At 42.1% G+C, this 144,179-nt stretch overlaps 3 protein-coding genes across 4 annotated transcripts; all 3 read right to left on the reverse strand.

Annotated features, from left to right (window-relative positions):
- Window positions 1-9,252: 9,252 nt before the first annotated feature.
- Window positions 9,253-38,351, reverse strand: LOC127630624 (solute carrier family 35 member E2A-like). Of its 2 annotated transcripts, none has more exons than XM_052108246.1 (10): window positions 38,309-38,351; window positions 35,039-35,110; window positions 33,949-34,328; window positions 26,272-26,407; window positions 23,893-24,020; window positions 22,746-22,866; window positions 22,608-22,661; window positions 22,121-22,193; window positions 13,162-13,307; window positions 9,253-10,744 (listed from the first exon to the last, which is right to left on the reverse strand). In XM_052108246.1, exons 3-10 carry the CDS (start codon window positions 34,226-34,228, stop codon window positions 10,528-10,530), a joined length of 1,155 nt encoding a protein of 384 aa, XP_051964206.1. In that variant the 5' UTR covers window positions 34,229-34,328; window positions 35,039-35,110; window positions 38,309-38,351; the 3' UTR covers window positions 9,253-10,527. The 2 variants fall into 2 exon arrangements, with proteins under 2 accessions (XP_051964206.1, XP_051964207.1); XM_052108247.1 differs by lacking the exon at window positions 38,309-38,351 and adding an exon at window positions 36,020-36,279.
- A 25,618-nt stretch (window positions 38,352-63,969) lies between these two features.
- On the reverse strand, window positions 63,970-92,669 carry LOC127630975 (cytosolic sulfotransferase 3). Its single transcript, XM_052108902.1, has 8 exons — window positions 92,581-92,669; window positions 91,073-91,208; window positions 90,816-90,944; window positions 80,766-80,866; window positions 78,978-79,104; window positions 77,805-77,902; window positions 77,547-77,721; window positions 63,970-64,082 (listed from the first exon to the last, which is right to left on the reverse strand). Exons 1-8 carry the CDS (start codon window positions 92,602-92,604, stop codon window positions 63,970-63,972), a joined length of 903 nt encoding a protein of 300 aa, XP_051964862.1. The 5' UTR covers window positions 92,605-92,669.
- A 6,844-nt stretch (window positions 92,670-99,513) lies between these two features.
- LOC127630442 (trichohyalin-like) lies at window positions 99,514-103,182 on the reverse strand. Its single transcript, XM_052107962.1, has 11 exons — window positions 103,083-103,182; window positions 102,800-102,950; window positions 102,650-102,699; window positions 102,334-102,497; window positions 102,110-102,190; window positions 101,915-102,011; window positions 101,657-101,793; window positions 100,402-100,534; window positions 100,114-100,310; window positions 99,800-99,893; window positions 99,514-99,636 (listed from the first exon to the last, which is right to left on the reverse strand). The coding sequence occupies exons 1-11, from the start codon at window positions 103,158-103,160 to the stop codon at window positions 99,532-99,534; spliced, it is 1,287 nt and encodes a 428-aa protein (XP_051963922.1). The 5' UTR covers window positions 103,161-103,182; the 3' UTR covers window positions 99,514-99,531.
- Between the last annotated feature and the right edge of the window lie 40,997 nt (window positions 103,183-144,179).

The raw sequence follows: 144,179 nt of genomic DNA on the forward strand, positions 1-144,179 counted from the left end.
GTAGTAGCGTCCATTCAAGGCAATCTAATGGAATGGCTTCCTATATCAGAAAAGGGGCTAGATTTAAGCTCCCGTCTACCTCTCTCAATCCACAGGCCTCAGCATTTGTTCCTCTACCCTCACAGCGATATGCATCTCTACCACTACAAAGCAATGCTTCACCATTAGCCAAGCCATCTGTCTTGCCAAAGCCTACTGTCATTCAAAGCTTTCAATCCCTGCAAGGCCAACATCAGACAGCAGGTCTCTACAATTTGCTGCAACAACAGAATGACATAACAGCTCTTCTTGTTAAAATGCAAACTTTACAACTGCTACCGCGCCGAGAAATTCCAATTTATGATGGAGATCCTCTAAAGTTCAACACATTTATGAAGGCGTTTGAACACTGCGTGGAGGCAAAGACCAGCTGTAAAGGAGACTGTTTGTACTATCTTGAGCAATTTACTAGGGGGCAGCCAAGAGATATTGTGCGCAGCTGTTTTCATATGACTGCAGATAAAGGATTCGCTGTTGCCAAAAAATTGCTCAAGGAGCACTTTGGAAATGAGTTTAAGATAACAGAAGCCTATATGGAGAAGGTCACAGGGTGGCCAAGTATCAAAGCTGAGGACCCCAAAGCACTTAAAGCTTATGGACTCTTCCTCCGTGAGTGTTCCAACGCTATGGATGATCTTCAGTACTTGGAGGAACTTAACATGCCAGCAAACATAAAGATTCTGAGTCAGAAGCTTCCGTATAAACTCAGAGACCAGTGGAGAACAAGGGCATGTGAGATATTGGAGAACACTGGTCGAAGAGCCGATTCTCAGACATTGTGGAATACATCGAGCCAGGTCAGGATCACTTCAGATCCAATCTTTGGTGACATACAGGACACATTACCTGTTATCAAGGGAGCTACAAAAGCAAGCAAGTCGCAAGTAAAACCTCAGTTGGGAAGAAACAGCTTTGCAACACAGGTGGTCATTGAGGATGGATACAGCAAACTAGATAGTAACAAGAAAGAAAAGGTTCAAAACAAAGTGACATCCTTCACCAAGACTGATCCTATTTCCTGCCTGTATTGTGCTGCTGGTAATCATGTTTTGGAACAATGTTTTAAGCTGGGAAAAAGGACACACAGGGAGAAACTGGACTATCTAAAAGAGAAAGGTCTGTGTTTCAGTTGCTTGTGCACAGGACACTTGAGTAAGAATTGCGACAAGCGCATTATTTGCAACAAGTGCAACCGAGCGCATCCCAGTGTTTTGCACATAGGAGAGAAGGAAAGGGTTATTCAAAAGGATCAGAAGCATGGCGAGCAGAAAATGACTGAGCAGTCAAATACTTCCGACAGCTGTACTACATCCTCCGCTTGTTGTCTTACAGGGGCTGGGCACTGCAATGGAACTCTTCCCATTTTGCCTGTTAAGGTGAAGTGCTTAAAGGGAAACAAGGTTATTGAAACCTATGCTTTTCTGGACCCAGGGAGTACAGGGACTTTCTGCACCAGGAAGCTCATTGAAAAGTTGAACATAGAAGGACGCAAATGCAAGATTCATATCCGCACCTTGGGCCATAATACCGTAGTGGAAAGCTCCATTGTTGACGGACTGGAAATTTCAGGAGTTTCTGGTAAATGCTTCTATCCTCTTTCCAAAGTGTGTACCCAGAATGGGATGCCTGTTTCTACAGCCAACATAATCAGCGAAAGGGAGCTGAAAAAATGGCCTTATTTAGAGGATATAAAGATTCCCCATATAAATGCTGATGTTGACCTATTAATTGGCACAAACGCCTCCAAGTTGATGGAGCCTTGGGAGGTGATCAACAGTCGTGAAGGTGAAGGACCCTACGCGGTTAGAACCCTACTGGGATGGGTAATAAATGGTCCGTTACGGGGAAGTAGCGACTGTGGAAGTGATCACCCTTTAGTTTATGCCAACAGAATTGCCATTGACAGAATTGAAGAACTGTTAACCAGCCAGTTCAACTACGACTTTAATGAGCAAGCTTCTGCAGAACAGGAAGAAATGTCAAGGGAAGAAAAGAAGTTTGTGGAGATAATGGAAAGCTCTGCTCAGCTTAAAAACGGACATTACATGTTTCAAATGCCTTTCAAAGGGAAAGATGTTTTGATGCCGAACAACCTCAGTGTTGCCATGCAACGTGTTTGTGGTCTAAAAAGGAGACTTCAGAGAGACGCAAGTTTTCATGAAGAGTACAACAACTTCCTTGCTGATGTTATTAGCAATGGCTATGCCGAAGAAGTGCCACAGCATCAGTTGGAAACGCCAATAGGGAAGGTGTGGTATATCCCGCACCACGGCGTGTACCATCCACGGAAAAGAAAGCTACGAGTGGTGTTTGACTGTGGAGCAGAGTACAAAGGGATCTCAGCTCAACAGTCAGCTCTTGCAAGGACCGAACCTCACCAGCTCGTTAGTTGGAGTTCTTATGAGGTTCAGACAGGAACAGGTGGCGTAATGGCGGACATAAAGGCTATGTTCCACCAGGTTAAGGTGACAGAAAAACACCGGGACTACTTAAGATTCTTATGGTGGTCTCAAGGTAACCTGGAGCAAGGTCTTGTAGAGCATCGCATGACTGTCCATTTATTTGGGCGGTTTCATCACCCAGTGTCGCCTGCCTTGCTCTTAGAAAAACTGCAGGAAGACAATCAGGCTAACTTTCCAACAGAAGTGATTGAAGCGGTCAACCGAAACTTCTATATGGATGGCCTATTGAAGAGTCTGCCCTCTGAAGAGGATGCAGTCACCATGGTTAAGAACCTTATAACCATTTGCTGGCAGAGGAGGGTTTACCCTCACTCAATGGATTAGTAATAGTCGAGAAGTGCTTCAAAGCCTCCCAGAGGATCTCAAGTCCAAGAACCTGCATGAGCTTGATCTGGACAGGGATAAGCTGCCGTTGGACAGAGCTTTGGGTTTGCAGTGGTGTATCGAAACGGATACTTTCAAATTCAAGCTGAAAGTCAAGGAGAAGCCGGCAACCAAGCGAGGCATGCTATCCATCATCAGTTCCGTCTACGATCCATTGGGGTTCCTGGCACCTCTAGTACTTCCGGCCAAACTGCTGTTGCAGGGGTTATGCAGGACGAAATGTGATTGGGACGATCCAATACCTCCAGCTTTCCAGCAGAAGTGGAACAAATGGCTGTCAGATCTTGAGAAGGTGGCATATTTCAAGATCCACAGATGTGTGAAGCCTGCAGGATTTGGTAGGACTGTTAGCGCCCAATTGCATCACTTCGCCGATGCAAGCGAGAACGGCTATGGTACGGTTACTTACCTGAGGATGCAGAACATGGATGAGAAGGTTCATGTTACTTTCTTATTTGGCAAAGCCCGAGTTGCCCCCCTGAAGACTGTCACCATTCCCCGTTTAGAGCTCACCGCTGCCGTTGTTGCAGTACGCAGTGGACAAGATGCTTCAATCGGAGCTCCAGTTCCCATTAGAGAAGACTTGCTTTTGGACTGATAGCACATCAGTTCTTAAGTACATAAAGAATGAGGACCGAAGATTTCAGACCTTTGTAGCAAACAGGGTAACCACCATCAGGGTCAACTCGGAAATTGATCAGTGGAGATATGTTCCCACATCCCTGAACCCTGCTGACGATGCTTCACGTGGATTGAAGGCAGAAGATCTTGTGAAACAAAGATGGATAGAAGGCCCAAAATTCCTACGGGAACCTGAAGAAATGTGGCCAAGATTTCCTGTGGATACAAGTGTCACTGCCGACGACCCAGAAGTAAAGAGATGTCTGACTGTCAATGCGATACTAGTTGACACCAACGCCACATCGCAACTGATGACTTATTTCTCTGATTGGCAAAGATTGAAAGTTGCAGTTGCGTGGCTCATTAAGCTAAAAGGAACTCTGCTCAAACTGAAAGAAAAAAGAAAAGAGTTGGAGTATGCAAACACCAGTGTTATTGGAACAGTAAGGTTGGATGTGCAAAAGGAGATGCAAGCTTTCTCAAAATCGCTTGGGAATCAGAAGGTGATGCTGGAAGATCTCTTGGAGGCTGAGACCTCCATAATCGCTTTTTGCCAGCAAGAAAGATTCCCCACTGAATTTGCTGCACTAACCTCTGGCAAGCCACAAGTGCCGAGAAGTAGCAGCCTCCTCAAATTGGATCCGGTTCTAAAAGGAGGACTTCTACGAGTTGGGGGACGACTGAGAAAGGCAGCAATCCCTGAGGACATTAAACACCCCCTCATCTTGTCAAAGGACCAACATATCTCCGATCTTATCCTCCGTCATGTCCATTTACAGCTTGGACATGGAGGTAGAAGTCATGTTCTTTCCGCTACAAGGAGAAAATACTGGATCACAAATGGACCTACTGCAGTGAGGAAGATAATATCAAGATGCCTCATTTGCAAGCTCCATGGTGGAAAACCTGGTGAGCAAAAAATGGCAGACCTGCCAGAAGAGAGAGTGGTTCCTGATCTACCGCCGTTCACAAACGTTGGCGTAGATTATTTTGGGCCAGTTGATGTAAAAAGAGGGCGTAGCATCGTGAAAAGATATGGAGTAGTATTCACTTGTATGACAAGTAGAGCCGTGCACCTGGAGGTGGCCTATTCTCTTGACACAGACTCATGCATCAACGCGTTGCGAAGGTTCATCTGTCGAAGAGGACAAGTCTCGCACTTGAGATCTGACAATGGCACCAACTTTGTGGGTGCAGAAAGGGAGTTGCGAGAAACCTTAGCCTCTTTGAATCATGACTGCATTGAAAGATCCTTGTCCAAAAAGGGAATCAAGTGGAGCTTTAACCCTCCAACTGGGTCGCATCACGGTGGCGCATGGGAGCGCATGATACGGATGATCAGAAATATCTTGTGCTCTGTGCTCCGTCAGCAAACCTTGGATGATGAAGGGTTCCATACTGTGCTCTGTGAGGCTGAAGCTATGCTTAACGATCGCCCCATCACAAGACTGTCAGAGGATCCCAACGATCTTGAGGCGTTGGCGCCAAACCATCTGCTACTCCTCAAAGGAAAACCAGTTCTCCCACCAGGACTGTTCAACAAAAAGGATGTTTACGCAAGGAGAAGGTGGAAACAAACACAGTACATTTCAGATCTCTTTTGGAAGAGGTGGATCCGCGAGTACTTACCGCTTTTACAGGAGCGTCAAAAGTGGAACCAGGAGAAGAGGAGTTTTGTTCCTGGAGACCTGGTCATGATTGCGGACTCCACAGCACCACGTGGGTCATGGATGTTAGGAAGAGTCCTGGAAACCTTCCCTGATAAGAGAGGTCTGGTACGTGTGGTTCGTTTGAAGACCAAGACAAACATCATTGAACGACCCATCACTAAAATATGCTTGCTTAATGAAGCTAAAGAGTAATTGGTTCCCATTTCATATCTATATTTTCGGTATTTGTGGCTCTTTTGAATTTGGTGTAATTGCTCTGGAAGACACAATTAGGGGCTGGAGTGTATGAGCCATATTCATTTTGTATTATTTTATGTAATTTTGTCCTGTGTCACTAGGGGGCTGTATGTGCTTTGTGGTTCAGCTGATCTCGGGTCAGCCCGGGTAGACAATTTAACTAAGAGGAAACACAGACACAGGTGTTGCTAATTGGGAAGCAAACAGTTTTCGACTGTGCCTAGTAGTGTCTTGCCTTTGTGGTGATAACGGTTTGTTGTTTTTGTTACATGTATTATGAGTTAAGATATTGCCGCTGTATAATATATGGAGGAAAATAAACTTGCTAGATAATAGTAACAAAACTGAATTCTCCGTTTGATATGTGTGAGGCTGCACGGGCGCACGTCTAAACTTAATCCGCTGTATTAGTAACCAGTACTAGACTTCGTTTAGGACTTAGTCAGTACACCCTCTTCTGAGATAATCTGGTCCGCAAGTAATACATTTTTCCTGCCAAATAAGGTCAAGGAAACTCATTTCAAAATACTACACAGGTATTATCCCTGTAATGCATTTCTTAATAAGTTTAAAAAAGACTTCTCATCACAATGTTGTTTTTGTAATCTTGAATCTGAAACTCTCATTCATTTATTTTGTAATTGTAAATACTCTGAAGACTTTTGGAAGCAGGTATCTATGATGGTTTTTGATGCATTCTACAAAATAATCAGAATAGATCAAATAAAATTATCTTCTTCTTGGATTGTAATACTGGCTCAGATATAATTGATAACACATTAAAGTTAATAATTCTTCTCGGGAAGTTTCATATACATAAAGCTAAAGTAATGTATATAACACCCTCGTTTAATTTCTTTTGTAAAGATCTTAAAATATTTTATGACTCTTTGAAGTCAATCACTAGAAATAAGAAGTGCATAAAAACATCTCATATTTTGAAAAAAATTGTCTGTAGAATTTAATGTTTTACTCTGTATAATGTAAGATCTGTTTTATGTTTCCCCCAATATCTGTTTGTCTTATGTTTGATGTTAAATGTCATTGTAAGCTTTTATGAAAGTTGAATAAAACAAATAAAAAAAGGCAAAAAAAAAAAAAAAAAGTAATTTGGTAATAAAAACAATAAAAAAAAAATTAAAAAAAGACATCCCTCAACACCGGAACAACTATACCCTTCTTCCTGCACCCGGGGCACGAAGAGCAGAAATCACAGTGCCGCCTGTCAGTGATGACATTCAGAGATCTAACCACACAATTCTCCGTCATTTAACATTTAAACATTGACAGATCATTTCACATGCTTTCCGTAATTTTGATAGATAATAAAAGAAACCTGCATCAGTATTGATTTCAACTATCGATCTGATCAAAAGTGGACAGGTGCCATTTACACCTGACCATAAATGCACCTCTTTTCATTGCGGTCAGTCCAGCCTCTACTCGAACATCATGGTCAAGTTAGCCCACACGCTGTTTTGTGGTGCAGGGTTACACAGAGCCATATAAAAAAAAAAAAAAAAAGAGAGAGTTGCGACAACTCCATTGACTCCAATGGAACGTTTTTTTTACAGCAATGGCGGCTCGTGGAGCCTCTCAATAGTTCCCGGAAGTAGCAGCAAACACCGTAGAGATGAAGCAGAACAAACCGTTTGCGACGCACTTTTAAAAGGTGAGACGTTTAAAGAATAATATTATCTTATTCTGTATGTTATCAGTACATCTACATAAAAATAACTTCTAAATTAAAACCTTATAGTTGAGTATTACTCATTAAATTAGGAGATAAGGGATGTTATCGGATAACTAACAGATTAGGCAAGGATTGGAGCTGGATAAAGTTAGTAACGAACACCCTATTAATTGTAAAATCTTTGCAAATACCTCACACATTTTTTTGTTGTTGTAATTTTTATTTATATTTAGATTGCTCCTGCTGACTTGAGCCAACCATTTTTTCTCCTCTCCATGTCAGTGGGGAAGCCATACATTCAGCACACCTTTCTCTGAGCTGATTGGAGCATCCCCATGCAGCACAGCAAACCATGGTGAAGACTATGCAACGACAACATGAAAGAAAGGACACATACAAAATGCTTGGCATGCTATTTAATTTATTAGAAATGTATTCATGAATTGCTGTAAATAGTTATTGCATTTATTTGAATAAAAATACAAAAAAAGTAATATCGTAATATATTATTACAATTTAAAATAGCTGTTTTCTATTTTAATGTATTTTAAAATGTAATTTACTCCTGTGATGCCAAGCTGAATTTTCAGCCTCATTACTTTTGAACGGCAGTTTATATACGAGTATGCTTAAGTTGTTTTAAAGCTGAATATATTGTGTATATGAATAAGTATTGTAATAATTATACATTAGATATATAATATTTATAATACATAAATAATTATATTACTATATGTAGAATTGTAAGAATTGTAAACAATAAGCTTCATTTCACTAAATTTTACATTTGCGTAACTGCTGCTAATAGTTAATAGTTCATTGACCCATTGTGCGGTGCGAGCTGGACATCACCTGTCACCAGCCTGTCTCTGTACTATCTGAAAAGTCATAAATATGACATTATTTACCATGAGATTAGTGAAAACAATGAACATGAGGTAACATAAAAAGGCAACAGAAACCCTAGCCTGAAATAAGTTGAGGCAAATAACGGTAAGCGAACACTAATCCTCAAATATTAGCTGATTTGATTTTTAAAAAACAACATCGCTGTAACAACATACTCATGCTACATACATATGTCGGTGTGTTACATAAATATATAAAATAAATGCATTTATTGACTACTAATTACCAGAAATCGCAGTTCTGTCACTCTACTCTAACAGTTTGGAATGACCGCAAAAGCACTTCCTGGAACTATCTGAGGTCTACGTGAATCACGTGACGATCAAGCATTTAGAACTTCCGTTGTCGCAACTCTCTCTTTATATGGCTCTGGGTTACACTCACTGATCTATATATATATATATAGATCAGTGGTTACACTATGCATTACTGTAAGAGAGTTTAGAACTGATTTCAAAATAAAAGCAACCTTAAGTCAGTCAGTCTCTCAATAATGAATGAAAAATAGTAAATTAAATAACTACATAAAACAAAACGAATAAATATTAAATAAAACATTCCTTATTTTACTAAAAATTAACGCCTGCAAACTTCATAATAAATTAATAAAATCTCCCTGTTTCTAAAGAAGGTCACTTTTATTTTGAAATCAGTTCTACACTCTCTTAGAGTAACGCATGGTGTAGACGCGCTCCACGATACAGCGTGTTATAAACTGTTTATAAATGAGCACACACACACAGACAGACAGCTGTGTGACCCATATTAGTGTAAGGCAACAAAATGCATAAGTTGCTATATTTCACCACATTACATCATAATGCAGAAAAACATGGTTCAGTTTAAGGTATTACATCTTCTGCACACAGGGCATTTTTAATGAGTTGGTCAGAATGATCGGAAACTATTGGGATATTTGGTTAAATCAGCCCTCTTTATAACAAAGGACAGTGACGGTTTGTGAATGTGACATGAAGTTTGTAAGATGTGGATAATTCCTAAGCGTTCAAATAATTAGCTTGCCTTCTCAAAACATAAAATGCAACGGGTTCGCTCATCCTTTCATAATGAAGAGACCAAATGCTTTTTTTTAATGCTAAACACATGGAAATGCACAGGATTATGCTGCACTAATACATTTAATAGAGAAATGCAGAATTCATTTCAAATGAAAATATGTTCGTTTGATGCACGCATTCAGGCCAAATTATATAGATAATTACATTTAGTGGTTAATTAACAAGATTAAAATGACTTGCCACACACAACCCGCCACAGCTGAGCAGAAGATCTTTATGGACCAATATTTAAACTTTGCTTCAGACAAACAAGATTAGTTTATTCGATCACTTTCAGGTAACCCTTCAAAGACTAAATGAAAAAACTATCAAAAATCTGAAAGTTTACATGCATATCTGGATTCAATTGGGCAGTCTGGACATAATCTTCATTTCAGAAAAGTGCATGACAATATAAGTGGCATGACAGTTGAGCAATATGGAAAACAATATATAAACAGATATATTCATGACAAATCAATCAGTTTCTGCAACAGTCCTTGTGGCTACAGTAAATCACGATTGTTCTGATGTGCATGGTGGACGAAGATTGTGGTTTGCTACAATTGTTGCATTAGGAATTCTGTCACACAGGATTGTACAAGACAACAAAAAGTACTTTGTCAAGAAGATGATGGAATGTGAGATCATAAAATAGAACAAGAAAAAAAGAGCTCAATAAAGACGGTGACATGCTGCCAAACCCTTTTTCCAACAAGCTTTGCAAGATGCAGCAATGACACCAATGAAGCCTACTTTTAGAACCATTCATGTTTGTTTGTTTGTTTGCATTGTGACATGATTTTCAAAACAATTAAGCACATTTCTCATAATATTCTTGAAAAAATTGTAAAATGCACTTGTAAAGTATAAGTGAAAGTGCACATCATGCGCTGAATTGAATTTATGCTGACAAAATGATTTCATAACTGTATGAATAATAATGAGATGCATTATAAGGATAATCAAAATCCATTTGTCAATGCAAAAACAATCTTAATAGTCCTAAATACAGGCTTCATCTCTTTTAAGCAAAATATATTCATTATTTAATCATTTGGGGTGAAAAATAATGCAAATCTCTTTTCTTTGTTCATATTTAGCCTCAAATACTGAATAAAAGTGCCATATTATATATACAACACACGTGTTGAATTTAACAAACCTCTCGACAGACTGTTGGTTTTCACCAGACAATATTTTTATTTTAAAAAACAGAATTAATGGATCCCCAAAAAAATGACAAAACGATCAAACAGACAGTAAGGCATCGCTTGAAACCCAAACGAATAATTCGATACCACAGTTTTGCATTTTCTTTCTCACCACCTTTGAGATCATTTTCAAAGTAATGCAGTTACATCTCAAACCAGGGTCAAGACGTCCTTTTGCTTCTCCAGCATCTCCGTGTCTATCCCTCATTCAGTATTAAGGAACATGTTTGTCTTTTCAGTTTATGTGGTAGACGTGACACCATCCTGGATCAGAGGTTTCTGCTCATATTCGGCTGACTGGATGAGAGCATCTCTCTGTATCTGTTTCGCCTTGTTATAAAGCAGAACACCCACAAACACCATTACGGTCCCCACTGCAGACACGGCCGTGATGGGGTTACTGAACACAATGATGCTCAGCCAGATGCATAGAGCATGTTTCACTGTGCTCGCAACACTGCGCACAGAAAACAGAGGAGAACATCAGTAAATCATCATTCACTCAGAATACAATAGAGCAACAAAGTGTTCATTTCTGGTCCTTTTAAGAGGATTTTATTTTTTATTATTTTTAGGGCTGTCGATTTAACGTGTTAATTCAGTGCGATTAATTTTACAAAAATAACACGTTAAAAAAATTGCAATGCCCCCCGGACCGTAATCAGGAAGATTCCTGAGAAACGCAAGATTGTAGTACCACCTGTTTACTCCAGAGGGCAGTAAGTGAAACTTCAGCTGTATGAGCAACACACAGTTTATACAGTGAACAAACACTTCAGCAGACACACACACACACACAAACATGCGTTACGTTCTTGCATTCAAAACACTTGATGAAGCGCAAATCCGAACTAAGAGATCTCAAGATGTGTTCTAAGTATTAAACTTTATTTAACTTGACACAGTGACCTAAACATTTAATGTTTATGACACAACGCACCCGAGATGCGACACAAGCATGTCTGACGCAGGTGTACTTTGAACAAGAAATCTCTGATTGATAAATGAACTTGTGTAATGGATTTCTGTGAACTGTGTGTGTCAATGATTGACTTATGATCAATAATATGATAATAAACAATACATTGAATTATAAAGCTGCTTTTTGTATAGTCTTCTCAATGATTAACTCTTCTGCCACAAGTATGTAATGCATTTGAATTATCTGTATATTTTTTATTATATATACTGTATATGTATATACAGGTGAAACTTGAAAAATTAGAATATCGTGCAAAAGTTCATTAATTTCAGTAATTCAACTTAAAAGGTGAAACTAATATATTATATAGACTCATTACAAGCAAAGTAAGATATTTCAAGCCTTTATTTGATATAATTTGGATGATTATGGCTTACAGCTTATGAAAACCCCAAATTCAGAATCTCAGAAAATTAGAATATTGTGAAAAGGTTCAGTATTGTAGGCTCAAAGTGTCACACTCTAATCAGCTAAACACCTGCAAAGGGTTCCTGAGCCTTTAAATGGTCTCTCAGTCTGGTTCAGTTGAATTCACAATCATGGGGAAGACTGCTGACCTGACAGTTGTGCAGAAAACCATCATTAACACCCTCCACAAGGAGGGAAAGCCTCAAAAGGTAATTGCAAAAGAAGTTGGATGTTCTCAAAGTGCTGTATCAAAACCTGGTTCAAAACCTGGTTCAATGACCATGGTATTACTGTGCTTGATTGGGCAGCAAACTCGCCTGACCTGAACCCCATAGAGAATCTATGGGGCATTGCCAAGAGAAAGATGAGAGACATGAGACCAAACAATGCAGAAGAGCTGAAGGCCGCTATTGAAGCATCTTGGTCTTCCATAACACCTCAGCAGTGCCACAGGCTGATAGCATCCATGCCACGCCACATTGAGGCAGTAATTAATGCAAAAGGGGCCCAAACCAAGTACTGAGTACATATGCATGATTATACTTTTCAGAGGGCCGACATTTCTGTGTTTAAAATCCTTTTTTTTTTTATTGATTTCATGTAATATTCTAATTTTCTGAGATTCTGAATTTGGGGTTTTCATAAGCTGTAAGCCATAATCATCCAAATTATATCAAATAAAGGCTTGAAATATCTTACTTTGCTTGTAATGAGTCTATATAATATATTAGTTTCACCTTTTAAGTTGAATTACTGAAATTAATGAACTTTTGCATGATATTCTAATTTTTCGAGTTTCACCTGTATATAATTTGTAAATATTTAAATATAACTGTATAATTATTTATCATTATATATTGAATTATTGTTATATCGCGATTAATTAATCAGGACACCATGTAATTAATTCTATTAAAAACTGTAATCAATTGAAAGCTCTAGTTATTTTTAATTATCGCTCTATAAAAATATGACTCAGACACTGGCTTGTAGAGTCATAAATGTCATGTTTTTAGTATACTGTGACAAATAAAGAGTAGTTGAAACTCTGAAAATCACATCTGGAGATCCCTGCATTCTGTTCATCCAGCTGTCAAGAATGCATCCTGTGTGAACGGCTCTCATTCTGTGGGTGTGCTGCTTGTGAGGTTTGTTGAGGCGTGCTGACACTCCTCAGAAAAACACGAAATTACATGAACTTCAAGTGTGAATTACATCGAAAGGAAGAACCTTTATTATGGAATTTATATACGGTTCAGGGGGCATGATTAATCGCGTTTATTTTTGTAACATGTTATATTTTTTTATATAATTATTGACACACGTTAAAACAACTCCCCTAATTTGAATGTAAAATTGTGTCCTGACAGGATGATCTCAGTAATGAGAATTTCCATTGAAAATAATGAGAATAACAAAAAAGAATTTATCCTGAATTATGGACCCCCGTTTGAAAACCCTGGTGATGAGGATGATGTTCTCACCTGAATGTGACGGGACAGATGCGGCCCATGAGTGCATATGCAGTGATGCTCTGTAAGTGGAACAGGGCACCATCAAACAACAGCAGCAACACTACATCATGAGACAGCTTGAAGTTTCGCTCACTCTTTCCAAGCCCAGGTATGTCCTATAAAACAATGACATCATCAGTATGGCTGCACATTCAATTAATCGCAGAAATAATTGAGATTACAATTACAGCAACCACAGTTAAATTAACATAAAAAGTGTAAATTACACACACACACACACACACACACACACAAACAAAAATATTCAGTGAACTTAATAAAATTGAGGAAAATTTTCCACTCAATTAAACAACATTATATTAATAAAAACATTTGTTATTGCAATTGTAAAAGTCTGTGTGCTTGCAGTCTCAGTAATAGGTTACTTCTTGCAGACTCATTTTAAGCCAGGCATGTGGTATCCTTAAAGGGGACCTATTATGCAAAATTCTCTTTGACATGGTGTTTGTACATAAATGTGAGTCGGCAGTGTGTACACACAACCACCCTACAATGTTAAAAGTCTTTCTTATATTTCTATTCATCAAAAACAGCGTGTCAAAATGAATGGTTTTTGTTTCTGCTCACAAGTGACATCACATTAGAGCAGGTCTCACCCAGGACTGGTGACAGACTCCACCCTATTATCATAGCTCCTCCCCTGAGTGATCTACACACAAGCGCTGGAGCAGATACAGTGAGAAGAAGAATGTCTCATAAGTGTTCTGTTGTTGCTGTAAAAGTGAACATAAAGAGTCTTCATGTACTCCCGGCATCAGAGCAACTGAAGACACAGTGGACAAGTTTTGTTTTTGAAGGAAATGAGCCCCAAAACATACAAAAATGTGTGTGTGTGTTTGTGCAAATCATTATACACCGGACTGCTTTGTGAATGTGTGTCAATATGAAGCAGGATTAAAAAAATAATAATAATTACATCTTTAAATACAATTACATTTATTTTTTTAACCTAATCACTACATGATATGCCTATTAAACAATCAAAGAACATATATCGGTATTTGCTGATAAAGGCCCACAAATAAAATAATTCACTCAAATAATTAAATAATATAATATAAAGATAATAATTGTGATAATTAAAAAACATGACATTATTGTGGCAGAAGAGTAAAGCATTGATTAGAGTTAGATGAAACAAAATGTGGCTTTAGATGTCAATACAGTCAGGTCCATAAATATTGGGACATCGACACAATTCTAATCTTTTTGGCTCTATACACCACCACAATGGATTTGAAATGAAACAAACAAGATGTGCTTTAACTGCAGACTTTCAGCTTTAATTTGAGGGTATTTACATCCAAATCAGGTGAACGGTGTAGGAATTACAACAGTTTGTATATGTGCCTCCCACTTCTTAAGGGACCAAAAGTAATGGGACAATTGGCTGCTCAGCTGTTCCATGGCCAGGTGTGTGTTATTCCCTCATTATCCCATTTACAAGGAGCAGATAAAAGGTCCAGAGTTCATTTCAAGTGTGCTATTTGCATTTGGAACCTGTTGCTGTCAACTCTCAATATGAGATCCAAAGAGCTGTCACTATCAGTGAAGCAAGCCATCATTAGGCTGAAAAATCAAAACAAACCCATCAGAGAGATAGCAAAAACATTAGGTGTGGCCAAATCAACTGTTTGGAACATTCTTAAAAAGAAAGAACGCACCGGTGAGCTCAGCAACACTAAAAGATCCGGAAGACCACGGAAAACAACTGTGATGGATGACCGAAGAATTCTTTCCCTGGTGAAGAAAACACCCTTCACAACAGTTGGCCAGATCAAGAACACTCTCCAGGAGGTAGGTGTATGTGTGTCAAAGTCAACAATCAAGAGAATACTTCACCAGAGTGAATACAGAGGGTTCACCACAAGATGTAAACCATTGGTGAGCCTCAAAAACAGGAAGGCCAGATTAGAGTTTGCCAAACAACATCTAAAAAAGCCTTCACAGTTCTGGAACAACATCCTATGGACAGATGAGACAAAGATCAACTTGTACCAGAGTGATGGGAAGAGAAGAGTATGGAGAAGGAAAGGAACTTCTCATGATCCAAAGCATACCACCTCATCAGTGAAGCATGGTGGTGGTAGTGTCATGGCGTGGGCATGTATGGCTGTCAATGGAACTGGTTCTCTTGTATTTATTGATGATGTGACTGCTGACAAAAGCAGCAGGATGAATTCTGAAGTGTTTCGGGCAATATTATCTGCTCATATTCAGCCAAATGCTTCAGAACTCATTGGATGGCGCTTCACAGTACAGATGGACAATGACCCGAAGCATACTGCGAAAGCAACCAAAGACTTTTTTAAGGGAAAGAAGTGGAATGTTATGCAATGGCCAAGTCAATCACCTGACCTGAATCTGATTGAGCATGCATTTCACTTGCTGAAGACAAAACTGAAGGGAAAATGCCCCAAGAACAAGCAGGAACTGAAAACAGTTGCAGTAGAGGCCTGGCAGAGCATCACCAGGGATGAAACCCAGACTTCAGGGTGTAATTGACTGCAAAGGATTTGCAACCACGTATTAAAAAGTGAAAGTTTTGAGGGAACGCGGCCCTATTTTCCACATATGTGGACTTGTTTATCAGCGAGTTGACGCTCTGAAAATGAATGGATTTGTTTGATGTGGCATATCAAACGAAACTAGAGACACTACTCTTTACAACCAAACAGGTTTCAATGAAAAAACAGAGGTTTCATACACTCGTACAGAGACACTTTTTTAGGTGCTGCACCAGTAACAACAGTTCCTAGAAATCAACATCATGAAGTTTAACCCTTAAATGACAGTCTAGAGTCTTGTGAACAGTATTCAGGCAGGTTAAATTCATTTAAATTATACATTGCTTGTAGCAAAGCCAAAATACAACGTCCACATATGTGAACACAGGTTCGCACAAAGGTAAAGATGAAGAGTGTAATGAAAGTTTATAAAGCAGTAGGCACTCGAGGCCATGCGGTGTCGTTAATAAAGTGAATATAAAGCGTTATGTGTCGTGCCTTTATATTTACGATGTAGCCCAACCTCTTTTATCTTATTGCTTTTAATTATAGGTCCATAATCAATCTGAACTCACTTCCAGTGGCACTGCAAAGCTGGTGTCTCAGACTCGTGCACTGCGGCTTTGTTGTCTGCCCATATTTGTTTGTTTTCTGGCTGTCCATGTAGAAAGTTATCATAATTTTCTAGACCAAGACGATGTTTGCGGTTTTTGTTACTGGTGCTGATTGTTAGAAAACCTTTCACCATAGATTGAGTTACACCAACATGTTCTGCTGGCGTGCAGCCGTTATAGCAGGGAACGACTACTTTCACTAATACCGGCTAGGACAATTCCTCTGTTGACCTAGCTGATGCTGTTAAAAAACATCCAGCTCAATACTCAAGGAAGCATCTACAAAGAAGGGGAAAGAGAGGAGGGATAAGACAGTGTCTCAGAAACAGGAAATAAACCACCACTACTGTCCAAGTTTTTAAGTAACGTTCAGTCTCTCAGGAACAAAATGGAGAAACTTTGCACAAACTTCAGGATCTGCTTTAAGTACCGGGATACCTGTCTGACGGTGTTTACCGAAACCTGGCTGCATCGTGATGTCTCCAGATCACTGATCGAACTTGATGAATGAAACCTCGGGAAAGAGCAGAGGTGGAGGTGTCTGATTATGTAATAGATGACTGTGCAGTCAGCACTCAGTGAGAGAGACAGTGTGTACTCTTGATAGGGCTGTCACGATTATGCAATTTGACTTACGATTAAATGTCAAAAAGATTAATTGCGATTATGACCATTAATTGTCTGCTTTAGGGCTATGATGATTCAATTAAAGGTTTTCATGAATAATTGTCTTTTTGGTCAATTTTACATTTACACTGTTTTTTGAACTCATATTTTACATTATATATTTTTATAAAAAAAATATGTTTATATATAAATGATTATATTTATATAATATTTTCTTGTATTATGCAATAGTAAAATATTTCTTTCCTAATTTCTTCACTTTCACACGTTATTTTAACGCTCAGATTAAACCCACAAGCCCTTGTTTCTCATGAAGCATAACCTTTGAGATTTTGTTTCATCATTTCATCACATTGGAACCCATTTGAATATTGTTTTATTATATTTTTTATAATATTATCATTGTGGGTTCCTTTCAAGTGTATTCTAACATAAAAATTTAATTATTCTAATTTTGAGGACTAGATTTGTTTTTATATAATTGTAATATATTTCTGTAGTATTTACTTGGAGCCTTTATTTTGGCTGAAAGGTCAGTGTTTATTTAACAGTGTCATTGTTCCTCATCCCCAAATCTGTTTAAACACTGTCATCTCCTTTCCTGTGATACTGTCACATTATTGGATGTGTATAATAACTAGGCTTTGACTGCTGATGGAACAGCACCCTCTTTAATTCACTCCTCCAGCAGGTCTATGTCCCCTCTCACTCCCTGCAGTCTGAACTTATAAGAATGAGCGACACAAGGTGGTTCCATTGCAATGTGTCACACACACACACACACACAAAAAATTATTAAACTGTATGTTTTATGGATTTTCTTCATTTTATATTGTGCTATTTTTTGTATTTGAAATTCTATATTATTTCATTAATACATTTATCACTATTTTAAGTGCATTCAGAAAGTATTCAGACCCTTCATTTTTATTCACATTTTGTAATGTTGCAACCTTATGCTAAAATGCTTTAAATGTAAAAATGTTCACAACAATCTACACAAAGAAGGCGTCCAGTTTCCTCGGACAGTCAAGTGAATGTTCAGTGAGTCCACTCGGCTGCATCAAGAGCATCACACAATTACTTAGTCATTGACTTTATGAAGGACATCGCTTGCTGTGGGCATGTAAATATTTTGCGGCCATCCTTAGCATCTATTCTCAATTTGTCCGGGAACATCAGTGCAAAAACGACCTTCAATTGATGTAAGAGTTTCTTGCATTCCTTGAATCGATCACATTTCTCTCTTGTTGAATTCGCAAAGTCTGGGAACAAGAAAATGCTGTGGTTCTTCCAAGAAAGCCTTCCTTTACTCCTCGCCTCGTGTAACACACGATCACACGATCTCAGAAATTTGGCCAGAAAAGTTTTGGGGCCTGTCTCCCTCAGCGGATCTCCAAGCCGGAACTCTGTGAGCTCTTTCGATTTAACACTTATGGCCTGTTATGCCAAGGAGGCTCGGGAAGAGCTCATCTATGAATTTCACCATATCTTGACCTTCTTCGTTCACAGAAATTCCAACAATTCAGACGTTGTTTCACCGGTTACGATTCTCTAAGTCTTACAACTTTTCCCAAATGTGCTCCAAGTCCACAAGCAGGTTAGTAGCTAATTCCCTCTCCGAAGACTCCAGATAATCAATCTGTTTCTCAATGTCCCCCACTCTTGTGACCAACTCAGAGAACTTCATCTCCATGCCAATGATCAATCAACGTATCACAGCAAGATCCTCAAAGTCAGCAACAACCTTTGCCAGCATTGCCGACATACCCCATAATGACACAGCAAAAACCAGATTTTTGGTAACTTTGCAAATTTAATAAAAACAAAAACCTGAAATATCACATTGACATAAGTATTCAGACCCTTAACTTACTTTGTTACTTAGTTGAAGCACCTTTGGCAGCAATTACAGCCTCAAGTCTTTGGGTATGATGAGACAAGCACACCTGAATTTGTGGATTTTCTGGCATTCTTTCCTGCAGATCCTCTGAAACTGTCAGGTTGGATGAGGACTATCGGTAGACATCCATTTTCAGGTCTCTCCAGAGATTTTTGATTGGGTTCAAGTTCGGGATCTGGCTGGGCCACTCAAGGACATTCACAGAGTTGACCCAGAGACTTGCGTTGTCTTGGCTGTGTGCTTGGGGTTATTGTCCTGTTGGAAGGTGAAGCCCCAGTCTTCGGTGCAGAGCACTCTTGACCAGGTTTTCATTAAGAATATCTCTGTATTTTGCTGCGTTTAGCTTTCCTTCAATTGTATATACATTCTGTTAACTACATACAAAGCTTTGAATGGTCTAGCTCTGCAGTACTTAAGTGACCTTCTACCACGCTATATTCCATCACATTCATTACGATCACAAAATTCTGGCCTGTTAATAGTTCCTAGAATATCAAAATCCACAAAGGGAGGAAGATCGTTTTCATATTTGGCTCCTAAACTATGGAATAGTCTCCCTAATACTTTTCGGGACTCAGACACACTCTCTCAGTTTAGGTCTAGACTAAAGACTCATCTATTTAGCCAGGCATACACCTAATTTATACTTCAACTCACAATTAGGCTGCTTTAGTTTAGTCTGCTGGAACCAGAAACCAGAAACATTGATCATGATTTATAACTCTGCAATAAATGTAATTGCATCTATGCTAATATTATTCTATTTAATTCCCTGTCTCAATCATTGGATTCATATCCTGAAGTCACTGGATCCAGCTCCGTTCCTGCTAGGTGTCGGACTCCACTGCTGGGACATGGGATACTTCATGTGCCACTGCCTGAACCTTTGATTTAGGATAGACCCCAACGAACCTCACTGAAATTACTGGTCGGTTGAACTGTGATGCACCTCACTGATATCTGCCTGCATCACCTCGGTCTATTGATGGACTACACTCTTATAATGGAATATATAGACTATCAATTGCCAACAAAAGCCTTCATCAGCCAATTAACATGGACAATTGCATCTATGTGTCATGTTCATTGGTGTCTTTTGTCTTTGTGCTTTTATGTTGAAGTTCAGTTTAGTCCCTGTTTCCTGGTTCCTGTTTCCTGTTTGGTTTCTGTCATGTTCGTTGGTGTCTTTTGTTGTTGTGCTCTTATGTTGAAGTTTAGTTTAGCCCCTGTTTCCTGGTTCCTGTTTCCTGTTTGGTTTTTGTAGTCCTTTGTAGTTTGTTATTATGATTGGTGTTCCATTGATTGTTTCTTCCAGGTGTCCCTCATTCTCTTGTTTGTTCCTTGCTGTATTTAAACCCTGTTTGTTTTCCTTTCCCTTGTCGATCGTTGAATGTTCATGTTTGCTGATGTTCGTTGTCCCTGCTGTTCGTTCGAGGCTTACCCTGTCGTTCTTGTTCCCTCCTGTTTGTTCCAGTCTTTTAGTTTCCTTTTCCCCTTGTGGATCTTTTTATTTGTTCCCGAGTTTGTTTATTTAGTGTTGTGTCAATAAACCGCTATTGGATCCCAGCTACCCGTCTGCCTTCTCCTGCATTTCCACACATTCATTACAGAATGATCGACCAAACTATGGATCCAGTGGTTCAACGTGCGAACTACCAGCTGCTCAGCCTGAAGCAAGAGGACCGTCCAGTGGAAGACCACATCCGCGACTTCCTCAACCTGGCGAATATCTCGGACTTCCCGGACTCATCCCTGGTGGTCTTCTTCAGGGGCAACTTGCATAGTTCTCTGCAGGAGCGGTTGCCACCGGTGACGCGTGGCTGGACTCTCTGCGACTTCCTGGAGGCGACCTTACGGGTGAGCAGCTCGCCGTTCACTGTGGGCTTTGCTGAGGAGGGCCCTACCTCTCCTCCCACCGTGGAGACTCTCCAGTCGTCCATGGCTCTTCCTGTCGTGCCCGCCTCACCTGTCAGTGAGCCAACCCCCACGCCTTTCGCCATCAACGAGCCAGCACGGCCAACTTCGTCCGCCCGGAGGAGGAGGAGAAGAAGGGCTTCCGCCTCCCAGCCTACGTCTGCCCCTGTCAGCGAGCCTGAGCCCACGCCAACCACGGTCAGCGAGCCTGAGCCCACGGCAGCCACGGTCAGCGAGCCTGAGCCCACGCCAACCACGGTCAGCGAGCCTGAGCCCGGCCGGCCACCGAGTTTGTTTATTTAGTGTTGTGTCAATAAACCGCTATTGGATCCCAGCTACCCGTCTGCCTTCTCCTGCATTTCCACACATTCATTACACTATGTGAACTTCTGCAGTTAATCCAGGATGGACTTCAAAGACTGTGGTCATTAATCTTACAGTTCAAACACAATCGATGTTTAAACACTGACCCTTAACCCTTACTTAGTTTAATCATTTTAAAGCATGATTTTAACTATACACAAGTAATATTTACATTATATTCATGATGTTAGTCAGAGGGGAACTGGCCCCCACAGTAAGTCTGGTTTCTCCCAAGATAATTTTCTCCTTTAACCAACATCTTATGGAGTTTTGTGTTCCTTGCCACAGTCGCCTACAGCTTGCTCACTGGGGTTATTAATACAATTATTATTTTATTATTTTACACACAATTTACAATATTTTTTTTTATCAAACTACACAATGATGACTTTGAGACTTTATATATATATATATATATATATAACAATTTCATTTTCTGTTAAAGCATGATCTTCTGTAAAGCTGCTAAGAAGCTATGTGTGTTGTGAAAAGCACTATTCAAATTAACATGACTTGACTATTGTGCAAGGATTAACCCCATTTACATCTGAAAAATATCCATATACACTCACCAAGCACTTTATTAGGAACACTATGGTCAGAATAAAGTGCCCAAAGCCACTCCGCCTTCAGGTTATAGAAATAATCAAACCAGTCCTCCTTGCACCAACAATCATGCCACGGTTGAAATCACTGAGATAAAATATTTCCCCTTTCTGTTGGTTGATGTGAACATTAACTGAAGATCCTGACCCATACCTGCATGATTTTATGCACTGCACTGCTGCCACATGATTGGCTGATTAAATAATTGCATGAATAAGTAGATAGTACAGGTGTACCTAAAAAGTGCTCACGGAGTGTAGATTGATCATTATCAGGGAGATGTTCTGATTATTGCTGCGTGAAAAAGGCATCGACATCAATCCTAATGTATATGTAATATTCGTGAGTGGGGTATGTGTGATGCACTGACTGACCATGAGGAAGACCCAGGTAGGAATGAGCATGACCACAGCAGCAGCACTGGTGTAGAACTGAAGCTCTGGAGGACTAGATATGATGAAACACATAGTCATTCATACATTAAAGATGATTGTAAGTTTAAATATACCAACTTGTAATAATTCTAAAGGAATGGTTCATGTTCAATACAAGTTCAGGACAATATTGTAACGCTTGATATGTTCAGTGTGACACATATAATTAGAACATCTGTGATGATTGGCGAAAGCTCTTTGATTCTCACCAAACACTGCTTCTTTGTAGTTTGCGCTCACTATGTGAAAATGTCAACTGCGATTTAAAGAACATTCATTTTGAAACCTTCTCCTCTTTTCTTCACTTCTAATCCCTGTTTACATCATCCTTTACTTTGGGAATGTTTCCCCATTTAAAAGTGACGGAAATATCCCTTTAATGTTTCAAAAATTAGATAATTATGCAGTGTGTATCTACATCACTCACCTGAATTTATATTTGTCCCCACTCAAGAGTTTCTTAGAAAACACGTTCTGTAAACTAGAACACAGGGTTATTGTTCGTTTGAAGTTATCACTGTAACTAAGCTCTATGATGTTTATTACTGAGGTGTAACAGCAGTACCAGTCCATGATGTTGGTGGAGAGGGCTGCGGAGAAGCCCAGCATGTTGAAGCTGATTTCAGTGGCTGTACAGAGAGCCAGACCAGCCATTACAGGAATCAGAGAAACATTCACCCAGAAACCTGCAACACAACACACACCATCAATAGAAGAGCACTACACTGCTCCGCAAAGGCCAAAAACACATTTGGTGTCCTGTGGCAGTAGAGTTTGGCGCAGCTCCGTTCAGATTCAGAGAAAACTGACAGACACTTCTTTATAATCCAAGGTTGGCTGGACAACCCAAAAACTCTGGAGCCATTGTTCTCAGTTTCACTGTGCTTTGGCTTTTTAGGGTAGTATCAGTGATGACATGCAGACAGTATATGACAACATAAACTGCAGTATCAATGGCGTCCCTCTCCTTCTTGTAGTGCTGGAAAACTGAATCATTTAAGTGAATGTAAATGAACTGATTCTGATTCTTTAGGGAGTCAGTTCATGTAAATGAACTAGTTCACATAAAAGTTTTACTAATTCACTTCAGCCCTGCTCAGTCTTGAATGGCTCGATTCAGGATTAATAAAATAACTGTTTCTCAGTGTATATAAAATATTAAGTTATGATTAATATAATCTTCTTATATAATCCTATTTGTTTAACCCTTACAAGAATGAATCATGGTGTCACTATAGTAATATTGAATAGACTGTAGTAACCATGGTTCATTTCGTGTTTACTATGGTTTTACTACAAATACTTTTAATAATTTCATAAGGGAATGTCACCCTAATTCAATATACTGTATAACAATCAGCTGATAAGAAATGATTGGAAAAAATATTTTCTTTAAATAGCTTCAATGTAGTTAGCTACTTATTGTTAGTAGCTTGTAATGCAGTAAACAACCTTTATAAAAGAGCAACTTGATGGTAGTTCAAGTACTTTAATAAATGAGTAGTTTGTACATTAGCTTGAGAAAACACAGTTTAAATGTAGCTCCACCAACACCTGCGTGGCACAAGTGGTGCAGGATGAATTGAATAATTAGGGTCAGGGTTCAAATCCCAAACACTTTGAGTGATGGTGATGCCTGACTTAGCAAACCCCACTACAAAACAAATTTTAAATTCTGAAAAGACACGAATGTGCGTCTGTTAGCTCAGCACCTGTATATTCTCCCAGTATGAGTCGTGACATGATTACAGTGAAGATGGGCGCAGAGCTCTTCACCGTCTCAGCGAATGATACTGCTATATTCTTCAGACTGACCAAACCCAACACCACAGTCGTAAACCTGACAAGACAGAAAACAGAGAGCCACATAAGCTGCCGTGGCCTTTACCAGTCAAGTTCAACTGCTTTTTTTGGCTCTAGTTTATCAAGAGTAAGCAAATACAAAGTTGTTTTAGTTGCTGTTGTTGTTGTACTAACTTTGTCTTCATGTAATGGGTGAATCTGGGTCACATCTGGGTCATATTTCACCCCAAAGTCTACTACCTTTATTCTGATAGAGGGTGTGCTCAATAATAAAGTAAAAAAAAAAAAAAATGTATCACAAAAAAAAATCACACGAGATGAGGACGCCAGTCAAATCACTTCAGGGATGAGTACTACAGTATTACTGCACAAAACCATGGTGACAGCAGTCCTTGTTACTACGGTCATGGTTACTACAATATTACTATAGTAAAACCCTGGCAGGGTTTCATCTGTAAACATTCAAATACTCACTGTTTCAAAAGTATAGACACAAGACATAAACAATATGTGTGTAAACATGATTTTACTGTGATACAATCACATACTAACTGCATCTATGTAAAGATAAAGAACTTTGTTGCCATGACTACAAAACTGTAAACTATGGATGCACGATATATCAGCAGCCAATACAGAGTATAATTGGATTAAATCTGTACTGTTTTAACTGGGAAAATCTAAATATTATATTTGCGATAATGAAATTATGGCCGATATTTTCCCCGATAATTTGATACTGTTAATTTGCCAGGCAGCCGCAAGCACAAACACAGTGTGTATTAAACCAAAATGAGGCGTTAAACAACAAATCACACAATACAAACCTAATCTATGTATACATGGTGCAGTACTTATTCTTAAAGCCAGACTGTGAGTGCAGCGGTGATTTGAGTGTGTTGTGTGTGTGTGCATTCATAGTGCTCATGCGTGTCATTCACAGACGCTTATTACAGCGCTCATCTGTGACAGTTTCACTGTATAATTTATGAAATGTCATGAAGTAATAAGGAAAACTAGTTGTCCTTAAGTAACATACATGAATGTTTTTGTCAATTGTTTGTTTACTGCCTCATGAAATGGCATGTTGTTACTTACAACAGATAATCCCAAATTAAAACCAGACCCAAAACTACATAAGGTGCAAAGATGTTAAAATAATCCTAACAGAGCGACATGAGCTTGGCTCTCTCAAGCCCCGTTCACACTGCCGGCGGCATCGTGCGAGAAAGGGAGACGATCCCATTCATTTTCAATGATAGCAGAGTGACCTACGGCGACACGAGGTGTCGCGACAGTTGGCGACAGAGATCGCTGTGGCGAGCGACAAGACAAAGTTGAGAAAACGTCAACTTTATGCAAATGATGAGCGACATTTGCGAGCAACTACCAATGAGAGTGAAGACAGAGGAGCTTACGTCATCTGTCATCAGGCACGGTGAGTGTGAGATACTGTGTGAGATACTGAGTTGACTCCAAGTTTACCACAAGACGGTGAAGTTAAAGGTTTCTGTGATTTCACTGTCTGTAATCAGAAATTCAAAAGTTACTATCAGCAGCAGGAACACTCAATAGCGACACAGATCGCAGAGTCTAGCGACACCAAGCGACAATATTGTTTGCGGAGTGAGCAAGGCATCAGTGTCTCACTGGAACCTTAATTTTTGCCTTTGTTTTTTAAAGAATCAACACTATGCCTCAAATGCTGTCGACTGAGCTTAAAGGGGTCATGACATGCCTTTTTTATTTTAATTCTTTCCTTGAGGATCACTAATAATATTTGTAAAAAATAACATTTGCACAAAAACAGACTTTTATTTGTAAAACATGATTATTTTTGACCCTCATTCTGACCCTCTGTCAGAAGCACCCGGTTTTGTTGCTGCTTCTCCTTTAAGACTTGACAGTAAACGCCCACTTTTCTGATTGGCTCTCTGTTCTTGACTGACCTGTCATTTCAATAATCGCCGCTACTGGGCGGGACTACAGAGGTGATAAGGTAAAGTAGGAGGCGGTCAGTGTGACATCACAATGTGGAGTAAGTAGAGAACGAGTTGTTTTGGCAGCTTGATTTCAGCAAATGCTCTTTTTCAGTAAGGAGGAAGTTTTGAAACTTACAGTAAGTTTTTATAGTACAATGAACTCTTATATGAGAAAAGATCAAGGAAAATGTTATTCCTCATGACATGAGACATTTAACTTACCATGAACCTGGAATATTCCTTTAATAAACTCATACTGTATTGTTTTATGCATGGATAAAATGTAATGCATCAGTGCAAACACACCTCATCAGTCCCACGAACAGCATGATCATGAGGAAGTTGGGCGGATATTCAGTGCGGGATTTGTGCTGGTACAGCGGGCAAGGCACGAACATTTTAACAGAGCCGATGACAGTGGTGGACAGCATCTGAACGGCACCTGCATGAGAGAATTAGATCAGGTGATGTCCACAGAATATCTGTACACAAAAGTCTGCATTTTAAAGGCACAAAGTGGTTCTTTCAAAGGGCAAATCATGATGCGTTTGCCTGCTACCAATACGGTGAATGCCACAAACACGAGTCCAAAATCAAAAGAAACAAATATTGCAAAATCTTATATTATTCAGTTTATTGAATTTCATTTTATTACCTATACATTTCATATGATATTTTACAGAACATTCTCCCATAAGACAAATAAGCCAAATAAGCCAAAGAATCAGGCTTACTTCAGGAGCAAATTTATTTTAAGACAATATTTTCATGACAAGCACATCTCCACTCGACACACACAAAAACATGACAAAAACTCGAATTCTGTAGTGCGTCCAGGCATTTCACTATTGTGTGTGTTTATTTGTAATTCTCATTATTCTCAGTGGTGATCATCATTTTTCTTATGTGTGTAAGCTCCACATCACTTAAAGTAGTTAAACTACAGACGAGTTACTCTTTATAAAAAGCAGTTAGCTACACTACATACCATTTAAAGAAGACTATATTTCAATATAACACAATCGGATGATATTATTTAATTGTGCTATCAGTTCAGATTAACTGATAGTTCTACATTGAATTAGGGTGACATTCCCTTCCAAAAATGACCCATGGGTATAAGTATTTGAAGCAAAAATGAATTGTAATAACAGTCATAGTTAATACAGTATGACTAAACCCATGGTCAATGATCGTAAGGGTTAAACAAATAGGGTGACAATTAAACTGTAGATAAATTAATCCTTAATATACACTAATTAATTAAAAAACACACCCTATTTAACTGAATGGATATTAGGGGTGTAATGGTTCAAATTTCTCACCGTTCGGTTTGTATCAAGGTTTTAGGGTCACAGTTTCATACAATATTTGCAATGTTCAGAAACAATATTATTGCCAAATCCAAAGTAAGAATACTCTATTTGGAACAATATAACACTTCAACAGGTTTGCCCTCAATAAAAATCCTGGTTTTACTACAGTAACCATAGTCTAACTATGCTATTTGTAGTACAATCATTAGCCGCTTTTCCACTATCGGGTCAGTGCGAGCCAGGGCAATAAACTGGTCATCCAGGGTCAATAGCCTCAGACCACTAGCCACAAGACCAAAATGACTCTGCATTCCCACAATCGGCCCAAAAGCCCTGCACCTTTAATCTGCCGCCCTGGTACTGATGTCACATACCCCGTCTATTTCACAAGCCAAAACAAACAAGTCAAGTGGTTTTTATTGTCGTTTCAACCATATACAGTTAGTACAGTACACAGCAAAACGAGACAACGTTCCTCCAGGACCATGGTGCTACATAAAAACAACAAAGGACCAACATAGGACCACATGAGACTACACAACGAAATAAAATACCTATATAAATTACCTATATATACCTATATAAAGTGCACGTGCAAACACGTGCAAAAAGTACAGGACAGTACAACAAATTACTGACAATGAACAGGACAATAGACAGTGCAGCGCCGACCAGTACTCAGTAGTGCAAAAAGATGACAGTTTCTAAAAATGTAAACATAACATACTACGAGATAATGTTCTATGCACATAGCAGTTATTGAGGTAGCAGACAGTTATAAAGTGACAGTTATTAAAGTGCAACTCAGGACACGTGTGTGTCAAACCAGTCTCTGAGTATTGAGAAGTCTGATGGCTTGGGGAAGAAGCTGTTACACAGTCTGGCCGTGAGGGCCCGAATGCTTCGGTACCTCTTGGCAGACGGGAGGAGGGTAAAGAGTTTGTGTGAGGGGTGTGTGGGGTCAGTCCACAATGCTGGTTGCTTCTATGGATACAGTGTTTTTTGTAAATGTCTTTGATGGAGGGAAGAGAGAGCCCAATGATCTTCTCAGCTGTCCTCACTATCCTCTGCAGGGCTTTGTGGTCCGAAGCGGTGCAAGTCCCAAACCAGGCAGTGATGCAGCTGCTCAGGATGCTCTCAATAGTCCCTCTATAGAATGTAGTGAGGATGGGGGTTGGGAGATGTGCTTTCCTCAGCCTTCGAAGAAAGTAGAGACGCTGCTGGGCTTTCTTGGTGATAGAGCTGGTGTTGAGGGACCAGGTGAGGTTCTCCGCCAGGTGAACACCAAGGAATTTGGTGCTCTTGACGATCTCCACAGAGGAGCCGTCGATGTTCAGCGGAGTGTGTTCACCTTGTGCTCTCCTAAAGTCAACAACCATCTCTTTTGTTTTGTCGACATTCAGGGACAGGTTGTTGGCTCTACACCAGTTCGTCAGCAGCTGCACCTCCTCTCTGTATGCTGACTCGTTGTTCTTGCTGATGAGACCCACCACGGTCGGTGTCATCGGCGAACTTGATGATGTGATTCGAGCTGTGCATTGCTGCACAGTCGTGAGTCAGCAGAGTGAACAGCAGTGGACTGAGCACACAGCCCTGGGGGCCCCAGTGCTCAGTGTGGTGGTGGTGGAGATGCTGTTCCCGATCCGGACTGACTGAGGTCTCCCAGTCAGGAAGTCCAGGATCCAGTTGCAGAGGGAGGTGTCCAGGCCCAGCAGGTTCAGCTTTCCAATCAGGTGCTGGGGAATGATTGTGTTGAATGCTGAGCTGAAATCTATGAACAGCATTGAACGTATGAGTCCTTATTGTCTAGGTGGGTGAGGGCCAGATGGAGGGTTGTGGTGATGGCATCGTCCGTTGAACGGTTTGAGCGATATGCAAACTGCAGTGGGTCTAGTGAGGGGGGCAGCTGGGTCTTAATCTGCCTCATGACGAGCCTCTCGAAGCACTTCATGATGATGGGTGTAAGTCGCGACGGGACGGTAGTCGTTGAGGCAGGACACTGAAGACTTCTTTGGCATGGGGATGATGGTGGTGGCCTTGAAGCACGTTGGAACAACGGCGCTGCTCAGAGAGATGTTGAAGATGTCGGTAAGAACATCTGCTAGCTGGTCTGCACATCCTCTGAGCACTCTGCCAGGAATGTTGTCTGGTCCAGCAGCCTTCCGTGGGTTGACTCTACGTAGAGTTTTCCTCACATCTGCCGTGGTAAGACAGAGCACCTGGTCGTTGGGAGGAGGGGTGGACTTCCTCGCCATCACGTCGTTCTGCACTTCAAACCGGCGTAGAAGTCGTTCAGCGCATCTGGAAGGGAGGCATCTTTGTCACAGGCAACTGATGTTGTCCTGTAGTTGGTGATGGCCTGGATGCCCTGCCACATGCCGCGTGTCACCGCTGTCCTGGAAGTGACTGTGGATTCTCTGGGCGTGTCGCGCTTTGCCTCTCTGATTGCCCGTGACAGTTTGGCCCTAGCTGTTCTTAGGGCTGCCTTATCGCCTGCTCTGAAGGCGGAGTCTCGGACCTCAGCAGCGTGCGCACCTCACGCAGTCATCCACGGCTTCTGGTTGGAGCGTGTGGTGATGGTCTTGAGAAAGTGACATCATCAATGCACTTGCTGATGTAGCTGGTCACTGATGCTGTGTATTCCTCCAAGTTGGTAGAATCGCCATATGTTGCAGCCTCCCTGAACATGTGCCAGTCAGTACACTCAAAACAGTCCTGAAGAGCAGAGATGGCTCCTGCTGGCCAGGTTTTCACCTGCTTCTGAAGCGGTGTTGTGCGTCTGACTAGCGGTCTGTATGCTGGAATTAACATAACAGAGATGTGGTCTGAGTAGCCGAGGTGGGGCGGGGCTCCGCCGTCGCACGCCTGGGATGTTTGTGTAAACAAGATCAAGCGCGTTAGCCCCTCTCGTTGCAAAGTCCACATACTGATGGAATTTAGGGAGCACTGTCTTGAGATTTGCATGGTTGAAATCTCCGGCGACAATAAACAGTCCGTCGGGGTGAGCGTTCTGCAGTTCAGCTCATAGCCCCATACAGTTCACAGAGCTTCCTTAGCGTTAGCGCTGGGGAATGTAAACTCGGTTATGCAAACAGTGGTGAATTCCGTGGTAGATAAAAAGGTCTGCATCTAACAGTCACAAGCTCCAACAGCGATGAACAGTAACTAGAGACTAGCATAGAGTTCTTGCACCATTCCATGTTGATGTAAACACACAAGCCACCACCGCGAGTCTTACCGCAGAGAGCTGTATTTCTGTCGGCACGAAACGAGGCGAGCCCGTCTAGCTGAATGGCGGCATCCGAACTCTGTCGCTGAGCCACGTCTCCGTGAAAACAAAGACGCAGCAGTCTCTAAACTCACGCTGCGTAGCCTGCTGGAGTCGGATATAGTCCAGTTTATTGTCCAGGGAGCAAACATTTGAGAGCAGGATAGACGGGAGAGCCGGCCGGCTAGGGTTTGTTTTAGCCTAGCATGGACCCCGCCCTCTTTCCGCTTCGGCTTTCGCACACCGCTACGACGTCCTCTCCCGGCCACCGGCATCAGGCGACGCCGAGGGCTGGAGGCCTGGTCTCCGCAGCAAGCCGAATACGCGTAGCGCCTCCTGCAGGTCATCATGCAGCTTGGTTTTTGCATGAGTCTTATATTTGAGTAGTGTCTGGCGATGGTAGACACGAACACTGGTTGCTCCGATGTCCATGTGTTGCAAAAGTCGGGCTTTTTTAACAAAAATAGCACCATTGTGGATCCGGAGTGGCCGCTGCGTGCTACCGCGCCGCCATCTTGGACCAACAACACGCTTGTTACCTAGAATATCAAGTTTATTTTAGAGATGCACCGATCAACCTGCCAGGGACCGGAATTAGCCAATTTTCCGCATGCTCGGCCCGGACCGGTAACCGGCCGGTCACCCTCACGTCTTACCGATTCCAAGCCGGTCTGTTTTGTTGCCAGCGGCACATGCAATAACGTCAGAGCTGCGTGTAAACATGTGGTTGGCATGGGAGATCTTCACTGTGTGAGTGAAGAATACATCAAGTTTGAAATGTGTAATAATTGTAAGGCTAAAGTAAACCGTGGGGGAACCACCACAATAACTTTCGGAACAACAACCCTAATTAGACATTTAAAACACCATCACCCAGCTGAAAATGCCCATTTTAAAGAAGAAGCTAAAAAGTGAAAGCGGCTAAATCTAGCCAGAGCTCAGAGCCAGCCACAAGTCAGCAGCCTCTCCTATCATTCCTTGGTATGAGCAACGAAAATACCAAAGCAATTACGAGGAAAATGATGGAATTCATGGCCCTGGATGACCAGCTGTTCTCCATAGTTGAGGACAGAGGGATCAGAAATCTGATAAATTTCCTCGATACAGAGTAGGAGGTACTTTCCGACATCACGTTGCCAGAGTTGTTTAATCTCGTGTCATGTCACACACGCAGCCTGTTATCTGTCAACATTTGGGTACACAAATCCGGGAGAGGGGAAGGGGGGTGCTGGATGGCAGAGGCAGGCGAAATACTATAGAAATTGTGCCGTTGTGATTTAACGTAATTTTTCCCACCGTGTCCGATATTAAAATCAGTGCGACACACATTGCAAAAGGCGTGGGCATTGTCGATATGGCTTCGGGATATGAAACTCAATTCTTCCATCCAGCTGTTGTTAAATTTACATGTATATTTTGTTTTTATCACCGGAGCACCACCTGAGTCTTCTCCTCCCATCTACCAGTGATGCTTGATTTAACATCCCGCGTCTACTGCCTGCGCAGATATCAACAGCGCAACTGGGTTGTAGGTTGCCAGATTGTGGTCATACATGATTTGTAATGTGTGTGATGTGTCGATTGTGTGAGTAGGATGCGTTTCATTCAAGATCTGGCAACTGGACCACCTTGGAATAATATATTGATTTGATTATTCATATAACGTGGTTTGGGTCATACAAATTACGGGAGTTTTTTTTGGGAGAAATAACAAAACGGGAGACTCCCGGGAAAAACGGGAGTGTTGACAGGTATGCAAGCCGTTCCTGATGCAGTGCTCAGTTTTACAACTGATATTTGGACATCTAACTTAAGTTGAGCGTTTTGGACACTTCAGTTTTCAGATCTTTGGAATTGTTTTGTTAGACGAGTATTAAAGAGAAAAAGGTCCATTTATAAAAATAGTGGGAAATGACATCTGTTATATAAAGCAACTCATTTGCAGTTAATTTTTATTTCTACATCTTTCCAGTCACAGAGCACTTTATTTTGAGAGTTGTTAAAGTGAGAGAAGATCCTGTAACTTAGTGCAGTTTGGGGGAAATTGTAATGTTTAATAATTCATTTTATTATGAAAATAAAATGTAGCATTGAAGAAAGGTAGATTTTGTTTGTATATGCGGTCAATAATAGTTCTTAGAAAGAAAATCGGAAAAAAATCGTCATCGGCAGGTCACACTTGCAAAAAATCGGAAATCGGCCAAGAAAATTGCAATCGGTGCATCTCTAATAAATAGTAAATCCAGAGAAACTGGTCATTTTGCAGTGGTCTAGTTTAAGTCTAGACTAAAGACTAATCTATAAATTGAATGGCATCTATGCTTATATTATTTTATTTGTTTCCCTGTCTCAACCTCGGGACTCCTATCCTGAGGTCACCAGAACCGGCTGGATCCAGCTCCAATCCAGTTTCGTGTTGGACTCCACTCCTACATCCGGCTGAATGATGATGACTAAATGCAGCCGGTGCCAGCCAGACATCACTTCATGAACTGATGCCAACTCCAACCATACTCCAATATGGATACTGCATATGCCACTGCCTTAACCTTGGACTAAGGATAGACCTCACTGAGATTACTGGCTGGTTGAACTGTGATGCACCTCACTGATCTCTGCCTGCATCACCTCGGTCTTTTGATGGACTACACTCTTGAAATGGAATGCATAGACTATAAATTGCCAACAAAAGCCTTCATCAGCCAATTAACAAGGACAATTGCATCTATGTGAACTTCTGCAGTTAATCCAGGATGGACTTTAAAGACTTTGGTCATTAATCTTACAGTTCAAACACAATCAATGTTTAAACACTGACCCTTAACCCTTACTTAGTTTAATAATTTTAAACCATGATTTTACCTATACATAATTAATATTTACATTACATTCATAATGTTAGCCAGAGGGGAACTGGCCCCCACAGTGAGTCTGGTTTCTCCCAAGGTTATTTTTCTCCATTAATCTACATCTTATGGAGTTTTGTGTTCCTTGCCACAGTAGCCTACAGCTGCTCACTGGGGTTATTAATACAATAACTATTTAATTACTTGTTTTTAAACACTATTTACAATCATATTTAATCAAACTACACAATGATGATTCATCGACATTATAGACATTACAGTTTTATCGTCTGTTAATGCCTGACCTTCTGTAAAGCTGCTTTGAAACAATGTGTGTTGTGAAAAATGCTACACAAATAAAAATTACTTGACTCTTAATTTTTTCCAGAGCTGTATATTAATATAGTTGTCTTTCCTTCTTTTGATTTAATGGGTGAAATATAACCAGGGCATGAGTGGAGATCAAATACATAAATGCAACAAGTCTTTGTTTGCCAAGACAATGATCTGATCGGTACTGCACTGGATTTGTTTGACCGAGAGTGACACATACCCAGCATGCTTGGCTCCCCCTCCAGCAAAGAGAGGATGTATTTGTTGAGGAAGAGCGTGCAGAAACTGAAGAAGTACCACAGCACCAGGAACACCAGAGCCCGAGAGCTCCACACACCCGAGTCGGCTTCAATCACCGTCGTCTCTGTGATGGTGATCTTCAGGACGGGCTCTCCGGGCGAATTCTCGCTCCGAGCCAAAGTCACCTGCTCCTGCCGTATCCTGAAGCTGGGGAAAGGCCAGAACGGAAGGGATTTCCCTGAGCGATTGTTGTCCGTCATGGTGCAGAAAGGGGGCGGCACCTGGAACCATCCAGTGGTGCAAACTCCAGGGGTAATAAACCAGTAAACGAACTGAGGCTTTACTCCATACTACAGGACACTGCAGGCCCACAGGCAAAAAAAAAGGCTTTCGGTTAGTTCAGATTAAAATACATCTCTAAACAACACAACAATAAGTTTTATGTTTAATAGAAGAAAATCTAAATCAGATGTCAGATGATCAAAACTGAGATAAACTGACACTCAACCAGAAGATAGATGATAGAGTTCTTTAACAAGTTTTGGTCACTACTGAATGCCCATACTGCCATTTGTGTTATTTCATATTTCTGATGACTTACTATTTATTCTACAATGTTGAAAATAATAATAATAATAACAATAAGACATGTCAAAACATGTGTAAGTGACTGTTCGTTTAATTGTTATGAAACTTAATATTGGAACATATACTTTAAGTGAACTATTGCATAGATGTGTTGACGAAAATTATATTTTAAATAATTATAAGTACAATTATATTATATGTTTAATACAAAAACATGTATTATATATGCAAACATACACGAGGTTTAGTTATTTTAGTCATCATCTGCAAATAAATGCTTCTAGAGCTTTTTAAGAACAGATAATAGAAATAAACATTAAAACAATGAAGAACACTTTATATGGATTACACTTTATAGTGATGCAATGCCAGATAACGAGATGAACACATTTACCACACATTTTAACACCTGCCATTGGCAACATTATGATATTTATCATCCACTATATTGTATGTATGAAAATTAAATAATAGTACTGTACCAAGTGCTTATTGTACACTTCATCTTCGCATGCTTTCACGGGGCTTGAGTGTCATCAGGCTGAAACGATGAACTGTAAAACATGTAGAATATGCATGAATCACAAGAGTAGTTGACCTGTCTTCGGTGCAGCATATGAACAATAAACGCGCTCACTGACGCTCTTTGTTTGTTTTCCTGTTATCTGATTGGAATAGCGGAAGTTTGAAGAATAGGGCAAAATACTATTTAGTCCGAGACGCGACACGCAGCACTGCTTTTAAAATGAATGGGAGAAATCGAAACGTCCAACGGATGTAGAAAGGAAGTCCCGCCTTACAGGTAGAAGAGCCAATCACATTTCAGATACAGACATAGCCTGTCAGTCAACTCGTGAACGCACATGCGTATTAGCTGAACCAGCCTGAACCATAGCTTTCTTAAGAGTAATCTGAGGTAAATAAGTATAATTTATTATACAATTGTTGTCCGAGTTTACTGCTGATTTTAAGTGAGTGCTTTATTCTTTCCCTATTCAAAGATGATAAGAGCTGTACATTCATACCGCTAGTATACGTTGAAAATAGCTGTCCGAGAGCGTTCCAAAGATGACCAAAGAGTGGATTGACTTGCCTTGCAAGTTACTCTGAGAGTACCCGCCCATTTTAATGTCTATGGGATCAATTCCATGCCACATATATTTGCAAAAATATAAAGTATAGCAAAATAAAATAAAGTTTTGCAAAACAAAAAAAGTATTGAGCAAACAAAAAAAATAATTTTTAAACAAAAATTAAGTATCACAAACGTCAAATAAAGTATCGAGAGAAAAAAAGAAAGTTTTGCAAACAAAAATAAAGAATTGCAAAATATAAATAAAATATAGCAAAAATCAAGATGTAATTAATTGCAAAAATCAATGACTGTTGTAAAATAATCTAAAGATCTTTTATCCTTTTTTATCTCTGCAACAGATTTTTAGGCAGCAATGATTTTGCCTCACATCTTTTTCTTTGCAACGCTCCTTTTAATCTGCATTTCCATCACGTGTGAGCTCGTGATACCGTTTTGCCTTTGCGCTTCACTTTTCTCTGCGTTTCACTTTATGGCACTGTTTTGACGTGGGGGTGGAGTCAGGGGATTGGGGCGTGTACAACGGGCTCAGTGATGCCTCTCTGGAAGTTACGTCATTAGCTTGAGACACAGATCAAACATCATGGCTGAGCACAGGCATACAGGTGGATCTCAGGTATATAAAGTTGATTGTTTCCTTTCATTTAATTAGCATTAAATGTGCTTTAACAGCGTTTGCTTCAGATAAAGAAGTTAGAGATCAGTTAAAGCGGTGGATTTATTAGCCATACTCGCTAACATAGCCAGCATCTGCAGTTTATTCTCTCTCAATTGATTGGACTATTGATTGATTCTTATGTTTATTTTATAGATTATAATTGTCTATACCATAGTATGTTGTCTTCTAAAAAATGTAAACTCCATATTTAGATGTAACATTATCACTGTTAAAGGAGACAATAAATAGATTACATATAAAAAGTTAAACGATCGTAACAAACGTGCATGTGTTCTGTCTTTAAAAATAAAGTTTTGAAATATAAAATGTTCACATCCCCTATATTCTTAACCCTGCGTTATACAGCTATGTGGCATGGGGGGCGTGGTCGTGTGTCAGTCTGCGGGAGAGAGCGCGGTAAGGCTTGTCACCTGGTTTGTAATTATCTCTAACACCTGTGTCTTGTTGTAGTGATACGGAGAAAGACATTTAAAGGGGCGCCAAGTGTCGAGAGGGAGAGCATCCAGAAAGCTCCACAGACTGAGTGATATTGTTTTGTTTATGTTACATTTGTACGGCGGTGACCGTCGTATGTTCGTGAAAGAAATTAAAGTGCTGATTTCAAACCTGCTTCGCTGTCTCCTGACTCCTCCATTGCTCAACGAACCTGTTCACAAGCTACTTAAGTTCTTACAATGCTCACAGTAAATGTACGTGTATCAAGGTCATCTCATGTAATGATTTGCCATGTCACATTTAGCAGAGAGAATATCCAGATGTCGTGACGAATCTTATTAGTGTTCTGACTCAAAGCTTCGGTCATATTCAGGCAGCTCAGGGTCAGCAGCAGCAACAACAACAACAGCTTTCTCCTGCTGTTTCTCTGCCTCGAGTATACTCAGCAGGATATAACCAGGTTATCAGCACCTACTCTTAAGAATCAATCTGTTAAATTTGTTTTGCTTTTGCACAATTAACATTATAAGTGATGTTCTTTTTATTGTTTGTAGATCGTTTCCTGGGATGCTTATTTGTTACGATCGTTTAACTTTTTATTTGTAATCTATTTATTGTCTCCTTTAACAGTGATAATGTAACATCTATTTATATATTTTTAAATATGGAGTTTACTTTTTTTTAGAAGACAACATACTATGGTATAGACAATTATAATCTATAAAGTAAACATAAGAATCAATCAATAGTCCAATCAATTGAGAGAGAATAAACTGCAGATGCTGGCTATGTTAGCGAGTATGGCTAATAAATCCACCGCTTTAACTGATCTCTAACTTCTTTATCTGAAGCAAACGCTGTTAAAGCACATTTAATGCTAATTAAATAAAAGGAAACAATTATTTTTTTATTTTTTTTATTGAACACCAAGTACAGAACAAAAAACAGAATGTACATCTACAATGGCATTGGTAAGTACGGGTAAATGAGTATTTAGCAAGGCACATATCAGTTAAAATAAAATAAATAAATTCAATGTATAAAATACAAATACAGAGGGGTCTCTTTATTCCTATTTTAAGAGCTCAAGGTCTCTTATTATTCCAGCCAATTTCTGGGCCTTTTTACTTTACATACATTCCAACGCTGGAAAGAAATTACAAATCAATTCTCTTTTAAATACAGAAAAATAAGGTTTCGTCTTCATACATTTGGACTTATGAATGAAAAATGTGCCCAGTATCAACATTACATTAATAAGAAATTAATTTCTTTTCTCGTCCAACAGCATTCCAAACATAACATGTTTCCTAGCAAAAGTGGGCAGTGAGTGAATCTTTGATTCCAACCAATAAGACATATTTTCCCAAAAAGTATTTGAAGAAAACGAGAAAAAAAAAAAGATGATCAGAACGTCTCTGTCAATTTGACAAAAAGTACAGGCATTTTCTTCAAAATTAAACCGTTGTCTTAAAAATTCACTTGACGGGTATACCCCATTGAATATTTTAAAATGAGTTTCCTTAAACAATCAACTTTATATACCTGAGATCCACCTGCATGCCTGTGCTCAGCCATGATGTTTGATCCGTGTCTCAAGCTAATGACGTAACTTCCAGAGAGGCATCACTGAGCCCGTTGTATACGCCCCAATCCCCTGACTCCACCCCCACGTCAAAACAGTGCCATAAAGTGAAGCGCAAAGGCAAAACGGTATCACGAGCTCACACGTGATGGAAATGCAGATTAAAAGGAGCGTTGCAAAGAAAAAGATGTGTGGCAAAATCATTGCTGCCTAAAAATCTGTTGCAGAGATAAAAAAGGATAAAAGATCTTTAGATTATTTTACAACAGTCATTGATTTTTGCAATTAATTACATCTTGATTTTTGCTATATTTTATTTATATTTTGCAATTCTTTATTTTTGTTTGCAAAACTTTCTTTTTTTCTCTCGATACTTTATTTTACGTTTGTGATACTTAATTTTTGTTTTTAATTATTTTTTTTTTTTGTTTGCTCAATACTTTTTTTGTTTTGCAAAACTTTATTTTATTTTGCAATACTTTATATTTTTGCAAATATATGTGGCATGGAATTGATTCTATAAATGTCATGTTGTTTACGGTGATTTATTAAAATCTGATATATTAGACAAAATACAAGACTGTGTATTTAACGTCTTAAATCAGGGAATTAATTATTATTATACATTTTTATTATTAATAATAATAATAGAAACGTATGTATATACAAACATACTGTATAGGCTATACAACAAAATGTGAATTAAAAAATAAAGTAGTAACAGTTTACCAGTGTTAAAATTAACATCATTTCAACAACTTAATTTATAAATTGTTCAAAATTGAAACAAGAAAAAAAAAAGAAAAAAATGTAATAATGGTATCCTGTAAAAGAATAATATGAGAAAGTGTAGGACAGCAGAACGTGCTCGGAAATCAATTAAACTTCATGTTGACTTTGAGCACATGAAGGATCTCTTAGTGCTGTACAACAAGACAGTTGAAGCTGCTAGAACTGAGTATTTTCTGAACTAATAACTACTAACTGCCTTAACACTACGTTTAATAATATGATCAACCCTGTGTGCTGCAATTTGTCCAATAGATTGTAACACATTTTTATCTTTTTGGGTGAACAAGGTCTTTAACATAAGGGCATCTATTATTCCTCCGTTACCTTGTGTGGAAACATCAGGTCGTAGTGAAGGGGCCTGCAGATGAGTGGAATACATTAACTAGCAATTGTTATTATCAATATGTAATCAAAGTGTTTATACTCACGTGCATGTATTTAGTTCATGTAAGAGTTTCTGTTTAAGTTTTAGGTAATTCATTATTGACACAAATACATTCACTACATTTAAAGTATATTTCTGTTTAACTTCGCTCTGTTGCGTTTGGACATCTTGTTCTATTGTCATGTTTGTTCCAGCTGGATAAGGTCTGTGTCCCAGTGAGTTTCTCAAACTTCACAGAAATATTGAGTTCTGTTTAATGATGCCATTACAGGGATTGTTTGTAGTTCTGAGAATCATGTGACTAAGTCAGAAGAGCTAGACCCCAGTTCATCTAAAGGGAAGCTCTGTCCCAAAAGGAGCCCCGGCCAAGTATTGAGTGCATAATACTTTCAGAAGGTCAACATTTCTGTATTATAAATTCTTTATTTTAATATTTTAGAATTCAGATTCTGGATTTTTGATTTCCATGAGCTGTAAGCCATATTCATCAACATTAAAACAAAAAAAGGCTTGAAATATTTCACTTTATGTAAACTTCTCCACGATATTCAAATGTTTTGAGATGCACCTGTTCCTATGGCAGCTCTTAGAACCGTTCGTGGGAAAGTTATGACATTTTGCACACATGTAGAGAACAGTCTTAGTAAGTGCAAAGTCTTTATCTCAAACTCTCTAGCGCCACCAACAGTTCAGGTTTCCACTCATTTTTATGTCAATAACTTTTGAACCATATGTCCTAGAGACAAGGTTTGACCTAAAATCGTGAAACTGGACTTTATTGACTCTGTTCTAATCTTAGTAAGTGCACACCAGTTTTTTTTTTTTGTGACTTTCTAAACATCTATTTTCAAATCGCTTTCAGTTTTGAAGATGCTGCATTGAGTTCCATTTATCTGCGTTCTGTCTAGCTGTTTGAAATACTCACCTGGTGTATGTGCTTTGAGTCCACCACCACATGCGTCTGGTGTGTGTGTATGTTTGTGTGTGTGTGTGTGTGTGTGTGTGTGTGTGTGTGTGTGTGTGTGTGTGTGTGTGTGTGTGTGTGTGTATGTTTGTGTGTGTGTATGTTTGTGTGTGTGTTTGTGTGTGTGAGTTTGTGTGTGTTTGTGAGTGTGTTTGTGTGTGTGTGTTTGTATGTGTGTGTGTGTGTGTGTGTGTTTGTATGTGTGTGTGTGTGTGTTTGTATGTTTGTGTGTGTGTGTGTATGTTTGTGTGTGTGTGTGTGTTTGTGTGTGTGTGTTTGTGAGTGTGTTTGTGTGTGTTTGTGTGTGTGTTTGTGTGTGTGTATGTTTGTGTGAGTGTATGTTTGTGTGTGTGTGTGTTTATGTGTGTGTGTGTGTTTGTGTGTGTGTGTTTGTGAGTGTGTTTGTGTGTGTGTGTTTGTGTGTGTGTGTGTGTGTGTGTGTGTGTGTGTGTGTGTGTGTGTGTGTGTGTGTGTGTGTGTGTCCAAATGTTCGCTCATATGGGAAAGCCGTGATGCTCTGTATTGTTGTTGCTGTGATTCATGAAGCGTTCCATTCAACTCAAGAGTGTCTGAATTTCCATCTTTCAACTAGGGAAAGTGCCACTGAATGACACTTTGTGTGACGCAGGTGTGTGTTACGTCACTTAGGGCAGGGAGATTTACAGTCAGTAACAAACATTCACTTTTATTAAATAATAACAAGACAAAGTTCTTACATTAATGATAATAAAATGTGTTTAGCGAACATTTTGCAGAGACAGGTGTTGAAAACACGGTTAATTACTCTCACTTTGATTTGATTATTGTAATGATAGCAGCATCAGTTTGGTTGCTATGAGACATCTCTGACAATCAATGCACCCCTCAAAACCACAACCTAATCAATCTCAAAATTAAAAATAAGCTCTCTCTTTGACACATTTGTGTTTAGTTAATTGTAGTTAATTGTGTCAGGTAATTGTCACTGGATTTTGAATGAATTGAAAAGTCACATCATGCATGATCACCATCGATCATCGTGTTCATGATCGATCATTGCTGCCTCATCTAGTTTCATCATGCAATGCCTTCATTTAATATCAAGACAAGCTGATATTTCAAGATAAAACTTAAGGCAGCACGTTGAGATAAGTTTTGGCACTAATGATAAAGTGGGCTTTTCTGTGTAATGAGATGGTCATTTTCAGGGTGATTCTGTAAATATGGGCTCTTATGACATCTGTATTTAAGTGTATATTTTTAAATCAGTGCAGCAATATATCAGTGCAGTTTGTCCTGCACATCATAAGCAGTATTTACACATTTACCCTGTGCCCTCGTGGAGAAACTGGAAACTATTGCAGCTACTTCAGGTGGATTAACTGTATAAATCCATGTAAAAATTCACGTTAAGTGTAAATGCCTTTTGCTCTGCCAATCTCATTATTGAGAACTGAAGCGTGAACAGACAGCATTTCACTGGCGCATACGCTGCGTTTAGGGAGCGGCGGTACTGCTGTACAGAACTAATGCCACTGAAAACTGTAACTACACTGAAATAACAACTATAAGCTATGAAATAGGCATTAATAAAACTTGAATTTATATGATTTAGATTTCCCTGGGGGACAATGTTTGCGTTTTCACTGTAATAATTAATAGAAATGTTTCCAAACCTCTCTTCTTATTGACAAATTCATCCAGATCTGACAAGAGCCCTTCAAGGGATATTTCACCCAAAAATTTAAATTGATATTTTATTATATATTTATTCTCCATCCCAGATGTGTCTGACTTTCTATCATTTTACCAACATTTTAAAGCTAAACAAAAAATCCACAAGTCAGCATAAAAGTAATCCATAAGACTCCAGTGGTTAAATCAACATCTTCAGGAGCGATGTGATATGAGAATGTGTGGATGAGACACAGATCACTTCCACATTCTTCTCTACATATCGCTCCCTGCTGGGCTAGGAGAAGAACTTTGAGCAAAACGTGACTTGAATATTGAATATTGAATATTGAACACATCAATCATATCACTTCTGAAGATAAGGATTTAACCACTGGAGTCAATGGATTACTTTTATGCTGCCTGAAGTTACTTTTGGAGCATAAACATTTTTGCACCCATTCACTTGCATTGTACTGACCCATAGAGCTGAAATATTCTTCTATAAATATTATGGGTATTCTGCAGAAGAAAGGAAGTCACTTGAGTACTTGAGAACTCTTTTAATTGGATACTTTCTTACTCAAGTAATTATTTATGTCAGCACCTTTACTTCTACTTGAGTAATTGTTTTTTCAAATAATTGTACTTTTGCTTGAGTACAGTTTTTGACTACTCTACCCACCTCAGAGCATTTTTTTTATGTCGTCCATAATAACAGATTGGAGCATTTACATTGAAAGTGTCAGAAGTATGTCAGAGCGTAGCGTAAGCTGCAGAGCAACGGGGATTTCGGCTCTGAGTCTATTTTTGCAGCTTCGCTCGTGCTCAATTAAAGTGACCATGCACAGTTGATTTGACACAAAAAAGTACACAATGCACAGAATAAGTATATATTAGTAGTCTAGTGTGCCTTTATGCTGTATGAATTAGAGCACATCTGAAAAACAAATGAAAAGAAAAAATACATTCTAGGAGATTTAACAATTTAAACCAGTTTTAAATGTTAATTATAGATCTTAATTAGAAGTACGGTTTATCATTTAAAACTACAGTAAACTACAACTTATGAGCCTGAAAATATGAGACAAAAACACTTTTTTGCTAAAAGTCTTTTACGTACTATTAAACATAGAGCAGGTCTATAGATGAAATTGTTTTGACATCACACTGCAGGAGACCAGACTTCTGGGTTCTATCGAGCAGCAGATTTCAATGGTGGAAATAGGCAGCGCTTCAGTTTTAATAATCTTTTACACTTTATAGAATGTAATAATGTATTTTAATGTTAATAAAAAGTTATAAGGAATATCTATGGTTTACAGGGAAGAAATCATGTCATTCAAACAACTTTAAACTTGTTTGAATGAGCCTGTATGATTATGTTGGACATATTCAGATTGATGATTTCACATCCTCTGAAGCCTAAGAAATGTGATACATACAAACAAAAACTACCACTAGACATGCAATATGTGTCTTTACTGCTTAAATGTGTTTTAAAGAAGAGGATTGAATATGCAGGGTAATACACAGTTTATTGGTAAAAACAGGGTTTCAAGGGGTAGCAAATCACAGGCTGGGCTGGATAAGGTCCAGAGTCAATGACACCTCAGATAGCATAGACAAGACCCATGGAACAGTAACACCCAGCCAAGATCAGTCTGCACAGGAGGTCAAAGATAATGGTGAATGAGACAGGGGAGCAACGGGCAGTGGTGGCTGGTGAGGCAGGGAGAACGGGAAGGGAGATGGTAGAGTGGAGACCAGTGGCGGCAGGGTAATAAGCACTGTCCAGTAGCCTGGGAGATGGGGAGACTGGAGAGAATTTTGTTTTTTTAAAGAAAAATTAGATTTTTTAGAAGCCCTAATCTCCAATAATCTGTGTTTCAACCACACAAAAAGCACTTTTTGGAAAGTTTCAGCACAATTTGAGCGAAGCGCCTGTAGACCGCAGTTCGTTTCTGGGCAACAAAAGAACCCAGAAGGGGCGGAGCATTTGTTTGTAAACAGTAATTTCATCTATAGGCTTCAGGAATACCCAATCACCACCGAGTTTGCTTTCACATGTAAACACATGCACGTGACAGATCGTGGCATCAGTACATTCAGAATGTATCTCATTTGTGTTCACCAATGGATTATACCAGACTGATTGTTGAGGTGAAGCAGCAGAAAGTGCTCTATTGTTTACCTTTTTGATGCATATGTGGTTCACCTCCTATTCATGTATGTAAGATTTCACAACTATCAAGTTTGTAATACTTATCAATGAACCACTCCTGACAATCATTTTATAATTTATGGTATTTATTAAAATAAATAGTCACCTTAGTAGCATAGAAATCACAGTATTTTTTCTGTATAGAGCCGCTGCTGTGATGCTATAGAAACACTTCCAGTGTGAAAGCTCTGTAGAGTCTGCAGCTGCAGTTATGCTGTAGTTAAACTGACACTATGCTCACGTCTCGCTCAAGTTTGTGATGTGAAATGGGTATGAGGCTGTACTAAGCCCTACCCCAAACCCTAATGTGAGGATAGCGTTGATAGCACATCCTGAGTGCACTCTTCTCTGTTTGGGCCCTAATAAATAATAATCCTTAGAAGAACAATAGGGTCTCCGCACTTTCAGTGCTTGGGCCCTAACAAATTACATTCTGAAACATCCATGTAACAGTGAAGATGCATATGTAGAGCGATTAACACTCATTCAAAATACAATCTTTGAATGACCGTTAGATTAATTGAGGATGATTCATATCTAACGATTTCTACATTCAACGACTTTCAGTTCAAAGGTGCAGCAACATTAGTCTCATGGGTCGGTAAGAGTGGGTGTCACCGAGTAATTTGAAGAACAGGTTAGACAAAGTCCCTTGTGCTCTTCCCTTCAATGCCCTCGGGCAGGCCCACCACCTGAATGTTCTGACGTTTCAAGCGAGATACCAGGTCGTCCACATTAGCTTTAAGTGCCACATTGTCCTCTTCCACACGCACCGGTTTTAGCAGCAGGGCATTCACATTGTGCTCCAACATTGTGTTATTCAATCACTGTGGTCAGAGAGGCTCGTTTCCATTTCGCTACTGGTGGATGCTTGAGTTGCCAAAGTTAAACCAATTGAGTCAATGGAAGATCTAATTGGTTCCAAGGAGCTGTTCAACAAAGCGACGAACTCTTCAGTCATGTCCTTTCTGAATTTTTCTAGTCCTTTCCCGATTGTCAGAGGTGTGGATTCAGACTCTGTATTTGTTGAGCTTGAGTATGCTGTTTACCACCTAATCTCTTTCCACTCATCTACTCATTTGGATTGAAGACGAGTACAAAATAAAAAAGATAAATAGATTCAGTATGACGTTAAAATTTGGTAAAATAATTCACATCATACAATTACTGGTTGACAAACATTACTGAGACATTCTCCTTTCTTTACAATTTTTTTCTCACCAAGGTGAATTCTAACTCTCCTCACAAGTCCATCTGAATAAACTGTGGTTTCTACAATCTTGCCTAAAGTCCATTTGTTCCCAAGTAGATAATTGTCCTTGACAATCACTATGTCCCCTACTGACAGATTTCTCTTAGGGGTATGCCAGGGTTGTCTGACAGCAATGTTGGCGAGCAGGGTTGTGAGGGTTACTTTTGAAATGTAATCCACTACAGATTACAGAATACATGCTGTAAAATATCATTTGTAACATATTCCATTAGATTACTCAAGGTCAGTACCATATTCTAAATACTTTGGATTACTTCTTCAGCACTGGAAGATTGTTTCACTTGTTTTGACTATAAAATCTCTGTCAGTACAGTAAGACAAAATACACATGTTAAAAATACATTCTCTGAAAAACCCAAATATCTTATGCAGTGTTGTTTCGAAAACAAGATCAATCAAACTGATCTTGTTTTAAGGATTTTTAGATATTATTATCAAGAATATGATTTTTGCCCTGATATCAAAGGTCTTACTTGAAAAAATTTATTATGATCCAAAGTGACATGTGCATGTAAAATGGCTAGAAATAGCATTTTAGCTTAGCGTAAAGCTGACAATTTACATAAGGTTTAATTCTATTTCTTCTGCTCCTAACTGACTTCAAACGTACTTCTCTGTCTGCTCGTATGAATGTAACACATCATCAGAAAGTGTTTCACTGCTGTTCAAATGCACTTTGGATCACATCATTTAAATGTATAAATGTTTTCATCTGAAAGCACTAAATATGAAATGAAACTAATGACAATGAAATGCAAAGAAATCTCTTCAGTAATCTTGTATTCAGTAAGCAAACTTTTTAATGTAACTGTATTCTAAATACCAATGATTTAAATTGTAAGGTAGTGGAATACAGTTACTTATATTTTGGTATATGTTAGTTAATTATATCTGGCAAATGAGGTCTTTCTTTAAAAGGTAGTGGCACTTAATAATGTCCGGAACTATTTCTCCTTTTACTGTCGCTTAATTTCGAGTTTTTTGTTTGTCATCATCAGTATCTTTAAAATCAGATTCTAAAATGCGAATGGCATCTGCTGGAGTCAATGGAGGGATTTCCTTGACAGAGAGTCGGTGACAAAAACTAATGAAGGTAGAAGAATCAAGCTGGGGTAATGAAGTTCCAACAATACTCCAGCTTAAATCAGTTTAAATCATCATTCTCTCCAAAGATCACCTGTCTTGGTGCCAGTGCTCTAACGCAGTTATAATCAGAAATCCAGCTGCACAATTCTGCAATGAGGGTATTTCATCTGCAATTGCAAAAAGATGATTCCAAAGAAAAGGCGTTTCACATGTGAGTGTGCATGATTGACAGGAATACAATCTTTGGTATCGATAAGAGGGAGCTCAATATATGCAGCAGAGCTATAACCTCTTACACGAAGTCCTGAAATCTTTTCACTCTTCACTATATTATCCTTTCCAGTCATGGTGGTCAGTTTCAACTTCACAGGAAATGTATCTACCTGCAAAATATTACTCACTTCTTGGTCAATAAAGGTTGTATCACTTTGTTAACCAAGCAAGGCATACATTTATTTTTCTACACTGACGTTGTTGTTTGATGATAACCACACTGGCACAACCATTGACGTATAAGATGATCTCTTTCCAGCTACACTAATCGATAGTGCAGCTGTAGACTCATCTGCTGATCTTTGAGCAGAAGCTGTTGCAGCAACTGGCTTTTGCCTTTTAACATAACTGTCATTGTAAAGACTAGTAGGTTGTTTTCCCATACATGTATTACAGGAGAGATTATGACAACAATCTTTTGTATTATGGCCAGGTTTCAGACATCTGTAACAAAGATTATTTTCCTTTACATCTGCCCGTCGGTCCTCTAATGTCTTAGTTATTTGTTTGGAACAGTCATAAAGCTGATGCTTAGGATCTTGACAAAATATACAAAACCTTTCTTTGTGGTTCTTTGCTTATCAAATATTAAGAACATTAGCCTTATTTCCCTTGGTTTCTCTGAAATGTAGTTTCTTTACAGATTCCAAACTAAGGTCATAGGAAGACATGATTGGATTACAGACAATCTCTGCTTCTAATGAGACAAATACAACAAAGGCCTTAAAATGAAGAAAATCCTTGTTGACATTCCAACATGAGGTAACCCATTCGGCTAGTTTTTGGACTAACTTCTGGTTTTCCTCATAGTCATTTGATATCTGTAGGCCTATGACATGAGGCAAGGCATCTTGACGGGCATTAAGCAAATCTGAAAAATCTCCAACAGTGTCCTTCGACTGGATTTTTGGCCAATTTGCGAGTTTCTGTCTGAAGACACGTTGTATCACAAATGTCTGGCCGTAGATCTAATTGAACTCCAGGCATCTTTAAAAGCTTTGTCGTCGCTCCTGTAGAAGGTGCCATCTAAGCTTTTACGTGCTGAACGACCGACATAACTTTTCAGATAATAAAGTTTTTCAGCAGCAGATATATTCGTCCTATCAATCAGAGATGTAAAGGAAACCTTCCACTCAACGTACTGGATGGGATCACCATTTACTACAAAGGGCTCTGGAACTGACAGTCTATTCAAGTTTATACTATCTTCAAAGGCTTTCACAAGGGAAGGCACATCATTTTAAGATGAAGATAATATTTCATTAGCAGGTTGGTTAAAGAACCCCCAAGGTGAACAACGCTGTTCTCTGATAATAAACTTTGTTGGAAAGTGATCAACTTCTTGTGCTGCCATCTGATTATAAGTCTCGAACCTAGCCTGTGCTACTCTTAAATCTCTTTCGGCCTGTAGCTCCTACAGTTCACGTTTTTGAACATCTAAATCTCTCCTTTGCTTTTCTTGCTTTTCCTGAATTTTCTCTTTTCGTTTATTTTCCTCCATTAGTATTTTATACTCCACTTCTATTGTAGCCAATTCCGCAGCTGCTTCAGCATGTTTTAATGCTACAAGTGAAGATACAGTACGATGACTTGACTGGGCACTAGACTCGTGACTAATTCTGGAAACAGTGGAGCCATTGATAGAACGAGCATAGCTAGATTCAAGTCATTTTTGTAAACAATGTCTTGCCTGTTCAGAATCAAACTCATCAATGCCTGATATTCTTTCATAAGCATTTTGTATTATGTCTGTTTTCACTGCCTCACAAGCATTAATACAACGTATTCAGTAGATGGCATGACATGATCTCTAACTTCAACATAAACGTGTATAACATCCTCTTTTCCCTTTTCCAGAGTATCAATAAGAGATCCTAGCTGACTCTCAGTGACATCAGACATTTTCCATCGTTCATGTATGGAGATGAGATTCCTCTCTTCTGGATTTCTTCTGTTTTAAGGCAAGCATTTTATTTTATGTAGTAGGTTTTCGTGGACGAACAGAACACCAACGACTTGGAGATTCCCCTGATGCTCCTTGAATTTTGCTTTTAAATTAATTGAGGTCTTTGACCTGTTGTCTCAATGAACTATTGGTTTTTGATTCTCATTATGAAGTGTCTCAATATCATTTTGGAGACCATTAACCTTTCAAGACCAACATTATCAAAGAAACAATTTGACTCTGTCATTTTAAATGTTAAACTTAACCAAATAATGCACGTAAAATATATGACCTTCACAATTATAGAATAATTACTAAATCCTCAATTGACATAAACAATCTGTAGTCTTAAACTTCAGTATCAACAGTATTTTAAAAGTACATTTTTGATAAAACAAACATTTTCTTTAATATAGAAAGAAATATCCCTCTTCAAAAACAACAAGAAATGTCACATTCCCTTTCAAAGGCTTTAAAAAACAAGATTTTGAAAATGTTTTTAAACGTAAAGACTAAGACTCAGCGTCACGTAACCTTGGGATGGAAGCTGCTGGATCTGAGACAGGGAATCAAATAGAATAATATTAGCATGATATCATTCAATTTATTGCAGAGTTATAAATCATGATCAATGTTTCTGGTTTCTGGTTCCGGGAGACCCAACTAAAGCAGCCTAATTGTGGATTGGAGGATAAATGAGGTGTATGCCTGGCTAAATAGAGGAGTCTTTAGTCTAGACTTAAACTGAGAGAGTGTGTCTGCATCTGATGATGATGTAGATGATGTAGCGCAGCCACATAAGGGATGAATATTTATATCGCTGTTAATTACCCTAATTATGCTTGTAAGACAGCTGTTATGTTCTAACTATTCTTCCTGTGTTTATTGCCAAGATAAGTGTTTGAGATCCCGTTTTACTCACGCGAGAGTTCTGTTTCGTAGCTTCAAGGAATTCCCAGTGACGTCACTCCAAATCAGCTGGGTGACTTTTTCTTCTCTTTAAATGGAGCCGGGAAACCGGCGTTCAGGACGACACGTTGATGCTCAAGCGATCGATCGCGCGAAAAACCTCCACCAAGGCTGTTACAGACTGTGCACAGAAAGACACTGTGGGATTATCTTTTTTGTTGATTTTTCACCTTTGGATTTCGTCACAGAACAGCGCTGCTTCACATCGAGCTCACGGACTTAACACAACCTCCGGTGAGGCCGATTCAACGCACACACACACAAATAAACAGGACATTGTACGGGACTCATAGTCATTTCATCTACTTTTCATTTATTATTTATTTTTTGCTTTCTTGTTTGTCTTTTGTACATTTATATATATATATATATATATATATATATATATATATATATATATGTCTGGATTCACTTTGATGTTTTTTTTTATTGTAAATACACCTTGGGTTTAAATTGAATTGTTGTCTTCCTAGCCTTCTTTTTTTTATATAAACTTCATCACCTTACAAACTTAGGGTCAAGACCATATTATTTTTGTGTATCATCTCCTATAAATCTAGGCTGAGCGTTACATATTGGTGGCCCGTACGGGGACCCTTTATTATTATTATTGTGTTTGTTTGGGGTGTGGTTCTTTTCTCTATCTCTCTTTTTTACAATTTGCAAAATGGATGTGACAAATGTTGATTTGGTGGAAGTTCCTGATGAAAATATTGATAACTCTGTGAAATCTGGAAATGTCCAAAATGATATTGAACAAACAGAGGTGGATTTTACCACAGGTTCATTTGTAACCAGGCGTAATCCGCCTGAAGAAATAACTTCAATGATTAGTTCATTATACATGTCTGACACTGAACAATCTGATGATGATGATGATGAAGGTAGCATACTGAATATAGGCATGGTACAATTGATGCATACTGACTTGACTCAATGTAAAGGTAATTTATTGGCTCTAAATCAAAAATTACATACTTTGGAACAAGATTTCAAACAGTCAATGGACAGTACATTGAATAGGGAAGCAAGCTTTAGGCAGGCCGTGGACTCTAGCTTGGCAGGGTTGGAGGAGTACTTCATTAAGGCACTGGAAAAATTAGAAAAGGCTGTAACAGATTGTTTTCTGAGGAGAGATGCAAAATGGGAAAGTCAAATGAGAAAAATGAGGCTCACTAGCACTCCCACACTCTCCAGATTACAAGCCTATTCACCAGATTCCTCCCATTTTTCCACTGTCCGTCAACCACTGACCCCAGCTCTAGTATCTAGAGAGAAAATTTCCACTCATAAATCGATCAATGATACTTATGTTGTTCAACCTCAAGTGCTTGCTCACCATCCTCTGTAGTGGCAGGTGCATCCTCATTCTGTGCCCGTCCGCCTATCCGCATAGAGTTCCCCTCTTTCGGAGACTCCTGTGAGACGGCGGAGGTGCTCAACTTCATCGAGCAATGTGAGAACTTCCTGGAGATCCGGCCCCTTCTCTGTGCTGAACTACTAGGAACCTTAAGTACGGTACTGAAGGGACCCGCTCTGAGCTGGTGGAAGGCAGAGAAGGTCAAGGTAACGGATTGGAGGTCCTTCAAAAAGGCATTCATGGCTGCTTTTCTCCCAGACGATTACTTCTCAGAAGTGGAGGAAAAACTGAGGACGATGGTACAGCAGCCACGGCAACGCCTGAGGGACTTTGCATATGACTACCAGGCCTTATGTCTGAAATGGAAGCCAGAGATCTCTGAAGAGGAGCTAGTAAATCGTATACTGAACAACATCAACCCCAGAGTCGCCGGGTGTATGAGGTTAAAAGTTAACTCTGTTGAACACCTGGTGAAAATCGGATCCATGGTGGAAAAGGACTTTATGGGAGCTAAAGACTACTGGCAGAAAGTGGGAACTCAGAGCAGCAAAGAAAAGACCAACAAGAAATCTGCTGAATGTACCTTCAATAAAAACCTGGCCGGAGTAACACTAGCTCAACCCCATCCAGTGTCATCTCTCCTTGTGGTGCCTGTAAAGGTAAATGGCAAAGAAGTGAAGGCAGTGTTAGACACAGGTAGCACTTACACTTTAATGCAAGAAAACCTGTGGAAACAGTTGAGAGGTGAGATTCCATCAGTTGTTACCTTCAGTCCACAGAGGTTCATTATGGCAGACGGAACAATTCACCAGTCCAGAGACCTGCAAAGGATTAGGTTTCAATGGCATGACCACGAATGCAGTATGGATACTTATATCCTAAAAGACACTCACCTCGCCTTTCCTCTTATTGCTGGTCTGGATTTCCTGAGGGCCACGGGAGCAGTCCTGGAAGTGGGACGTGGCCGATATGGGTTAAGATCTGACAAAGGATACACCTATTACCCTTTCTTGCCGTCACAGATTCCAACAGGTCCAGCCAACCCATCTGGTCCAGTTCTTTCTCATATGGCTGCAAAGCTGAATTTATACTATGCCTTACCCTCAACTGGTAGACTTCCCGAACTCATGTCTGTTTCCACCGAGATCACTGAGTGGGACTCTGACAATCAGGAGGAGTTAATGAAGTTGATCTTTGTCTGGCCACGCACCACTTCAAACACCCTGGGTAAGACCTCAATAGTACAACACAAAATCACATTATCGGATGACATACCTCTCAAATCTCGAGCATACAGAGTTTCTCCTCTTAAGAAGCAGATCATTGAGGAGCAAATAGATCAGATGCTGCGAGATGATATCATTGAACCATCCTTCTCGCCTTGGTCTTCACCTGTAGTCCTGGTCCCCAAACCTGATGGCTCTTACAGGTTCTGCGTGGATTACAGGAAGCTGAACAGCAAGACAGTACCAGACGCTTACCCAATGCCGTTGATTCACGACATCCTTGAATCCCTGGAAGGAGCTTCCTGGTTTAGTTCCTTGGATCTGCAGTCTGGGTACTGGCAAGTGGAGATGGATGACCAGAGTAAGGAGAAAACTGCTTTTATCTCAACCAAGGGGCTATTTCAATTCAAATCGATGCCGTATGGGCTCAGAAATGCCGCTGCTACCTTCCAACGGTTGATGGAGAGAGTACTGTCTGATTTGAGGGGGACAATTTGTTTTGTGTATATTGACGACATAATAATCTATTCAAAGTCAATAGAACAACACATTGAACATTTCAGCATGGTTCTACATAGACTTACCCAAGCCAACCTGAGGCTGAACATGAAGAAATGCCACTTCTTCAAGCGACAGCTCAAATTCCTCGGCCATATAGTCTCTGAGAGGGGAGTGGAGATTGACCGAGAGAAGACCAGAGCCGTTGCAGAGTTCCCCCCACCGCAAGATCTGAAAGCCTTGCAACGATTTCTGGGACTGGCAGGGTGGTATCATAAGTTTATTTCCCACTTCGCTGACATTGCTGCCCCATTGAACCACCTCAAAAAGAAAGGAGTTAAGTGGGAGTGGAGTGTCAGTCTAGTATGGATGCACTTATACAAGCTTTACAAAACTCACCAGTGTTGATACAACCTGACATTAACCAACCCTTCCAGGTTCATACGGATGCAAGTGAGGTAGGAATGGGTGCCATCCTCACTCAGCATTCAGAGGAGGGAGAAAAGGTGGTAGCATATGCATCACGGACCCTAACTGGAGCAGAGAAAAATTACAGCACTTCTGAAAAGGAATGTCTAGCAGTGGTTTGGGCTGTTGAAAAGTGGAGACATTACCTGGAGGGAAGACCCTTCGACGTCTTCACGGACCATGCGGCTCTCGCCTGGGCGTTCAACTGCCCTAAAACATCCTCACGCCTTACCCGCTGGACACTCCGCCTGCAACAGTTCAGTTTTCAAGTTCATCACAGGAAAGGTTGCCTCAATCAGGGACCTGACGCATTGTCCCGGGTCCTGGAGAAACCTATTGCTGATGATGCTCCTTGCCTGATCACGTCTTCACACAGTGCATCTACATTACCTCACTCTCTGGAAGAAATAATAAAAGCTCAAAATTTGGATGATACCATCTCTCACCTGCAGTCTAACATGAACCCTCGAACAGTCAAAGACCAACCCATCACCTTTGAAGACCTCCAAGGGGTGTGGTATCGCAGAGTTCCTATGAAAAATCAAGGAGTGAAATATCAACTGGTAGTACCACAATCCTTAACATCTGATTTCATGCATTACTATCATGATAATCCACTTGGAGGTCATCTTGGACGGTTGAAAACTCTGCTGAAGATCCTAGGCGTGGCATGGTGGCCGTCCGTCCGGAAGGACGTCTGCCAATACATTAAAACCTGTAAGATATGCCAGAAATATAAGCCCAGCAATTCCAAACCATCGGGATTGATGCAGAGCACATTGATCACAGAACCTGGACACACGTTAGGGGTGGACCTTATGGGACCCTTCCCCAACAGTAAAAAACAGAACACGTACCTCCTTGTCATTGTGGATTATTTCACAAAGTGGGTAGAAATGTTCCCACTCAGAGACAGTAAGACCCAGAAAATAGTGAAGATTCTGCGGGAGGAGATATTCACTCGTTGGGGGGTACCCAAATACCTGGTGTCCGATAGGGGCCCCCAATTCACTTCCAGCCTTCTGGGTGATCTGTGCAAAACATGGGGATGTGTTCAGAAACTCACCACGAGTTATCATCCACAGGCAAACCTAACAGAGAGGATCAACCGAACCGTAAAAACTATGATTGCTGCCTATGTGGGACAACAACATCAGTCCTGGGACCAGTGGCTACCTGAATTCGCTATGCCATTAACACCGCCCAGCAAGAAACCACAGGAAAGTCTCCTACAGAGCTCATGCTGGGTAGGCAAATTCTAGGACCACTGGAACGTCTTATCCACCAACCACCTTCACCAGATCAAGCTGCTTATTCCCTGGTAGAACGACAAAACATCATGATGGAGGAAGTGAGGAACAGAATGAGGATGTGCCAAGCCAAACAAGCTAGGTATTATAATAACCGTAGGAAAAATGCGCAGTTTCAAACGGGTGACCTAGTTTGGATTAAAACTCATCCTCTCTCTAGTTCCTCAAACAAATTCTCTGCCAAGCTAAGCCCAAGTGGGAGGGTCCAGCTGAAATAAAAAGTAAAACAGGGCCAATAAATTACACTGTGTGCTGGGGCAACCCACAAAGAACAGATATATTAAATGTGGTAAACCTGAAGCGCTATTATGGACGCTCTCCTCCGATGCCGCTGGCTGGGGGGATTATGTAGCGCAGCCACATAAGGGATGAATATTTATATCGCTGTTAATTACCCTAATTATGCTTGTAAGACAGCTGTTATGTTCTAACTATTCTTCCTGTGTTTATTGCCAAGATAAGTGTTTGAGATCCCGTTTTACTCACGCTGAGAGTTCTGTCGCGTAGCTCCAAGGAATTCCCAGTGACGTCACTCCAAATCAGCTGGGTGACTTTTTCTTCCCTTTAAATGGAGCCGGGAAACCAGCGTTCAGGACGACACGTTGATGCTCAAGCGATCGACCGCGCGAAAAACCTCCGCCAAGGCTGTTACAGACTGTGCACAGAAAGACACTGTGGGATTATCTTTTTTGTTGATTTTTCACCTTTGGATTTCGTCACAGAACAGCACTGCTTCACATCGAGCTCACGGACTTAACACAACCTCCGGTGAGGCCGATTCAACGCACACACACACACACACACAAATAAACAGGACATTGTACGGGACTCATAGTCATTTCATCTACTTTTCATTTATTATTTATTTTTTGCTTTCTTGTTTGTCTTTTGTACATTTATATATATATGTCTGGATTCACTTTGATGGTTTTTTTTTATTGTAAATACACCTTGGGTTTAAATTGAATTGTTGTCTTCCTAGCCTTCTTTTTTTTATATAAACTTCATCACCTTACAAACTTAGGGTCAAGACCGTATTAATTTTGTGTATCATCTCCTATAAATCTAGGCTGAGCGTTACAAGCAGCCTAATTGTGAATTGGAGGATAAATGAGGTGTATGCCTGGCTAAATAGAGCAGTCTTTAGTCTAGACTTAAACTGAGAGAGTGTGTCTGCATCTCGAACAGTGTTTGGGAGACTATTCCATAGTTTAGGAGCCAAATATGAAAAGGATCTTCCTCCTTTTGTGAAGTTTAATATTCTAGGAACTATTAACAGGCCAGAATTTTGTCATCGTAATGAACGTGATGGAATATAGCTCACACAGAGTCCTCAGTTTAGTTTTGTATATGAACTTTCAGGTCTTCAGAACTCAATTAACTCATATGATGAGTGTGATATCCCATAAACTCACTTTAAACTCTTGGGAAAACAAAACAAATCAATATAACGTGAAAGAAAAAAATAAAATGTTAATGTTTTAGTTCAATATGTACAATATATTGGATTACAATTAGTAAATTGTTCACAATCAGATCACTCAAGGTTCAAAACTCTTTTTTTTTTTTTAAGGAATTTTATTCAAAATAACCTGATGTCTTTTAAGTATGTAACCTCTGTTCCCCGAGGGAGGGAAGGACACGTTGTGTCAGAGAAGCGACACTAGGGGTCTCTCTTGAGCGCCGATATCCACCTCTGATCTATGAAAAAAGGCCAATGGGAGTTGGCAGTCAGTATTTGCATGTCCCGCCCCCGGACATATGGGTATTTAAGCGCCGCAAATACGGGAGTTCATTCAGGATTTTTCTGAGGAGCCGGAAATGCTCCGGCCACAACAGTGGCTCGGTTCAGCGACATGGCGGAGGAAAGACACAACGTGTCCTTCCCTCCCTCTGGGAACGGAGGTTACATACGTAACCAAACGTTCCCCTTCTGTCGCTCTCTCTACGTTGTGTCGGAGAAGTGACACTAGGGGACCCATTCCAATCTTGCAATGCGCTAAACCGTGTACGTGAACCGCCGATACAGAGGCGGGCAGGGATTTCATCCAGTGCCGCGCATCGTCTGTACCTGGCTGCACGTACCCTTCCCCAATGCCCCATAAGAACATCGGAATCCTTCTAGTTACCCTGGGAGGGGAACAAGGTGATGTTTGCCAACATGGGAACGGGCCAGCCTGGCTGGGCCTCTTTTCTCTCTATGTTTCTTGCATAGAGCAATCACGCCGGGGCCTTTACACGCATATAGGGAAGGGGGTCTTACCCAGACCCTGCGGAGACCACACCTGCCATTTTTCTTGGGGAGGAAAAGTGGTAGACACGTCACACGGCCGTCTTAGGACTCGTGTGGAAAGTATGGTGCGGTGGTAGATCCAGCCTCGAAAGTGGGGAGTTGCTACAGCACGGCGACCGGGGAAGCTGTAACTGCCCAAGGGAGACACGGGGGTCCGCTCGTAAGGGGAAAGAACCGTGGAATTACACACAGGGGGAGTCCGAGCAGGAGGCCTTACCTGTGGAGGACCTATACCAGTACAGGGTAGCCATCAGGGTACCCGCAGTGGCTTGGGTCGGCGAGTTCCTCCGCTGAACCATGGACCCGGAGGGCTGGGGAGGAATCGACCAGGGTCCCGACTTGGAGTGGGGTGCCCTGGGAAGAAGGCGCACTACTTTACCTTGACGTCAGGAAAAGGGCGCTGGGCGCAAGCGATCCATCCGGCCGGTCGGTCTACGTGTTACCGAGTTCTACGGGCTCAGACCTGAGAAAACACGAGACGCAACCGACTCAACGAGGAGGTTGTAAAACCTCGCGAAGGTGTTGGGTGTTGCCCGACCCGCGGCTCTACAGATGTCTGCTAGGGAGGTGCCCTTGGCCAGTGCCCACGGCCAGTGCCCACGAGGACGCAACACCCCTTGTTGACTGAGCTCGGATCCGCAAGGGTAGGGGCACGGCCTGGGTGTGATAAGCCAGTGTGATGGCGTCGACAACCCAGTGGGCGAGCCTCTGTTTGGAGACGGCATTCCCTTTCTGCCGTCCCCCAAAGCAGACAAAGAGCTGCTCAGAGCGTCTGGTGCTCTGTGTGCGGTCCAGGTAAATGCGCAGGGCGCGCACTGGACATAGCAACGAAAGGGCTGGGTCTGCCTCCTCCCGGGGCAGTGCTTGCAGGTTCACTACCTGATCTCAGAAGGGTGTGGTAGGAACCTTGGGTACATAGCCCGGTCGTGGTCTTAGGATCACAGACGTATCTGCCGGACCGAACTCCAGGCAAGTGTCGCTGACAGAGAACGCTTGCAGGTCCCCGACCCTCTTGATAGAGGCGAGCGCGATCAACAGGGCCGTCTTGAGCGAGAGGGCCCTGAGTCCAATTGATTCAAGCGGCTCGAAGGGAGGTCTCTGGAGTCCTGCCAAGACTACCGAGAGATCCCAGGAGGGAACTAGGCCTGGCCGGGAGGGATTCAACCTCCGGGCGCCTCTCAGGAACCTGAGGATCAGGTCGTGCTTACCCAAAGACTTGCCGTCTACAGGATCGTGGTGGGCGGCAATGGCGGCAACATACACCTTGAGGGTGGACGGGGACAGCCTCCTGTCCAGCCTCTCCTGTAGGAACAGGAGCACTGACTTGATCGCGCATCTCTGTGGGTCTTCGGTTCGGGAAGAACACCAATCTGTGAACGAGCGCCACTTTAGGGCGTAAAGGTGCCTGGTAGAGGGGGCTCTGGCTTGGTTGATTGTATTCACAACGGTCGCCGGTAAGCCGGCTAGCTGTTCCGCATCCCGTCCAGGGACCAGACCTGGAGGTTCCAGAGGTCTGGGTGCGGGTGCCAGAGCATGCCCCGTCCCTGAGAGAGGAGGTCCTTTCTCAGGGGAATTTGCCAGGGAGGAGCTGTCGCGAGAAGTCTGAGTTCCGAGAACCAAGTCCGAGTGGGCCAGTAGGGGGCCACTAATGTGACTTGCTCCTCGTCCTCCCTGACCTTGCACAGCACCGGTGCAAGAAGGCTCACTGGGGGGAAATGCGTACTTGCGCAGCCCGAGGGCCAGCTGTGTGCCAGCGCGTCTGTCCCAAGGGGAGCCTCTGGAAAAGTTTTAGAGGGACCACTGTGCCTGGCTTGAAGGAAGCGAGGCAGTCCAGCACCGACTGAGCACGCTCGCTCGTGAGACGTGCTGTCATTGAGACTGAGTCTAACTCCAACCCGAGAAAAGAGATGCTCTGAACCGGAGTTAGCTTGCTCTTTTCCCAGTTGACCTGAAGCCCCAAGCGGCTGAGGTGCCGGAGCACCTGGTCTCTGTGTGTGCATAGTAACTCTCGAGAGTGTGCTAGGATGAGCCAGTCGTCGAGGTAGTTGAGAATGCGGATGCCGGCTACTCGTAGCGGGGCAAGGGCCGCCTCTGAGACCTTCGTGAAGACGCGAGGGGACAGAGACAGGCCGACGTGGAGGACTTTGTACTGAAACGCCTGGCCATCGAACGCGAACCGTAAGAAGGGTCGGTGTCGCGGCAGAATTGAGACGTGGAAGTACGCGTCCTTCAGGTCTACCGCTGCGAACCAATCTAGATGCTGAACACCAGCCAGAATATTTCTCTGCGTGAGCATTTTGAACGGGAGTTTTAACAAGGCCCGATTGAAAACTCGCAGGTCCAGGATTGGTCGTAAGCCGCCGCCTTTCTTGGGTAGAATGAAGTAAGGGCTGCAGAAACCCTTCCTCATTTCAGTTGGAGGGACGGGCTCTACCACGCCCTTGGCTAAGAGGGTCGCGATTTCCGTGCGCAGGGAACTGGCATGCTCGCCGTGTACTGCGGAAAAGCGGATGCCCCTGAAGGGGGGCGGGAGCCGGGCAAACTGAATTGCGTAACCGAGTCGAATGGTCCGGTGCAGCCAGCGTGACGCGTTGGGAAGCGAAAACCATGCTTCCCAGCTCTGCGCTAGGGGCACCAAAGGGACGAGTATTTTGGACGTACCCGGCGGGGCCTCGCAGCGGGTCCCCGTGGGAAGAAGGAGCAATGTGGGGTGCAGCTGGGGTGGCTTGCTCTCTGTTGAAAGCAAGCCGCGACCGCAACGTGGTCATGGTCATGTTCTCGCAGTGAGAACATGAGCCATCCACAAACGCCGCCTCGGTGTGATCGCGGCCCAAACACACGAGACAGCGCCTGTGGCCGTCTGAAGCGGAGAGCACTCTACCGCATCCAGGAACAACACAGGGGCGGAAGGGCATCTTGAAAAAGACGCGTCCTGAAAAGGACGTTCAACGCCGCTGTGTTTTGCTCTTTTAGAGAAATTACTCTTTTAATAGGAATTTGCTCTTTTAAATACACAATGTGTGTGTGTGTGTGTGTGTGTGTGTGTGTGTGTGTCTGCGCTGTCGAAGCGCTCAGGGGCAACAATGCACGCCGTGCAATGTGAAGGAGAAAGCCGCTGTTGTGCGCCGTCAAGATCCAACAGCATGCAGATCGTCAGAGGAAACAGGAACGTTAGTGGTGTGTAACTCGCAGCAAACTGCAGACAGACCATTGGCTCCGAAGAAATTTTCTGAATGAACTCCCGTATTTGCGCCGCTTAAATACCCGTATGTCCGGGGGCGGGACATGCAAATACCGGCTGCCAACTCTCATTGGCCTTTTTTCATAGATCAGAGGTGGATATCGGCGCTCGAGAGACCCCTAGTGTTGCTTCTCCGACACAACGTGGAGAGAGCGACAGAAGGGGAACTGATGTTATTTATTTTAACACAAATGATGTTGCTCCATCAATATTCAATGGAATCTTGGGACACTTTGTGACCAGAAAAAAAGCTAATTTTCCTTAAGGTGTGCCTTTAGCCCAATTGTACCCTATTTATATGAGGTTCCCAGAGAAGATGCACACAGGATTTTTCTCCGTTTTCCAAATGTTTAAAAAACAAATGTTAGTCATGCAGAATTTCTAGCTATATCATTTTCAGTGAGACAATCTTTATGATTTCTTTCAATTTATAATTATGTAAAACAAAAGAAATGATGTAAATATGGCCTACATATTTGTTTTTATATGTTTATGTAGGGAGGATGTTATAAGGCTTTCACCCTCTAGGGGGAGCTGTAACCAAATTGTGTTACTGAGCCTTTCATTAGAGTGTTGAGATTTGTGTTCCCTCTGGGAAGGTAAAAAGTGTGCTCTTTATCTGAGTGTTAATCTAATTCATTTCTTTATCAATATTACCCATCCATGTTCTGCAGTACAATTATTCACATGTTAAAATGTTTGTAGAAAGGTAGATGTTGTTATTTGTGGCAGATGGGTGTTCAAATTTATTTTTTTGTACTTTGAGTAATTCCATGTGGCTGATTGCATTTCAGTATATCTAATCCTGTTTCTGAGAACAATGACATCTGTCTTTATTTTTGTATGTCAGACTATTTATCTTTGTTTGTTTTACTTTTATGTGTTTTAATAGTTTTGTGAACCATATTTAATTGTAACAATTTATTTAAATTGTTTTATGGGGGGAAAAGATTTTGTGCCCAGGGGCCTCTGCTTTCTAAATCTGTGCCTGCTGGTGTCCCCTCTCCTTTCTCGCTCACACCCTAACACAACGCAGAAACTAAACTACTGAAGAAGAGGGGGCCTATGGGGCAGACATCACCGAACAAGGGTTACATTTATATATACATTTCGATTTAAGTGCAGGGTTGTAACGATTCACTCATTTCATGATTCGTTTTGGCAGAGCCTATTTAGTAGAGACAGGCCACTCTATTAAAATGAATGGGAGAAACTGGAACGCCCTACCAAGAACCTCTAGCCCCCAATGGTCAACAGATGTAGAAAGGAAGTCCCGCCTTACAGGTAAAAGAACCAACCACCTTTTAGATACAGACATTGCCTGTCAATCAACTGTAGAACACGCATGTGCATTAGCTATACAAGATGGGAAAATGTAGCTTTTAAGAGTTATCTGAGTTAAAGCAGCACAATTTATGATTACAGTGTTGTCAGATTTTATTGCCGATTTTAAATATGTCATTTAAACGTAAGCTTGGCAAATTGTTTTTGAGATTTCGGTCTTTCCCCATTCAGGTAGATAGGAGCTGCACTGTCATGACTGGAAATAACCTCCCGAGAGCGTGCCAGAGATGACCGACGATGGACTGACATGCATGAAAGATTTGGTTTGTTCACGATATTGAACTTAATGTTCGGTTCTCGATTCTTAAAACTAAGCCTGAATCAAGAAAATATATATTTTGAAAGCTTTTTTTTTTTTACTTAGACATATGCAAAACAGTTCCTTTCCTTTACAATGTAGCTAAAAGGACTGTTCTTAAAAGTGCTAAATGATCCATTAGAGATGTACTGGGACTTAAAATGTCCCCAGAAAAGTGCAACGGTGACACCAAATGGAAACATTAGCTTATAATTCTGCTTTGATTAAATATGGAATTATGTAAGACCCAAATGTTGCTTACATTTAAAATATTTTAAATTAAACTAGTATTTTTCTGAAATAATATTGTTACTGATTACATCTAATTATTATTTGTTTTAATTGTAGTGCACGCTTATCCAGTCAAATCATAATAATTTACCAATGAAATCAAATTGGACAGGACATTTGACATTAGAATTCAATTCCTCCATAGCATTATTATGCGTAATATAGAGCATTATACTACATTTACATTTATGCATTTGGCAGACGCTTTTATCCAAAGCGACTCACAGTGCACTTATTACAGGGACAATCCCCCCGGAGCAACCTGGAGTTAAGTGTCTTAATCAAGGACACAATGGTGGTGACTGTGGGGATCGAACCAGCAACCTTCTGATTAACAGTTATGTGCTTTGGTCCACTACGCCACCACCACTCAGTACTACATAGTAGAAACTCTGTAAAATGTCATTTTCTCTCACGCAGTCAGAGCAGATCAATCTTGCACGTCAAACCGACGTTTGATTCCTCGCGCTGAAAAGGTGCATCTCTTTCTTGCTGCTGGTTTCAAACACCTGAGGCTCCTTGTATACAATGAAGAGATTTTTATTTGTATGTATTGCATAGAACAGATGCTAAAATAATACTAATAATAATAATAATAATAATAATAATAAAAACATCCTATCTCCACGGTGCACATTGTCGCATTTTAGAACTGGGATGTGCCACAATTAACTGTTACAACCATATTATTTATACAAGAGTATTAAATAAAACCCCTAAATGCAACTACAAACTACAAAATGACAAAACAGTGTTTGCTTGATACACTTTTATTTCCCACAAAAATCAGTGTGCCTTCTGTGGCAATCTTTGCTTAACATTAATCCAACCAAATTTAACCATGTGTGTCATAATTTTATTGCTCTGCACATTTGAAATACATTTTGCATAATAAATGTGTTTTCAGTAATAATTATAATATATTATAATCCATATAACTCCATAATCATTGTTGATACAGAATCAAGTTGTACTGGTATTGACAACCCTACTCAAGAATATGTTTCGGAAGGTTTTGTGTATATATACTGTATATTTGAATGGTTTATTCCAATTTCTGAAGTAAATTGTTCAATGTGTATTATATTTAACATACAAAGTTACTTAGGGCAGCACAACCAATATTGACAGCAGGATATTATGTCACTATATAGGGTTTCTTTATATTAAATTACATAAATTACAAATACCATTATGCAATATTTTAAAATTAAAACACACCAGCAACTTCATTTAGAAATCTGCCTGTTCAAAACAAAAGAGATGTAATTAGCCTTCTGTCAGAAAACTAGCTTACTATTTGTAGGAGCCAAATTAAATTATTGTTCAAACCACTAGATGGCAGTGTGCACTAGTGGTGTGGGTGTGGTCACCAGTTAATTTAACTTGTTATTTAAACTTCCCATGGGTTGTATCAGGACACAGGTGGCGGGAACATATGGTTCTTCCCATAGAGCAACATAGAGTAGCATAGAGCAACGTGTGACACAATGTAAGATATATATATATATATATATATATATATATATATATATATATATATATATATATATATTCATTCATTCATTCATTAAAAAGACAGCAAAGGAGTTGAAATGAATATAGATGCGTGGACATTGTTTATTACGAACTATGCGTAAAGAACATCTTAACCATCTGGCCCTGGCTTATAAGAAAAAAGCCACTACACTATTTATTTAGGGACTAATTTGGAGCTGAACACAAGCCTCAAATTGTTGTCCGGAACTTGACAGTTGTGTTCTTCATCTTTTGTTTGTAGACCTCATCAAACTGTTGATTTTGTGCCACAGTGAATTGATTTTTCCAGTCTCCGACTTTACCTATAGAAACACAAACAAAAAAGACAAAACATGTAAGGTGAAAAGACAAAATGCTTGTTAAACATTTAACTTTGGACCTGTGAATTACGGATGACCACCAGAGGCAATGGTAAATATTTGTAAATTGTCACCACGCCAGCCAGATAGGTCCAGAAAACATACCTGTAACCATCTGTAAGGTAGGACCCACACTTTTATTAACAAAATACAATCAAGAAGGGGGGAAAAAAACTCACGAGGGAGAAAACAAACAGAAACAAAACACTCAAAAACAAGCAGCAAACATACCAAAAGCATTATAGAGAGAAATGAACACAAACCAAAAATAATCTGGCAGAGACATGAGGGAATGAGAAATGATGTGTCGTTGGTGCCACTAAGGAGATTGTGAGGTCGACTGTGGCTGGTGGGGAAGGGACTGATTCAGCATAGTTGGGGAGATGGTGAGGATGTCGGCGGCTGCTGGCAGAGACGTGAAGGTAGAAGCAGAATATAAAGGGAGGAAAATTCATGAGGAACAGGTGACAACAATTAACATGACAAGAACTCAACAAGAACTAAACAAAACGTTTTGGTAAGAAGAAACAAGCGGGAGTTGTGAGAACACATGCAAATCACAAACAAAGACATGTGCTCAAACACACTACAGACAAAAATAACCAAAACCAACAGATGATAGTACACAGGATTGTCACAATGCCAACAAAGTCACATGGTGATGTATGCTGACCCCTTGTGCATTCCAAGTGACTATGAACTCTGGTGGTCATCCGGAATTCATAAAACCACAGTTACATGTGTAACTAGCATTCTGTTTATTTGCTACCCTCCTGCCACCCACCTGGAAAAATAATTGAACTACAGAATAACTGCGTGAGGGGCAGCAACATTGACCTTATAAAACTGAATGAATGTGTACTGAGAAGCACAATTGGCAACAGCGCAGATGTATGTCAAAGAGACTCCTCTGAGGACAGCCCACGAAGATGAGACCGTCCTAGTGGAATGACAGGACAGACCTTTAGGCAATGTTTATCTGGCCTCCTTGTTGGCCAGAGTAATTACCTCAATGATCTAGTGTGATAATCTCTGTTTTGACACATGGGAATCTTTTTTTACACCAGTATTACAGACAAATAGCTGGTCTGACTGTCTGAGATGTGCGGTAGCCTTCACGTAATGATTAAAGACATGTATTGATCACAAGAGGTGAGTCCTCGATTCATAAAGCCATAAAGAAGGCTGAAAGGCAGCTAGGTCAATGGACTGATTTATGAACTAAGGAAGGAGGATTGGAAAAAATGGATTGGGCTGATGGAAACCCCAGAGTCCCCCTGATCAACCAATGCAAGCAATATTTGCGAACAGATGTGCAGTGCATGCAACTCGCTACTTCATTTTGCAGAAGCAATAGCGGGCAGAAAAGCAGTCTTCATGGATGTCCATTTAAGATTAACACTCTACAGGTGCTCAAATGGAGATGAGCACATGAATGTAAGCATGAGTGGCAAATCCCACACAGGAAAATGGGGATTCTGGGCTGGTCTTAAACATCTCGCACCCTTCAGAAAGCTGCAGACAAAGCTATGAGAGACAAGACAAGAGCCACCAACCCTGATGTGATGGCAGAAATGGCAGTAACATACTTTCAGTGAAGTGGCCTGCCAGGACAGAAAAGAAATATCTTAGGGCCATATAAACTGCAACTAGCTCAAGCAGATTAATATGGTCTGTGAACTGAACTGGTGTGCAGCAAATGCCCCTCATTCCATGTCACCCCCCACCCAATAAGGGAAGTGTCAGTCGTGGTTACATCCCAAAAAGAGGGAATAACACCAAGGGGCACCTCAGCCATCAGGAGCTCCAACCATCCACCACCTCAATGCTTGAATGCAATGGTTAGAAATGACGATCAGCCAATGCTGTTGTCTGCCGCAAATTAATGAGTGAATTCTCCTCTAAAATGGCCTTTTTCTTAAATGTGAGGAGGTTGCTGGCTGCCGTAAATGTGCAACGTTTCTGAGTCTGTGGGGGGTTTGCTAATTCTGGCTGCACAAGTTTCACCATTCAGGTAGGGTCCAACTTGACACAATGGAGCCATCTCTCCGATATAGGCAAAAGACTGCATTTCAATCACTAGTCTTTGAAAACTTCTCAATCGCAAACAGGACGGGAATATGACGATATTGCCAAAATTATATAAAAGGGCAAGAAATAACAACCAAGTTCCTCCGGTTAGAACCGAAAGGTAATTCAAGCAAAAAAGTCTTGCAGAAAAATATTTATTGAAAATACAGTACCAGTATTCCAACAACTAGCTGCCGAATTGCACTGCAGGGCACAGTGTGTAACCTATTTATGAAAAACGTCTTGGGTTACTTAACTGTAACCCCTGTTTCCTGATAAATGCGGAACGAGATTCTGCACTGATTTAGAGCTTTGAGAACATCTTTAGGAGTGACCAGCTGTGAATATGTGTGCAACACATCAATGAAATTGACAAAAATGTATAGCCTCTGCCGGTGACATCATCAGGATGTGCCGGTAAAGGGGCTATAAATAGATGCACCACAGGTGCATCATCAGGTATTTTGTCTGAAGAGCAATCCTGGGGCATCCTCAGTGCGGCAATGAAGCACAGCATCTCGTTCCGCTTTTATCAGGGAACAGGGGTTACAGTTAAGTAAACCAAGACGTTCCCTATCAAAAAGCTACACTTTGATGCTGTGCTGATTTAGCGGTTTGGGAACGAGAATACCTACGCCACTGCACTGTGGATGTCTGGACCCATTACGGTTGTGTTGTTATGCTCATAAGAGCGTGAGAAGTCTCAGACATGAGCTTGTGATGTAGACTCAAGAACATAAGAGCCCGGAGTAGCATGAACATCCAAACTATAGAATCTTATGAATTTATGCGGAGAGGACCAGCCCGACGCATTACAGACATGTTGCAGAGGGACACCTCTGGCCAAAGCTTTAGAGGAGGCTACCCCTCTGGTAGAGTGAGCCCTGATACCTACTGGTGAAGCTTGACCGCGCAAATGGTAGGCAAGAGCAATAGCATCCCTCACCCAATGTGGCATAGTTTGCTTGGTGGCGGCCGCCCCTTTGTTACGACCCCCATGAAAAATAAATATTTGCCCTGACTTACGCCACTGGCTAGTGCGGTGCACATAAGTCTGAAGGGTGCAGACTGGACACAGTCTGTGAAGTCTTTCCTGCTCCGGCGTTATAAACGGTGGGAAGCAGAAGGCTTCGAGAGTGACCGGATGTACAGGTGAGAAAGGAACCTTAGGCAGGTAGTCAGGGTGAGGGTTCAATATTGCTTTAGCCATTCCTGGAGCAAAATCTAAGCAAGATGGCAAGATGGACAGAGCCTGCAAGTAATTGCCATAAGAAAAACCATCTTGAGAATCAGAAGTTTATCAGACGCTGACTCTAGAGGTTTCAAAGGGGGTCTGAACCAGACCCTCAATGACTATTGCTAAGTCCCATGAAGAGATCCTGGTCCTAGCAGGAGGTCTCAAATGCATGGCTCCGCGAGCGAGCATGGGATGTTTCCCGAAAGGCATCCCGTCAATCAAGGCGTGGCAAGCTGATAGAGCGGCACATAAACTCTGAGAGTGGCAGGGTATGTGCCTGCTGATAATCTTTCCTGCAGAAAATCCAGAACTGAAGCAATCTGGCAGTTAACTGGATCTGCATTATGTGCACTGCACCATCTTTCAAAGACACCCCATTTATTGGCATAACTTCTAGTAGAGGGAGCCCTAGCACTTAGAATGGTCTCGATAACTTCAGGTGAAAGCCCAGTGTCCCTCAGTTGGTACCCTTCAGGAGCCAAACATGAAGGTTCCACAGCTCAGGCTGGGGATTAAATATTGTCCCCTGCGCCTGAGACAGAAGGTCCCTCCTGTCTGGAATCGCCCAAGGCGAGCCGTCGAGGAGAGACATTATCTCCGAGAACCATACCCTGTTCGGCCAACGCAGCGCTATCAGTAAGAGGCAGGACCCTTGCTGGCGAACTCTGGCCAACACTCCCGGGAGCAGAAAAACCAGAGGAAACGCATACAGGCGCATTCTGGGCCATGTGTGTGCCATCTCGTCCAGACCCAGGGGGGCTGGGTGACTCAGAGAGAATTAGAGGGGACATTGCGCTGTCTGTTGGGAGGCGAAGAGGTCCACTTCTGCTCTTTAAAATCTCAACCAGATTTGTTCCACTACCTCGGGGTGGAGTTTCCAGTCCCCCGTCGGTATTTTCTGTCTGGACAGTAAATCTGCTCCCACATTCAGGCATCCAGGTATATAAACTGGTGGTTTATGTAAGAGACTACTGCTGTGTTGTCCACCCGCACCAAGACATGACAGCCTCTCAAATACTGGAGGTCAGAGCCAGAAATACTGCCATCAACTCGAGGCAGTTGATGTGCCAATCAAGCTGATGACCCTCCCATTCCCCTTGAGCTGGATGACCACTTAAGACCGCTCCCCAGCCCGTCAGGAAGGCGTCTGTTGTTAGAAACTTGCGACAGCAAGACACACCTAGAGTGGGACCCAAAGTGAAGAATCGGGGTCTGAACCACATAGAAAGGGTACGAAGTGTGTGGCGCGTAACCCTTATCTGCCTCAGGGGACTGGCCCTTGGATGAAATCCCCTGGCATTGAGCCATAACTGAAACGGTCTTATGTGCAGAAGGCCCAAAGTGATCACTGAGGACACAGATGCCATGAGACCTAGTATTCGTAGATAATGACATCATGATCGAATTCCATACAACCCCCAGATAGGTGGGAGAGAGAACGCTCTTTTTGACATTGAGTCTCAGACCAAGAGAAACCAGATGAGCTAAGATGATATCCCTGTGCTGAAATGCCAGTTCTTGTGACTGTGCTAGTATCAGCCAGTCGTCTACATAATTCAGAATGTGGATGCCCCGGAGTCGCAAAGGAGCCAGTGCTGCATCCATGCACTTCGTGAATGTGCGGGCTGACACGACCATCTTGACGGTTAGCATCTTGAACTTGAATGCCCTGACTAAGCCTCGAATTGAATTCTGCATCCATTTTCTACTGTTCTTAGAACCCACATAGAAACACCTGGCAGTAGCTTCCACGCTGCCAGGTTCTCTGAGATGGGAATCAATTTTGAAACTTCCTGTTGAGGGGATGTCGAGTATTTTGTGTCCTGGACTACGGCAGGAAGCAACGGAACACCCAACATTTTGCTGGAAACCGCTAACTCCCAAAACACCAGAGGCGGCTGAGTGCAAAATCATCAGAGTTTTCTCTTCTTTGAGATGACGTCCCTGATGTCTTGCTTTGGGGGCTGCTGAGGGCGACAAACTGGCCCCCAGTCTCTACGAGGGGGAGCACGATTCGCCATGCTTTGTTTTTGAGTCTCCCTTCCAGAAGGACCGGGGCGGGGCTGGGTGGCCGACGGCCCCTCCCCCTGAGTGTGTTGAGGAAGGAATTGCCTGAAGGCCGCCTCATGACTCTTCACCTCCTGGAATCTGGTGATAACGTCTAGGTTACGTATGTAACCTCCGTTCCCTGATGGAGGGAACGAGACGTTGTGTCAGAGAAGCGACACTAGGGGTCTCTCTTGAGTGCCGATATTCACCTCTGGACTATGAAAAAAGGCCAATGAGAGTTGGCAACCAGTATTTGCATGTCCCGCCCCCGGACATACGGGTATTTAAGCAGCGCAAATACAGGAGTTCATTCAGGATTTTTCTGAGGAGCCGGAAATGGTCCGGCCACAACAGTGGCTCGGCTCAGCGACGTGGCAGGGGAGACACAACGTCTCGTTCCCTCCATCAGGGAACGGAGGTTACATACGTAACCTAGACGTTCCCCTTCTGTCGCTCTCTCCACGTTGTGTCAGAGAAGCGACACTAGGGGTCCACTTATAAAAGCGTCATGCGCTGAGCCGTGTACGTGAACTGCTGATACAGGAGCGAGCAGGTATTCTTACGTGCAGGACGACCAACTGTATCAGGCTGCACGTACCCTTCCCCAATGCCCCATTTAAGCCATCATGATTCTTTATCGTTACCCCGGAGGGGGGAACAAGGTGCTGGCCGCCAACCTGGGAACGGGCCAAGCCTGGCCGGGCCTCTTTTCTCTCTATGTGTCTCGCATAGAGCAACTTAGGCCGGGGCCCTTACACGCATTGAGTGAAGGGGGTCTTAGCCCTTATTCAGGGCGGAGAAGACCCTGCGGAGGCCACGCCTACCAGAGAGGGGAGGCAAGTTTAAGTGGCAAAACCATAGACTAAAACCCTAAAAGACTTGGGGCCTATGTGGAAAATTCGGTGCGGTGGTGGATCCAGCCTATAGAGGGGGGCACATACAGCACAGCAACCGAGGCAGCCGTGACTGCCTAAGGGAAGCACGGGAGTCCGCTCGCAGAGGGGACAGAACCGTGGCGTTACACACAGGGGGAGTCCGAAGGAGGCCTTACCTGTGGAGCACCTATACAGTGCAGGGTAGCTTACGGTATCCACAGTGGCTTGGGTTGGCGAGTTCCTCCGCTGAACTGCGACCCACGAGGTCTAGGGAGGAATCAACCAGTGTCCCAAACCTGAGATCTCCTGGGAATGAAGGCGCACTGTTTCCCCTGGTTAGGGGGAAGGGCGCTAGGTGCAAGCGATTCACCCGGTCAGATCGTGGGCGTGCCACCGAGTTCTACGGGCTCAGTACCTGAGAGAACACGGGACAATACTGACTCAACTCGGAGATTGTAGAATCTCGCGAAAGTGTTAGGTGTTGCCCAGTCCGCTGCTCTACAAATGTCTGCTAGGGCAGTGCCCCTAGCCAGTGCCCATGAGGGCCTTAACACTCCTGGTGGAGTGGGCTTGGACCCGCAAAGGGGGCACGGCCTGGGTGTGATAAGCCAGGGAAATGGCGTCGACAACCCAGTGGGCGAGTCTCTGCTTGGAGACAGCATTCCCTTTCTGCTGTCCCCCAAAGCAGACGAAGAGCTGCTCAGAGCGTCTAATGCTCTGTGTGCGGTCCAGGTAGATACGTAAGGCACGTACTGGACACAGCAGTGAAAGGGCTGGATCTGCCTACTCCCTGGGCAGCGCTTGCAGGTTCACCACCTGATCCCTGAAGGGTGTGGTAGGAACCTTGGGCACGTAGCCCGGTCGCGGTCTTAGGATCACGAAAGTGTCTGCCGGACCGAACTCCAGGCAAGCGTCGCTAACAGAGAACGCATGCAGGTCCCCGACCCTCTTGATGGAAGCGAGCGCGATCAGCAGGGCAGTCTTGAGAGAGAGGGCCCTGAGTCCAGCTGAATCAAGCGGCTCGAAGGGGGGGTCTCTGGAGTCCCGTAAGGATGACCGAGAGATCCCAGGAGGGGAACAGGTTAGGCCGGGAGGGAGTTATCCTCCGGGCACCTTTTAGGAACCTGGCGATTAAGTCGGTGCTTACCAAGAGACTTGCCGTCTACCGTGTCGGTGGTGGGCCGCGATAGCGGCGACATACACCTTGAGGATGGAGGGGACAACCTCCTCTCCAGCCTCTCCTGAAGAAACACGAGCACTGAACTAACTGCGCACTTCTGTGGGTCTTCGGCTCGGGAAGAACACCAGTCCATGAACAGGCGCCACTTTAGAGCGTAAAGATGCCTGGTAGAGGGGCTCTGGCTTGATTGATTGTATCTATGGCGGTCGCTGGTAGGCCGGCTAGATCTTCCGCATCCCATCCAAGGGCCAGGCGTGGAGGTTCCAGAGGTCTGGGTGCGGTGCGGTGCCAGAGCGTGCCCGTCCCTGAGAAAGAAGGTCCTTTCTCAGGGAATTCGCCAGGGAGGGGCTGTCGTGAGGAGCGTGAGGTCCGAAAACCAAGTCCGGGTAGGCCAGTAAGGGGCTACCAGAATGACTTGCTCCTCGTCCTCCCTGACCTTGCATAGCACCTGTGCAAGAAGGCTCACTGGGGAAATGCGTGCTTGTGCAGCCCGCGCAGGCCAGCTGTGTGCCAATGCGTCTGCCCGAGGGAGCCTCTGTCGGGCATACCAGAGCGGGCAGTGGGAGGTTTCTTGGGAGGCAAACAGGTCTACCTGAGCCTTGCCGAACCGGTCCCAAATCAGCTGGACCGACTGGGGGTGGAGGGCAAGCTTTGTCTTGACAGCGCGTCCGCTATCACATTGAGGTTGCTGGGGATGTGAGTGGCGCACAGTGACTCCAGTCGCTGCTGACTCCAAAGGAGGAGACGACGGGCGAGCTGTGACATGTGGAGGGAGCGTACTCCGCCTTGGCGGTTTATGTAGGCTACGACCGTGGTGCTGTCTGTCCTGACTAGGACGTGTTTGTTCCGAATTAACGGGAGCGTGAGGTCCGAAAACCAAGTCCGGGTAGGCCAGTAAGGGGCTACCAGAATGACTTGCTCCTCGTCCTCCCTGACCTTGCATAGCACCTGTGCAAGAAGGCTCACTGGGGGAAATGCGTACTTGCGCAGCCCCGCAGGCCAGCTGTGTGCCAACGCGTCTGCCCTGAGGGGAGCCTCTGTCCGGGCATACCAGAGCGGGCAGTGGGAGGTTTCTTGGGAGGCAAACAGGTCTACCTGAGCCTTGCCGAACCGGTCCCAAATCAGCTGGACCGACTGGGGGTGGAGGGCAAGCTTTGTCTTGACAGCGCGTCCGCTATCACATTGAGGTTGCCGGGGATGTGAGTGGCGCGCAGTGACTCCAGTCGCTGCTGACTCCAAAGGAGGAGACGACGGGCGAGCTGTGACATGTGGAGGGAGCGTACTCCGCCTTGGCGGTTTATGTAGGCTACGACCGTGGTGCTGTCTGTCCTGACTAGGACGTGTTTGTTCCGAATTAACGGGAGAAACTTCTGCAGGGCCAGAAAAACAGCCAGCAGCTCTAGGCAGTTGATGTGCCAGCGCAGCGGGCCTCGGTTCCACCGGCCTGCGGCTGCGCGCCCATTGCACACGGCGCCCCAACCCAATTTGGAGGCGTCGGTTGTGACCAGAACGTGTCGGGACACCTGCTGCAAGGGTACTCCTGCCCGTAGAAAGCAGAGGTCTGTCCAGGGTTTGAAGGTTTGGTGGCAGGCAGAGGTAACTTTTATGTTGTGCGTGCCGCGGCGCCATGCTCGTCTCGGGACTCGAGTCCTGAGCCAGTGCTGAAGTGGTCTCATGTGCATCAACCCCAGTGGCGCGGCTGCCGCGGAGGATGCCATATGCCCCAGGAGCTGTTGGAAACGTTTTAGCGGGACCACCGTGCCTGGCTTGAAGGAAGCTAGGCATTTTAGCACTGACTGAGCACGCTCGTTGGAGAGACGCGCTGTCATTGAGACTGAGTCTAACTCCAGACCGAGAAAAGAGATGCTCTGGACCGGGGAGAGCTTGCTCTTTTCCCAGTTGACCTGAAGCCCCAAACGGCTGAGGTAGCTGAGCACCTGGTCTCTGTGTGCGCATAGTAACTCTCGGGAGTGGGCCAGTATGAGCCAGTCGTCGAGGTAATTGAGTATGCGTATGCCGGCTTCTCGGAGCGGGGCAAGAGCTGCCTCTGCGACTTTCGTGAAGACGCGAGGGGACAGAGACAGGCCGAAGGGGGAGGACTTTGTACTGATACGCCTGGCCGTCGAACGCGAACCGTAGGAAGGGTCGATGTCGAGGGCAAATTGAGACGTGGAAGTACGCGTCCTTCAGGTCTACCGCTGCGAACCAATCTAGATGCCGGATGCCAGATAGAATTTGTTTCTGGGTGAGCATTTTGAACGGGAGTTTGGACAAGGTCCGATTGAAAACTCGTAGGTCCAAGATCGGTCGTAAGCCGCCGCCTTTCGTACAACGAAGTAAGGGCTGTAGAAACCCTTCTTCGTTTCGATTGGAAGGACAAGCTCTATCGCGTCCTTTAATAGAAGGGAGGCAATTTCTTCGCGCAGGGAATGGGCATGTTGGCCGTGTACTGCGGAAAAATGTACGCCCACAAAGGGGGGCGGAGACCTGGCAAACTGAATTGCGTAACCGAGTCGAATGGTCCGGTGCAGCCAGCGTGACGGGTTGGGCAGTGAAAGCCACGCCTCTAAACTCCGTGCTAGGGGCACCAAGGGGACGAGTTTTTTGGACGTACCCGGCGGGGCTTCGCAGCGGTGCGGAACAGGTAACGCGGCGTCGGGAGGCAACATGGCGTCGGGAGGCAACGTGGCGTCACGAGGCTCTGGTGCTGAGAATAAACTCAAAGCACTTACCTTGCAGAGGGCAGAGGGCGGGTTCGTGACTGAGGAGGAGGTCTGATGCTGGCGTCCTCTGGACTCGTCTGAACCGGCCAGCCGGGAAACAGTCGTGGGACTGAAGGCGGGGACACCGCGTCCATGGAGCCGGGACTGTTGAGGCCTGAAAGCAGAGTGCCGTGAGAACGGCATTTGCGGGCCATGTGCCCCAGAGACAAAGGAAATAGAATTTGGGTACCGCAGCCCTTGTTAGGGGGTGCGGCAAATGAAAAAACAAAGGATTCTTCTCCCGGCCCTCCACCGGGGGACGGAGCGGTCTTACCACCTCCGGAGCTAACATCTTGGACTCTGGGTGCGTTGTCTCAGGAGCGCCTGGGAGCCTTCCGGGTCCTCGAGGCGATCCGTGAGACAGGGGGCGTGCGCTTCCCGCGGTTTGCTCGACGCTGGGGCTGAGAGCTGGGCCCAGGTTGAGGTGGAGCAGACGGGGCATGGGCCGTGGCGGCAGGCTTGCGGCGAGGCATGATGTGAGAGATGGCCTCCGTCTGCTTCTTTACCGTGGAGAACTGCTGGGCAAAGTCCTCGACGGTGTCGCCGAAGAGGCCGAACTGGGAGACAGGGGCATTGAGGAAGCGAGTCTTGTCAGCTTCACGCATCTCGACCATGTTCAGCCACAGTTGACGTTCCTGCCCGAGCGCTTGCTCTGTGACCTTCGTCGCTCTCAGGGCGAGGTCGGTCGCTAAGCTTAATTCCTGCAGCTTGTCGGGATCAGAGTCACCCCCGTGCATGTTGCGTAGTGCCTTGGCTTGGTGGACCTGCAGGAGAGCCATGGCATGCAGGGCGGAAGCGGCGCGTCCGGTGGCGCTGTAGGCCTTCGCTGTCAGCGAGGAGGTTGCTCTACAGGTCCGGGAAGGGAGTACGGGGTGGCCTCGCCAGGTGGTAGGGGTTCCGGGGCATAGATGGATCGCAACCGCCCTATCCACCTGGGGAATCGCCTCGTACCCGTGATGCTGGGAGCCTGTGGCCATGTGACGAGTGGAGAGGGGTGCTCTCCACGAAGACGTCAGCTCGTCATGCACTTCCGGGAAGAACGGAACCGGGGGGGGGGGCGAGGCTGTGAGCGGCGCCCAGACCCCAGGAACCAGTCGTCCAGTCGTGATGGTTGTGGGGAGGATGGAGGGTTCCAATCCAAGCCCACGCTGTTGGCTGCCCGGGAAAGCATGTCGGTCATCTGTGCGTCGGCCTCAGCCTGGGCGTGCAGGCCCGAAAGCGGCAGCCCAGGGCAGTCCTCAGCATCAGATACCATGCCCTCCGATGCCGCGGCGACCTCATCTGCTTCCATCGCAAGAGGATCGGCAGACTGGCTGTGATGCGAGTCGCCGCTGCCTTGAGCACGGACGGGTGTCAGCGAGCGTGCTGGGGTGCGGGTGGTCCGAGGGGGCGTACCCGGCGGAGCTGCACCCGCTGCCATCCCCAAATCGCCTCCATCGCCAGCCGCATCGTCCTCAATCCTGTGGGAAGAAGGAGCGATACGGGGGGCGGCTGGAGTGACTTGCTTACGGTTGTAAGCAAGCCGCGACCGCAACGTTGTCATGGTCATGTTCTCGCAGTGAGAACATGAACCATCCACAAACGCAGCCTCGGTGTGATCGCTACCCAGACACACGAGACAACGCCTGTGGCCGTCGGAAGTGGAGAGCACTCTACCGCATCCAGAAACAACACAGGGGCGGAATGGCATCTTTATAAAGACGCGTCCTTAAAAGGACGTTCAACGGCGCTGTGTTTTGCTCTTTTAGAGGAAATTACTCTTTTAAATAAAATCACTCTTTTATGAAAAAAACTCATGAGAGTTCTTTAATCTGCAGGGGCAGGAAGTGCACAGCCGTGCAACAGGAGAAAGCCGCTGTTGTGCGCCGTAGAATCCAACAGCATGCAGCAGAGGGATAGCAGGAACTCGGTGTGTATACGCAGCAGTTGCAGACACGACCATCGGCTCCGAAGAAATTTTCTGAATTAACTTCCGTATTCGCGCCTCTTAAATACCCGTATGTCCGGGGGCGGGACATGCAAATACTGGTTGCCAACTCTCATTGGCCTTTTTTCATAGTCCAGAGGTGAATATCGGCGCTCAAGAGAGACCCCTAGTGTCGCTTCTCTGACACAACGTGGAGAGAGCGACAGAAGGGGAACTGTATTCATAGCATCACCAAATAAGCCAGAATGTGAAACCGGGGCATCGAGGAGGAAAACTTTGCCCTTATCTCTGATGCCCGACAGGCTGAGCCATAAGTGTCTCTCAGTGCTGACTAAAGCAGCCATAGACCGGCCAATGGCGCGAGTCGTCTGTTTGGTCGTGTGGAGAGACATATCTGTGGCTCAAGAGATTCAAGGTCTCCCTCATGAACCGAAGAGGCACCGGAGCATGCTTAAGGATCACGGACCCGTCTCTCGCTCCTCGACCAGATCCATACGAGAGCCCCACGATTGTAGAATGGGCACTGACTCTCGGAAGTAAGCAAGACGAGTGCGAAGCATTTCGACTGAGAACAGATCGCAATGCTCGTGATGTGTGTGTCCTTCTCAGCCATAGAACCTAAACATGGGAACACACACCACTTGCCTTGTTTATCAGTCATTCTTTTTTTTTTAAGAAAAGGGTTTCTGCGCACTGCCTAACAATTTCTAACTCCTAACAGAGGAAAGTACAAAGTTCTGACAGTCAAGAAGCACAACACACACAGATTGGTCTGAAGACAAAAGATCTGAGGATGCACCTGTGGCGCATCTATTTATAGCCCATTTACCGGCGCATCCTGATGATGTCACCAGTGGAGGCTATAAGTTTTAGTCAATTTCATTGACGTGTTTCACACATATTCACAGGTGGTCAATCCTAAAGACGTTCCCAAAGCTCTAAATCAGCGCAGCATCAAAAGTTTAGCTTTTTGATAGGGAAAACCATGTTAATACCATACAGAGAGATAATTCAGGGAGGCACAGTGTGTTAATGATGTTCCAAGAAAATATACCCAAGTAAAATACAAAACTCAACAAAATAATGAAAAACTATTAAGTTGACATAGCAATCCAAATTTTAAAAATGGTAGAAGAGCTCACTCTCACAGCATGTGAGGATGATAACTTGTTGCTCTAGTAAGCTGCACGTGACATCTGGCTGTTGCAGTGATAATCCACTAGTAAATAACACTGCCTCTGGTGGTCAATAGGAATGAAACAACTGCCTGTAACAATAGTACAACATTAGATAAGTGGCTCATTAACCTTTACGCATGAAGGGTGAGATCTTGAAGTCCATGACTGATATTGTAGAATAGTTGGTCATCTGGTTTTGTTTCATAGCATTAAACTGAACTCCTTTTGTTATTTTCTCTCTCTCCTCAACTGAGTTTGACAAACCCAAGAAGGAGCACAAGCGTTCCACTTCACGTCCAGTGTCCTGAAGAAGACATGCAAAAAAACACACTTAGACATATTTAACTGAGCTTGAACAAAACATTTTACTTTGTAAACTGAACTTACTTCAACCATATCCTCATAGAACATGTACAGCAAGTTAGAATATGTCTGTTTTTTTCCCCACCATCCACTGACATGGTCGTACCAAGGACCAAACACATCTGTAGGGAAAATTGCTGATGTTAAAACTATTGATCAATGTGACCTTTCTTGATTGGTCATGTAGGGGTTGCACATAATAATTTAAATCAATATTTTTACTCTACTCTTTAAATGAATTCCTAACGTTTTGTCAGAGTTCAACCACTTATGTTGATTGTATTTTGTTGTCTTTATGGCTGAGCTCTAACATTTTAGTTTAGTGTCTTGTCTAGTCTTTGTGAGAGTGCATGGCTCATCCTTTTGGTGCTGTCATGCATTCTCTTGTCTTGTTGGTAATTGACACGAGTGCATTGCTTTTATGTAATTCTTGCTGCATGCACTCGTGTCAATTATTTTGTGTTTGTCTCTCGTAACCTTGTGCGCGCTTAGTGTGGTGCTCGCCTTGTGCTCGCCTTGTGCTGCGCGTTTGGGTTGCGATCCGTTGCCGTTGTCTCTGGCGATATGTGCTCATGTCATTAGTGTGTTTGTGTCTGTGAGAACACATGCCATATTTGGTTTCCATATTGCCACGTGTCTCTCAGTCTTGCGTCATGCCCCGCTTTATGTCTCTCTCTTCCTTTTGTTTTGCAGATGCCACAGTGACCTCAGCCCCATTGCCCTGGATACTTCATTACCTTGTTAGCCAAACATCTGTGACATCTGTTCTCCTCGTTTTCCTTCTTGAATTCTCTCCCGTATATTCTCCCCATGTGCTCTATCTTGTGCCATTTCGTTGTATCTGTTTAGTCATATTGGTCATGTCATGTTTATTTCCAGTCTAGTCTTTTTGGTTGTGTTTGTTATCTGTCTGTATTTTTTGTATTTCTTTTGTTTATCCCTTGTGAGAGTTTTTATTTCTGGTTTCTGTTTTGTTATCATTTTGGTTTTGTTTCCTTTTCTCTCCACCGTGAGAGTTTTGGGTTCTGTTTATTTTTTCTTTTAATAAAAGCCCATCATGTACTCTTGCATTTGGGTCCTCCTCACTTCACACTTTCAGCGATCCGTGACACATTTAAATGTTGAGATTTCCTTTAAGGATTTCACTTAAGATGTTAATGACCAATAAACTTTAAATTCATTAACTATTTTACTTACTCTTTCCTTCCATAAATTTCTGTAAGAAATTGTTCCAATCTCCTGGTTCTGGCTGTCCCATGTTCATTCGATCAAAGTGAAAATAGGAGACTGCATTGTCTTTTGCATTCCGAGCTACATACACAACCTTGAAAGAGTGAAACACACACACACACACAATTATTGTTTTGCACTAGATTAATTTCATTGCACAATGACTGATGTGGTTTAATCAAAGCGTTAGAATTTTATCAAGAGACTGAAGTATAGGGCATCACACATCTATAAATTAGTTACCTCGGCGTCACCTGATGGGCCGCCTGGGGGAGGGGACGTCGTAATTTGTGTGCGAGGAAGTGAAAATGCAGTAAGAGGGCGATGGTCCATGCTAGGCTAAAAACAAACCCTAGCTGGCCGGCTCTCCCGTCTTACTTGCTCTCAAATATTTGCTCCCTGAACAATAAACTAGACTACATCCGACTCCAGCAGACTACGCAGCGTGAGCTTTGAGACTGCTGCGTCTTTGTTTTCACGGAGACGTCGCTCAGCGACAGAGTTCAGGACGCTGCCATTCAGCTAGACAGGCTTGCCTCGTTTCGTGCCGATAGAAATGCAGCTCTGTGCGGTAAGACTCGCGGTGATGGCTTGTGTGTTTTCATCAACACGGAATGGTGCAATAACTCTATGTTAGTCTCTAGTTACTGCTCATCGCTGGTGGAGCTTGTGACTGTTAGATGCAGACCTATTTATTTACCATGGGAATTCACCACTGTTATTATAACCAGAGTTTATAATAGTCGCCGGAGATTCAATCATGCGAATCTCAAGACAGTGCTCCCTAAATTCCATCAGTATGTGGACTTTGCAACGAGAGGGCGAACACGCTTGATCTTGTTTACACAAACATCCCAGGTGCCTACCGGGCGGAGCCCTGCCCCCACCTCCGCTACTCAGACCACATCTCTGTTATGCTAATCCTCAGCACGTCCTGGATTCAAACTCGCGACTCCAGATGTGGTGGTTAGCGTCAATACTGGCTGAGCTACCCAGGGCCCCCAAAAAAGTATTTTTAATAGTTATTTCTCTTAAAAAAAATGTATTTAAAATGTATTATGTGTATTTTGATAGTCTTGACGAAGTCACAATGTTTGGTTTCCATGCTAAAAACTATGTGGTATTTAAAAATAATTAACTACCTCTCCCGGTTCAAAAATTCCCAAAACGCAATAGGAAGGTTAAGTAGTTCTAGAAATATTATGGCTGTCTGAGCAAATTTCTTTCTGGGTGTTCAGAATATCATACTACCATACCACTCCAAATAATTTCAGCCATGACAACTCTCAGAAAGTTTTGGCATGTTAATGTGGGTATGAGACATTGATAGGATATTGATCTTGGCAGACTAGATCTGCTATATTGCTGAGCAAGTACTGAGACTTGCTACAACTGGTAAATACACATTGCTGACTTGCTGCTGCTGTAGCAGATCTAGACATGTAGAGCTGGGGTGGAGGTGGGTTTGAGAAAACAGCAATTTAAATGTTAGACAAAGAGAAAGAAGCAAGCTGATTTTTTACCCGATTACACGTCAAAGAACCAATCAGCTTATACCATGCATCTTAATATGTCACATGTGAGCAAGTCAATTGGCTAACAGATAACAAGTACAAAGAACCTATCAGCTTGCGCCACATAGAGTGTCATGGCTGAACTTGAAGTAATGGAATATGTATGCAGTCCACAATATGCACATTTTCTTTTTATTTTGTCACCACATCACATAGAAAAAAGAAGCACTATATACTGTACCTTGCAGTTCTGCTCCCAGAAGGACTTGGGCACTAGCTGAACAGGTAGATGAGTTTTAATGAGGCGAGGAGAGGTGGGCAGATTATCAGCCAGTTCTGTCCCTGAAAGTGAGAACAATTCAATTCAAAATGAGACAAATTGGTAATAATTCCACCAACAACAATCAAATCCAAAATTCATGAAAACATGATAGAAACACCAACAAAGGAACAGAGGCAATGTCAATGCCTAGGTTTCCTCAGAGTCAAGGGGTAGCGCAGAGCCTGAATTTACTGTCTTTCTGCTGGGGACATTCTTGTGACATCTTTAAAACCTGTTCACGCTGCGCTGATTTTCTGAGCTCAGGCCTGAATTGGACATACTCAATATTAATGGCTGTAGTTCATCACATCTTTGTATTACAGTCATAATTGTGGGATGTACTGACAGAAGATACTTGTAAGTTTGCTGCCCAGGTATCAGAATTGATTCAAGTCATAAATTATTTTTTTCATAAAAGCTTGGCTTTATTTATTGGAATTGAAGTTATTTCTATGTAGTGAAGAAGAGAAATCTCATGTAATTTAACTCTAGTCATAAATTGGATGTGGCCCTTTAAGACCGAAACTTTGTGACACCAGAGTTTAGGACTTCTGTTGTGTTACACACATGGTGCTGGTTAGAACATGAGAACATATGTTGTGTAGGAGAGCTCCCGGTTTTGCTCATCAGTTGAGAATTCTTTGGAATGCATATGGATTGCATGTGTGAAGTTTGACCACACTCTGTGCACACATGTAAGAGAACTGACCGTATTTTATTTGTTGTATTTCATTGGCCCATATTTCATATTTTGTATTTCATAAACTGCCATGGAGAAGGTTAGCCGTGGACTGTAAGTTACTATGGTGATGAACGCAGCTAAAAGCCGTCCAACATTCATGGTATCTAAAACCCATGGTTGATGCAAACTAAACTGAAACTTACCTGACTAGCAACCGAAACCGGCTTCATGGTATAGGCCACATGTGGAGGGTAAATTATTGACAATTCTAATCATTGGGCGAAATAACCCTTTAGACATGCTGTAATTCAGATAAAAATGCTGGTTTGTTTTAAAAATGTGTTTGAATTACATTTTAATTAATATTAAGGTACCCATTTTACAGTATGGTAACTTTACAGTAGTAATTCTGACTCGCTGTGCAGTTAAAGATGGAGAGGACTAGGATACTGCAAACAGATATATGTTCAAATTAAACCAAAAAAATAAAGATACAAACACAAATCTATGTATATGTGATGTAATGTGAGTCGCAACAGTCAGACGGTGTGTCATCCCAGTGCTATTTTGTGAGAACCCTGATTTAAATCAGAGACTGTCTTAATACAACTAATAACAGCAAATAGTTCAACCTTCAATAACGACACTGCATCTTCATGCAGTTGCTTAATAATTAGTGACTTGTTGTTATGGGACTATGGGACAGTCTACAAAAATCTGTGTTTCTGATGACGAAATGGCCTTTAGGGAAGAGGTTCAACACCTGGCAGAGTGGTGCACTGACAACAACTTGGCTCTCAACACTCAAAAGATCAAGGAGCTCATTGTGGACGACAAGCAGAGCCTGTGTACACACCCCCATCTACATCAACAGAACCGAAGTAGAGCGCGTGTCCAGCTTCAAGTTCCTGGGTGTTCACATAACTGAAGATCTTTCCTGGGCCTTCAACACATCCACTTTCATCAAGAAAGCACATCAGCACCTTTACTTCCTTAAGAGACTAAGGAAAGGCACCTGTGTGCTCAGATCCTGTAAATGTTTACCGCTGCACTATTGCATCACTGTGTGGTATGGTAACTGCACTGTCTCAGATCAGAAATCCATCCAGCGAGTGCTGAAAACCGCCCAACACATCAATGGAGCCCAACTTCCCTCCATCAGGGACATTCATCATAAACGCTGCTTACGAAGGGTGAGCAATATCATCAGCGACACCTCTCAAGCCAACCACAAACTGTTTATTCCTCTTCCATCTGGAAAGTGCACCAGGAGTCTCCACTGTCGAACCAGCAGACTCAGAAACAGCTTTTTCCCTTCAGCAGTCAGCCTGGAGGGAAGTGTCGGGGAGACACTTCCCTCCTCCCCTCGCGGACGGCGGTCTTCCATCGACCCCTCCGCGTTTCTGGGGGATGGCAGATCTTGATCGTGTCATGTGAGTTTAACTTGCTCAAGTCAGATATCAGCATTAATCCCGCCTCTAATTTGAAAAAAACATATCAAGGTCAATTTCAAATTTCTGCTTACTAGATTCTGTGTCTATAATGTAGCCTGTGATTTCTATCACTGAGATTATTGGGCTGCTGTGAGAGATGAATGCAATGTTATCATTAGGTCTGGGAAATAAGATGATCTGGATGTTTATCTGGAAAAAACAGATGTCCTCGATCAAACATTTGAGTAGTTTTCTATATTACCCTATATTCTACATCTAGAACAGGGGTGTTCATTACATCAATCGCGATAGCAAGAGCACCACTGGTTGATTGATCTAGATGAAATATAAAAGATTGACTTTTCATTTCCTGACTTCTGCAGCTGCACACTGTTTGATTGACAGGCAGCTAATGTTTGAGCACTAATGCAGTTACGTGCCTAACCGATCAAACACACTTTATAATTCCGTCAATATTAAAAATATTGATCTGTTTCTCACCCAACCCATCATATCACTTCAGAAGTCATGGATTTAACCACTGGAGTCACATGGATTAGGCTACTTTTATGCAGATTTATGTGATTTTTGGAGCTTCAAAATTTTGGCTCCCATTCACCAAAAGAGCTGAAATGTTCTTCTAAAAATCTTAATTTGTGTTCTGCTGATGAAAGACAGTCACACACATCTGGGGTGGCATGAGAGTGACTAAATAATGAGAGAATTGACATTTTTGTGTGAACTGTCCCTTTAAAGCCCGATGTGGCCCCTGTACCAAACAACTGCTCTACCGCCTCTATTGTGCCCAGTGACCCTGAGTTTTTAGTTTTTAGTATTGTTTTGAACATGTTTTATGCTCTACAATAACTCTCTCAGTCGGCATTAAGGGAAATGTACACCCTACACATAAACTGATTTTAATGTAATTGTTTCATACATTATGACATTGAAAATAACTTTTGTATCTTTTCATTTCTGAAATCGTGTCAGCCCTTTTATGAATTTTATCCATCAGATTAATGTAGTGTTTACAGTATCATAGATAAGTGATGTATTTTAAAACAAACACCTATAAAATACCTTTATTTTGTATTCTTTCTGGCAAACAGCCATAAAAGGGAATGTAAATGACGGTATGTGTGCTACATTTTTCATTTGCAGCGTAAAGTTTTTATTATAAAGGGACACAGCTTTTGCAACTCAGTACTCAATACGCACTACTCATGAGTACTTTTAAATGAGCTACACTTTGACTCTACTTACTTGAATAGTTTTTAGGACAGGCACTTTTACTCTACTCAAACTACATTTTTTAAGAAGTAACAGTAATTTTACTTGAACATTATTTTCCAGTAATCTTTCCACCCCTGGTTGTAGCCATCCTGTACCTGTCCCACAGGTGTGATATTCGTATGTACTGATCCTGTGCAGGTGTTGTTACACATGGTCTGCCACTGCAAGGACGATCAGCTGTCCTTCCTGTCTCCTGTAGTGCTGTCTTAGGTGTCTCACAGTACGGATATTGAAATGAATTGCCCTGGCCACATCTGCAGTCCTCATGCCTCCATGCAGCATGTCTAAGGCACATTCACACAGATGAGCAGGACACTGGGCATATTTCTTTTGGTGTTTTTCAGAGTCAGTAGAAAGGTCTCTTTAGTGTCCTGAGTTTTTAGAACTGTGACATTAATTTTACTACTGTCTGTAAGCTGTTAGTGTCTTAACAACCATTTCATGTGTGCATGTTCATTATTGTTTATGATTCACTTAACAATCATGGAAAACATTGTTTAAAACCTTCACAATAAAGATCTGTAAAGTTATTTGGATTTTTACTAAATGATCTAATGTCCTGAAAAAGGGATGTTTCTTTTTTGCTGAGATTATATATAGTTTGAAAGGAAAAGTTTTTTAAGAAGCTTCAAATGATTTTTGAGGGAACCCGTGTCTTACACCAGCAAAACATAATACATAAAACATGGTCACTTAAATGAGGTTTTAATGAAATCATTGTATTGTCCACCCCAACAAGAGGCTGATAAATGTCTTAAAACATAGTTCATGTTAAGGCTGGCAGAACTCATCATGCCCATTGTTTCAGATCTTATATAAATAGTATAAAGTATGTCCTTAATTTGATATGGCATATTTACACACACGCTAAATAGAGGAAAATAAATATGACAAACAAAACACAAAATAAATAAATGCTGCGATGAGTAATTTTAGTATTTTCAACTAATCCATAAGATGAAGCATGCATCTGCATTACTCCAGTGTTGAGAGAGAAGAATATGAATGCATTTGACCAGTCTGTGACGAAACTAAAAACATTTGAAACCAAATCCTCAAGAAGTCCACATGTGCTGAATCTGTGCAAACAAACACAGAGGGCTCAATTTTCATGACTGCACCAGGCGCAACAATCGTATCAGCTAATTCTATGGACAAGTTTCATGCCAGCGCAAAGTGCAAGTGGGCGTGGAGGGAGTGTTTGCGCTTATCTATGGGGGGAGTCGCATAAACTGTGGGTGTTTTGCAAGTAAATGAAGTGGCACAATGTGCAATTTGCTATTTTCCAGGACAAAAAGGTCATTGCGCTAAGCAATTTCAGAAGCACGTCTAATCTCAGCGCAAACTCTTAATTCAGTTCTGCATTTGAAGTTTGGAGATTAGACATAAACTGTGAAAATACAGTAAACATCAAATTATGTCCCTAACGATCAGAGCTGTAGCAGACTTATATGAATAATATATAAATACAGTGCATCCGGAAAGTATTCACAGCGCTTCACTTTTTCCACATTTTGTTATATTACAGCCTTATTCCACAATGCATTAAATTAATTCTTTTCCACAAAATTCTACAAACAATACCCCATTAGTTTGTTTGAAATCTTTGCAAATTTATTAAAAATAAAAAAATCATCAAGTATTCACAGCCTTTGCTCAATACTTTGTTGAAGCACCTTTGGCACCAATTACAGCCTCAAGTCTTTTTGTGTATGATGCTACAAGTTTGGCACACCTATTTTTGGGCAGTTTCTCTCATTCTTCTTTGCAGGACCTCTCAAGCTCCATCAGGTTGGATGGGGAGCGTCGGTGCACAGCCATTTTCAGATCTTCACAAAGATGTTCTATCGGGTTCAAGTCTGGGATCTGACTGGGCCACTCAAGGACATTCACACAGTTGTCCCATAGCCAGTCCTTTGTTATCTTGGCTGTGTGCTTTGGGTCATTGTCCTGTTGGAAGATGAACCTTTACCCCAGTCTGAGGTCCAGAGTGCTCTGGAGCAGGTTTTCTGTACATTGCTGCATTCATCTTTCCCCAGTCTTCTGCACCGCCTTAATCCCATCAGCTATTAGAGTTGGGATCGCTCTGCAAATTTGTCTCAATTTTCATTAAATATTGTCCCGAACCACCACTAACTGTAAACAATGCATGCCATATGAATTGCAATATTACTTCTGGGCACATCATGGTGTTGTTGCGAAGTTTTGCCTCTAATGGATGATGCCTGAGAGATCGCAAGACACATCACTTGATCATATGCTAACTGGGAGTTGGTCTATTATATATTATTTTTATTTTTAATAACATTGTATGATTTTGTAGTGAGTGTAGTGCAGCGTCCCATTGATAAATATAATTTAAAAAGTTGCGTCAATTTGTATAAAAGCCCCATGAGTTAAGTTTATTTTTGACATTTAATAATATATTTACAAAATGTTCATCCAGGCTGAGGCAATTACGTCGGCAGCACACTCTATCAGCAATCTAAGGCTTGCAGAAATGAACATTGCACTTGTGGAGATAGGGTGACTAAACATCCCAATAACAGGGTCAGTCCTGATTTTACGCACCATGTAAATAGCTGAATCTTAGGTATTGGAATTTTATGTCCACTTCAATCCATTTAATAAAAATGTTGACAAATTTGCAGAGCGATCCCAACTCTAATTCTAATTGATGGGATTAAGGCAGTACAGAAGACTTTGGCAGGTTGACCAATCAGATAAAAGGAGCATTTCAGTGTCGCTCACATGTGCATATAAAACTTTCAAGCCGTAAAATAATTTTTTAAACAATGAAAGAAAATGTCCTGGTTACTTTCATAACCCTGATGGAGGAAATGAGATGTAGTGACACTAGGGGTTGCCCTTGGGAGCCTGATCTTTGAGAAAAGGCCAGTGGGAATTGGCGAGTGGAATTTGCATGCCACTCCCCTGGACATATGTGTATAAGAGGAGCTGGCTTGCAACCACTCATTCAGGTTTTGTGCTGAGGAGCTGAAACAATGTCCCGGCCATTTCAGCGGGTAGTTCAGTCTTGTGGTAGGAGGGACACAACTTCTTGTTCACTCCATCAGCTGGGTCTGCCTCCTCCTGGGGCAGCGCTTGCAGGTTCACTACCTGATCCCTTAATGGGGTCGTGGGAACCTTGGGCACATAGTCCGGTCGGCGTCTCAGGGCCACTTGAAAGTAACCCGGACCGAACTCCAGGCACATTTTGCTGACAGAGAACGCCTGCAGTTCCCCTACCCTCTTGACGGAAGTCAGCACAGTCAGGAGGGCAGTCTTCAAAGAGAGTGCCTTTAGGTGAGCTGACTGCAGGGGCTCAAACGGAACTCCTCGTAGGCCCCGAAGGACCACGGAAAGGTCCCACAAGGGGATGAGACGTGATCTGGGAGGTTTCAGCGTTCTTGTGCCTCTAAGGAACCTGATGATCAAGTCGTGCTTCCATAAATACTTACCATCTAATGCATCTTGGTGTGCCGATATAGTGGCTACATACACCTTCAAGGTGGAGAGGGACAGCCACCCCTCCAGCCTCTCCTGCAGGTAGGAAAGCACTGATCTGACTGCACATCTCTGGGGGTGTGACCGCCGCCAAGGATCCCATTTGTACCAGGAGCCTCTTAAATAGTTTCAGTGGGACTGCCGTTCTCCACCTGAACTCCTTCAGATGGTTCAACACTGACGGTGCGCGCTCGCTCGTGAAGTGCGCCATCATCGCGACTTAGACTAACTCCATGCTGAGAAAAGAGATGCTCTGAACTGGGGAGAGCTTGCTCTTTTCCCAGTTGCCCCTGTGCGCGCACAACAAATCCCGCGAGTGAGCTAGAATCAGCCAGTCATCGAGATCATTGAGGATGCGAACGCCCACTTCCCTTAATGGGGCAAGGGCCTCTGCAACTTTCGTGAAGGTCCGAGGTGACAGGGACAAACCAAAGGGGAGGACCTTGTATTGGTACACCCAGCCCTCAAAAGTAAACCATAGGAAGGGCCTGTGTTGAGGTAAAACCGAGATGTGGAAGTACGTGTCCTTCAGGTCTAATGCTGCGAACCAATCTTGATGCTGGACGCTCGTGAAAATGCATCTTTGGATCAGCATCTTGAATGTGAGTCTATGCAAGGCCCGGTTCAGAACTTGCAGGTCCAAGATTGGCCACAACCCTTTTTCGGTATGATGAAGTAGGGTCTGAGGTGCCACTGAGGTGCCACTCATGGCCGTGCTGAGTCCGGGAACATCGAAGCACTTACCTGGATCCATATCCCCACCATAGAAACGGTCTGGGACAAGGGAGTCCTCATGGCCTGTTGCAACCTTGGGATTGTGCCACAGCTGGGCGCGTGGGGGCAGGGAACGGGGGGACACCTCCGAAGTGCTTTACCTGCTATAAAGGACCAGTGAATGGTGGTCATGACAACGACGGCCGTGGACACCGAATGTGTGACCCAGGAAGTGAGGAAACTGCTCTTTTTGGGAAAATGTGGGTGAAATTAAAAGAAAAGGTAAACAAGGATTTTACACACAGCCCTCCACCATGGGATGGAGTGGTCTTCTTACAAGCTCCTGTGTAGCAGGTCTCTGACTCCCTGGATCGCCTGTCTCAGGGGCGCTTTGAAGCCTTTCTCGGGTTCTTAGCGGCTGGTCGTAAGACGGGTGGCATCTGCTTCCTGCTGGGGCAGGCTGTGGTGGAGCTGGTGTTGCTGTTGTAGGGGGACACCCTTGGTGACAAGCCAAAGTAGGTGGTCCTGGACCACCAGGGTGGACATCACCTGAGAGACCACGCTGTAGGAGGGCGAGATTGGGTCCGCATCAATCCCGGGTCAGGACTACCCTCGTGCAGTTCTTTCAGCACCTTGGCTTTGTGCACTTGGAAGAGAGCCATGGCGTGCAGGGCAGAGAAGGCCTGCCCAGCGGCACCATAGGCCTTAGTCGCGAGTGACGACGTAAGCCTACAGGCCCTGGATGGGAGTCTCGGACGGTTCTGCCAGGTGGCGGCATTCTGCGTTAACAGGTGCGCCGCAACCGCCTGATCCATCTGGGTAATTGCTGAGAACCCCCTGGCAGCCCTGCCGTCGAGGGTGGTGAGAGTGGAGGAGCCAACAAATCGGGATATACTTCACCATATGTGTTATCTAGAACTTTAATGTGTAAGAGTACCTGAGTGAGGCGATTATCAGCACAAAGTTTTCCCAGTTCACGAGGAGTTGTGCATGCTGTTCAGCTCACTCACAGATGATTATTGTGCTCAACTCAGGTCCGAAGAGACAGCGTTTAAGTATTTTAATGTCGTTGTTTTCACTATTGTAAATATAATACAGTTTTAGACACTGAGACAGTTTATCTCTTATGTTTTATTTACATTGCATTCGGTTGTGACTAGTGAGTGGATCAAACCACGAGGATATAACCCCATGTTTACAATGATTAAACCAGTTCATTTCTGTAACTGGAGTCTGGGAGGGAAATGCTTCTTTATTTGAAAATTTTTAAATAGATCTTACATCAGACATGGAGATGATATAAAGTAAGCACAAGAGAGCAATGTGATCATTAACATCACAAATATTCTGTAGAATCTTTACTCGGAATATACATTTTTTTTTTACAGTGTGGCACACTGTATATCCTTGTCTTGTTCTAATGCTCTTTAATGTGTAAATGTACTCTTGTTTGCATTATACTCTTGCATTCCTCAAATAAAAAAATGTACATATACATAAGTGTTCCCTGCTCACATGCATCCTGTTTAAAATAATAAAACAACATGACATTGTTTTTCTACAGATCATTATCCCTGGGTAATGATTGTACGATGAGGTAGGTCTGTTAAGATTTATTTGAGATGAATTGTTCATAAAATAGGCCACAATAATTTTGCGTTGTGGGCACTGTCATTGAAACCGACTGCAGTGGAAATCTTTGTGTATTTAACGTGAATTGAACTCACAACCTTGCCGTTGATAGTGTCATGCTCTATCAGTTGAGCTATAGAAACTCTTGGCCAACTTTTGATAAATTAAATTAATGCAGCACCATTAACCAGATATGATTGCTACAGTAAAACCAGTACAAGGTGTACGGGAACACAGAGTAATCTATTATCTTCCTTTATCTTTTATTGTTTATGTCAAAAGTCATGCGTCCAGTCAGACTCTATGATATTATAACACACATGTATCTGTTACTGGGTAGACACTTAGTAACCTATGTTGGCTACCCAAATTAGACAGATGCCAACATTGGCAGGTTTTGTGGCATGCCCTCATCCACAACAAAACTGAACAACACTGTAAAATAAAATAAAACCCATATTAGATTTAAGACAGGCTAATGTTTGGTACTATGTGAGGTCTCCAATGAAAAATCTGAGTGCTCAAGACAAATGAGTTGAGAATCACTGGTGTTGAACCATTCATTCTTGAAAAAAGAATGTTGACTGGGCATTATATTAACTAAACTACTTAGACCAGCCAAGAAACATATCCATGATAAATAAGTGATAGAAATGAATAAAAACCATGACAACACAAACACTCTAATATTAATACTGTATCTCTGACCAGGTGGAAGCAATTCTGGAAAGTATGACTCCAGGAATGGCACTCTTAAATAGATAGGCTTGGACGTCTGCCGCTCAGCATCATTTCCAAAATACAGAAGGTCCAGTATATAAGAAACCCAGGTGGTACCTAGAATCACAATGGAGAGTGGCACAATGGAGTTGGTCATGCCTGCTGCTAAAACTTCTATTGATTAATCTCAATCTCATGTTGGTCCAAATAATTTAATCTAATACATTTCAGTTCAGGACACTTACCAGCTTTTGGGTAAGTGGCGATTAGAATGTCATCTGGTCTTGCCTGGAAGTTCTTCACCTTCTCCCAGTTGTCAGTGAAGTAGTGGATCATTGAAACGCCCTCAAAATCAAACAACTCAGGCCTAGATAGTTTCATCTGCAGTATTATAAAGTGAAGTACAACAGTTGCTGAGGTTTCACTGCACTGAATAATCATTTCAGAGTCATCATAAACCATAAACAGTTTATGTCAAATCCTGTTAACATGCAAGATTTCAGATTTGGCAAACAAAAGGTAAAAACAAAATAAGCCACAACACAACTAAATGAATCCACAATACAATGCAGGGTGCTGACCTGAGGACAGTTTTTCAATTTGTTTAAGACCTGACTTTCAAAGTCAGGAGCATGTCAGTGTGGTCCTTGTGACAGCACAAGAATGGTAAAATACAGCGATATAGCATTAGTTATACACCGAATGCATACTTTGCTCTTCATTTCAATAGCACTTCAAAAGGTTCCTAGGTTCCTATGCCTTACATTTCACATTGTTGATAAAGTGCGATAAGACACATCCTGCACGTCCTGCTATTTGTAGAACACTTAATCTTGTGTAATATTTAGCAAATATAGTGCCTGCCTGTATAGTATATTTGGTGTACTGTAGCAGTTATAGTGAATAAAAGGCAGTAATCATTTTAACAAAGTGCCAGATGTTTAATATAATATTTGATTGTAATAATGTTCTTGCAAGCTGTGGATCTGTAATATACAGACACACTTTTTAAAGCATCACTGCTGACACGCTTTCCCTGTATGATAAGCACAAACTTATAATTACAGGCAAACACCCTTTAACTAAGAATTCCCCTGTACTGATACATACATGTTTAAATCCACATTATTTAAACTAATGAGTGTTCTGCATTATTATTATTATTATTATTATTACTAGTAGTACTAGTTGTAGTATTCATAGTTAGTAGTCTTTTGCAACTATTTTTGGCTTGCATAGATCACTTTTGTGGTAACGAAAGAGTTTGAATGTAGAATTTGTACAAATATTCATTTCCTGTTAACATTGTTTTGTCTTATTTCTATTGTGTTGTGGCTTATTTCTGTTGTCTGTAACTTAAATGGTCTTTTTACTAATTCTGTTGTGTTTTGTACTCCAGGCCACTAATGAAGTTTCATCTGTTGACTTTTATGCATAGAATTATATTTCATATAAATACATTCGAAAATAAATGTAACATTATACATTGCCGAGAGTATTCCTGTGGAAAGTTGTGATGAATAAAGAAACCGATAAATGCAACTACTTGTGTAACTATACTCGACTGCGTTTTCACTTTAGTGCATTTAAGCTTTGAAATTGTGGATCAGTTGTTCTTTCTAAATCATGGTGTCTATGAAGTCTTATAACTTCATTTTATAACCCTCATTTCCAAAAAATGTTGTTATTCAATAATGTGGATAAAGTATTTTTCAACTATTGTCAAATACTTTAAAGAGATTTATTTACTCACTGAAGACAAGTCAATGTTTTCCATTGTGGTGATGAAGTCTTGTTCCAATAAAACCGTTCTGTTTTCTGTCCTTTTGTATTATTTTTTGCTCTCCTCAAATGTTTCTGACTGCTCTTTTGTGTTTAACTACATTCTGTGCTGTTATCCAACCCTGATGTCTTATCTTTATCACCTGAGCTGGAGCACTTTGCTCTCAACTTTTTACAGCAGATTACATAAGACATGCAGTCTTTCCTATTAAGTTCTTCAAAGTCGTTCATTTTAAGATAGTTTCGGATTTAGAGGCTAAATTAAGGGTCAGGGGCTAGATTCATGGTAAACTACAGCACCCCTTTATAGTGTTTTGTTTTCCCACACCATCCCAGCCATTGAAAAATAAATAAATAAACAACATTTTAATTTTAATATAAAAAATGACATTTAAACACCGTAACCTTCAAATATTTCTTAAGTAAACGCTGCTTCAAGATTTTGGTAATAATTCAAGAGCTAATATTTAAACATTCTGCTGAACTCAGTAGGCTTGCAGACATGCACATTTTAACAAAGAAGAAGTAAAGGACGTTATAGAAACTCATAATTATTAGACTATTATTGTTGTCTTTTTGGATGAAAGGTCAAGCTCATCAGTTCACAATCTAAAGGAAATTTACAGATCTGCTTTCTTGTAATGCTTAAATACTTTAAAGTCTCTTGGTAGATTTTGGTCTGTCTCTTTCTTTTGCATTAGATTCTATACTACTCTTACTAGTTAACATTGAAGAATACATTTAAACTGCACTGAATTGTAAAAACAGCAGGGAAAATTGTGGGTGTCAGACAAACCTCACTAGATGATATTTATAAAGCGACAGTATAAATACAGATGACACATCACACCCTCTCAATGGTAAATTCCAGCTCCTTCCATCAGGACGACATTATAGGACACAGAACGCCATAAAAGCAAGCTATCAAAAATTGTTTGTTGTATATGCAATAGGTCTTATTAGCAAATAGATCACTATTATTATTGTTGTTGTTATTATTTTGGATTATTAATAATAATTTTTATAATAAATAATAAAATAGAATGTTTTTATTATTCATGAGAGAATCCCCCCAAAAATGTACAAGGTTCTGCCAAAAATGCTCACAGTAAATAATAAACATTTATTTTTTATGATTTTCTCCCTAATTTGGAATGCCCAATTCCCAATGCACTCTAAGTCCTTGTGGTGGTGTAGTGACTTGCCTCAATCCAGGTGGCAGAGGACAAATCTCAGTTGCCTCCACGTCTGACCTTCAATCTGTGCATCTTGTCACGTGGCTTGAAGAACCCATAGATGAGAGAGTCGCTGCATCATTTACAATAACAGGGATTGGACGAATACTGTGGAAATGTTGCCAAGCAAACCATATCTGCTTGTCTTTTGTCTTCTGAAACAAGGCGGCCACGGGACGTCGCATTTAGCAGAACATGTGACTCAATTGGACTGACAAAAAAACATCTACATTTAGTTTAAATAAAAATGTTACATTTTAAATGTAGTTATCAAAGGTAAAAATATGTTTTTGGATGTTCAAATAATCCATTTAAAATTCTCTTGGCTCAAATATCTGAGGGGGCACGTGCCCCCTTGAAATGGGCATGACACCTCTGATCTCGTTTAACAAGGAGACAAAGGGGCTGAATTATTTAAGAGTAAAAGTGACTAATGAAATTACAATGACATCAGCATGTAATTAAAACCTGTAATTACTTTTAGGTTATGTACAGCAGTCCGCAAAATGATGATATGCTTTGTTGTGATTTGCAGAGAAACCGATGATGAGCACTACTAAAGTCTCTTAGTAGACACGATGATTTGAATAAAGTATAATTAGACTTGTTTCGGTCATTGTGCTTTATCAATGGTTTAATGCCACATACTGGAGTAAAAGTGTGATTTGCAAAAATGGTCATCTGAACGAATCAGTCAACAAATCTGAACTAATCTTATATATACATACATATATATATATATATATATATATATAGAGAGAGAGAGAGAGAGAGAGAGAGAGAGAGAGAGAGAGAGAGAGCATGCACTAGTGAACCAAAGTTTGGAATAATGTACAGATTATGCTATTATATTTTTAATCCACTTCAAAGAGGTCTCATCAAAAAATCCTTCACATGCAGCAACGTCATGGTTACTGTTGTAACCTCCATTCCATGGTGGAGGGAACGAGACTTTGTGTCGAATGTAGTGACACAAGGAGTCTTTCTTGAGAGCCTTGCGTACCTCTGAACTTGAGAAAATGCCAATGAGAAATTGGCAGACAGAATTTGCATGTCTTGCCCCCGGACATACAGTTATAAAGGGAAGCGGGCGTATGTCTGTCAGTCAGATTTTTGCACTGAGGAGCCAAGAATAAGGTACAGCCATTTACAGTGGTAGGTCTAGTGTTGTGGCAAAGGGGACACAATGTCTCATTCCCTCCATCTCTCTATGTTTCTCGCATAGAGCTTAAAGTGGCTGGGGCTATCTTAATGCTATGAAATACATCGGGGAAGGCGATCTTTCCCGATCGTATTCTTTCAGGGGGAAAAGACCACACAGGCTCGGAGGCCACATCTTGCCTAGATTAGGGGGAGGTGAAATGTGGCCAATACGCCACATGGTTTGTCAAGCCACATGTGGGAGTGGTGCGGTGGCCGGTCCTACCTGATGAGGGAGGAGCTCTACAAACACAGCGACCGGGGGCAGAGGGACTGCCCAAGGGAGACGCGGGTCCACTGACAGGGGGATGGTACCGCGGAAAATACATCACGGGAGTTGCCTGAATAGGGAATTAGGCCTGTGGAGCCCTACCCCAGTACAGAGCACTTGCGGATCGTAGTGGGTCTGGTTGAAAATACCTCCGTTGAATTCGCAGGCCAGAAGGCTGAGGAGGAAGAACATCCAGGAAGCGAGAGCTTAGTGGCTAACCTGGGAGAGAAAGCGCACTGGATCAACTTGGTGAAGGGTGCTAGGTGCAAGCGGAACACCGGGTCAGCTGTTCTGTATTACCGAGTTCTACCGGCTCGGACCTGACGAAACACGGGACGAGACCGACTCAACCCTGAGATTGTAGAATCTCACAAACGTGTAGGGTGTTGCCCAGCCTGCTGCTCAGCAGATGACTGCTAGGGAGGTGCCGTTGGCCAGAGGCCACAAGGATGCCACAATTCTTGTCGAGTGTGCTTGTACCCTCAAGGGGGTGGGCACGGCCTGGGTCTGGTCGGCCAGAGAGATAGTGTCAACGACCTGTGAGCTAACCTCTGTTTGTAGATGGCGTTCCCTTACTGCCGTCCTCTGAAGCAGACAAAGAGCTGCTCAGAACATCTAAAGCTCTGTGTGTGGTCCAAATAGTTACACAAAGCAGGTACCGGACACAGCAACGAAAAGGCTGGGTCTGCGCTTGCACCTGATCCCTGAAGGGGGTCATAGGAACCTTGGGCACGTAGCCCGGTCGCGGTCTTAGGATGACGTGAGTATCTGCCGGACCAAACTCCAGGCAAGTTTTGATGACAGAGAACGCTTGCAGGTCCCCAACCCTCTTGATGGAAGCAAGCGCTATCTTCAAGGAGAGGGCCTTGAGCTCAACTGAGGGGGCCACTGAGAGATCCCAGGAGGGGAACAGGCTTGGCCGGGGAGGATTCAGCCTCCGGGCGCCTCTATGGAACCTGATAATCAAGTCGTGCATACCCAAGGACCTGCCGTCCAAGTGGTGGGTCAAAATAGTGGCTACATACACCTTCAAGGTGGAGGGCGACAGTCTCTCCGCCAACCTCTCTTGACCTGAATTGCGCATCTCTGCAGGTCTTCAGACTGGGAAAAACACCAATTTGCGAACAAACGCCACTTTAGTGTGTAAAGCTGCCTGTTAGAGGGAGCTCTGGCTTGGTTAATCGTGTCTACGACTGCAGGTGGTAGGTCACTCAGATCTTCCACGTCCCATCCAGGGACCAGACAGGGAGGTTCCAGAGGTCGGGGTGCGGATGCCAGAGGGTGCTCCATCCCTGGGAAAGAAGGTCCTTCTTCAGGGGAATTTGCCAGGGAGGTTCTGTTGCAAGGAGTGTGAGATCCGAGAACCAAGTCCGAGTGGGCCAGTAAGGGGCCACTAAGGTGATTTTTTTCCTCATCCTTCCTGATCTTGCACAGCACCAGTGCAAGAAGGCTCACTGGGGGAAATGCGTACTTGCGCAGCCCCCGGGACCAGCTGTGTGACAACGCATCTGTCCAGAGAGGGGCCTCTGTCAGGGAGTACCAGAGCAGGCAGTGGGAATTGTCTTGGGAGGCAAAGAGATCTGCCTGCCATACAGGTTCCAAATCAGCTGGACCACCTGGGGGTGGAGCCGCCACTCTCCGCCCAAGTGCCCGCGCTGTGACCTTCGTAGCTCTGAGAGCGAGGTCAGTGGCAGAGCGCCATTCCTGCAGCACATCGGGGTCGGGACTACCCAGGTGCAGTTTTTTAAGTGCCTTGGCTTGGTGGACCTGCAGGAGAGCCATGGCATGCGTCAGAAGCCTGAACGCCATAAATCCAACAGCAGTGCTTCAACCAACAGAGGTGAGTGGAACAGTACTGAGACTCAGCTTGCTGCTGCACAATCACTCGGCTCCGAAGAAAAAATCTGATTGATAGACAAATGCCCGCTTCCCTTTATACCCGTATGTCCGGGGGCGGGACATGCAAATTCTGTCTGCCAATTTCTCATTGGCCTTTTCTCAAGTTCAGAGGTATGCAAGGCTCTCAATAAAGACCCCTTGTGTCACTACATTCAACACAACGTTGAGTGTAAAAAAGCTCAATGGGGTTAAGATCCATAACACTCTTTTCCAATTATCTGTTGTCCAGTGTTTGTGTATCTTTGCCCACTACAACCTTTTCTTTTTCTGTTTCAAAAGTGTCTATTTCTTTGCGATTCTTCCCATAAGGCCTGCACCCCTGAGTCTTCTCTTTGCTGTTGTACATGAAACTGGTGTTGAGCGGGTAGAATTCAATGAAGCTGTCAGCGGAGGACATGTGAGGTGTCTATTTCTCAAACTGTAATTCTCCTCTTGTTTAGTTGTACATCTGGTCTTCCACATCTCTTTCTGTCCTTGTTAGAGACAGTTGTCCTTTGTCTTTGAAGACTGTAGTGAACATCTTTGTATGAAATCTTCAGTTTTTTGCAATTTCAAGCATTGTATAGCCTTCATTCCTCAAAACAATGATTGACTGATGAGTTTCTAGAGAAAGCTGTTTCTTTTTGCCATTTTTGATCTAATATTGAGCTTAAGACGTGCCAGTCTATTGCATACTGTGGCAACTCAAAAACAAACACAAAGACAATGTTAAGCTTCATTTAATGAATCAAATATCTTTCAGCTGTGTTTGATATTATGGCAAGGGATTTTCTAGTACCAAATGATCAATTTAGCATGATTACTCAATGAAAAGGTGTTGGAGTGATGCTGCTGTCTAGATTTGACCAAAAAATTACTTTTTTTCAAATAGTGACGGTGCTGTAATGTCCTGACTATACTGTATCTGTACATTATTCCAAAAATGTGGCCACCAGTGTAGAAGTATATAATACCTTTATTTTACCAGGGTTATTCTATTGAAATTATAATCCCTTTTTTCCCCTTTATTTAACCAGGAAGGTCCAATTGAGATACAATATCTCTTCTACCAGGGAGTCCTGGTCAAGATGGGCAGCATCAAATATTTCATATAGAAACACAAAGAAGGACATAAAAACCACACAGTAAACAAATACAAAACACACTGGGATCAAGGGCTAAAGAAAAGAAAAAATTTATATATCTCATAAACTAATGTTAAAAGCATTGACATCGTTCTATAAAAATGGACTTTAAATAGTTTTTAAACAGATCAAGAGATGGTATAGATTCCATGTCTAGTGCGACTGGAAAAGGCAGATCTACCCAACTCTGTGCGGGTAGTTGGTGTCTTGAGTAAAATCTTTCTGTTGATCTGGTGTTATACATACTAGAAAAGTATGTCAGCAAGCTAGATATATATTGCCGTTAAAAAGGTACTATGAAAATAAAATCCTAACCGTGGCCTGAGGTTTTTTAGGAGGCTATCAATATGAATGCCAAAAGTCAACTTATCATCAAGCTAGATACCAAGGTATTTATAAGAGGCAACATTCTCAAGATGAGTGCCATCTAATGTTTTAACCGTAAAATAAGTATGTGATAAATGGGAAAATTTAAAAATCATATATTTAGTCTTTTTGGTATTTAGCACCAATTTTAAGTTAATGAGATATTTCTGCAATATGTTAAAAACAGTATGTAAGGGGTCCATTGCCACTTTTAAAGATGGAGCCATGGTATAAATGATAGTATCATCTGCATAAAAGTGTACCTTTGCTGGATCCAGTCCTACACCGAGATCATTTATATAAATTAAAAAAAAATTAAACTGGCCCCAGAATAGATCCCTGAGGAACACCTACATTTACTATTAGAGGTGTAGAATTATAATTATCTATGGACACACACTGAGTTCTTTCAGTCAAATCGTATGAAAACCATTTCACCATTGAGTCACTAAAACCTATACATTTGAGCCAATGCAGGAGAAGACCATGATCCACTGAATCAAACACTTTGGATAAATCAATAAAAAGTGCAACACATGATTTTTTTTGTAATCATCCAGAGCAGTAATAATGTCATTAGTGACTGATATAGCTGCAGTACTATGTCCATGTCTGAAACCTGATTGAGTTTGACTTAAGAGGTTTAGTTTTCTCCAGCACTTTCTTCTGAATTTCCTCCCAAGCAAAACAAGACTACATATTTCATTTTATTTTGCACAGCTCATTTTTTTTATTGCACTGTCTTTGTTGTGTTGCACGGGACATCTTTTGTGGTGCACAGCTCATTTTTTTGTTGCATGGCTCATCTGCAGGAAAGCGGTGAATGTTCAAAAGAACATGTCATCCTCCCCCATGTAGTGCAGGGCTTCAAGCAACTCTGCTCTCTTCTTGTTTACTGGAAGGTAGCTGCGGGTCATCTCTTTTTTACCGGTCTGGAATAAAGAAGTAATGTACATTTTTGATAAAAACCACAATGTTCATGAGTTTTACAATTTTTAATCAGCAATGCAAAACTTAGTGGTTCTTCTTGTTTTTAATAATACATAAGGAAAACAAGAATGAAATGAAATACAATTAGTGCAGAGTGACACTTACAGGTCTCTTTATCTCAGACAGAGCTCTCTCCAAGATTTTCTTGCGCCACACCTCCCGTTTCTTTTCTACCGCAATCAGTTTTTCTTCCTGTTGCCTGTGAGAGAGTTAGTGCTATTAGTTGATCAAAAATAAATGATTTGACTGTGAAGCACATTTGAATTGAATAGAGATAGCTTCATGCTTAATGCTGTATTGAGTCATCAGATTGAGAGCACTGCAATTTGAATCAAATTACAATCCAGACCTCAATGTCTGCTGGTCTGCATTGCATTAGTTTCATAGTGATACATGTGTGTGTGTTTGCATGTCCTAACCTTAATGTCTTTTCTTTCTTGAAAACCTTCTGCGCCTTAAGGAATGTCCCTTCAGGCAGCTCTTCCTGTTTGTCGAGGCGCTCAATCAGGTGACTCTCCAGGTGAGCTAGCCTGTTGAGTGTGCTGAGGTTACAAGACTCCGTCCCGATGCACTCCAACACCTGCCTGACCTTTTCGTCAATTCTTTCCTGCATCCTCTGTTATATTACAGAAAAACGTCGATAAGATCAATATAAAGTCTCTTGCATTTGAGTGTGTACACTTCAGATGGTAAGGTTGTGCTCTTACTTCTCTGCTCTTATTCTTTTCAGAGCTGTAGAACTTGATCTGCAGTTTGAGGTCGGAAACTCGTTTTCTCTCTTCCTCGACTGCCTTGGTGGTGCGCTCAATCTCTTGAAGGAACCTGCCCATCTCCTTTTGCCTGGTCCAAACATACAACGCAATCTCAGAGGCAGCGGAGAAGCACAGTGGTACACTGTTCAAGTACGGTGTCATTTACGCAGTTAAATAAGGCGGAAACACATCATCGCAGTATGTGAAACGCAGCGGTGGCTTGTGTTTTTCAAAAGAGAGGAAGCAAAGATGTCGGTCAAAAAAGTGTATTTGCATCGTTTCCAGTTTTTTATATTATGATTATTTATTTCATCATTCTCTATTGATTTATTTGTTCCTTTTTTGGTCTGAGTTGGTCTAGTTAGGCTACTTAAATGTGAAGTGTGCTCTCCTATTTTGTGTGCTCTTCATAGCTAAGAGTATCAAATTTTATCATAATTAAAATAAAATATCGTAATTAAATACCAAAAATACTAAAACATATATTTACAATTTGATTTACAACATATACATATGCCAATGGCCAAAGTGAAGATTTATAATCACTAAATGAATTGTGTTAAATAAACCGCCACTGACACGACACTAAACATCACCAGTGTGCAGCATCCACCTGGATGATATGACAGCAGCCATAGTGCACCAGAGCGCTCACCACACACCAGCTATTGGTGGAGAGGAGCGATAGAACCAATTAATATATGGGGATTTTTAGGAGGCCATGGTCGATAAAGGCCATGGGGGGAATTTGGCCAATCAACAATGAGATAATTTCTCTCTTGGAAATAGCACTCATGATCCTCCTGTAGACACCCAGAGATGCACAGCATCTGGGTGGGACCAAAAATGATGCATTTAGAGCCTCTTGTCCAATAAACATCGATCTTTTGCCCCATTGAACTCAATGGGACACGTATCTGTAGCACAGCTTCAATGGGGTTTTAAGGGCTGCACGTCTGCAAACTCCAACGGACGTAATCATGCAGATAACATCATTGAAAGAATTGCAAAAAGTGTGCACACTTTTGTTACCTAAAATTTTGAACTAGGACAATAATTATCTAAATTCTAGAGAGATTATATGCAATGTCATTGCCGTGCTTCCCATGTAGTCTTAAAGCAACCGCCACTAGTGAAAGAGTCCATATGTCACTTTACATTCAGTGCGAAAGAAACCCAGTGGTGCCGATAAAAAGTACAAAAAACTCACATGTCCTTTTTCTGGTTGTCCATGTGCTCCTCATTGGTGTCCTTCTCAGCAACATAGTAAGCTCTTTCGACATCCCTTTCCAGGAACATCAACAATTCTGTCACCTTCTCAGGGTCATCTACAAAAAGCTTATGATACTTTGGTATCACACACACACAGACACACACAAACACACGTGAGTGTTGTTCACATACACATGCAGACGCATGAATTTCCACTATGCAAATTGGACATAAAGAGGGTCAACAGTACACGTACCTCAGCTTCAGACCCCCACTCTGGAGGGGACATGACGGTGAGGAATTTTTTCAAATTGTCGCACTGCTTCAGATTCTCCTGGAGCTCATAGATGTCACTGCAAACAGGTTGTAAAGTAGCACACAGAGGTGTATGAATAATGGAACGATTGTGTGCATGTACATGTGTGAACACAGTAATATCATGTATACATACTTTTCAAACTTGGCCTGCTCTGTCTTCATCATTTTGAGGTGGTCGTCTGTTTGCTGTTTCTTTAACTCCTCGTCTTGAGCCCTGTGTCAAAATGGACATGTTAAGAGTCATGGGGCTTGATTTACAACTGCTCTGTTGGACTCTGTGAATTCTCCTTAAATCCACCAATGCCCACAAAAGCATGGCTTCATGATGTTATAACAATGAAAAGGAAAAATTCATACTCTTTCTCGGCCTGTAAACGATCATTCTTGCTCTGCTCGAGGGACTTCAGGAATTCTATTTTGTTCACTTCAAAGATTTTCTTCTCTCGAGAAACCCTCTCTTTGCTTTCACGGGCCTCTTCTGCAAGCCTGCGCATCTCCACTTTCTGCTGTGTCAATCTTATCTGAGAATAGAGATGAAATTTAGAAAAATTCACAAAGGCGATGATGTACACATATGGGCCAACGTGTGCATTACTGTAGTACAAGAAAGTTCAAATGACAAAATTTCACATTCGTTTCAACTGAAATGATAAAAAAATAGAGTGTCCCTTACATCCAAGTAGCCTATTTGTGTATGAAGGGCAACATAGTCTCTCGCCGTCTCTAAGGAGATAAAAATACAGACACAGGACACTTCTTAGAGTCAAAACATACATCTCTGTCTCCGAATATATGAGAGCAAATAACTTCAGCTTCAACTCACCGACGAGGCCCGTTAGTTTGCTGGACTTCTGGTTTTGCAAAATCCCACCTGCTTTGATCTTTGGAAAAAGATCAGATCTCTTGCAGGACTTTGCCCTGCTGGAGACGGTGGTTCTCTCGGCCACACTCAGAGTGCTTTGATGAAGACGCATCTGGAACAGACCAAAGGAAGCAAATATTTCATTAGAGAGCAGTTTTTATTTTGATAGAACAGGAATGTAACAAAAAGCAACCAACAGGTCTTATGATGGGTGTTTGTGATAATAGTCCTATAGGCTTCTTACCTGCATCTTTTCCAGATTTAACTGATCCCTGAGGACAAAGATGTCCTCCAGGACATTGAGAGAGTTCTTGTTCCTCATCTCAGAGGGTGGCCAAGGTTGCAGTTTAAGATCTGCAAACATCACATTCATTTCATGTTAATATCAAGTATTCTTGCGTACAGTTAAGTTAAATGCTCTTAAGTTAAAAGGTTACTTAGGTGTCATTTGGTTTTTGGACCGAGATCAAATGAGACAAACGACAGAAGTTACTACACATAAAAAACGAAATCCTGTTGCTTTTACAACAACAACAACAACAACAACAACAACAACAACAACAAACCCAGCAGCTGTGGTTGCCAGAATAATTATGTAAAAAATACAGTAAAAATGTAAACAACTTTACAGAACAACCTAAAACTGTTTTAATTTACATGACCATATATTACCCTTCTTAAAGTGTAAAAATCTGCTTTTTACTTTATAAGGTATTGTCAATCACTGTTGTCACGTGTCACTCACACAAACACTTGATCATTTACTGTGAAAAGTACATGTACTCTCTTGTTAAACAATTTCAATTGTATAATTAATTATACTGGACAAATCACAATACTTTTTACATCTAAAAATTTCATTATTACATTTCATTGTAAAACCTACTGTATTGTCTTTTAACTGAATATTTTACAGTTTTATTTCTGTAGCAGTTTTACAGTCTTTTACCAAATTTTTTATTATCTTAATATAATCTTTATAGCCAAAATAAATGTGAAAAATATTGAAAATATACAGTATGTTATAAACTCCATGATAGAAATAATCATACTTTTCAAACAAAACATTTAGTTGAAATATATTTTATATTATCTATCTATCTATCTATCTATCTATCTATCTATCTATCTATCTATCTATCTATCTATATATATATATATATATATATATATATATATACAAATAAAAATAAATTATAATGAAATTTGGCTGGCAATCTGGGATGTGATGTATCAAAATTTGTATGCATGAATATGATTTTGTCGCTGTGTTGTATTACATAACAAAACAGGTTGAAACATAAATACATTTGATTGTTGTTCTTAATTATAAAGTGTAATTAGTACTTTTTAAATGAAAAGATCACAAAGAAAGATCAACCCATATAAGATTCAAAGAGACATGGTGGAGCACGATGCTTCTCTTTTGCATTCGTGAATTTATTACGTAAATTAAGTAACAACAATGGAAATATTTTGAGGGAAAAGTTTCATTGAAAAATAAATATACATTTGAGAGTGTCCTAGTAATTTGGTTTGTCTTCATGTTACAGTAAGAGTTTGAGTGTTGGGAATGTTTTTATGGAAATGCTTCAGTGCATTCAGAAAAATATAAACAATCTGATTAACAGATTATCTAGAAATGTTCACTGTATTTTTAAGTAAGCATGTTAATTATCCTGGTACACCTTATTATTGAATATCAGCAAATATCTACTGACGATTAATTGTCGTACTTCTTAAGGTGTATGTTACAAGTCATTAATTCATATTTAACCTGGAAGCATTAATACAATAGGGATAAGATTCTGTTTCTTCTTTTCATCTTCACACAAACTGTCACGTGGTACTGACAGTACAATATTCATAAATATTATACGGGATTATCGTCATTATATGTACCTGTGTTATCATCTGGTTTCAGTGCTTTGAGCGTCCTGAACCGAGTTCCTCTGACCGTTTTATCTGTGTGATAATAATAATAGGCTATTAATAATAATAATGTGTGAGCACTCGACAGAAAATGAATATTCTACTGCCACTGTCAGGTTTTATAGTAATGAATTATGTATATGAATGTATTTAATTAAATTGCAGACTGACCACAATGTCCTCTGGAATCCATCGTGTCCGACACCGAACAATGATCCAAATGACTGTGAGCGCCGCTTTTATAGCGGCCGGAATGATGACGTAACGAGCCATTATGACGCTAAAGAGAATTACGTCACCGCATCGAACACTGAGAGACAGCTGTACATCAGAGATTCACACGATTCTTCAGGGGAAATGGAAGGTTTTGAAAGAAAACATGTTTTATATAGGGGGGTTTGGGGCAGAGGGAGATTTTACATCATGATCTGAGAGTTGGAGGTGCCAGAACCAACCCCGGTCAGAGAAAGTGCATTTCATCACTTACATCAGAAGCTTCTATTTGTTAACATTAGTAAATGCATTAGGTATCCTAAAGTAACAATGCACAATAGGCCTATGTTTATAGCTTATATTCATTGTGGTTAATGTTCGTTTATAAAAATACAATTATTTATTGTTCATCATAATGCATTAAATAATGTTAACTTTAAAAATATTCATTTGCTTAAGTATATGGTGAATTCACTGTACTATGATTAATACATACTGTAAAAGTATTGTTCATTGTTAATGAATGTATTGTTAACAAATGGAACCTTATTGTAAAGTGTTTATATGCTCTTAACTGAATTAACTGCTGGCTAATAACATTGTATTATAAAGTCAAAAACAAAACTTACAACAACATTAGCAAAACACATTAAAATATCCTCACCATCACACATTATACCCACATCCACTAATACTGATCACTTATAACAAAACAGAACTTTTTGAAATACTTTCTATCAAATAGGGTTTGAGAACACTGCCCGCTGTTTTTCATTCATCTTCTCATTAAGATTACTCAATTCTGGAAATTTGATATGAAACTGAAATGTGTAAATCTAACAATTACATTTTGAAGTACGGAACCATGATTTAAAGAATCCTCTGCAATCTGTTAAACAATACCAATGATGTAACAAGAATTCACTTTAACAATTAAAGCTAAATCTATTGAACTAAACAGATACAAACAAACATATTAACAGAATCAAAACTGGCTATTAAATTAAAAAGTTAAAGGAATATTCCGGATTCAATACAAGTTCAGCTCAATCAACAGCATTTGTGGCTTAATGTTGATTACCGCAAACATTCATTTTGAATCTCTTTTTAAAATCATGTTAACACACATATTGTTCATGTCTTGTGTTTATACTTTTGAAACTTTGTGTATTTTAATGTTTACAGATTAAACCCCATTGACTTCCATTATAAGTGTCTCACTGGAACACACATTTGTGCTTTTTTTAAAGAAAAGGGGAACGAGTCTAAATAAATTTTTGTGGTAATCAACACTATGCCACAAATGCTGATTAAACTCAACTTGTCTTAAACCCGGAATATTCCTTTAGGCAAATTAATAAAAAATGATCATTCTTTTCACTTCGACAAGTAAGAGTTCTAGAGCATTTGCTGGAGTCTCTCTTCCTCCTCCTGCATAAAACTTTTCTCTTCATCACCTTTATGTCCTTTTATTTTGTCCACCAGATATGATGTGAAGCTAGTTTTTATCCCTTCTGGAGACCAGCTCTTCATCCAAATGCCCCAGTCTACACACTTCTCATATTTTCTTGGGGCCTGAAACTCCATGTTTTTCCAATCTGAAAGAAAACAAGGAGCATTTAATTTCAAGCTGCTTGATGTACACAAAATACATCTGTAATTCTTAAGAACTGGGACAAAACATATACACAAGATAGAACTCAGTTTTTTAGGTCTTAAAATGAGAAAGATCTGATTCATTAAAACACTCAAAATGCAAGCCAGCGTCCACTGATCACAACAAAACAGGATTTCATTTCATAGGTGAAATATTTTGATATTTTGAGTGATTCATGTATATTCTGAAGCATGTGACATTTATGATGTAGCTCTTGCTCATTGGCTGTGGCTACCTCTACACGTTTACAGACAAACACACTGCTTATATTGCCGAAGTAACCCTTTTGATTCGTTTGGTGTGAAACCTTGCAATTGACCAAACATTTAAGCGTGGGACAACAATCGACTTCATCGTCATCATCAACCTTTGTAACTCTGCTCATCGACAGAGCCTTCATTTCCTGAACTGTTTATACTCTCAAACGGCAGTGGACTGTACTGGACATTTCGAATCTCTACATGTACATACACATGCACACGGCAAAAACATTGAATTGTATCTATGTATATATTTGTGTATGATTTGCAATATATGGGGTTTGTGGATAACGAATGTGTAAATGGTTTGCATATATGCTGAAAGAAACACTACTCTTGTTCAAGAATTGCTTTAGTAATAGACCTCTTTCAACTTCGATTCATTTAAGTATTTGCACAAAAGGTGATCCTCCCCTTGAAAGCTTGTAGCTTGACCAGTGCAAATAACTGGGATGGTTATAGTATTAAGATGTAAGGAAAGTGAATTGAATGGACAATCTTTCTTAGTATCATTTTGAGTGACTTAATGTGTCTTTTATTACTGTCTACTAGGGCTGAAACGATTAGTCAACGTTATCGACGACGTCGACAATAAAAAATTGGCAATAAAAATGTTCATTGTCGAATAGTCGTTTGATCTCATTTAACGTAACATGAGTTCACATTAAACTAATGATGATGCGTGACAGCTGCAAGAATTACACAGATCACAGTCCAGATGCACTCTAAACTTTCCAAACAGTTTCAGGTGATGTGCAGTAATGTGTACAAGTTTTAGACTCTTGTGAGAAATATTGCTTAGTGTGGATGTCTTCAAAAATAGTGTCATGATTCATTTTCATTTATCACTTAATGTCATACAAAGTCCAATAAACATAAAAAAGCTAACTCAATATTCAGTGTGACAATCTTTGCCTTTAAAACAGCACCAATTCTCTTAGATACACCTGCACACAGTTTTTCTTGGTTGTTGGCAGATTGGATGTTCAAACTTCTTGGAGAATTCACCACAGTTCTTCTATCTGTTTGGGCTGTCTCGACTGCTTCTGTCTCTTCATGTAATCTCAGACTGACACAATGTTCAGTGGGGGTCTCTGTGGGTGCTCCCTGTTCTTCTATTCTAATCTTTTCTATTTGCAAAAGTAATGTTTGGGAGTCTAACATTTATATTTCCTATTGACACACTAAAGCTGAAGATCTAAATAACCATCTTAAGACAAATGCTTTTGTGAAACATCTTATGTGCCTATGACTTTTGCACAGTACTGTAGATCACAAAGTATGTGGGAATTATAATTCAAAGATACAGAAGCACTCTCGTTGTGGAGTCGGAGCTCTTAAAAGAAACACCCCAGCTTTACATCTTTAATGCAGTTATATTTAATGCATTATAGCTTTATTAAATTTCAAATAATACGGAAGCAGATCATATAAATAACTTCAATGATGAGGAACAGATGGCACTGATGAGGGCAGTGCATTCTGGGAAACTTAGTCAGGGGGAAACAGAAGACAAAGGACAAAAACTACTTAAAAATTAGAGTTCTTGGAAACACAGTGACTGTGACCCCCCGAAAATGCATTTATGGGGAATGTATGTAGAGGAGTTTCCTTGGGAGACAAGGAGCCGTGGAAGGCTTGGAGCAATCAGCCTCATCCTCTCTTCCTGCAGTGAAGGGTGAGCCACAGAGTTGCAGAGCCACCTCCACGTAGTCGGCCAGTGTCTAACGAGGATCTGCTGGAGGCATCAGTTCCTTTAGAGCACTATTCAGATCAGATCTAAAGTAAATCACTAGAGAGCGGTCTTCAAAGTGCACTAAATTCGCCATGCGGAGAAACTCACAGACATGATCCTCAACTGGACCGTCCCCTTGCTCGAGGAGGAGGATGCAAACTGCAGGCGGTAGATACATTTAGTTGGATCTATATGTATATATATGTCGCCACCGGCGACGTGCGGCTGGACGCTCCGCAATTTTGTGGAGGAGACGCTGCTGGCATGTGGCTCGCCATTCACTGTGGGTGTTGTGGAGGGGGATCCTGCCTCTCCTCCCACAGTGGTGACCCTCCAGCCTCGACCGTCCCAGAGCCAGCGCCTGTAGCCTCGACTGTCCCAGAGCCAGCGCCAGTAGCCTCGACCGTCCCAGAGCCAGAGCTCAGCCTCCAGAGCCTTCCAGGCCTCCGCCTCTAGAGCCTCCTACGGCTCCGCCTCCTGAGCCTTCCTCGGCTCTGCCTCCCGAGCCTCCTATGGCTCCGCCTCCCGAGCCTCATCCGGCTCCGACTCCAGAGCCTTCCAGGGCTCCGCCCCCTGAGCCTCCAGAGCTTTCCATGGTTCTGCCTCCCTCGGCTCCGCCTCCTGAGCCTCCCGAGCCTTCTTCGGCTCCGCCTTCCTCGGTTCCGCCTCCTGAGCCTCCCACAGCTCCGCCTCCAGAGCCTCCCTCAGCTCCGCCTCCTGAGCCTCCCACAGCTCCGCCTCCAGAGCCTCCCTCAGCTCCGTCTCCTGAGCCTCCCACAGCTCCACCTCCTGAGCCTCCAGAGCTTTCCATGGTTCCGCCTCCCTTGGCTTCGCCTCCTGAGCCTCCCGAGCCTCCCTCGTCTCCGCTACCAGAGACTTCCATGGCTCCGCCCTCGGAGTTCCCCATGGCTGTCCTGTGGCCGCCTCCCTGGCCTCCTGAACCTGTCCCTGTCCTATGGCCACCTCCCAGGCCTCCTGAACCTGTCCCTGTCCTGTGGCCACCTCCCAGGCCTCCTGAACCTGTCCCTGCCCCTTGGACTGCCTTCTTGCCCCCTGTGCCCTCTTGTACTTCCTGCCTGCCCTCTGTGCCCCCCTTCATCCAGTTTCCGTGTACCTTCGATGTTCTCCTGTTTTAGTTTTGTTTTGCCCATCGTGGTTATTTCCTTTGTTCCTGTTTTCTCCTTTGATTAATAAAAACCGCACGTAGATCCAACCCCTTGTCTGCCTCCTCCTGCATTCATTATAACACAATCCCCCCGAAGCAAACTGGAGTTAAGTGTCTTACTCAAGGACACAATGGTGGTGGCTGTGGGGATCAAACCAGCAACCTTCTGATTACCAGTTTACCAGTTATGTGGTTTAGACCAGTACACCACCACCATTCGAGAGATATTTTGAAAAGATGATTTTGTCCTGTTTATTGTTAGTAAGCACGTTTAATACAGCCTTTTATGTTGGATACAAGCTGAATAATCGGTTAAGAGCTAAAGATCATTAGATTAGTCGTTAGTTGCAGCCATACTGTCAACACAATAGATTTTCAGATTTATTTTTAATAAATACCACAAAATCAGAAACACTAGTGGACAGCTATAACTCAGAACCCCTTGACCACTTCTCATTGAGGTAGAAAACTGATGACAAACATGAACGCTCTTGTAAAAAAGGCCAGGGGATGTGAAGCAGAGTGTGGAATTTAGTTAAATCCATAAGATGTGAACACCATCAGGATTCCCGTCTGATGCGGTTGACAAATGCCACTAAGACTTGTTTAAACCTCCAATGCATTTAATATGTTATTTACTAGTCATTTTGTATTATATTGACTAACAATTGAGCTCCACCTATGTACAGTGAGTTACAATAGTCCTGCCACGATGAAACAAATGCATGCATCACCTTCTCAAAATCATGAAAGGAAAAAAAAGACTCAACCTTAGCCAGTGTTCTTAAATTAAAAAAAACTTGATTTCACAACAGAATTTAACCGAACTATCAAAAAGTACCCCTAAGTTCTACACCATTGGTTTACAATATGTAGCTTGTTATCAAGTAATGATTTGTCAAAAAGTAATTTAAAACATACAGCATTAAGTAAAATGTCGCAGGAGTGAAGCAGTCTTCCCTGTGGTGGATTATGGGCAAATAGCATCGTCAAGTGTACAAATGTACACTCGAAATTAGAGTGCATTGTGGGTAAGAATAAGTGACCAAAAGTATGGAACGAGTGGCTCACTCAGAATTCAGACACTTCTACAAACTGGTGGACACCCGAAATAGTGCACTATATAGTGGATAGGGGGTGGTTTCAGACACAGCAAGTGTTTCACAATCAGGGTTGGTGCCCTACACATGCTGCGTACTCCGCGTTTATGGAGCAGCAGTTCAGAACTAACGATCTAAATACTCATGACACTGAAAACTGTAACTACACTGAAATAAGAATCCACACAGGACTTTCAAGCTGTGAAATAGTGAAAGTAGGCATTAATAAAACATGATCTTGCTTTGGTTTATATTTCAGCAACATGTTTTCACCTTAATAAATTCTAGAAATGTTTCCAAACTTCTCTTCTTGTTGACGAATTCATCCAGATCTGACAAGAGCCCTTAAAGGGATAGTTCACCCAAATCAATAGTTTCAATTCTCATTACTTACTCACCCTCATGCAACCCCACATGTGTATGACTTTCTTTCTTCTGCTTAACTTAAATGAAGATTTTTAGAAGAATTTCTCAGCTCTGTTGGTCTATACAATGCAAGTGAATGGATGGCAACATTTTAAAGCTAAAAATAAATAAATAAAAAAAAATCACATAAGTCAGCATAAAAGTAATCCATGAGACTGTAGTGGTTGAATCAGTCTGTTCAGATGAGATGTGATAGGTGTGGATGAGAAACAGATCACTTTCACTTTCTTGTGTTTTTGGTGATTCACATTCTTCATGCAGATCACCATCTGCTGGGCAGGGAGAAGAATGTCTAGCAAAAAATGACAAATATTGATCTGTTTCTCCTATCATATCACTTCTGAAGACATGGATTTAACTACTAGAGTCATATGGATTACTTTTATGCTGCCTTTATTTGCTTTTTGCAGCTTCAAAGTTCTGGTCACCATAAACCTGCATTGTATGGACCTACAGAGCTGAAATATTCTAAAAATCCAAATTTGTTTTCTGCAGAAGAACACATGTTCTAAGTCATACACATCTGGAATGGCACGAGGGTGAATAAATGAGAGATTTTTCATTTTTGGGTGAACTATACCTATAAAGTGATTGCTCAGCCATAATTTAATATTCTGTCATCCTTTCCTAACCCTCGTGTTGTTCCAAACCCGTGTGACCTTCTGTACTATGTGGAACACAAACTATGTTGAATGTTAGAGACTGACCGTCTGTTAGATCATTTTGTCATCCAATGTATTTAATTTATTTTGTTGATCTGTAATCCCCGTCTCGATACGGCTCAGCTGAGGGAAGAAAGAACTGACACAGACACTCAATGGTATCAAATCCTTCTTCAACGTTTATTGTTCAGCATTCAGTTATATGGTCCAGAAAAACCATTTTCCACTGGACCCCCACCAATGAAATAGTTCTTTACCTTATATGGGGGGTGACATACATTTGAGTAGAGACAAAAAAACTGATTCCTAAAGAACACATCCTTTGAACAAGGAGCAGCTTTGCTTTGTGATGACACAGTAAGCTACATCACCCAGAGAAGTTGTTGAGAAGCATTCATTCTTCCACACCATCTCAGTCACCATTCACTTTCAAAATATGGAGAAAAAAATCACTGAAAGAAATGTGACACAGACAAACATTCTATCTAATATATTTTGCTTCTATTACCTTATTGTGTTACATGAAAGAAAGAGTCACACTCAAAAAACTTAACAGAAAATGTCAAACTCAACTCCAAAGAAATTCAGGTTTCAGAGGCAAAGTTACTACAGTCCATTAATTCCATTTTTAAGCCCCAAAGTAAACATCAAACATGGACCCAAATGTTCATTTTGAACCCCAAAAATACATCAATACTGGCCAGAGTTCAAACCAAAAATATTAAGAATGTAAACATTATATGTAAATATATTTCTTATTTTTCTTTTTTGAACATTGTTTAGTGGGTGTTTATGGATTGTTGGAGGTTCCGAGGGATTGGAGTTCATTTAAAATGTAGTTTGAGCAGTATGGAGGAAGCAGGTGAAAACTCGTCTTCAAACAAACAGCCAGCACACACTCTTATCAAAGGGACATAATTCTCCACAAAATCCAAGAAGCAACAGGCAGATGAAGAAGGTAAAGCAATCAAACCCGCTCCTGAAGAGGTGATTTTGGAGTTGTAATGCTGGTACTGAGTGTCTAGAGTTTGGTGTTCACCCTCTCTTTGTTCCTCACCATGCCATTGACAACTTCCAGTTGGGCCTACTTCATGTTAGTAACTTAAAGGGCCAGTGTAAAAAAGATACAGCAAAATCTGCTTGAAGGTGACAGTATGTATTTATACCAGCCTGTCGCATACTTTTAGAACACTTAAAATCATAATTATCACAAAATAAGGCAGACTTTTGTTTTAGATTTGAGATTGTTTCTGAACAGCGCAGATGTGAGCTGCACACTCTCGCTCTCTCTGTCCCCAGATCAGCAGTTGCGCGTGACTTCAGCGTTGTCAGGGTTCCATGCCAAATTGCACTTATTTGAAAACACAATCACGCGCTAAAATCTTAGAATCATTGGTTGCGTTTTTGGATACTTTAAAAATGTACCGCGGTCACCAAAGTTTTAATGTCAGGCACTAAAGAATGAAAATACAACATCTTATTCATGTATAATGATTGCCGGTGTTTGGAATTGGCGACCTAGAGAAATCTGTAAATAGAGGTCGCTGTTCAGTAAACGTTTGAGTGAGAACGCGCTTGGCTCACATGCTCATTATCATGGGTCTGTTGACAATACTGCAGAGACACAGCCGTGTCCTCGAGTGAGTGATGCTGTAAAACAGGTTTATATTGAAAGAAATATCACTATTAGACAAGCTGTCCATGCTCTATTCTCATGATTGTAATTTCTTTTTTCTTTTTTTTTTTTTTTGCTATTTTGAATGTTATTTATGCATCAAATATATGAACAAAAATGAACCTAACTGTGCAATAGAACACTAAAATGTAAGAACAATTGTAAGACGTATGTTTAGATCTGTAACTTAAGTGAAATGTTTTTATATATATATACACTGTATACATATTCTGTTGTTGTGTCTCATTGTACACAGCACTAAGCACTAAAAGCGCAGTACATTAGGGGTAGTGTATGAGGGGCCGTACAAGACATGCATTGCATTGGTTGAGTTGGAATTTTGCACTCATGTTTTAGCAGGTGTCATACTTCAGCTGCAGCATCGCTGTCTGTCAATTATGTGAATTTTAAAGAGTAAACAAAACAATATTAATAACTGAGAATGGACCCTGACAGCTATAAAGAAATTGTCAACTTTATCTCCAGAAATTAGTATCCTCATTCTGCAACAAAGTCACAAAGGTTTATTGTTCGAAGAAGAGTTTCCAATTATGTCCTTCAAGATGAGTTGGTAATTAGTGTTTTTCAGAGTTCAGGAAATTCACAAGAATTACTTCTGTGTTGAAAGTAAAAGTCCAAGTATCTGAGTTTAATGTTTAAATTGTATAAATTTACTTATAAAACATATCTAAACACATGTGACAACTTGCTGTAATAAAATGTGATAACTTGCCTTGTCCTGCGAACACTTTTACATCTACCTTCATTATATAATTGACCCTTGCCTGAAAACATGCTAGTGTGGTTTTATTATGTTCACTTGTTTTACCCAACAGCTATATCCCAAAAATACGATGACTATGGATGATTTTTGATCACTAATTTGAGAAGCTTTTGAATTAGGTGTTTGAAACAACATGGGGCGGCTGTGGCTCAGATGGTAGAGCGGGTCGGCTACCAATCGCAGGGTTGGTGGTTTGAATCCCGGCCCACACGGCTCCACATGCTGAAGTGTCCTTGGGCGAGACACTGAACCCCAAGTTGCTCCCAATGGCAGGCTAGCGCCTTGCATGGCAGCTCTGCCGCCATTTGTGTGTGAATGTGAGTGTGGATGGGTGATTGGGACACAGTGTAAAGCGCTTTGGTAACCTCTAATGTTAATAAAAAAGTGCTATATAAGTGCAGACCATTTACCAACATATACAATCACTGCAAGAGAAAACACAAATTTGTGCAATTGGACTCAAACCCTTGACAATGCATTATAGGCACATAAGCATTATCAATAATGAGCATTCTACATCTACCGCTAATTATATTTGGGTTAATTTATTATTATACTATAACTGATTTACAAATGGAGAATTGTATTATGTTAAACACAAAGTCACTGCTAAGGAGCTGCAGGTCAAATTAATTTGTGGCCAAGAAGCAGCAGACCACAAATTTTCAGAATTTCACTCTAGTGGATTTGGAGCACTCTACGGTCAAATAAATCGATGGATGCTATCACCAAACCGTACTACTGGCCATGGACGTCTTCAAACATTGATGCTTGTAGGTAGGTAGGTATTCTTCATCTGTTTCTTGTACAACCAATTTAAAGATCTTTTTACTACATTTCAAAATAACTTTTAGGTTGCTAGTCGTGTGGTGTGCCAGAGTAAGCATTGTGATCGCAAGAAAGTTGTGGATTTTACCCCTATACATGTATTATGAATAGCCTGAAATGATTATGAATCAATATTTGTTCATTTTTAACTTTAATAATGAAATATAAACTTTCAGATGCATGAATATCATCTAGGTTATGGATGCAACCTCCATTCCCTGATGGAGGGAACGAGACGTTGTGTCGGAGAAGCGACACTAGGGGTCTCTCTTGAGTACCGAATATACCTCTGATCTATGAAAAAAGGCCAATGAGAAGTTGGCAGTCAGTATTTGCATACTCCGCCCCCGGACATACAGGTATAAAGGCGAGGCAAATACTAGAGTTCATTCAGGATTTTTCTGAGGAGCCGGAAATGGTTCTGGCCACTACAGCCGTTCGGCTCAGCGACGTGGCCGGGAAGACACAACGTCTCGTTCCCTCCATCAGGGAACGGAGGTTACATCCGTAACCTAGACGTTCCCCTTCTGTCGCTCTCTCCGCGTTGTGTCGGAGAAGCGACACTAGGGGTCCAATTTAAAGGTGTACGTGTTCTGCTGACACAGGAGCGGGCAGGTATTTGTTACGTGCCAAACGACCGGCTGTGTCAGACTGCACGTACCCTTCCCCAATGCCCCAAAAAAGTCATCGGAATCCTTCTGGTTACCCTAGACAGGGGAACAAGGCGACGCTTGCCAACCTGGGAATGGGCCAAGCCTGGCTGGGCCTCTTTTCTCTCTATGTTTCTCGCATAGAGCAATAGACAGCCGGGGCCCTTACATGCACTGAGGGAAGGGGGTCTTACCCAATTTCCTATTCTTTCAGGGGGGAAAGACCCTGCGGAGACCACCCCTACCCAGCTGGGGAGGTAAGGTGGTGAATACATCACATGTGTTTTTAGGCGACACGTGGAAGTGGCGCGGTGGTAGATCCAGCCTCAGCAAGGGTGGAGTTGCTACACACGGTGACCGGGAGGCAGCCGAAACTTACCCAAGGAAAACGCGGGTCTGCTCGTAAGGGGACCGTATCGCAGAAAATACACACAGGGGGAGTCCGCGTAGGAGTCCTCACTCTGTGGAGCACCTATTCCTGTACAGGGTAGATCTGAGTACCCGCAGTGGATTGGGTCGGCAAGTTCCTCCGCCGAACTGCGGACCCATGAGGGCTAGGGAGGAATCGACGAGGGATTCGAGTTGAGTGAATCTCCTGGGAAAAAAAGACGCACAGTTTTACCTCAAGTGAGGGAAAGGGCATATATGCAAGCAATTCACATATCCAAAGCTTCAGATTTAGAGACTTTACTTAATTAAAGTTTACTTAATATTGGTTAGCCAATATTTTTGACAATGTTTTAACATCTAGCTGGATCAGGAAAATTGGACGGTAACTCTTACACTCACTTGGATTATTGTCCTTTTTAAGTATCAGACTGATCCGTGCTTGTGTCATGGTGCCATGGTGGTTTTTTTTATTTTATTTTAGGTGGCCTAAATGTAACTGTCATGGTTATTAGATGCTTTCCATTCTTTAATGATTCCATATAAACTTCTAGCAAAACTGGAGCCAGGTATGTAGCATAAGATCTACAAAATGCAGCGGCAAAGCCGTCTGGCCCCAGTGCTTTGCCTGTAGGCAAGGCCTTAATTACCTCACCAAGCTCCTCCAAGTTTATCTCAGAGTCAAGAGTAATCAGTTGTTTTGCTCAGTCGTCAGTTTAGGAAGTTCCAATGGTTCCACAAAGTTTCTAATGACATCATCTGTAGACGATGACGTGGAACTATAGAGATAAAGATGGAATTCTTTAAAAGCATTATTAATATTGTAAGACTGGCTGCAAACTGTTTGCATCACTTCCGGGAAAGACAAAGAACTCTGCGAGAACCAATATCATAAATCTCCTACACAGATGATCACCTCCACCTGAGTCCACGCATCCTACTGAGCAAGGACCATAAAAAACACTCACATCTGACCTGCATCTCCCCCTTGTCTCCCCCACAAGGCACACACACACACACACACACACACACACACACACACACACACACACACACACACACACACACACACACAAAATGTTTATGTGAACATGTAACAAAGAAAACCATGAAAACAAATAATGTGACTAGCCATGTTTGGTATCATTTAAAATGTATCAGTGCAACTATTATAATGGTCTATTTACCATGTTGATAAAACTAATAGTAACAAAGTTATAATGTCTTTGCCAAATGCTGTATAATTCTGGAGGTCTGTCCCCAACCCTGCCTAATTGCAAGGGTTAAGGTAATTGCAATTTGAATTTCTTATGTTTTGATAAAATGTCTAAATTTGATTTATTATTGTCTAATTGGAATTGATGAATTTAAAATAAATAGTTACATTTGAATTTATTCTGATTTACACAAACTATTGTCTTTAGTAAATTACATTAAGTCCATATTTCCGCAAATCTACGACCAGGTTAGTGGCGGACTAAAACTCAGTTCTGAGTGGAGCACCGACCTAGACTTTAGAGCTCCGTCTAACAAATTGGCATTATTTCAAGTGTACTTAGAGTGTATAGGCTCGATAGGGAATTTCCATTTTGGACAACATGAATTTGTCAACCAAGCCTAAATACGATGAAGTCTAAACCTCTGGTTATTGTAATATTTTCTAGCCACGTGTACATAGGAAACTATGGCATGATTATATAAAGCTATTTTAACTTAGGTATTGGTGGTCTATCTTTGTAAATTTTGTGGTCATGACCTCTGGCTAGAAATAATGTTACTCTAATTAAGGGTTTATGATAAAAGGGCAAGCGCGAGCAGCCATCTAATTTTGTTTTAATGAACAATACTGCCGTATTTGTGACCGTGAGATCCTCATACAGGAATGGCGTGAGACTCTCTCGCAATGAACGAGTCCAATATAAAATAGAGTTAAATATGATGATTAAATGTTAAAATGTAATAATTATAACTAAGATTTGAACATTAATATATCCTTAGAAACCTTTAAAATTGGAGTCAGATAAAATAAACGAGGATCATAAAATGTATAATATAGTTATTGTGGCATGGCAGAGGGTGGGGCCGGGTTGTGATTGTACACACCCAGTCCCTTATCAGGCTAATTAATGAACGTCCGCGAGGCGAGTAAGGACTGAACTCCCCGACCGCCTGGAGCAATGGAGCCGCTGCCAGGGGCGGAGGAGAACCCTGCCATCCCCCAGAAACGCGGAGGGGTCGAAGGAAGACCGCCGTCCATGAGGGGAGGAGGGAAGTGTAGGGCCGCTGCCAGGGGGCGGAGGAGTGTCCCCACGAGTCACAGAGAATGCGGAGGGGCGTTCTTACTGCCGGGGGTCGTGAGTCTGACTCCGGTCTGCCCGGGGAGAAGTAATAGTAACTCTCGAGAGTGTGCTAGGATGAGCCAGTCTTCGAGGTAGTCCAGTATGTGGATGCCCACTTCCCGTAGTGGGGTAATGGCTGCCTCTGCGACCTTGGTGAAGACGCAAGGGGACAGGGACAGGCCGAAGGGGAGGACCTTGTACTGATACGCCTGGCCATCAAACGTGCACTGTAAGAAGGGTCGGAGTCGAGGCAGATTGGAGACGTGGAAGTACGCATCCTTCAGGTCTACCGCCGCGAATCAATCTTGATGTCGAACGCAGGTTAGGATTCGCCTCCGTGTGAGCATTTTGAACGGGAAACTGTGTAAGTCCGGTTGAGAACTCACAAGTCCAAGATTGGCCGCAACCCACTGCCTTTTTGGTGTACGATGAAGTAAGGACTGTAGAAACCCTTCATCTTGGCTGGAGGGACAGCCTCTATCGTGTCCTTTAGTAGCAGAGTGGCAATCTCTGTTCATAAAGTGCTGGTGTTTTTGCCGAACAACGGGGTGGAGCGAATACCGCTGAAACGAGGTGGGAGCCTGGCAAATTGAATTGCGTAGCCGAGTTGGATCGTCCTGGCCAGGGATGAGGCAAACTGGCCTTGAAGCAAGCCGCCGTCATCCCGAGTGCAGACGGAAGCAAAAGAGCGTGCCGGGGGTCGTGGCGTTCTTGGAGCTGTGCCCGGCGAAACCAAGACCGCTGCCATTCCCAAATCGCCTCCATCACCAGTCAGGTCGTCTTCAATTTCGTGGGAAGAATGAACGACACGGGGGGCGGCTGGAGTGGCGTTCGTTTAGAAAAATGAAAGCTGCGACCGCAACATTGCCATGGACATGTACTCGCAGTAAGAACATGAACCATTCATGCTGCCTCGGTGTGATCACTACCCAGGCACACGAGGCAGCGTCTATGACCGTCGGATCTAGAGAGATACCGGACACATCCAGGAACTACACAGCGCTGTCGAAGTGTCCAGGGGCAGAGTCTGCACAGTTTGCAGAGAGGAGAAAGCTGCTGGAATGCGCCATCAGATGGGTGTAGCAGTCGTGACACACAGCTCGCTGATCACACAACCGTTCGGCTCCGAAGAAAAAATCTGTCTGACAGATGCTCACCCGCTCCCCTTTACACCCGTATGTCCGGTGCAAATTCTGTCTGCCAACTTGACATTGGCCTTTTCTCAAGTTCAGAGGCACGCGAGGCTCTCAGAAAAGACCCCTTGTGTCACTACAATCGACGCAATGTCGAGTGAGTGAAAGAAGGGGAACTCTGTGCCTCTTCTCTTGTCCTGCCCACCCCCGTCGTGAATCTGACCGAAGCATGACCTTCTGAGGCGGGGCGACGATGATAAGAGGGAGGGGCGTGTCATTCCCCAACACCCCTTATCACCAACAAAAACTGGCCTGGTGGATAGAATGAATGGAACAGTGCAGAGGTGCAACTTGTCTTATTCCTAATCTAATGTTGTTGATTATTATTGTTGTTGTTGTTTTAACAGAATTCTTGCTTTCCACAGAATTTGAAAAGCATTTTTTATGACCTACAACTAACCTGAAAACTCAGGGTCCTGGGAAAACTGGTTAACAATAAACCAAGCCCATGGAATCAATACTTGGATGCAGTGATGTTCAGACTCAGGACAAAGAAACAAATTAAAACGAAGCACTCACCTTTTTACCTGATGTTTGGCAGGGAGGCTTGCTATCCATCTGAGATCCCTGAGCACCACCAGGTTTGAGAAAATTATTTTGAGAAACGTTTTTATTACTCTGCCAACATTTGTAAATAAAGTGTTTATTGGTATTTAATTTATTTGACATTATGGCTATTATATGTAGATTGAAAACAGCAATGAGGATGTTGTTGGAGAAGAGGAGTTATTCTCTGGAATAAAGCAACAGGAAGAGCTTCTTAAGTTTTTACATCAAACCAATCAGGCCTCTCGACAAAAAACAAAACAAATGAGAGACTGGAAAAAAGATATACCGAATCTGTTCTCAGGAACGCAAAGGAGAAAACTTGATCCTGACTTTCTTGGGCCTTTCACATTCACCTAAATTGAAGACAGATGTGGATCTGGTGGATGATAATGGCAAAGTACTGCCTAAAATCAGCAAAGACCACCTAAAACCATTCTTTGAGGATGTTCCAAGAATACCCTGCAAACTGAAATTAAAGAAAAAAAAAAATCCAGCAGTACTAACTGAAAGTAAACTCTTAACACCTAACAAAGGATCCAGTGAAGAAAGCACACAGGACTCCACCTGCACCACCAGAGAAAACAGCCCACAAAACTGACAGGGCTCAATGACTACATATGACATCCCCCAAATTTGCAAGTCTTTACCACCACCAAAGAAGCCAGCTGTGGAGAAATTATTAATAGGCCTCTACCTGTACATTAAACGTTTGTGTTTTGTATGCAATCATCAGAGAAATCCATAACAAGAAAAAAATATTTTCTTGTTGAAACAAATACAATATCAGTCTTTATTCTGTGCAGACATACAGTTGAAGACAGAAGTTTACATACACTGAGGTTGAAGTTATTAAAACAAATTTTTTAACCACTCAGTTTTCATACAAGTCATTTAGGTCATCTACTTTGTGCATGACACAAGTAATTTTTTCAACAATTGTTTACAGACAGGTTGTTTAAATTTTAACTGACTATATCACAATTCCAGTGGGTCAGAAGTTTACATACACAAAGTTAACTGTGCCTTTAAGCAACTTGGAAAATTCCAGAAAATGATGTCAAGCCTTTAGGCATTTAGCCAATTAGCTTCTGATAGGAGGAGTACTGTATTGGAGGTGTACCTGTGGATATATAAATCCTACCTTCAAACTCAGTGCCTCTTGCTTGACATCATGGGAAAAACAAAATAAATCAGACAAGACCTCAGAAAACAATTATGGACCTCCACCAGTCTGATTCGTCCTTGGGAGCAATTTCCAAATGCCTGAAGGTACCACATTCATCTGTACAAACAATAGTACACAAGTATAAATATCATGAAACCACATATCCGTCATACCGCTCAGGAAGAAGGTGCATTCTGTCTCCTAGAGATGAATGTAGTTTGATGTGAAAAGTGCAAATCAATCCCAGAACAACAGCACAGGACCTTGTGAAGATGCTGGAGGAAACAGGTAGACAAGTATCTATATCCACAGTAAAACAAGTCCTATATCGACATAACCTGAAAGGCTGCTCAGCAAGGAAGAAGCCACTGCTCCAAAACCACCATAAATAAGCCAGACTACAGTTTGCATGTGCACATGGGGACAAAGATATGTCCTCTTGTCTAATGAAACAAAAATTGTACTGTTTGGCCATAATGACCATCATTATGTTTGGAGGGAAAAGTGTGAGGCTTGCGAGCCGAAGAACACCATCCCAACCATAAAGCATGGGGGTGCAGCTTCATGTTGTGGGGTGCTTTGCTAAAGGAGGGACTGGTGCTCTTCACAAAATAGATGGTATCATGAAGAAGGAAAATTATGTGTATATATTGTAGCAACATCTCAAGACATCAGCCAGGAAGTTAAAGCTCAGTCTCAAATGAGTCTTCCAGTTGGACAACGACCACAAGCATACCTCCAAAGTTGTGGCAAAATGCCTTAAGGACAGAGTTAAGGTATTGGAGTGGCCATCACAAAGCCCTGACCTCAATCCGATTGAAAGAAAGTTTGTGGGCAGAACTGAAAAAGCGTGTGCAAGCAAGGAGTCCTACAAACCTGACTCAGTTACACCAGTTCTGTCTGGAGGAATGGGCCAAAATTCCACCAAATTATTGTGATTAGCTTGTGGAAGGATACCCAAAACATTTGACCCAAGTTAAACAATTTAAAGGCAATGCTACCAAATACTAACAAAGTGTATGTAAACTTCTGAGCCACTGGGAATGTGGTGAAAGAAATAAAAGCTGCAATAAATCATTCTCTACTATTATTCTGACATTTCACATTCTTAAAATAAAGTAGTGATCCTAACTGACCTAAGACAGGAAATGTTTTCTACGATTAAATGGCAGGAATTGTGGAAAACTGAGTTTAAATGTATTTGGCTAATGTGTATGCAAACTTCTGACTTCAACTGTAAGTGAAACTTGGGAAGGGAAGAATGTGCGTGTGCTACTATCTAGGATTGGTCCCTATAAAATGTTTTATTATGACATTGGAATGACTGGCCCAAACCAGGAATTGGAGAGTGAGGTAACAACTTTTCTGTTCCGGTCATCTTTAGAATTGTTTTGGCATACATTTAAGCACAGATTATTATTATTATTATTATTATTATTATATTCCAACATTGTTAATGTCTATTTACTCATCCTGGTGAGTAAGTACAACAAGCTCAACCAGAAACAGGCCCTTTTTGTTGATTCCTTTTTGTCAGATTACTCTGATCTGGAAAGGTGGAAAATCCTAATTAAAGGTAAGTGAACACATGTATAAGCCTGCTTTTAATGGGATTGATTTCCACAAATAATATTAAAACACTATGGTAAATAGTGCAGCTTAATTTTTGCTTATTGTATTGTTTCAGCATGATACTGAGATTTGAGTTTTGGGTGTTAATGAGAACCATCACTGGATGCTTCTGGTGAGAATTAAGAACTGATAGAACTGACCCTAGTCGCACTTTGCCTTGGACTTTGTCATGGGACTACCTGTGTCCCACAGCAATATGGTCATTTTGAGAGTGGTCAACAGGTTTTCAAATGTAGCACATTTCATCCCGGTCCCTAAGCTCCCCTTGGCTCAGGAGTTGGCAAGCGCTGTCATGGGTCAAGTCTTTCGGATCCATGGACATGGTGTCTGACAGGGGCCCTCCGTTTGCTTCTCGCTTCTGGGGGAGTTTTGTAGGCAGCTGGGGCAGCAGTTAATTAATCGTCTGGGTTTCCATCCCCAATCCAATGGTCAGACCGAGCGAGCGGAGCAAAGTCTATAGGGGATGCTCTTTTGTGTGGCCGCCCAGAATCCCTCGCCCTTGAGCAAGCAGCTACCATGGGTTGAGTACATTTTATAACTCCCAACTGATGGTATTTCCAGTCTCTCCACCTTCCAGTGCTCCGTCAGGTATCAACAGCCCCATTCCCTGATTGTGAGCCTGACGTAATGGTGCCATCTGTCCATGCCTTCATCCAGCGCTGCCGTTGCATGTGGAGGTTGGTTATAAGGGAGCTTCTCAGAGCGTCCAGGCACGTTAAAGATCCGGCTGATCGACATTGGACTGCACCTCCCACTTATTCTGTCGGCCAAAAGGTTTGGCTGTCCAAAAAGTATATATGCCTCAAAGTTTCCTCCCATAAATTAGGTTCATTGGTCCTTTTTCTGCTCTCTTTTGGGTCTTTATGATCTCCTCATAACTCCTTTCTCTCTCTACCTTCAACCCTGTGGTAGTGCCTCCCTTCTGTTTCCCCCCAGACCCTGAAGACTCAGCGGCTGAACTCGCAACTGCCCTTCATCTCCTTCCTTGATTGAGCCAGGTGATTTGTTGGACTCCTTGATCCATTTCTGCATGGACAGACCGCAATAGTCTGTTCCAGCATCCCTGTGTTCTTCCCCTTGGAATCAGCCAAGCAGAAATGGGTATTTTTCTGTTTATAATAGACTTGCTCTTACTTGTATCCAGTTCTTGGGTCTGCATCATTCCTGACAACAGCTTTCAAGCTGACAAGATGCCTTGATTCCACAAGGTACATTTTTTAATTGTATTTTAGTATCACTGAGATGACAGTGTGCTGACCTTCTCTTTACTACTTTCTCATTGTTGTCCTTAGCCTGCACACCAGTCTTTTAGTGTTCAGGTGTGCGAGGACTATGTTTTTCTTATTTTTTAATCACTTGACATTTCCTGACAATGATTAGGTTGATCCTAATAGCTTTTTGCAAATTCTTGTTTTTTGAATAGAGCATTCACGAGGAGCCGTGGTTGTCCTGTTGGAAGGTGGAGCACTGATACACTTCCTCACCCAGTAAAAGCAGATGGAACATTGTGTGGTGTATTTGCCCTGAAAGTATGTATTATTGTATGTGAATGTTATGGCAAATTGAAATAAACAGTTGATCACCAAATCACAAAATGAATTAAAAAAAAATAATTTTTGACATTTAAAAGAAGTATAAAATTAGAATTCATGTTACCCAAAGAATGATTTAGAATAAGATTAGAATTCGTTCTTGGTCATTGCTGTTAATAATTTAATACAGCGTGGTTCCACCAAGACTGCATTGGAAATGACAATAATTTTCACTGCTCAGCATGCTCAAAATTACATTTTTAGTTCATATTTTTTATGAATTTGTTAATGTTTCTTTTTAGACTTTTTAGGATGTGTTGGGACCAACAATGTCCTTTAATCAGTGATATCATCATTATATATTTTTTAGACTGTATATGCGACTTCCTTTGTTTTAATTTTTTATTTAAGATATCATATATATTTCTATGTATACAAATAGTTTACTAAATATGTGTAATGTTATAATATAAAAAATAAATTATTAAAAGTAATAAATGAAACATTGCCATCACATTGTAGCCTTTAATATAGATTTTCTGTGAAAACATATATGCCATTTTGCCATTAAGATCCTTAACGGCACAATTTTTATGAAAAAAAGTGTAGCACACAACTACCTCATATATGTTAACCATAGTCAGTATTTTTCCTTATCAAGAACTTGTCCAAGTCCATGTTCTGTCCGTCTTAGTAGCGTGTGTACTTGTAATGTTTGAAATTTGCTATGCAAACAAACAGTGCATGCTTTAGACTTTGTCATCATCAGTCATTTTGACGGACAGGGTCGTAAAAATTCTACCTATTATTCCCCATCATTTAAATGTTCATATTTTTATGATATTAACTACGGGAATATGCTATAATATAACTACCGCAATGCTTGTGAAAATAATGCACATGGCATCCGAGGAAGACTTCACTATTTTACTCTCAGCTGATTGGCTTTATTTTCAGATATTCCAGAGTTGTTGCTGTGTTTGTTTTCTTAACTTATTATCACAACCTGCAGCTGTATTGCAATTGTGATTGCAGTTTGGGGTTTCCCTCTAACATAAAACTCTGAGAGTGCATATACGTGGATGTTAGGGCAGTCAATATTTTAAATTTGTGTGTATAAATGGGAATAGTCTATCCTAGTATATGCGATTTTCCCACTGTACTCCCAGAAATGTTGGATTCTTTACATTGTGTTGATATGTTGTTGGGCTCCATCCTATGATGTTTGTTATCCTGGTCTGTTCCACGCATGCGCTCTCTTCAAACACCCATCATGCCTAAGGTTTTATCTACACTCTTCAGGGCTTAGGCGGTCAGTCTGCAAGCCTTCTGTCCCACACCATTTAATTCAGTTGAAATCAGTCAACTGATTTCAACTTTTATGTCCTGTGTGGCCATTACACACACATACTGAGTGCACCCACTAGTTTAGGCTCTCGGATCAACTCTTTATTTGTTATGGAAGACACACAAAAGTAATGTCTGTCTCCAAACAAGGCTCTATCAGTGGATTGTGGATGCAATTGCCCTAACCTATGAATTACAGGATGTAAATTGCCCAATTGGTGTCAAAGAGCATGGCATCTTTATGGGCGTGGACAAACGGTGTGTCCTTGCAGGTCTTACAGGAGGCTGGTCTTCACAAAACACGTTAGCATGGATTTACAGCCTAGAAGTGGCATCCAACTTTTCACAAGTCTCTTTCTAGAGCACTTATTGACCTCAATTCATTGGTGAGCTTAACCCTCTGGGGTTGATGGACGTGCCGGCACATCTTGCTGGATTCTTTACAGATACAGATAAGTGTAAGACATCATTAGAGACTATAAAGGGTCTACTATTAATTTGTGTACAAAATCTTGTGCTTTTGTAAAATAAAGAACATAAAAAGGGTGAGCTTTCAGCAGTCTCTGTGTTCACGAGCATATTTCAGAAACACGTCACAAAAATGAACTGAAACTCCGCGAATACTTATTACACAAACATGAAACATATGTCTAAAGCTTAAAATGTCTACTACCAATTCAAATTTAAAACAAATATTCTCCTGCAATGCAATCTGTATGAAACAAAGCAATGTACAGTTTTTATTTGGATATCTAATTATCTGTAATGTGATCACACCCACTAGCAGAGCGCGACATTCATACGCTAATGTGCTGAGACGTACAACGCAAATGTTCACCCCCCATGACTGTGCCTTAAAAACAACAAGTTCATTCGCTTTTCTGTGTGTTTGAAAGACAGCACGATACACAAGTGAGAAAACTCCTGGATATTAAGGAAGAGTTCACATTTTCCTCAGAAGAAGAGCGGGACTCAGATGAACGTTTGTATTTTGAAGAGAGACTTGATCAAGCCGAGGATACCATTTCGGACAAGTAATTTAGTTTTCATTAGTTGACATGCTATTTGATATAAACATGTACATGTTTTACTAGTGGGACTGTTTCCAGACTTGCCAGACAGGATTCAGAGTATTGACATTTGAAATATGTCCTAATAAGCAAGTTTTAGTTGCATTTAAATGTAGTTTCAGCTAAAGCAGGTATTTAAATTGTATGCTGTATGATATAAATATGATATGTAGTATGATATAAAAATAATATGAATGTTTAGATTATATTTTAACTAGTGTTTATGCTGCCTCATTATCATCAACAAAGCTTGTGCTTCCAAATATGTGTTCAGGTTAAATGAGTAAAATACACTTTAAATATGCCCATATTAGAAAATCAGCATATTATAATGATTTCTGAAGGATCATGTGACACTGAAGACTGCAGTAATGATGCTGAAAATTCAGCTTTGATCACAAATTGCATTTTACAATATATTCAAATAGAAAACTGTTCTTTTAAAGAGTTCAGAATATCTCTGTTTTTACTGTATTTTGGATCAAATAAATGTAGTCTTGGTGAGCAGAAGAGACTTCTTTTTAACAGTAGTGTAGTCTAAAATTAAGTAAAGTCTTTATGTAAAGATAATATATAGTCAGATTACTTCTTTTAACTTAAAACTTGATTTGGATCATTAAGTCTCCTCACATTCATTCTCTATCCCTCATTGATAGGCCCAGGGGAGGGTCTTTGTCTCTCATGTGTGAATTACAATGAATATTCATGATAGTTCACGCTTCCTCACATATGACCTTTCTAACACTAAAAGTGTCTTACAAAAGTTCAATTACTATATTGTGAATGAGTGTTCAGGATGGTTTTCATACATTTTGTAGGAAAAACTCTTGTCGACTACAAGATCCAGTTCTCAAAAGTCTTGTGGATGAATTATTCAATTGAAGACATATATATAAGTCATTGCCCAGTTGATCTGTGACTTCTTATACATATTCTTATTCAAGTGTTTGCACCTCTGGGGGTATGACTCCATTTAGTGCGGCGTGATGGGACTCGGTTCTACGTAGCAATATCAAGTGAACTGAATCTAAAGGGAACGTCTTCGGTTACAAATGTAACCTTGGTTCTCTGAGATGAAAGCAATGTGACATTGCGAAAGCTGGACACACTACTACTTCATAGTTTCTAGGTACGAGTATGCCCTCTGTCCCTCAGTCAGAAAATACCGAAGACCGACTGTGTGCCTAGAGGGGCAGGGCTCAAACACCACTGCCAATCAGAGGATTGCTGTTATTGTACAAGGGTTTCAACAGTGTCGTTGTATTCCTCATAGTAATGTCTCGTTCCCTTCATCTCAGGGAACTGAGGTTACATGTGCAACCGGAGATGTTCTCGCTACAAGGTTTACTGAACAGCAACCTCTAGTCACAGATTTCTCTAGGTCACCAATTTTGCCACAACACAGATTGAATATCTGGCAACCACACGGCACACCTGTGTCTTAACAGCTGTCAGCTGTGCAACAGTTTCAATACAGCCGGCAACGTTTTTCCACAAATGTTACATTTGCGTGCAATACACATTGTTTCCCACTATTGTTGCTGTGTAAATCCATTTAAAGATGGGTAAAGATGGACGGCTCTCAATAAGCATTTGGTGAATCCATTGGGACATCCACATCAGAAACTTACAGAATGAAGAACAGTTGAGAAGTATCAGTCATTAACAACAATAATATAAATAGGTAAAATATGGGATAATGGACTGCAGAGAATGTAAGAGGGAAAATTATCTGAAGTTGATCCTGGACTTCCTAACTGAGAGACCTCAGTCAGTCCGGATCGGGAACAGCATCTCCACCACCACCACACTGAGCACTGGGGCCCCCCAGGGCTGTGTGCTCAGTCCACTGCTGTTCACTCTGCTGACTCACGACTGTGCAGCAATGCACAGCTCGAACCACATCGTCAAGTTCGCCGATGACACGACCGTTGTGGGTCTCATCAGCAAGAACAACGAGTCAGCATACAGAGAGGAGGTGCAGCGACTAACGGACTGGTGTAGAGCCAACAACCTGTCCCTGAATATCGACAAAACAAAAGAGATGGTTGTTGACTTTAAGAGAGCACAAGGTGAACACACTCCGCTGAACATCGACGGCTCCTCTGTGGAGATCGTCAAGAGCACCAAATTCCTTGGTGTTCACCTGGTGGAGAACCTCACCCCCCACCCCCCTAGCACTATGGTCCTGGAGGAATGTTGTTTCGTTTCAATGTGTACTGTACTAACCGTATATGGCTGAAATGACAATAAAAGTCACTTGACTTGAAACTGCCTTCTGTTTGTCTTCTGCCTTCCATAAAAAAACATTAGGTTCAACTCCACATCTAGTTTAAAGAAACAAGCTATTCAGATTCACTTAGATTAGAGGTGTAGCACTTCAGATAAGATATATTATATGTAATACTTCATTTTTGTGTATTACATACAATATAATTGTGCCTTACATTTATAAATATGTACTCTAAAAGTATTCAGATACATTTTAGAAAGAATATTTAATATTCATCCCAGAATACTTTCTTAAAGTATCCGCTCTACCCTGGTTATGACAAATTAAATACTGTAATTATGAAGTTTTTGTGGTCCAGTAGTGTTTGAACTGCCCCATCTTTTAATAAATGTTTCTTTGCAAAGCTTGAATCATATTGCAACAGGTTTGGACACAATCCAGGCTGATATAAGTCGAAAAACACATGCAATCCGCACTGAAATATTCTGAATATGCAAACGTAATACAATCCATGGTGATGTTGGGTGCTTCAACAGGCCAGAGATGCTGGTCTTCACATATCACAGATTCAGTGTTTGTTTACACACAGGACTGCATGTGCTTCTCCTAGTCAGTGGCAGCAGCAGAATAAGACGCGGTTTTAAAAGTTGCGCTTGTACCACTTTTAAAATGCATCGAAACGATCAAAAACGTCCATATAGTACAAAGACCAACAATTAAAAATAGCACAGATGGGTGCAAAACTGGTCCAGGATGCCTTCAAAACAGCACAACAGTAAGACAGCAAGATAAAACACAATGGAGGTCTCCTATTTAGAGTTCTCACTTGATATTGCATCTTTTAATAGCGGTGCGAGATGTATGGCAATGGTCAAAGCCGTTCATCTAATGCATGTTTATGTGGAAAAATATTGAAATCCAGATGGAGACCTGTGTAAGTCTCCTTTGCTGTAGATAAATCTGGCATAACAGGCCCATCTCTCTCCTCTTTACCTGTCTGACTGATTGTTATCAGCAGTGGGCGGGACCAAGGGTGCAATGATGAAAAATAGGTGTTGATGTCTTGCTGCCAGTCATTAACATATGAAAAGGCAGTCATATGCAAATGCATTAAGTCCTTTTGATGTCACAAGTTCCACAAATTCAAACGGACGTTTCAACAATCTGGTTTAAATAAATGCTATTTTTCTATTAAGTTTTCTGTTCTGAAACATACAGTATGTTTTTATCGCACAATGACCTCTTATATGTCAAAAGATCAAGGAAAATTTTATTCCTCATGTCATGACCCCTTTAAGATAGAACAGGTCCAAAAAGTCCCCCCTGCACTTTGAACAAAGGCAGCACGTTACTGCCAGTCATATGAAAAGCCTTCACACTTGACCGCCATCAAACCTTACAGACAACAGTATTTCAGAGGTATACATCCATGAAGATTCACAGATTATTTTACACATCCACATATGAGAAGTGTCTGGGATTTTTCATAGAGCAGCTACATCTGAAAAAACATGGCAGGATACCATGCCCAGATTTTTCCAGATTTTACTCTTTTCATGCAGCAAATTTCATTAATATATATTGTTCATGAAAACATTTGTTGAAGTTATCTTTTTTAAAACTGTTCTTGGTAACATTTGTGAATAAATTGTTTGTGATCACAAGATAAGGTATTTTATAAAATCTTTTTCTTGAGATTGCAGGGTGGATGTCTGTGTGTGTTTTAGGTATTAATCTTTGGAATTAATAGACTTAAGCTAGCGTCGTTTTCTAGAAACAACATCTTGTAAAACAGTGTCAAGCTGATAAACGCCCCAGAGGAAAGCAACGCTGTTCCTCATAGGCCACAGTTATTGTACCCGGTATACGGTATACACATGTATAACCAGGGACAGATTAACCACTGGGCTGATTGGGCCGTTGTCCAGGGGCCTCCAAACCTAAAGGGCCCGAGGTCTAAATACATTTTTTAAAATTTATTAGATCTATCTAATCCACGTAAATGTCAGCCTTATGTGAAATACCATTTGTTTGGCCGAATGCGTGCTGGACTACAGCAGTGTGAGCACAGGCACTCGAGTGTGTGCTCAGGGAATCTGTGTCTCACAGGTGCAGCGAGTTCGTTTGAAGGACTACAAAGAACAGTGTTACGTTCCCTCTCCAGTCTTTGATTCACAAAACGCTTCCAAACACAAAGATAAAGTGCAGTTTACCCTGGCTGTCTACAAATCTGATGGTTTAAATGTATATAAGTGACAGAATTCGTGCAACAGTATGGATGACTTTAAAATGTTTAAGTCCTGCATGCATTTAATGTTTAATGATAAAGCGCAAGGTGCTTTAATACCCTGTAACGCAGACTCAGGTTGGTTGGGATCCATGTGCGGTTTTATTGAAAACAGGCAAGCTCAGATAATACAGGCAAGGGTCTGGAGCAGGCAAACAGAGTAAAGCAGAGAGGCTGAAGAGTAATCTGGGACAGGCTAAGATCAGGGCGGGCAGCAAACAAACGTAGTCAGGCAGGCTAGAGTCTAAGGGCAGGTGGCTAACAAACAGGAACGGAGAGAAGCTAGATCGGTACACGGGAAGACTAGAGAGGTAAACAATAATGCTTGGTAATGTCGCCGGGGCAGAACAAGACTTCGCAAGGAAGGAAACAACTGGCGTGATTAAATAGGGTGAGGTAATGGGCAACAGCTGGGGCGAGTAATTAGTACTCGGGTGAATGCGGTCTCCGGCGGCTCGAGGAGGAGGCGCCTCCAGCCGTGTCTGTGACAGAGCCCCCCCTCCTGTGAGCGGCTCCTGACGCGAAGATGCGACCCACGTCGAGGTCTCCCCCGAGGTCGAGGGGCCGGTCGTTCCGGGTTGGTCCGATGGTACTCTGAGATGAGGTTTGGGTCGAGGATGTCATTGGTGCCGACCCAGGACCTTTCTTCCGGGCCGTACCCCTCCCAGTCAACCAGGTACTGCATCTGACCTCGGTGGCGCCTGGAGTCGAGTAGTCTTCGCACCAGGAAGGCCTCCTCGCCGCCCACGATCAGGGGAGGGGGTCTGAGTGTGGCCTCCTCCTCGGCCCCCGGGTCGTTGGCCGGTTTCAGTAGGGAGACATGGAAAGAGGGAGAGATACGGTAATTAGTGGGGAGTTCGAGACGGAAGGTAACAGGGTTAATTTTCTTTTGGATCTTAAAGGGGCCTACGTACCTAGGGCCGAGTTTTCTGCAGGGCTGGCGGAGGCGGAGGTCTCGGGTGGAGAGCCAAACCCATTGGCCTGGGGCGTAGTCGGGCCCGGGACGGCGGTGACGGTCGGCTTGTGACTTTGTGCGGTCCACGGCCCGCTGTAAGTGGACGTGGGCTTGGTCCCAAACTGCTTCGCTGCGCTGCAGCCAGTCGTTAATGGCGGGGACCTCCGAGGGTTCTCCGGACCAAGGGAAGAGAGGAGGCTGGTACCCCAGGGTGCATTGGAAGGGGGTCAGTTTGGTGGATGGTTTGAGCAAGGAGTTCTGGGCGTATTCAGCCCACGGAAGGAACCTGCTCCAGTCCGACTGATTGTTGTGACAGTAAGTTCGCAGGAATCTGATGATTTCCTGGTTCAGCCTTTCCGTCTGTCCATTGGACTGGGGGTGGTAACCGGAGGTGAGGCAGAGGTTGATATTTAGGAGACGGCAGAAGGCCTTCCAGACCCTGGAGGTGAACTGGGTCCCCCGGTCCGAGACAATTTCTTCGGGCAGACCGTAGAAGCGGAACACGTGTTGGAACAGGTGTTCGGCGGTTTGGAGGGCAGTGGGCAGCTTGGGCAGAGGTATCAGGCGGCAAGCCTTGGAGAACCGATCCACAACCGTGAGGATGGTGGTGTGCCCCTGGGAGTTGGGTAGGTCGGTTATGAAGTCCACAGCTATATGTGACCATGGACGACGAGGAATGGGGAGAGGTTGGAGCAGGCCGGCCGGTGGTTGTTTTGGAGACTTAGCTAGGTTGCAGACCGGGCACTTCTTGACGAAGTCGGCGGTATCCTCGGGTAGGGTCCCCCACCAGAAGCGGTTACTCAGAAGGCGGGTGGTTGCTGTGATTCCGGGGTGGCCGGAACTTGGGGAGTCGTGCACCCAGCTGAGTACCCTCTCCCGGAGGCTGGGGGTACGAAGGTCCGATCCGCAGGGCACTCAGGAGGAGGTGGGACTGAGACTTGAGCCTGGGTAATGTCGGACATTAGATCCCACTGGACAGGAGCCAGGAAGAGCTCGGGTGGTACGATGGGCTCGACGGCAAGGGTTTGGGCAGTGGTCTCGTGTTGACGGGAGAGGGAGTCTGCCTTGGTATTCTTGGAACCCGGGAGGTAGGAGATGTTGAAGTTGAAGCGGGTGAAGAACAGGGCCCAACGAGCCTGTCTGGGGTTGAGCCTCTTGGCGGAGCGGAGGTACTCAAGGTTTCGGTGGTCCGTCAAGACCTGGAACGGTTCCCTGGCCCCTCCAGCCAGTGACGCCATTCTTCCAGGGCTACTTTTATGGCTAGCAGTTCCCGGTTTCCAACGTCATAGTTTTGCTCGGCGGGGGTGAGTTTGCGGGAATAGTAGGCACAGGGAAACAGCTTAGGTGGGTTTCCGTGGCGCTGGGAGAGGATGGCCCCGATACCGGTGTTCGAGGCGTCCACCTCTACCACGAAGGGGAGGTCAGGATTGGGGTGGTGCAGGATGGGTGCCGAGGTAAAGCGTGCCTTGAGTTGAGTGAAGGCCTGGAGGGCTTCGGCTGACCAGTGGAGTTTATTGCCACCTTTCTTCAGCATGGCGGTGAGAGGGGAAGCAACTGTGCTGAAGTTGCGGATGAACCGGCGGTAGAAGTTTGCGAACCCCAGGAAGCGTTGGAGCTCCTTCACCGTGGCGGGCTGAGGCCATTCCAGGATAGCTCGCACCTTGTGGTCATCCATGGCCACTCCATCTGGGCTGATGATGTACCCCAGGAAGGCTACTGACTTCAGGTGGAACTCACATTTTTCGGCCTTGGCGTACAGCTGGTGTTGGATGAGGCGTTTGAGGACGGTCCGGACATGTGAGATGTGTTCCTCAAGGGAGTTGGAGTAAATTAGTATGTCATCGATGTAAACGATAAGGTAGCGGTTGAGAAGATCTCTGAATACATCGTTGACGAAGGATTGGAACACTGAGGGGCTGTTAGACAAGCCGAACGGCATCACCAGATACTCATAATGGCCGGTGGTGGTGGAAAAGGCAGTCTTCCACTCATCTCCCTCCCGAATACGCACCAGGTTATAGGCGGAGCGCAGGTCCAGCTTGGTGTAGATCTTTGCATTTCTCAACTGCTCTAGAGCTGCGGGTACGAGTGGCAGGGGGTATCTGAATTTGACGGTGACGTCATTGAGGCCGCGGTAGTCGATACATGGGCGAAGGGAGCCGTCCTTCTTACCCACGAAGAAGAATCCGGCGGCTGCCGGGGACGTGGAGGGCCGGATGAATCCCTTGGCCAGTTCCTCCTTGATGTATGACTTCATGGCCAAGGACTCGGGTTCTGACAGGGGAAAGATGCGGCCCTGGGGTGGTGTGGCTCCCGGTTTGAGATCAATGGCACAATCGCTAGGTCGATGGGGCGGAAGTTGGGAGGCCTTGGCCTTGCTGAAGGCCTCGCGCAGGTCGGCGTACATGGGGGGTATCAGAGTGGAGTCGTCGGGAGCTTCCTGGGCCTTGGTGGCCCCCACGGTTAAGGGGTGGATAGTTCTCAGGCACCTCGCCGAGCAGTCGGTGCCCCACTGCGTGATTTGACCGTGCCGCCAGGAGATTCGTGGGTCATGAAGACGGAGCCAGGGGAGGCCGAGGATTACCGGGTGGTGAGGGGAGGTGACGAGGTGCAGACGGATGGTTTCGGTGTGCAGTGCTCCTACCTGCAGGCGGATGTCGGTGGTGGTGTTGCACACTTTACCGGTACCCAGGGGCCGTCCGTCTAGAGCCGCCACTGCCAAGGGAGGTTCACACACAGTCAAGGGGATGCCATATTTCTTACAAAAGTCCACATCAATGAAATTCCCAGCCGCACCAGAATCGATCATGGCGTGGACATTTAAGCTATGCGATTGGTAGTAGAGTGAAATGGGTACATTCAGGCTGGAACTGGATAGAGTGGAAGATAGTAACAAACTCACCCCTGGCTGCTGTCGTTCGGGCGGGCGCGTCGGGCAGTTGGAGCGGATATGTCCGGCCTGACCACAGTAGAGACAGAGGCGGTTGGAAATACGGCGTCTCTCTCCTCCGGAGTGAGGTGGGCGCGGTCTAATTGCATGGGTTCAGGAGCCGCTTGACGCTGGGGTGCAGGAGCGGGCTGCGGGAGCCATCTAGCTGGTCGTCGGGAGCGGATGAGGTTGTCGACACGGATAGCCAGCGAGATGAACTGTTCCAAGGTGGCCCCCTCATCGCGACACGCCAGCTCCGATTGTAGATCCGCGCTCAGACCCTGGCGGAAGAGGAGCTTTAGGGTGCACTCGAGCCAGCCGGTTTGCGTTGCGAGGGTGCGGAAGGTGAGTGCGTAATCAGCCGCTGTGCGATTTCCCTGACGGAGGGCCAGCAGTTGCTCACCGGCGCTCTTACCACTTTCAGGGTGATCAAAGACGTCGATCAGGCTCTGCATGAACGAGTCGAAGGAGAATTGTGTGAAGCCCTGATTGTGCCAAACCGCGGTCGCCCAGTCGAGAGCACGGCCCGTCAAAACGGAGCTGACGAAGAGAATTTTGCTCTGATCTGTCGGGTATACTGTCGGTTGCTGTGTGAGGAAATTGGTGCACTGCATGATGAAGCCTCTGCACTTCGAGGGCGTGCCGTCAAACTTTTCCGGGAAGGCGAGTCGCGGGCTGGCGGCTGCTTGGGGGAGTGAATCGCCGACTGGCGTCAGGTTAGCTTGAGGAACCGCGGGTGCGGTCGCGGGAGCCGGCGTGGGTTGGAGCGCTGCCTGTACAGTACGCATTATCTCCTCGACGGCTGAAGCGAGGCGCCCAAGCTGGAGCTGTTGCGCGGAGAGCTGGTTCGCCTGCGCAGAGAGTTCCTCCGATAGGCGGGTGATCACCGCTGGATCGAGTGTTGGCGAAGTCTTCTGTAACGCAGACTCAGGTTGGTTGGGATCCATGTGCGGTTTTATTGAAAACAGGCAAGCTCAGATAATACGGGCAAGGGTCTGGAGCAGGCAAACAGAGTAAAGCAGAGAGGCTGAAGAGTAATCTGGGACAGGCTAAGATCAGGGCGGGCAGCAAACAAACGTAGTCAGGCAGGCTAGAGTCTAAGGGCAGGTGGCTAACAAACAGGAACGGAGAGAAGCTAGATCGGTACACGGGAAGACTAGAGAGGTAAACAATAATGCTTGGTAATGTCGCCGGGGCAGAACAAGACTTCGCAAGGAAGGAAACAACTGGCGTGATTAAATAGGGTGAGGTAATGGGCAACAGCTGGGGCGAGTAATTAGTACTCGGGTGAATGCGGTCTCCGGCGGCTCGAGGAGGAGGCGCCTCCAGCCGTGTCTGTGACATACCCTAAATATGTGCACGGTAACCGTTTGTAATATTTGGTTTGCCGCGGGAGTTCAAGAACGGTTACGGTGTTATTTGTCGGGACTCGGGAATAAAGAACATTTATTGTCATGGATGTGTCAAACACAATCTCAGATCATCAGGGGATAAAGTGCACAGTGAGCTATGAGCCTAAAAAGAATAATACATCGATATTCAAATGATGAAATCACATTAAAGTCAAACAGAAATAATCTCTGTCACTGCCTGCAACAGTAAATATTAATCAATGGAGAATGAGTAATTCTGCCAGGCAGATTCACTTTCCATGAGGCAGCAAACGCTACGGTTTATAAAATCTACTGAATGCTTTGATTTTTAAATGATTCAGCATTTAACTTGTGGGATTATTGTGTGCACACCAGAGCAAAAGGGGAAAAAGAGTGGCTCACCGTTGATCAAGTGCTGAAATTTTACCAGGTGAAAAACAATCTAAAATCATGTGTAACAGTCACATTAAGTCCTCCTTGCCACCTAAACTTCCTCAGAATGTCGATTTGTGACACCAGCGCTGAAAAACATTGATGTACCACAACAAATTTTGAAACATTAACATCTCAAGAGGTGTTAATAAATATTGAACGGTGTCTTGAGATACATTCATAATATTTTTAACTTAACACGGTCTCTTAAAAAATGCAACAGTCCTGCACAGTATGCTTAAAAAAGTGAGTTGTGGCACAACAATCAAAGACGTGTTTACATGGCCTCGATGCACGTGTGAACGGCCCATAACTCGCTCTATAGATTATTTGAAAAACTGAAACGAACCTGGCCCAGAACCTGTAGGTTTATCAGGTACCATTAGACTCAGATTGGGTTGAAGACCTCTATACACATGCAGAATAACCAAATAGTGATTTTGGTATTTGAATACCAAGCACATCCCAATTAATAATGCATGTGTGATAATGACAGGTTCGTGGGCAATGGAGGAGTCAGGTGACAGCATACAGTTCAGTGTTTTATTCTATACTTCAGCCTCACTACACACACAGACACACACACACACACACACACACACACACGAACAAACACAAAGCACAAATGGCTCTGGGAGGCCAACTCAAAATAGCTTTCTCTCTTGACAGATCTGTTGCTCTGGGCCACTCTCTTTCTCTCCTCTGCCAACATTTATTATGCGGGAAAATTCCCACACACATTTATTCACATAAACATGTACAGATTTGGCTTTTAAAATAAACCAGAGCTTTGCGTTCACTATCAAAGTTGATACTTGTTATTTTATATTTTTGTGGGAGTTTGGCACGAGCCTCTGCTGACAGTGTGTGCATCAGAGCATTTGAGAAGCGCTTCATGTGTTCTTCTGGACAAGAGCTGGTTGACGTCCGTGGTGCAACTCAGTTCAACTTAAAAGGATAGTTCACCCAGAAATGAAAATTCTCCAGATGTGTATGACCTTCTTTCTTCTGCAGAACTCAAATGACGATTTTTAGAATATTTCAGCTCTGTAGGTCCATACAATGCAAGTGAATGGAGACCAGAACTATGAAGCTCCAAAATCCAAATAAAGGGAACATAAAAGTACTCCAGATGACTCCAGTGGTATAATCTATGTCTTCAGAAGTGATGTGCTAGGTGTGGGTGAAGAACAGATCAATATTGAAATCCTTTTTCCTTCATTTTCACATTGTTGTTCTTGTGTTTTTGGTGATTCACATTCTTTGTGCATGGTAAAAAAAAAGTACTTAAATATTGATCTGTTTCTCACCCACACCTATCATATCACTTCTGAAGACATGGATTATACCACTGGAGTCATCTGGAGAGAGAGAGAGTGTGTGTGTGTGTGTGTATGTGTGTGTGTAAGTATGTGTGTGTGTGTGTGTGTGTGTGAGTCTGTGTGTGTGTGTGTGTGTGTAAGTATGTGTGTGTGTGTGTGTGTGTGTGTGTGTGTGTAAGTATGTGTGTATGAGCGTGTATTTATCACTTTGTGGGGACCAAATGTCCCCATAAGGATAGTAAAACCCGAAATTTTTGACCTTGTGGGGACATTTTGTCGGTCCCCATGAGGAAAACAGCTTATAAATCGTACTAAATTATGTTTTTTGAATATGTAAAAATGCAGAAAGTTTTCTGTGAGGGTTAGGTTTAGGGGTAGGGTTAGGTTTAGGGGATAGAATATAAAGTTTGTACAGTATAAAAACCATTATGTCTATGGAAAGTCCCCATAAAACATGGAAACACAACAAGAGTGTGTGTGTGTGTGTGTGTGTGTGTGTGTGTGTGTGTGTGTGTGTGTCCACTAGAGGGTGCTCTTCATGTAGTTAACCTAAACACAGACTAAGAAATAATTGCCCACAGGGTTGTAGATTCTACACTGTGATCAATGGAAATTATTCACACTGTGTAACCCCCCAGTGTTCAATCCAAATCTATACCCTTGATTGCCCACATGATATTATGAAGATTATGTTATTAAATGATTTATAAATTATTATACAATAAGATTTGCACCATGATTGCAATTATATGCAGTTTCCAGAAGCAGTGTGCATGAAATAACAGCAGCCATCAGTATGTGTATGTGTGATCATACTCCTAACCCTCAATATTAAACTTATAACATATTAGCTGTGAAATAATGAATGCTTCTCAACAACTTCTCTGGTGATGTAATGTGGAATAATGAAGGCCTCTTTTAAACTTCTTTTGTTGGGTAGCTGCAGCTGCTCATTGTTCTAAAGATGTTCTAAAAGGAATGTGTTTCTTGTCTCTACTCTCACGTAACAGCTCAAACATGTATGTCACCCCCATATAAGGTAAAGAACTATTTCATTGGTGGGGGTCCAGTGGAAAATGGTTTTTTTGGACCATATAACTGAATGCTGAACAATAAACGTTGAAGAAGGATTTGATACCATTGAGTGTCTGTGTCAATTCTTTCTTCCCTCAGCTGAGCCGTATCGAGACGGGGATTACAGATCAACAAAATAAATTAAATACATTGGATGACACAATTATCTAACATTAGCTAAAGCATTCCTTAAAGACAGTAACCGGTCAGAAGAGTTGTCACGCTTAAAAAGCAAGATGCAGCGCAACAAATAGAGCAGAACTCGGGTGTCTCGAGATGGGTTTTAAACAGTTTTTTTTAACAAGTTATTTTTAACTTGACATGCCAGCTAGAAATGAAATGCTCCCATGAGAGATGAATTTTGACATTTGCATTTTGCATTTAGCGAATTACATGGTAAACGATTGAAAAACAGCATGAATGGAAGCAAAAACACAGCCCCATGTTCACATGACACAACACTTGCTGAAGTTTCTCCAAGTTACCTCTCAAAAAGACAGCCTTTTGTTTCAGTTGATTGATCCATCCAGCGCTGTTTGTTCTCTGTTTTGAGCAAGTAACCGCTCCAAAAGGTTCCATGAGAGAGTGGTCGGAATGAACTGGACTGAATCAAGAATCGATTCAGGCCGTTTTGCAAGCTCATTTGGCCAATTCACTGAGAAGAACCGACTCAAATGAATGATTCATTCGTGAATCGGGCATCGCTAGTTTTAAACACCGACAGAAAGACAGGACACATATCATTATTACTGAAATATTCTGAGAGTAAATGTTTCTCAGGTCAGTCGGAGCACTCATGGTATGTATAGACATTCTGACTTTTGTTCACTTTTTTTTACATTTTTGAACGCTGCCATTTCAACATATTCAACACATTTCTGACACACTAACAGGTAAAAGAAAAAGGCATTCCAAGACGTAATTATGCAAGTTGAAAAGTTATTTTCATTGGATAATGAATGAAAACAGTCAGACAAATGTTCCATTAATCTCTTTTTATTTTTAACGTTAAACACAGACAAACCACTTATGAGTTGTCAATCAAGAATGCAACCAACTGTAATGAAGGACTCCTGCCCTCCGCAGCCAATCACAGGGCCCCATTGGTGATTGAGACTAGTCCTTATGTTAATCCGGCCTTGATCACATGGAATTTGTGTTAAGGGGGAATAAAATTCATTTTGAACATATTTCAGAACAAATCTATTCACCCCACTTAAGAAAAACAATGTGTAACACCTGCAACAGGGGGGCTTTTGACAAAATGACAAAAATAATTTTGCGTCTAAAGAAATTTGATAATTTCAGGGATTTTCATTAGCTACATCAATTTGCAACATTTAAAAATATATATATAAAAAAATATCAAATTGCCTAAAAATCAATCTTTAGACATTACACGCAGTGATCTCATGGATCAGATACATTTTGTAGTGTATAGTGACAGACATGTGTTTAGGACAGTTTAAGTACTGTGTTCCAAAAAGCAGATAAAGGCATCATAAAAGTAATCTGTACGACTCCAATAGTTTAATCCATGTCTTCTGAAGACATCCAGTTGGTTTTAGGTGAGAACAGACTGATATGTAACTCCGTTTTGACTCTATATCTTGCCATTATAGGCTCTAGGCATGAACATTATTTAAAGCTCGATTACGCTTCCTCATGCTTGATGCATGTGCAGAGCGCTAGATGGTTCTTTAGGAAGTGTAATCAAGCTTGAAATCTTGATCGCCAAGGAGACTGCTCTCAAGATTTACAGTGAAAAATTTGTTACATTTTAATCTGTTCTCACCCAAAACTGATTGTTTCACTTCAGAAGACATGGATTAAACCACTGGCATCATATGGTTAACTTTTACGATGCCTTAATGTGCTTTTTAGAGCTTTAAAGTTCTAGCCACCATTCACTTGCATTGTATGGATCTACAGAGCTGAAATATTCTTCTAAAAATCTTCATTTGTGTTCTGCAGAAGAAAGAAAGTCATACACATCTGGGATTAAAAACTGCATCTCTGCATAGCCTTCTGAAGTATCCCAATGTATGCCCAATATATGTGTGTGAAAATGTGAATATTGGAGCATATCTATGTTCCCAGGGTTCTACGTTCCCCAGTTAAATATTCTGTTAACACACATTAACCCTCCAATTGAGTTAGGGTACAATTTGACCCATTTCAAGTAAAAATATTTAATAAATATCATCCATATAATATTTATTTAATAAATATTAACCCTAACCTAACCCTATAAATCTGGGGAACATAGGACCCTGGGAACATAGGACCATATAGGACCCTGGGAACTGGGGAACATAGGATCCTGGAAACATACGACCCTTTTTCATGTGTTCATTATGTGCTATATAATTCTGTGAAAGATAGGACCCTGGGAACAGAGGACTCTATAGGATCCTGGGAGCTGGGGAACATAGGATCCTGGAAACATACGACCCTTTTTCATGTGTTCATTATGTGCTATATAATTCTGTGAAAGATAGGACCCTGGGAACAGAGGACTCTATAGGATCCTGGGAGCTGGGGAACATAGGACCATATATGACCCTGGGAACTGGGGAACATATGACCGTGGGAACATAGGACCCTATAGGACCCTTGGAACATAGGACCCTTTGTAATGTGTTCTTTATGTGCTGTATAAATCTGGGGAACATAGGAATAACTCCTGTGATTATGCCTGCCTACGTATACTTTCAAATGATCATATTTTTTTATATTTTCTATGCTGTTTTATGTAATGTGTTGGTGTTTATACCGTCTACGGTCAAGCCAAAGACAATTTTCCACATTGTGGATAATAAAGTCATTGAACTGAACTGCACCCTAACCTAACCCTATAAATCTGGGGAACATAGGACCCTATAGAACCCTGGGAACATAGGAACCTATAGGACCCTGGGAACTGGGGAACATAGGACCCTATAGGACCCTGGGAACTGGGGAACATAGGACCCTATAGGACCTTGGGAACTGGGGAACATAGGACCCTATAGGACCTTGGGAACTGGGGAACATAGGACCCTGGAAACACAGGACCATTTGTTATGTGTTCATTAAGTGCCATATACATCTTGGGAAGATAGGACCCTGGGAACATAGGACCCTGGAAACTGGAGAACATAGGACCCTGGGAACTGGGAACATAGGACCCTATATGACCCTGGGAAACATATGACCCTATAGGACACTGGGAACTGGGGAATGTAGGACCCTATAGGACCCTGGGAAATGGGAACATAGGACCCTATAGGACTCTGGGAAATGGGAACATAGGACCCTATAGGACCCTGGGAAATGGGAACATAGAACCCTATAGGACCTTGGGAACTGGGGAACATAGGACCCTATAGGACCTTGGGAACTGGGGAACATAGGATCCTATAGGACCCTGGGAAATGGGAACATAGGACCCTATAGGACCTTGGGAACTGGGGAACATAGGACCCTATAGGACCTTGGGAACTGGGGAACATAGGACCCTGGAAACACAGGACCATTTGTTATGTGTTCATTAAGTGCCATATACATCTTGGGAAGATAGGACCCTGGGAACATAGGACCCTGGAAACTGGAGAACATAGGACCCTGGGAACTGGGAACATAGGACCCTATATGACCCTGGGAAACATATGACCCTATAGGACACTGGGAACTGGGGAATGTAGGACCCTATAGGAGCCTGGGAACTGGGGAACATAGGACCCTTTAGGACCCTGGAAGCAGAGGACCCTTTGTCATGTGTTCATTATGTGCTGTATAAATCTGGGGAACATAGGACACTGGAACATAGGAATAACTCCTGTGATTATGCCTGCATGCATATACTTTCAAATGATCATATTTGTAAATATTTTTTCTATGCTGTTTTATGTGATGTGATGGTGTTTATACTGTCTATGGTGAAGCCAAAGTAAATTTTCCACTTTGTGGATAATAAAGTAATTGAACTAAACTGAATGTTCAAGCAAAGTTCCTGAATGCAGCAATGTGGGATTATGTTTTCTTCAGCATTTTTGTCTAAGGATTGTTTTTGAATGATTATGATTCAGATTTTGCAAACAAAGATGGAGCAATGCCATCTTCTGTATATTGGACACGACAGTGACGCTGGTAACAAATGCAATACTATTGTCTTCTGCCTGTGTTTGTTAGAAAAGGAATTGTACAGTATAGTCAGCCAAATTTATCGCATCATAAACCATGATCATGACTTCTACATGGAGCAGATCGAGCTTATTACATCGTTACTGTCATGTTTAGATGTGTTTTTATTCATGTTTTGATTTCATGTCTTTTTCTTTGATAAGTCTAGTTCCTGTTTCATGTCATGTTGTTCCCTAGTCCTGTGATGTCCTGTTTTCCCTCCATGTTCATGTGTCTTGTTTTCATTGGTTTATTGCTTCATTAGTTTGTC

The sequence above is a fragment of the Xyrauchen texanus genome, chromosome 37, assembly GCF_025860055.1.
Source record: "Xyrauchen texanus isolate HMW12.3.18 chromosome 37, RBS_HiC_50CHRs, whole genome shotgun sequence".
Taxonomy (NCBI): domain Eukaryota; kingdom Metazoa; phylum Chordata; class Actinopteri; order Cypriniformes; family Catostomidae; genus Xyrauchen; species Xyrauchen texanus.

What these genes read in the sequence shown, in the direction of transcription:
- LOC127630975 (XM_052108902.1), bottom strand. Translation starts at nt 92,604, where the DNA reads ATGGAAAACATTGACTTGTCTTCA. An exon ending in TCCAGAATTGCTTCCACCTG is followed by an intron (nt 80,867 to 90,815) that starts GTCAGAGATACA and finishes TCTCACTTTCAG; the next exon opens with GGACAGAACTGGCTGATAAT. An exon ending in TCTGGGAGCAGAACTGCAAG is followed by an intron (nt 79,105 to 80,765) that starts GTACAGTATATA and finishes CACTCTTTCAAG; the next exon opens with GTTGTGTATGTAGCTCGGAA.
- LOC127630442 (XM_052107962.1), bottom strand. Translation starts at nt 103,160, where the DNA reads ATGAGGAACAAGAACTCTCTCAATGTCCTGGAGGACATCTTTGTCCTC. An exon ending in CGTTTACAGGCCGAGAAAGA is followed by an intron (nt 102,191 to 102,333) that starts GTATGAATTTTT and finishes ATTTTGACACAG; the next exon opens with GGCTCAAGACGAGGAGTTAA. An exon ending in TGTCTGAGATAAAGAGACCT is followed by an intron (nt 99,637 to 99,799) that starts GTAAGTGTCACT and finishes TCTTTATTCCAG; the next exon opens with ACCGGTAAAAAAGAGATGAC.
- LOC127630624 (XM_052108246.1), bottom strand. Translation starts at nt 34,228, where the DNA reads ATGACGGACAACAATCGCTCAGGGAAATCCCTTCCGTTCTGGCCTTTC. An exon ending in TCCACCAACATCATGGACTG is followed by an intron (nt 22,662 to 22,745) that starts GTACTGCTGTTA and finishes CCTGTGTTCTAG; the next exon opens with TTTACAGAACGTGTTTTCTA. An exon ending in GGGGACAAATATAAATTCAG is followed by an intron (nt 22,194 to 22,607) that starts GTGAGTGATGTA and finishes CATCATATCTAG; the next exon opens with TCCTCCAGAGCTTCAGTTCT.